Source organism: Diceros bicornis, chromosome 34, assembly GCF_020826845.1.
Source record: "Diceros bicornis minor isolate mBicDic1 chromosome 34, mDicBic1.mat.cur, whole genome shotgun sequence".
NCBI classification, from domain to species: domain Eukaryota; kingdom Metazoa; phylum Chordata; class Mammalia; order Perissodactyla; family Rhinocerotidae; genus Diceros; species Diceros bicornis.
In genome coordinates this window covers 21168498-21282908 of record NC_080773.1, presented here as the reverse complement: position 1 = coordinate 21282908, position 114411 = coordinate 21168498, and the positions used below count along the sequence as shown (strand labels likewise).

Below are 114411 nucleotides of genomic sequence, written 5' to 3'. Positions count from 1 at the left end.
ATGAAACCAGGATCAAAATGAAAAGACAACCCACCAACTGGGAAAAAAGATTTTCAAACCATATATCTGACAAGGGACTAATCTCCACAATATATAAAGAACTCACACAACTGAACAATAAGAAAACAAGCAAACAGATCAAAAATGGGCAGAGGAAATGAACAGACAATTCTCCAAAGAAGATATACAGATGGTCAAGAGGCACATGAAAAGATGCCCAACATCACTAATCATTAGGGAAATGCAAATCAAAACCACACTAACATACCGTCTTACAACCATCACAATGGCTATAATCACCAAGACAAAAAACAACAAATGCTGGAGAGGCTGTGGAGAAACAGGAACCCTAATTCACTGCTGGTGGGAATGCAAACTGGTGCAGCCTCTATGGAAAATGGTATGGAGATTCCTCAAAAAACTAAAAATAGAAATGCCTTATGATCCAGCTATCCCACTACTGGGTATCAACCCAACGAACCTGACATCAACAATCCAAAGAGGCTTCTGCACCCCTCTGTTCACTGCAGCATTATTCACTATAGCCAAGACATGGAAGCAACCCAAGTGTCCCTTGACTGATGAGTGGATAAAGAAGATGTAATATATACGCACATTGGAATACTACTCAGCCATAAAAAAGATGAAATCGTCCCATTTGCAACAAAATGGATGGACCTGGAGGATATTATGTTAAGCGAAATAAGCCAGAAAGAGAAAGACAAACACCACATGATTTCACTCATCAGTGGAAGATAAACCAACACACGGAAAAGAGAACTGTTTGGTGGTTACCAGGGGCAAGGGGGCAAGGGGTGGGCACAAGGGGAGAAGGGACACATTTATATGGTGACTGACAAACAATAATGCAGAGCAAAAATTTCACAATAAAGAAAAAAAATTTGTTAGAAGGGGAAATATGATGTGTTCTTGTCACAATAAATTAAAAAAAAAAAAGACTGGAGAGTGGGAGGGAAGATGCAACACAGAGGAAAGATGGAGAAGAGGGAAAGGGACTGACACAGAGAGGGGCGGATAAAGAGCTCAGCCTGTAGCCCCTTCCCTGAGAAAAGGGAGAGAAGAACCTGGCCTCAGGCAGAGGCACAGAGCAGTGATGGAGGACATCAGAGAGGCCAAGGCAGGGGGAGGGCAGAGTGACATGGGGAGACCCCATGACAGAGGACAGATGATTTGATGTTGTGGGAGACACTGAGAGGAGGAGAGGCAGTGCGAAAGGGAGAAATAGGGTGACATAAACAACTGTCTCCTTTCCGGAGTGGTTGACAATCAGGAAGCAAGGGTATCAGCGTAGGAGTGACACAGGGACGTCACCACTCCATCCCACCCCCTCCACCAGGAGACTTGACCAAACTCTAGCCTGCCTTCTAGAGCAGAAGGCTGTGTCCCTGGATGACAGCCCCCCGCCTCCATTCAAATGCCTGCCTGACAAAGCTCCACGCTGCCAGGACCATTGACTCTTTGCTTTAGCCAATACCTGATGAGGGGTTTCTGACCTCGTTTCTGAGAGCTTTTTTGAAAGGGGGCTTGTCATGGTGAATATGTGTTGTCTGTCAAGGACCTGAGAGCCATTCCTTTGAAATGGAATCATGAAGAAGGGTGAGACCTCTTTCCCAGTCCCTGTCTGCTTCCACCTGGGACAATCAGCAATATCGCTGGACTTCATGCCCTGAGCATTCACTGTGAGCCTTGCCCACTTATGGCTCACCCTAAATGCATGTTTGAGAAACTGGAAACTCCCAGGAAATTCCACCTTAATCCAATCTGGGGATCATCCCCTCTGAACTCTTGACAGTTGGGCCAGCTCCCTTCTGGACACTCAGGACATTCTGGAGGCAGCACAAAAAAGTGCCACAAGGTGGCTAAAGACAAAGGTCAACCACCCTTTTGGTGTGACCCATATCTGGGTCATGATGACCTGGCTGCAGGAAAGACTCCTGCAGAAGGTCATCTCCACAGATGACCTTCCACCATCAAGCACTTTCCTCTCCTGGAGACAATATGACAGTTGATAGGTTTGGGGTCCTGTGAGGTATTGTAGGATGTGGATACCTAATTTCTCCAGGATTGCGTCACTCCTTTATACCATGACTAGGGAGTCATTTACAGACCCAGGAGTCTGGAATCCCCCATCCAAAGATGCTTTCCAGAACCTTTAGGGCTCTCTACTTTCACCCCCCACACACAGACTTCCCAATTCCTTCCTACCTTTCTCTTTGTTTGTGCATGAACCTGAAGGTCATGCCCTTGGAAGACTATCCCCAAAACTCTAGAGACGCATAGGGTGTTTGGGATAACCCCGCACCCTGGAACTCAGGCACCTCCTTCTTACATGGGAGCCGTGGCTGCAACTGCCAAACTTTTCCAAGCCACCTCTGCCTTAGTGTTGGGTCATCGCCGGATAGACATGCTTCTGATGCTGTACAGACCGACTGCTTCATGAGAACACACAGCACTTCTCTGTGTCTCCACTCACCTCACATGAAATTCTACTGATGTCCCCCCTCCCATCACCACACCCTGCTCACAGAAACTTAACCCTGCTGCCTGTTTGACTGACCTACTGATGGGACACCCCACGATTGAGTCAGACCATCATCTCATCCTAGATTAGACTTCCCCAAGTGGATGCTTCTTGGCTTTATGTCCCAGGCTTGATGTCCAAGACTCTTTGTGTCCAGTTACTCTTTATGTCCAAGGCTCCTGCTGTAACTGACAAGGGCTCGTTCTGCTCACCCCAACCCTCAAGCCAATCAACTGCAAACAAGTCAGTTGTCAAGAAAAGGATTTATTGAATTAACCAGCAAAATTGGAAGATGGCAGACTCACATCCCAAAGACTGTCTTCAACAAGCACACAATCTTGAGGCAGTTACATAGGGACTAGTGGGATATGAAGGATGGGCTCAAGAATGTTGACCATCTGGCATCAGTGACTGGAGACGCCACGCCAGGTCTTTGAGTTTTCATTGACGGAGGATGCCAACACAGATGCTCTTCTCTGAGGAGGTCACCATGTTCCTAAGAAACTCAAAAGAACAAAATCATCATCCAGCAGTATTCAGATGTAGATGTGTCAGCTAGGATTATTTCCGAGGGTAGCTGCTTATCTCCTAGGCTATGTGCAAGGTAAAATATATACAGCCTGGGTGAGTTAGTCAGAGGTTATTCTAAGTTGCAACATGGCTTCCCTCATGTCAACCTTGCTTCAGGCCAGTATCACTACCTCTGGAGGGAGGATGGGACCTTCTAGGCTGGACGTGCCATGACAACTCAACACACCCTTTGGAATATTAAGCCCTGCTGTATGATAAATGAGCTCAAATGGTTGAGTAATTCGCTCTTACTCCGGTTTGCATAAGAGCAGAAGGAATGAAGGTGAACATCTACAGTGACAGCCTCTATGGCTTTGGGGTCATACAGGGTGTGGGTATGTTATGGAAACAGAGAGGATTTATGACAGCAGCCAGAACCCCAGTCAAGAATGGACACCAAATCACAGCAATTTCTGAGGCACTGTTAATATCCTTGTAAGTGAGCATAAGTGAGGCCATCTTGTTACACTAAATGTCCCCAGCCCCTCCTCTGTGTGACTACTCGCTGCTCTGCACATACTCTAAAAAGTTCACATGCTCTCCTGATTTATGGCTTTCACTTACGTATGTACTCCCCAGTAGCTTGATAAATTAAAACCTTGTTCTATGAGTTTCTCTCCAGGAACAGGCTGACCACAGGCAGGAAACACACCTACCAGTTATCCATCACAGCTGACAGAAGAAGGGATCAATGTGATGCCTGGAGCCCATCATGCCTGGAGACCAAGATCCCTGGACCCCCTCCTTCCTTCCCATTTTCCCTAAATAACTGCATCAGGATTCTGTAATCTTTGAAGATGGCTTCTTGAGACATTAGTCAGCCGTCTTCTGATTTTCCGCTAATCTAACTAAACTTTGTTTCTCGATCTCTAACTCGTGATTAACTGGCTGAGATATCGGCGAGCAGAGCAAGCCCATTGCTCAGTATCAAATACTGGTGACCCAGATGGGCCCATAGCCTCTGCCCGGTGCTGGTCTACTTGGAGGAAGCTGTTTTGGGATTTTTCCCGGCAGCTGCCAGGTGGCTTTTTCTTTTTCTTTTTTTCTGCCCGGGGAATTCCCCTTGTGGCCTCCTGACTTGCTGATTGCCTCTAGTGCTTCTGTGATTGGGAAATGAAGGACTGGACCGCAAGCTGACGGGCTCGAATCTGCAGCTAGGTGAGTCGTCCGGAGTGCGCCTCCCGGGTACTGTATTCCTTTTTCCGTGTCTGAGGGCCTTGGGCAGGTCAAGGTCCATCTGGTTTAGGCACAGTTGTTTAGGGATAAAGGAAAATACAGACCGCCTAGTATATTATCTGGAATACTGGTCTCTGGTTTTTCTGTGGTGGACATGCCTGTATGGTCTGTTCTCCTGTTGAGGGTGTGTGTTGTTCCACTAGTCTGTGTGCCAGTTTCTCTCTGTGTCAGAATCCCTCAGCACACTTCCAGTGCTTCTTACGTCATCTGTGGGGACGTGAAGTTTGAGACCTTTTCTGTCAAGTGTCAAGCCAGAATTGCACCCCTCAGTGTAGGCTCTGCTGTTTGTGTGTTAACAGCAGAAGCCAAGAGAGCACATCCTGACCATCTTTTCCCCCTCTTGTGTGTGTCTTGTCTGGCACCTTCTTTGCTGTCATTGTGTGGAAGTTAGGTTTGGACTTAGAGTAAGCTGGACTTGGACTTCCTGCAAAATAGAGACTTTCCGCCAGACACCTGACCTCCTACACTGGCGTGGGGAAATTAGACCTTACCTCTTGCCTCTTTGGCTTGTTTGCCAGTGGTGTGAGAACTGTACGTTTGGGTGGAATGGGATTTGGATAAGTCCCATAGGTATCTGGACACTCGGAGTCAAGCCCTGCACCCTTCTCTGGGTCCATTAATTGTCTGACACAAACTTTATCGCCATGGGCACCACTCTGTCTGTTCCAAAAAAATGGCCCATCACAGTGCATGCTGGCTAATTGAGCTGATTTCAGTTATGAGCCCATGACAAAGAAAAGGATGATCTGGGGCTGGCCTCAGGGCGTAGCGGTTAAGTGCGCGTGCTCCGATGCTGGCGGACCGGGTTCAGATCCTAGGCATGCACCAACGCACCACTTGTCAGGCCATGCTGTGGTGGCGCCCCACGTAAAGTGGAGGAGGATGGGCATGGGTGTTTTCTCAGGGTCAGTCTTCCTCAGCAAAAGAGGAGGATTGACATGGATGCTAGCTCAGGGCTGATCTTCTTCACAAAAAAAAAAAAAAGAAAGAAAGAATGATGGTCTTTTACTGTAATGTAGCCTGGCCCCAGTATACACTGGGCTCAGGAGAAAAGTGGCCCCCAAATGGGTCACTCAATTATGATGCCATCTTGCAGCTAATATTGTTGTGCAAGAAGGAAAGAAAGAAAGATAAAATCTCTTATGTTTAAGCCTTTATGCTGCTATGTCTAGATCAGGGAAGAGGGCACAATGGACCAAGCAGTCCCCAGCCTCCTCCTCCTCCCCCCGCTTTTCCAGGCCCTTGGCTTGTCTGGGGGGAAATGCCTGAAGGATTGCCAGGTCTCAGAGAGGGACTCTGCTTTTCGAACCCAGCAAGAGACGCAATTCGGTCGGGAGCCCTTCCCGGAGCGGGGCAATTTCCACTGTGACAATATCCCATAGACATAAATGGATAAGGGCAACTGGCTGGCTTCATTTGGATGCAGTCTCTTTTCTCTACCCTGGTTCTTTTTAACTAGGAAAATTGTATATGCCTGAATCCCCTGTTCTCCTCCTGGGACCAAACCTTCTGTGTAAACTCAATGCTCAAGTGATTTTTGCTCCAGGCCAGCTAGAGGTTGAGGTGCCCCTGGAACAATCATCCTTGTGGTTCCAGATGGCCCTGCCAAGTGTTCAGACACCACTGTCAGACCTGCTGTCAGCCGAAAACTTGAAGGAAGTAAGACAGGACCTATGGGCCAAAGGGAAGCCTGGGAAAGCAAAGGATGTCCAGCCAATACATATAGCCTGAAACAATATCTGCTAAAACAGGAGGCTTAAAAGGGCATTCAGCCAGTGCTGCAGAAATTCCTGGTGGGAAAGTTAATCAGACCTGCCCAGTCACCATATAATACTCCTATTCTCCGGGTCAAAAAAAAATAAAAACATTCAGAGAAATATCCATTTGTTCAGGACCTTCGTGCCATAAATAAGGTGGTTCAGGGCCTGCACCCTGTGGTGCCCAGCCCTTACACCTTGCTACCAACATTCCAGGTGAATACGGCTGGTTTTCAGTTTTGGACATGAAGAATGCATTCTTCTGCATACTGCTCAAAGAATCACAACAACTCGTTGCCTTTGAATGGTGTCCACAGACACTCGGGCCACTCAAAAATATTGTTGGACAGTGCTCCTCCAGGGCTTCAAAACCTCCCCTACGCTATTTGGGGAGGCCCTAGTTAAAGACTAGAGCCACTTACAATCACAAGAAGGATTGCTGGTACAGTACGTGGATGACTTGCTGATAGTGAGCCCCACTTATGAGAAATGTCTGGACAACACAAGAAAGCCCTTCAATCATTTGGCTGAATGTGGGTACAAGGTCTCAAAAAAAAAAAAAAAAAAAGCACGGATCTGCAAACAAAATTTACATACGTCAGGTTGACATTATCAGAATGCCAGAGGGAACTGCTTCCAGACCAATAAAGGGCTAGAGCATGTGTGACCCTCCCACCACCCTGCAACAGCGATGAGGAATCTTGGGCATGGCTGGTTTTTGAAAATCCCTCTATAGGGTTCTAAAAAGGCTGGACTGGGAGCCACCAGAATGGACAAAGGAGTCTCAGGTAGACTTTGATACAATCAGGGCAAAGTCAATTTCAGCCCCAGCTTTGGGACTTCCCAACTTGGACAAGCCCTTCAGCCTATATGTGCATGAAAGGCAGAGAATAAACTTGGGGGCTTTAGTTCAAAAACTGGGCAGGACCCCCTGGCCAATCGCTTATTTTTCCAAGTAATTAGATCAGACTGTCAAAGACTAGCCCCCTGCCTCAGGGCAGTGGCTGCCACCTGCAACATACAGCAGGAAGCTGAAAAACTCACCCTGGCCCAACTCACCATGGTATATGTGCCACATCAAATACTCACATTATTGGAGTAAAAAGGGGGATACTGGCTCACTTCAGAATGGATGGACAAATACCAGGCCATCCTTTTGGAAAATCCAAATGTATAGATGGAAGTATCGTCCTCCCTAAACCCAGCCACATTACTCCCTGATGAGACATCAGAAGCCTTAGAACATGACTGCTTACAAGTTATGGAGACAGTGTCCTCTAGGTGACCTGATTTGTTGGACTGTCCGCTGGAAGAACTGGCCTTGGAACTCTTCACAGACGACAAGAGCCTCACGGATCAAGGTAAGAGATGCACGGGTATGAGGTCATAACTTCACAAGAGCCTTTGGAGGCTAACACCCTACCCCCAGGAAGCTTGGCCCAAAAGGCAGAAATCATCACCCTCAGTCAAGCTCTACGTCTAGCTCAAGGGAAAAAAGTAAATATATACAAAGTTTCCTGTTATGGCTTTGCTGTAGTGCATGCTCATGGGACAATCTGGAAGGAAAGGGAACTCTTAACAGGAGCAAAACAGGAAATCAGACATGGCCCTAAAAGTCTTAAAACTGCTTGGTGCTGTTGATGAGCCTACCCAGGGAGCCACCATGCATTGCCCTGGCCCCCAGAGGGAGAATCTATTGGGTCCAGAAATACATCATAGGGCCACACCTCTAAAAGACTATGCAACAGGTGACTAAAAATTGTGCCACCTCTGCAAAGAACAACCCCAAGACCACTTCCACTCCCCCACATCTGGGCACTCAGCATAAAGCAAACTGGCCTACTAAAGACTGGCAAATACACTTTACCCAGATGCATGGGCAACAGGGACTTTCAGGTTTTTGTTAGTGTTTGTGGACACCTTCACTGGGTGGGTAAAAGCCTTTCCCACTAGGACTGAGAAAACATCAGAAGTCACTCCCATGCTGCTAAAAAAATCACCCGTAGGTTTGGTCTGCCTGTTACCTTACAGAATGATAGTGGACCAGTGTTTGTCTCCCAAATAACACAACAAGTGTCCAGAAGCTTAGACATCTGATGAATACTACACTCAGCTTGGAAACCTCAATCAACTGAAAAAAAATGCAAAGAAAAATCACACCTTAAAAAAAATAACCAAAATCGGTCAGGAACACAACTCCCTTGGGATAAGGCGCTGGCCCTTGCCCTGCTAAGGGTTAGAGTAGCTCCCTGAAGTGGACTTAAGTTGAGTCCTTTTAAAATTCTATATGGGAGACTCCTTCAGCCATGTTCCCTGGGATTGAATCTCTGGACGTTTTCAGGAACGTTATGATTACGAATTATGATAAATCATTAAGCTCTGTATTAACTTCTGTCCATGAGTTTGCTCCTCGTAGGTCTGCATATCCACCTGATGTCCCTCCACATGGCTTCTGATCTGGTGATCATGTTTTACTGAAAACTTGGAAAGACCAGGGACCCGAAAAGCAGTTGTCACCCAAGTGGATGGGCCCCTTTAAGTGGTGAGAAGAAGATTTGTGTGAATTCTTCTATTCTTCTGAGATTCCCCAAAATATCCTGAGGTTCTTTGCACTTGTCAGGGAAGTGACCTTCTTTACTCACCTGGCAGGGCTTCTGGGAACCCTGTAAACAAGGTACCAGGCCAATATTTTCAAGGGGCTTTATTTCATTAAGTGAATCTTTCTCCCTTAGTGATCTGGTCATATCAGAGTCTATGCATGTTTCTCTCAAATGTAACATTGCAGTCAAAGCTCTGGTAACATCACCAGTGTTTCCATTTGTGTCCCCGTTATAAGGAGAACAGATTCTTATTGATCTTACCCAAATAACTATATTGCCATGAGTATAAGAATAGTCACTCACTAAGAGTTTCTAATTTCTGGAGGCATCAGGTAGAGAAAAAAAGATAAATGTTTCAATTCTGCTTGCAAAGATGTAATTTGCAAACTGCTATAAGCCATAGTTAGCTTAAGAGAAAAGAGGAAAAGGTTTTCTTAAATCTGAAAAACAAAACATTAAAAAATCAGCAATGTTTTAAATAAAAAAGTCATAAAAATTATAATCATCCTCATCAGTTCATTTAGTCCCATAACTCTTTATCTTTTGTTAGTGGTTTCATGAAGTCATCAGTTTCTCTGTTAGAGTTCTACAATTTCCCACTTAGTTCAGTTTTATGATCCAAAAGTTCATCAGAAATCAGTATTCTAGAGTAAGTGTCAGAGTCATTTCCATGAATCTCTCTGAAAATGAGGACATGCCTATTTCAATCAAACCAACAAACTTAAGCAAGCTTTCATTTACCAAAGATCATTTACTTTAAACCAGTTAAATAGAGTTCTTAATTTAGGCCATACCCTCTGGAGGTAGAAAAATATCTCACACTGTATGGGCTCAGGCAACCCTATTGACTTCCTTTAGTAAGCTTAATTAACATTATCTGAAGGGCAGATTTATATGCTGTTTTACCCTATCAATACCGGGAGAATGTTTCCCCCAGTGAGACACAATGTCTATCCCCACAATACAATTTCTAATACAATCATGCAAATGAGCTGTAGTCACTTAATCCCACCAACTCTTATACCTCCAATCATAGCTTTCATTAGGACTTCATTGAAACATGTTGGGCTTATAATGTTGGGTCAGAGGAGCATTCCCACCAGCACATAATGTCCATTTTCATAACACACTCAGGCAAAGTTGATATACTCTCTTTATGTAAAATTAGCTCAAACATTCCAACCTTTATAATCTTATCAACACTTATACTTTTACATTTTTTTCAATTTAATTGTAGCCTGAGTCAGAGTCTTAAGGCTAGTCATTAGTTTTTGTATTTCCTTTTTAGTTTGGTCTTTTCTTAGGTACCAATAAAATAATTATGATGAGAGCTCTCTAAAAATTTTTCCAATTTAGAAGTTTTTCCAATTTAAGGATCCATCATCTGGCAGTGTTCTCCGGAGTCTAAAGGATATTGTGGCCATGTGATGTTATAAAAGAATATCACCTTTTTCCTTTTTCATGGGCTCATAGCTGAAAGTCACCCAATTTTGGAGAATGTAACCCGAGGGGCTAGAGGCGGGGATCGATTTAGTGTTCCCCATAGCTGACTACACACAAGATAAATGCACTCACACAAAGAGAGAATCTGACTCTTGACAAACGCAAAACCAAAAGTAGACCCAATTCCAGTACATTTCTGCACTCCAAGCAAGCATATTGCTGAGGGTGCCTGACACCGGAGGGAAGGAGGGAGCAGCAGGGAAAGGCCCCGGGGCAAACAAGCCCGGGAAGTTGCTGGGGGGCTACTGATCACTGAAACCCTAACCAAAGCCATCCAGCCACAGGCACAAGAATCTGGGCTGGCTCACCAAAATTGATACTGAACCTCTTAATCGCCAGTTTGTGTGCCTGGTGTGCAGTAAGCCAATCATGGAGACATCAGTGCTCGGAGATGGACAAAGCTTTATTCGAATTGGCCAAAACAAGAAGGTGGGAGGATAGGTTCTCTCAAATCTGCCTTAACAAGAGAAGAAAGCAACAGGGGGTTTTAAGGAGCTAAGGGGCTTGGCAGGAGGAGTTTCAGAGAAATGAAGGGGTCACTCCCAATGAACCCCTGGGCTATCTAACTTCTGGACATCAAGGGCAGCTGGGGGTTGGTTATCTGGTGGTGGTAACTTCCTTGAAGGCATTCTCCTTCTGTAAAACAAGCTCATAAATCCTTGCGACCTTTGAGTCACCCCTCAGGTTAAACAAGAAAACAGCAAATTGACAAGATTCACTTCTTTTCATAAGAAGGTGGAAAGGTAAATCATATTGAATATTTACAGTAACCCGCAGGTACCCGGCTTCATATCGATTCCCTCTCCATCTTTTTTATTTGTGTGTTTTCTGGCAGTTTATTTGGTGAAGAAACAAAGTGGTGTGTCCTGTAGTTTTCCAGAAAGACTGTGCCTTTGCCAAGGACCTGTCCACCATGTGGTTGAATATGATTCTTTGTTCCCAGTCAATTGCCTTCTCTTTGATGATGGAGGGACATCAGGGGTAGTACTCTGTACTTCCACCAGGAGGCGGACAACATTCAGCTGTCTCCCCATTGGCCATGTGCCCATCTTCCTCCACTTTATATGGGATGCCGCCACAGCATGGCTTGACACGCGGTGCATCGGTGCACACCCAGGATCCGAACCGGTGAACCCCGGGCCGCCAAAGCGGAGCGCGCACACTTAACCACTGCGCCACCTGGCCGGCCCCTGTTGCCTTGTTTTTAACAGGAGAGATCTGTCTCCACTCACCACCCAGAGAAGAGCCAGACCCATTCTCCTCCATTTCCCATGTTTTTCTCACCTGGGCTCTCACATCCTCTGTGTGCTTCCTCGTCTAGGCTTCGACCACCACCAAATACAACACAGCAGTGACAGTGGACACAGCGAGAGGAGCGGCAGCAGGAGCAGCCGCACAGGAAGCCCTCTGACCTTCAGGCCCTGGAGGTCACCATGAAATGGGCTTCGATTATACACAGTGGGCCTTCTTCATATGATGCTCCTGCACCAACACTGCCTCCAGCTCCCTGGACCCCGAGGGCTCCCCTGGTTCCTCACCAGAGACTGCAGGGACCGTGGTGTTCAGCCCCCAGTGTCCCACGTGGCAGACGAACCTCTGCTCCTCTCCAGGGGGAATCCAAGTGGCCACCCAGGTCTGGTAGTTCCCGTCCCCACTGGGCAGGTTGGCCCCAGGCCCAAAGCTGCCCTGGTGCATGGGCTCCCCATCCCGAAGCCAGGTCAGGGTGGCACCCCGAGGATAGAAACTAAAAACCCAGCACCTCAGGAGGACGTGGCCCACCAGGTTCTTACTGCGGGTCACAGTCACTGATGGGGGATCTGGGGGGAGACAAAGCAGAGTTCAGTGAGGCCAAGGACGCTTCCTCCTTCCACTGCAGGGAAACCAAGAGCAGGAACCAGCCAGCCCTTAGAAATGACTCATGCACATTCGCCCCCAGCCACCCCTCCAGGGTGGCTACGTCCCCAGTGGAGAGAGGACTGTGGGAGGACCCCACGCTGCTCCAACAACCCCAGGACCCTCCAAGGGTGTCAGGCCCTCACCCACCTGGAGAGCCTGAAAGGAGACAAACTCCCTGCTCTCAGGGGCCATCGCATCCACCTGAGGATGCTCAGCACACGGTTTGGAAGAATTTTCAGGCACTGATGGGACAGAGGGGCTGCTCTGCTCTACAGGGAGTGAGAATCAGACCTCAGTGATGTACCTCCTTCCTCCCCAACAGAATCAGCTCCACATGCTCCAGGGGACGATGGAGGGACTGTCCACAAGGATGGCCAGCTAGCCCTGCAGTCCGATTCTTTCATCCTGGGCCTTACATTCCAGGATGTAAGGAGACCTCTGGATGATTATAGATATTTTCATACCCACCCCACAAAACACAGACACATACCAGTATTTACTCTTTCTTTTCATTTTCTGTCACAGACGTAGATGAGGAGGAAACTTTAAACTAGACTTTTCTAAAAGTGAAAGCAGAACAAAAGTGGAATGACCCTGGTAATATGATTTGGGGTGGTTTGGATGTGAATATGTGACCCTTGCTCCAGAGCTGGAATTTTCTTTTCTATCTTGGCTCCCAGCCAGGTTGGCCTCATCTTAGGGCCTCCACCAAGGAGTTGAAACCTAGATGTCTCCCCACTCAAAGTCAACATCCCAGAGAATGAGGAGAAAAAAGGAGAGAAAAGGTTTCCTTTTCCTGCCTGCCTGGGGCCTGAGGTCTGAGATCTGGGCCCACATCCTGGGACTCTCTGCTTCTCCAGCTGATGGACCAGCAATGCGTCCAGAGGAGACCCCTCACCCACCCACATGGGTGTGCCTCTGAGACAATTTAGTCAGAACTCAGCACCTAACCTAAGGCCAGGGCAGGACAGCCACTCAGAGAACAGCAGGGAAGTTCTCTTCCTTGTAGGAACCAGGGGCAGACTCAGTGGGTGGACCCTCCCAACCAGGTCAGTACCTCTATTCTCCAGGAGGCCCCTCCAGGAGCCCAGGTATCTCCAGAGTTGGGCAGGACAAGTCACACGCAGGAAAATCTTAACCAGATCAGCCCTGGGGCCTTGGGTCTCCCAGAGCTTCTTGATGTGCTGGGCTGAGGGCGTGGCCACCGACCATGGGAGGGTCTCTGAGTTGAAGGTGAGGAAGTCCTGATCTTGCCCGTTGTAGCCCAAGCGCCAGAAGCCTCTAACAGTGAGGTCTCCCTGCAGCTCACAGCCCAATGTGGCCTGGAGGGAGTGAAGGCCTGGCCCACCCCAGGCAGTACCTGTCACCTCACTGTCCCAGAACCTCTCCACCCAACAGGACTACCGCCCACAGGGGTATGTCATCTCCTCCACCCACATCTGAGGAACCTGGTGCAGTCTCAGGGGGGCCTCACGTCTCTGTGCAATTCCAGCCTTGCTGTGCCCTCCCCTCCCCCAGCTGCAGGATAAACAGGGCAGGGACCAGACTTGGACTCAAGTGCCCCTGGCCCTGCCCACACTCACCTGGGCCCTGGCCCTGCTGGCCCATGATCTCTGTCAGCATCTGTCTGAGCTGCCGCTCCTTCTCCTTCAGGTCCTTGGTCTCTCTCTCCCAGGTCTCAGCTCCCAGGTCCATCTTGATCCCTAGACCCCGGGGCTCTGCCCTCTGGCTCTCGCCATCATAGCGCAGGAAGAGCTCATCATCAAAGTACCCCAGGGCCAGGAACTGGGACTTCTCAGGTCTGTCCAGGGACAGGGCCATGAGGTCGTAGCGGAGAGTGTGGGTTCCTGAGGGAGGAGGACACGTGGGTGATTCGCCGGCCAATTCAAGGTTTCTAACAGCTGCCTCTGTCTTGAGTTATTTAAATCAGGCTACTCTGTCCTGACCCATCCCAGAGGGGAGTGCAAGGAACCAAGCAGAGTGCTTTGTGGTGGACAGGATGAGAGGAAGAGAGGGTCAGGCAAAAAGATTAGGAAGGAAAGAGATTAGAGAGGCGTTAAGACGTGGAAGAGAAAGCAGGAGTATATTTGGGCAGAGAGAGGAGCAGACACGACTGAGCGATCATAGCTGCACAGGGCAGGAAACTCCGAGCCTCCGACAGGCAGAACGGAAATTTCCCACGGCCTTCTACACCCAGAAGAGAAGAACTGCCAGGCTCTCAGCTGAAACCTGTGAAGGCCACAGCGCCAGTTTCGGAATCCTACTAGAACTGTGACCTTGTGCTGACCCAGGTCGATCCTGATTCAATTGAAGCGATAAGGCCCTTGTATATTCTACTGAACCAAGGAAAAGAATAAACTTTTCCTTGGCAGAAAATGACATCAACTGAAGCCAAGACGGGTGTATTGTATGTAACGTCCAGGATTCAACGTGAATTTGTTGACCTCCAAAGATGCGGGGATACAAGACTGGTAATCAAGAAATGGAGAAGATCCCAGAGAATTGGAGCCAACTTGCAAATGATCCCGATGTTGGTATTAGCAGAAAAAATTTTAATATTAATATGTTTAAGAAAATGGGCAAAGTATTTGAAAGGAAAGGATTTCACCAGAGACCTGAAATGTATAAAAATAAAATGGGAATTCAGGGAATGAAATACACGATATCTGAAGTTTTGAACTCACTGGATGGGATCTGCAGCAGATTAGACAGAGAAAAACAGGATTAGTGAGCTGGAGGACAGGAAACTGGAATATACAAAACAGAAGCTTAGAGAAATATGAATGCTCCAAAAAGGGAAAGCTAAGCATAAGTGCCATGTGTGACCCTCTCATCTGTATCACTGGAGTTTCAGGAGAGAAGAGAGAAAATGCAACACTGGCATTATTCAAGGACATAATAGCCAAGAATTGTCCAGAACAGATGAAAGACATCAAAACGAGGTTCAGGAAGCTCTCAGCTTTAAGCAGGATAAACAGAAACAAAGCCACCTGAGAACATCATGGCCAAAATATTGAACAGTCCAGACAGAGAGAAACATTGCAAATAAAAACACCCAGAGAAAATAAGACATATTACTTTTAGGGAGCATTTTATAAGGCCGTCAGAGCTGACTTCTCAACAGAAATGATGGAAAGCAGAACACAAAGAAACGACATCTTCCAAGTGCTGAAATAAAATCACTACCAACTTACAAATCTATAGCCAGAAAAAATACTATAGTGGAAGGAAGTCAGAACAAAGATGGTTTAAGAAAAAAAATGTGCACAGTCGCTGCTATCAAGTCTGCACTAAAGAAAAAGCCAATGGGAGCTCTTCAGGCAGAGCAGATGTTATCCCAGACTGAAAGAAGCAAATGCAGGCGGGAAGCCCAAAGACCAACTGTGTGAGTAGATCCAAGGAATACTGAAGGAACAGAACCATCATTTTCATGTTCTGTGGAATTTAAAGTATAGGTACAACTAAAATTTATGAAAACAATAATGTGAGAGTTTGGGGGTTGGGAAATGGAGTTTAAAGGTCTAGCAATATCTGGGAATTGTTAAAAGTCGTAATTAGTACTTGACTAAAATACTAATACATATTATAATCTTTAAAATGACCACTGTGAGAAGAGTTAGAGAAGTACAATTAACAAATTAATAGAAGAAAGGAATGGAGTATTGAGAAAGCTAGATATCCAAAAGAAGGAAAGAAAAGGAGAAAAAAAGGAACAAGTAGATTGGCTAAATGAAGATATAGAGCAAGATGGTAGATATAAATCTAAACATAACAGTAATTACATTAATGTGAGTGGACTAAAAACCCCATGTCAAAGAATAAGGTTATCAGATTAAAAGGTTAAAAGAAAATCACAGGGGGCTGGCCTGGTGGCGCAAGTGGTTAAGTACGCGCATTCCGCTGTGGGTTCGCCAGTTTGGATCCCGGGCATGCACCGACGCACCGCTTGGCAAGCCATGCTGTGGCGGCGTCCCATATAAAGTAGAGGAAGACGGGCATGGATGTTAGCCCAGGGCCAGTCTTCCTCAGCAAAAAGAGGAGGATTGGCAGATGTTAGCTTAGGGCTGATCTTCCTCACACACAAAAAAAATCACAAAATCAAATTATCTTGCTTATAAGAGTCACACAAAGACATCAGAAGACTGAAATGGAAAAGATAGACAAATGACATAAATGTCAGCTGTAACCAGAAGAAGGCTGGCATTGCTCTACTAACATCAGATCAGGTTTTAAGACAAAAAGCATTATTGGAGTAAGGAGAGGCCCCTGCATTGGGAGATTTCACTGTCATAAATCTGCATGTTTCCAATTACACAGCTTTAGAGTGCATAAAGCAAAATTAGTGAAACTAAAAAGACAGATCCAAAACACTTCGAGAGACGTTAACACCTCTCCCACAATAACCAGAGTACAAGCAGACATAAAATCCCTACGGTACACAGTCTGAACCACAGAATTAACTTGACACAGTTAACCCACATGGCACAGACGGCATTTCTATGTGCACAAGGAATGTTTGTCAAAATCAGCCACACCCTGAAACATGAAGAAAGATTCAACAGGTGTCAGAGGATTGAAACCATTCAGAATATGCTATCTGACCACTGGGGTAATAAGCTAGAAATCAATTTTAAAAAAAGATATCCAGAAAACCCCCAATTGCTTGGAAATTAAACAGCACACTTGATATAATCCATGGGTCAAAGAAGAAATCACAAGGGAAATTACAAAATATTTTGAACTGAACGAGGATGAAAACAATGCGTATCGCACCTTAGGAGTGCAGCTGAAGTAGTGACTGGAGAGCAAGTAACAGCCTTAAATGCAGATATTAGAGAAAAAGAGACTAAATAGTGAACCTCTCAGCTTCAAGCTAAAGACATCAGAAAAAGAACATAAAACACATAACAAAAGTCAAAAGACATAATAAAGATAAAAGGAGAAATCAGTGAAATAGAAAATTACACACAATAACAATGGACCAATTTCTCAAAAAAAAAATTCATCTTACCACAGCTGATATAAGAAAAAGTCAATAATCTCTTAAATATTAAGAAATTAAGGCCATGATTAAATATTTCCCAGCAAGAAATCTCTAGGTCCAGATGGCGTCACCGGTTAATTCTAACAAACGTTTAAGTTTAAAAGAATAGTCTTATACAAACCGTAGCAGAAGGTAGAACATGAGAGAGTGTCACGCACCAGGCGCCTCTAGAAACTCAAAGGTGGGTTTGGAAGAAATTAACTGTTTTTCCAAGTTGTTTCTTTTCCTTCTTTTTTTTTTTTATGAGGAAGACTGGCCTTGGGTTAACATCCGTGCCCACCTTCCTCTACTTCACATGGGACGCCTCCACAGGACGGCTTGACAGGCTGTGGGTCAGTCCAGGCCCCTGGATCTGAACCTGCGAACACCGGGCCGCTGAAGTGGAGCCGGCGCACTTAAACGCTGGTGGACGTGTAACCACCAACCATCCTGAAACTGAGGAATCCTCACCACAGAGCTACACACATGACCTTTGCCTTATTTTTAATGCAAAGATCTCTCCAGGAAGAGCTTATGCCTCATTATGTGGAAGCACGTTTTCCAATTGAGCCTGCACAAGCAAATACCCACCTCTCCCTTTTGAATGTTCATTTCCCAACTGAAATAAAAGTTCCTGCTCCCCTTTGTTCAGGGATACCATGACTTTGGAAATAATTCCTCGTGGCCTCCTATTTGCTGCAAATACACTGTACTTTGTGAGACAACTTCCACTGGTGTCGAGTCTTATTTAACTCACCAGAAGGTGAGCCCACTTGGTTAGATAACAAGAGCACCCCAGATACGTTTCATAAAGCCGGCACAAACCTGATGACCCCCAAGACCCTCACCTGCCTCCCTGCTAGCCTGCCTCCCCAGACCGTTACCATCCCCATACTGCAGCCCCTCAGACACCCGCCCCCTTTCAAGGACTCCAGATACTCACCATCCTCCCCCATGGCTCCCAAATACCAGCTTCCCTGCTGATCTCCTTCCCCTTCAAAAGGACCACACACACACAATCGCCTTTCCCTTCCATGGCCGCCCACATGCTCCTGGCTACTTCCCTCACTCACTGCTAGTTTGCTCGCAGCCCCCCTCCCACACTTCCCGCCCCCACACTGCCCCCTGCAGACCCTCACCTGCCTCCTTGCCATCCCCAGAGACCCTCACCGTCCCCCACCACGGCCCCCAGGTACTCCTCTGGCTGCCTGCGGACACCCCATCCAGAGATCGCCCCCCACGGAGTGCCTGGGACACTAGGACCGCCCCCCTCTCCACGTGTCTCCGGGGAACCCTCACCGCCCTCCCTGCCCGCGCCTCCCAGGCCCCCAGACACTCACGTGCCCCCTGCGGACCCTCCGTCCCAGGAAACACTGAGCCCACACCACCACCCTGAGGACACCCACATCCCCCTCTCCCTGCTGCCGTGCCCCTCAAACGCTCCTGCCCACTTGGGTAGAGCCCCCTGCAAGCGCGCCCTCTGCAAGTCCTAACATCCTCTCTCCTCCCGCCAGCCCCACACAACACACAGTCCCCCATCCATAGCGCAGACTGGCCCCCCCAACCCCGTTCGCCCATAGCCGCTCAGATGCTCACCAGTGTCGGACTCCAGGGACGACTCCTGCAGTAGCAGCAACAGGAGCAGCAGGTGGCTCAGGGCTCTGGGGTCCCCAGGGGACACTAACCCCATGCCTGTCCAGAGGTCTTGATGCTAAACCAAGTGGGCTCGCTCCACTCTACACCAGTAGAAGTTGTCTCACAAAGTAAAGTGTATTTGCAGCAAGTAGAGGGCAGTGAGGAATCTTTTCCAAAGGAAGCAGGAACTTTTATGTTGGTTGGGAAATGAATATTCAAAAAAGAGAGGCGGGTATTTGCTTGCGCAGGCTCAGTTGGAAAAGGTGCTTCCCCATACACTGCAGATTACCCTAATGAGGCTTAATGTCCTCCTGAAGAGATCTTGCTATGAAAATTAAGGCAAGATCATGGATGGAGCTGGTGTAGGGAGGCTTGGTTAGCTTCAGGGTGGTTGCTGGTTGTGTCTAATTAACATAAAAACAGTTAAATGCTTCCAAACCCACCCTAGAGCCCCTCGGGGCCTGGTCTGTCACAGTCTGGATGCACAAGTTGCATGCCTGTCATTTCCAGCGTCTACTTTCATTTTGCATATTGAAGCCTAAGGCCCAGCCCACCTTACTCTGCGGGTCTGGCAGGCCCCAGAGCCTCCCAAGGACCCAAACTCGCCATCAGCTCTGCCCAGGACCCCAAGTATGTTCCTTCCATCCATCCATCCATCCATCCATCCATCCATCCATCCATTTATTCATTCAGTATTCCCAGAGCACCTGCTCTGTGCCTAGCCCTGAGCTAGATGATGCTGGGGTCACATGGTGACTTAGGCCCAGAACCTGTCCTTTTGAGTCTTACCGTACAGTGGAGAGCACAGGCCACCACAGACACTGATGACCTAGAGTGAACAGGGCTGGATGGGATGCACAGGGGTCAGGGGTGTCTAGTTGCAGGAGGGGACTTGTGAGGTCAGATTTTAAGAATGGGAGAGAACTGTGACTATTTCAGAGAGGCTGAGCACTGGGAGGGCAGAGGGCAGGCAGGGAGAGGGGGCAGTAGGGGTGGTCACCTTGTGGGCCTCCGTGAGGACTGTGGATTTTATCCTCAGTGCACTGGGAGGCATGGATGGGTCATAAGCAGGAGATGGAAGTGGTCGGATTTGTGGAACGTCCCCGTGTCTGTCTGCTGTGAGGAGGGTGGAGACAGGAGACAGGAGACCAGGCAGGAGGCTGCTGTAGCAGAAATAATTGTGCAGTTGCCAGAGTCCTAAATGTCTGAGTTCTCTCCATGGGGAGTGGGGGCAGCACACGCCCCACCCAGCCCCATCTGTCTCTGCTCTTTTAGCCTCCTGTCCCTCCAGCTGCAGGTAGAGCAGTGGTTTCCAAACCTCTAATGGGTTGTAAAAAATTGGGTAGTTCATAACTGTTATGTTTTCAAAATTTGAAAGAAAAAAGCAGATTAGAGAATGGAAGAGTGTGCACTACAGATAATCTTATCGATTATTGTTTCAAGAAACTTTCTTTTGGACTCCGTGCAGGCCACATAATGCTGTGACATCAGTTCTTCCTGTGAGTGGAAGCCAAACAGTTAGCAAGCAGAGGGATGGAGACGGCTCCAGCCATGGGCTCCCCTCCTCCTTTCCCAAGAGCCAAGGCCTTAAGCTACCCATCATGTCATCCAGGAAGGGGTCCAGCTGTCATTTCCTGGGTTCCAGGTGTTTCCTGGGAGGCTGCAGGCGGGCCTGGCACCCAGCCTGGTTGTCTCTGCCGTGAGGAGGGTGAGGTGGAGCCTGGCGCCAGGGTGAGAGAGAGGAGCTGGGTGCCCAGGGCAGGGTGGGGGTTGGCGTCTCTGGGGAGGGAGGAGCCCAGCTGGAGCCTGGAGCCTGGTCTCAGGGTGGCTGAGTCAGGCTCTGAGGCAGGAAGGTGGAGGGAGACAGGACAGGGCAGGGGCTCAGAGGCTGTGCTGGAGGGCAGTGGCTATATCCACTACTCAACAGCGTTGAGGCCTTGGCGTCAGGCAGCTCTGGGTTCGAATCCTGCCTCTACCCCTCCTCAAAGTGTCAATAACGTCCTTTACAGATAGCTCTGTACAACTCTCTGTAACCAAGAGGGAGGCGCCCTTCTGGATGTTTCTCTCTGACAGCTTCCAGGCCACAGGTTCCGCCTCACTTCCTGTCCAGCTGTGAGAGTCTGCAGGTTCCCTCCCTTCACCTCTACAGGAGGTTCAAACCATGAAAAACAGGACCTGCCCCACTCCTAGCGAAAATAAAAGCCGAAGCTAATGACCCCACTTCACTCCAGATGAAACCTGGGCCTTCTCCTTGGGGAATCCTACTGCTGTCTCCTGTGTGTTAATGAACGTTATTTCATGTACATTAGTGCCCCTATGTCATTCCTCCTGATCACCATATACATTCCTGCTTGAGGTGCTGTTCTGCATCCAGCAGGGATCGCTAGGCACCACAAACCACCACCACCAACAGCAAAAATCCTACAGCCAGCTGCCTTCGCACTGCCCAGTCGCGTTGTCACTGTCTGGGGACCAGTCTGCTGCCTCCAGTGGACTTAAAACCTTGTGATGCCAGGGACTAGCCCTGCCATGGCCACAGCCATGTTCCCCACTGTTGAAGACTGTCTTTTCCAGAGACCAGAGGACACTCAAATTCTCATGGGAAATCAGAGACACAGAAACCCCATTGGTTGAATTCCCTCTGCCCAGTTTCCTCTGTGTAGGGAAGATTCTGGCATGAGGCCCCTCTGCGGGTTCCAGACACAGGACTCAGACAGCAAGCACCCAGCCAGTGGCCTCCATCAGTCCTGGGACCTGCCCTCTGGAAAGGGCGAGCAGGCCCTGGTGTCAGGCAGCCCTGTTAAACCCCAAGAAAGACATTCGCACAGCTCCTGGGCGGTGCTGGGAGATCTGTGCTTCTGGAATGTGAAAGACAGAAGGAAATTGGTGATTCCTCCCCTCACAGGTTTTCCAACAGGCTGCCCCTTTGCCCTGGGAGCTCAATAGGCTGAAACCCCCTCCTGGCAGCACTGGGGTGTTATTTCCATCGTCCTGAGGGAGCCCCTCAGGGGACAGGCAGGGACATTTCAGCTGTGCAGGGAGGAGGTCACCTATGCAGGACGGGGACTTCCCGGTGCCACAGGCCCTGTCTCGTGCTTGCTGATGGGGTGAGGGCAGGGTGCTTTTCGCTCCTTCTGCTTTCTTTGGGTTTCAGGCCACATTCCTGTTTCCTGCGACAGGGCTTTCAGTGGCCACCACCTGGACGCTCACACCAGACCCTTCCCCTGCTTAACATGCTCAGCAGCAGCGCTCGCAGCAAACAGACACCACACAACCCAACAGAAGTGGGAGGGGCTGTAGAACAGAGAATGAGAGGCTGATAAATTCCCTGGTAGGGCCCGACACGCTCCACGCTGGGACTCCAGACGCGCCCCATACAACACTGTCAGACTGGAAAACGTTAATATTTGTGATTAAAAAACTAGAATCTACCCAGAAAAAAACACAAAGCAGTTTCCACGTACATGAGTTATCCCACCTTCCTGTGTGGACGGAGCCACCACAATTAGATCCCCTATGAGAGGAGGATGCACCACGTGGAGATGCTGGGGTGACTGGGTGTCCCGTCCTTGGGCACATGTCTTGGAAGGGGCCATATTATGCACAAGTTCAGATGACCTCCACGATCTCTATAACCTGAGCTCAGCCCCAGGGCTGTGCAAAGAGAGACTCCAACTCCTCCTCCCAGAGGAGCATAAGGAGATACAATCAGGAGGCAACAGTGATGCAGGAAAACACAGGCAGATGGTCACCTTGAGGTTTCACCCAAAATCCTCTCAAGCCTGTAGGTAAGCTTGGGACTCACCATCCTAAGTGCCATGACTGGACTTCCAGCACATTCCTTCACCATCAAAGGGCGTATTATGTTTATGAAAGAGTATATACTAATGCAGGTTGTTGGCAGGTCCCCAGTAATATTCAAGGAGAGAAAATTTGTAACCGTAAAAATTGCATCAGCCCAGAAATGGCTGGCAGGAGTAGTGTTGTCCTCATCCCCTCAGAAGAGGAGGAACCAGCAGGGGGTGGGGAGGCTGGGGAGGGGAGGGCAGGGAGCGCTGTAGACACACCAGATACAGAGCAAGAGAAATGGAGACATGGGCTGATGGTCAGAAGACTCACCAGCAGTGGGATCTATAGGGACTTGACAGCCTGGGAATCAGCAAACCAGGGCTAATGCCACTAGAGGGAAGTCGTGCCAACTGGACAAGAGGAACCAAAGAACAGTCAAGCATCTGGTACACAGCCTAACAGCTGGGTTGCAGGGTTACTCCCTGGGGGAGAGAGGACGTCATCACAGAGAACTTCCTGCCCTTGGAGTGAAGATCAGGAGACTACAGAGCATGTCGAAGACTGAAGTTCAGGCGAGAGGACAGACGTGGACAAGTTAATCATGACTGTTTACATCACCAATGGGTTACATGTCAGTACTTTCTTGCCCATAACAGGAAAATAGAAGACAGAATATTTTATTTTATCCTGATAGCATGAAGATAGCACTGAAGGACAATGTCAAGTAACTTATTTATGAAACAAAGATATTCTTCCAGAAGAACTAAAAAAATGAGAAGACCTTCCGTGGTGATGGATTAGAAAACGTATTATTCTTTAGATGGCAATACTCTCCCAAATTGATCTAAAGATTCAATAGTTCTTGTAAAAACCCAACAACTCTTTTTGCAGAAATTGACAACAAGAAGCTAAAATTCATGATAAGCTAGGGGCTCGGAATAGTCAACACAATCTTGACAAAGAAGGAAATACTTGCAGGACTCACACCTCCTGGTTTCCAAACTTAAGGCTAAGCTACAATAATCAGGACAGTGTGGCACTGGCATAAGGATGGACATACATTTCCATGGAATATAATTGAGACTCCAAGAATAAACTCTTACTCTTATGGTTAATTGAGTCAAGGGTGCCAAGACAATTCAACAAAGGAAAGAACAGTGTTTTCTACAACTGGATATTCACATGTGAAACAATGATGTGGACTTGTACCTCACATCATATTAAAAATTAACTCAAAATGGATCAAAGAAATAAATGTAAGAGCCAAAACTATAAAACTCATAGAAGAAACATAGGATTAAATCTTCATGACCTGGACATGTGGCAATGGTGGCTTAGAAGACACCAACACCACAGAGCAATAGATAAATTGGACTTCATTAAAAAAGAAAATTTTGGACTTCAAAGAACACCATCAAGAGAGTGAAAAGTCATCAAAGTGAAAGAAAATATTTGCAAATCATATACCTGATGAGGGAATTGTGTCTAGAATATAATAAAAACTCTTACTGGTCAACTATAAAAAGCCAAAAAAACAATTAAAAAATGGACAAAGGATTTAAAGACATTTCCCCTAACGTGACATACACAGAACCAATAAACCCATGACAAGATAATCAACATGTTTAGACGTTAGGGAAATGCAAATCAAATCCACAATGAAATACCTCTCCACAACCACTTGTGCAAAAATACTCGGCAGAATTATTCATAATAGCCCCAAAAGGGAAACAACCCAATGTCTATCAACTGATGAATGGGTGTTGTGTGGGTCTCAGAATATTGATAGTGATGCCGTGGGGCAGGAATGCCTGAGACACTCACCTGGGTCCGTATTACTTGAGGTGAGTCCCACAGACATTTCCCCAACCAGAGCCAATGTTGTGGCTGGACCAGCCCTTGTGGTTCTTATTATGATCACAGGACCCACCTCAGCAGCAACCATCAGAGAATTTTGAAGAATAAGATTTATTACTCACCTGAGTATTAGTCACCCTGAGTATTAACGGGCAGATTCAGGCTGAGTGTTAAAGAGGAGAAAGAACAAGACAGAGGATTGAGTCTGAGTGTCTCCTGTCCCCAAATACCCACTCCACATCCCAGATCTAAGTCCACACCAGGCCCATCTCCCCAGGCTCCTCCAGGAAGCAGAATCCAGCAGTCATCTGGTCATCGGGTCCTCTGACATCCGACACTGAAGAGAGACACAGAGAGAGAGAGTGAGCAGGAGAGAGGTGGACAGAGATGGAGGGACGGACAGAACATGGCAGAGGAGTGGAAAAGAGAGACACAGAAGGGCAGCAAAGAGGCTGAGAGAAATAAAAACAAAGGGAGAGAGAAATAAGGCAACAAAAAGGGAGAGGTAGATGGAGTGGAGCAGGTGACAGGGCCAGGGGGAGGCATTAGGGACAGAACAGGCATCCAGACCCTTCCGCTCCCGTGCAGCCCCCAATCCCATGGAGGGGACAGGACCACACCTGCGACAAACCCTGTCATCCGGGGGCAGGGCCAAGGAACAGCTCTGGCCTTTCAGCTTTACCAGGAAGGACTCCTGGGGTCTGAGTGACCGGGGGCAGCACTGCTGAAAGCAGACCCTGAAGATTCAGTTGCCACACTTCCGGGTCCTGCCCAAGGGCACTACAGCATCGTCATAGCAACAGTGCTGCAGGGGTCGTGGAACTTGTCCCCACAGGTCATGTGCAGCTGGGACAGCATCAGGTGAGCGCCCGTGGGGGAGACTGGAAGAGATGGAGCTGGTGTGACCAGGCAGCAGGGCAGGGGCTCCCATCCGGGTGCCCTCTGGGAGCCGCACCCCAACTCTGAGTTTCCCGACTGGCCTCACCTGGGGCTCCATGTGAGCAGAGGATGCAGAGAGCGGCCCAGACAGCTGTGGGAGAGCAGAGGCATGAGGTGGGGCTGACCAGGCAGCCAGGGGTCCACCTCGGGGGGCCCAGCCTGGGGCAGGGGAAGGTCTGAGGGGGTGTCTGTCCTGTATGGGGCGCAGGGAAAGACTAGTAGCAGTCTAGGGTGGAATACAGTCACCTGTGTCCAGGTGTCTTGTGGACACCTGGGCCTGTGGAAGGTGAGGGGATTTGGGGTTGGATCCTCCTTACCCAGGATGCAGCATCGGGGAGCCATGGCTCTGGGCAACTGCAGTGGAGTGAAGAGAGCATCAGCGGATCTCAGCAGGTGCTTTTATTCCTACTGTAAAGCTGGTGATGTCGTCAGATCCCCTGCCTGGCCTGCAGAGACACGCCGGGCCCTGGGGCAGGAGCAGGTGCCCCGCCACCAATCTCTCCCCCAAATGTCTCCCTCTCATGCCCAACACGATGGCCTCATTCCCTCTCTCCTGGAATTCTAACCCCTCACATCCTCCCAGGGGGCCTATCAGCTCCCTGACCTCACACCCCCAGCCCAGGGCTCACTAAACGCCATCTCACAGCATTCAGGTGAGAGACTAGTTTTTACACAATGGAAAATTCCAGATTGAACAAGGTTGGGGAACAGGGGAATGTGTGGGGAGGATGCTGAGGTGGCTCCTGAATGAACAGGAAAAAGGCCCTGGAGGACCCCTGGGACCCACAGCCCCCAGGGCGCTCTCCCCACCTCCTTCTCTGTCTCTCCACTGATGGTCATTTCCTCAGGAGCACCTGTCCACTTAGCACCTCGTGTGCCCGAGGCTGTGTGTCAGACACGGGGGAGGGGTGGGGAACAGGACACTCAGAAGTCACAATTTTCACTGAGTTCATGAGAGAGAGAGAGAATGGTAAGATAATCCATTTGAGTTTGGTTGCTGTGGTCAAGGTCATTGTCAATATTACTTGTCTGTGAAGTTCTGTAGGAGAAATTCCACCACCATCAGTAGATTCCAAAGGCTTTACTCCTTAACGTGGGTGTTCAGAGGGAGATGGATGGAATTTCCCCTGAGAAGAGCCATCTTGGAGTCAGGATGTGAAGACAGAAGGGGAAGGATCCCCTTCCCTGAGGGACACTGTGGGGTCAGTTCTGTGGGTCCAGGGTCACCCCGTGCAGTGAGGCTGGGGAAGCCCCTCCCCCAGCTCCTGCAGGACTCCATCCCTCGGGGGCACAGAGACCACCCCAACATGGACAAGGTTCTCTCCAGAGCCTGGGAAGGGCGACCTGTCCCTCATGTGGGCAGCTGTGTCCCTCTACCAGCCTCCCTGTGTTTGGAAAGATCCTGCCTTCTGCGTCTCTGCTCCCCTGCGGGAGCCTCCACACTCGCTCCCCAGACGCCCCTCCACCTGGAGCCCAGGCCCAGACTCAGCTCCTTCATGACATGTACCCATTCCAGACAGAAACCAGGGTGAGGACCCAGTGAAAGAGGAACGGAGCGTGTCCTTCACTGTGAGGGGGGAACCGCATCAGTGTCCAAACCTAGTAGAAGTGGGGGATTCAGGGAAACATCCAGGTCAGCTCCGGGGGTATCCTCGGTGCAAGCTCTGGTCTCTCCTGGTTGGGGACAGAGATGTCATCACAGCCCAGCTCTGGGGTTGTGTCGGGGTTGGCACTGGTGCCCATAATGCTGTGTTTCCCAGAGTGAACCTGAGGAGGTGACTTTGCCTCTCTGAGCCTCAGTTTCCTTCCCCGGAAAATGGCGACAACCTGGCCCAGCTGACCCGTTGTCTTTTGGTCTAACAGAGATGACACAAGCAAGGGCCTGACAATAAATAGTAGCTGAGGATGAGCAGTGTGCCAAGCCCTGTGCCAGGTGACCCCGAGGATGCAGTGATGACTCAGTAGCAGGTCCTGTCCCATCGTTGGGGGCCACAAACCACCCACCGACCATGATGACTCAGAGAGGTCAGGTTTGGGTTTGGCAAACCCATGAGCTGTGGGACCTGGGAGAGGGGTCATCACTCATCTTGGGAGTTCAGGGAGAGCTTCCTGGACGAGGGGATGTCTGAGCTAGGATTTCAAGGCTGAGCCCAGAGAGGGTGGAGGTCAGGACAGAGAGAGGGGGGCTGGTAGGGCTGCAGGATCAGTTCCTTGTGAGCCTCGGGGAGGACTCAGGACTTTACCCTCAGTGCACTGGGCACCATGGCTAGGTCCTGACCAGGGAGGAGAGTTCAGATTTGTGTCTGTGAACATCCCTGCATCTGTGTGCTGTGAGGAGGGTGAATAGTAGGCTGAGCTTGGAGCAGGAGACCAGGGAAGATCCTGTCATAGCAGAACTATTTCTGCAATTACCAGAGTCCCAAATATCCTCTCTCTCCCGTGGGGCAGGGGGACAGCAGCTCCCCTCCCAGCCCCACGTGTCCCCTGTGTTCTGGCCATATTCTCTTGCAGCTGCACAGCAGAGCAGTGTTCCCCAGACTGTGGATTGCACCATTTTAGCAGGTTATGTAACTACTTGAATTGCTCATAAACTATGTTTTTTTAATTGAAAAACATAGATCAGGAAACGGATTACTGTGTGCTGTGCAGAATCTTGTCAAATGTTGTTTATGGAAAATTCCCTTCCACACTGTTGAAAGCCACGTAATGATGTAATACTTATCTATTGATTAGAAAACTCGTGAATGGGGGAGGCTCCAGGCAGGGCTGGTCCCCTCTTTGCTGACAGCCACAGACTCAGCTGCCTCGTCATGTTTTCCAGTTCAGGGCTCATCTCTCACGACCTTGATTCCATTCACTTTCTGGGATGAGTCCGGGCAGGCCAGGACACAGGCCTGCTTGCCTCTGCCAAAATCTGGGGTGCAGTAGACGCCCGGACACCAGCCAGGTGAGGGAGAAAGCACATTCCCCAGGGCAGGGTTGGAGGTTTGTCTCTGAGGAGGAAGGAGCCCAGCCCACACTCCTGGGCCTGGAGCCTCGTCTCTCAAGGGAGCTGAGTGACCAAAGGGGACGAAGGTAGAGGGAGTTCAGGACAGGGCAGGGGATCTGTGCTGATGGGAGGGCAGTGGCTGGGCCTGAGATGAGTGGACACTGAGCGCCACTCACTCCACACCATTGAGGCTTTGGGGGCAGACAGCCCTGGGCTAGCATCCTGCTTCTGCCCCTTCTCAAGTTGTCACAAAAGCCTTTGCACACAGTGCCGGCTAATCCCCTCACCAGCTCCCTCAGAGACCCCCACCTGTTGTGTCCACCGTGGGGCCTCACTATGTGGGGACAGCTCTGTCTTCTGTGTGAGAGCCTGGATCTGTGAGGCAGGACCCGGCCTGACTTGGTAGAAGCCGTCGTTAGGCGTTGGGACTGTGTTTCTCCTTATGGGTGAAGAAGGTTCTGGCTCTCTTGGCAGTAAGTCTAAGATCCCCAACAGCCATTTGTTTTATTCTCTCCTCCTGTTCCCTGGATCCAAGCAGCACACTGACCCAAGGTCCTCCTGCGGGTCAGTGACACAGGCTGGAGCAGAGCCCAGGACTCCTGAATCCCAGTCCAGGGGACTCTGACCCCCCTGCCCAGCCCCTCCAGGAAGGACAGACAGGCTCTGCTCTCAGACTCCCCTGGACAAGACCCGGCTTGCCCGTTCCCATGGCTCCTGGTCGGGGCTGGCAGAGCTGGGCTCCTGGATGGGAAACCCAGGAGGACCTGGCATTTCCTGCTCTTGCCAGATTCCCCACTGGCTTCTCCTTCTCCCTGGGAACAAATTGGCTGAATATCCCTCCTGTCAGCATCTGGGTGTTATTTCCATCTGGCCTCAGGGAGCCCCTCCCAGGAGACAGACAGGAATGCAGTGGACTTTCAAGTGTACAGAGAGAATGTCAGCTATGCAGGAGGAGGGGCTGGGGCTCCCCAGAGCCAGAGGGTCCCTTTCTGCTGGCTGAGGAGGAGGATATTGCCACTCCTCTGCTCCAATCGCATTATCGGGATTCAGGAACTGACCTCTGCTCCCTGTAAAAGGACTTCTGGTGACCAAAGGATGGATGGTCTGGCCCAATTCCAGCTCTGACTGGATCCTCCAAGTAAAACAGTGAGTTAAGAGCCAACTTGTCAGAGGAGGCACTGGAGGAGCAGGCTCTAGGCTTGGCCTCCAGGAATGATGCCCAGACCAGCACCGCTGTGTGACTCAGGGATCTGAACATCACTGCTGCAGCCCCAGCAGCCTCTTGGCACCTCGAAGCTATTGCCTCAACATGTGGTTTCTGCTGGGGAAACACCTGGTGACTCCATGGCTGTGCTGCTCAGAGCTTCAAAGGCCTCCAGAACCCCAGCTGCAAGGCCATCTGGGAAAGGCCGTCTGAGGCTGTGCAGCCTCTACAGACAGGGAGGCCCTGAGTGGGTGGGATGGATGCCAAGTGTCCTGTATACCCTTCGTGGCTCCCCTTCACCCTCGACTTATTGCAAATCCTTATTGCAACCCAAAAGGTCTTCCATGGCTCAACCTCCACGGTCCCTAGGTGCAGGCTCCACACTCTCCCCACTTTCTACACCTCAAACTCAGGGTCTGTGGTCCCCCCACATCCACATGTTCCAGGGTTCATGCATCACAGTTCTTGTCTGACTCTCTCCTCACTCTCTTCACATGCATTCTATTCACTCTCCAGCTTCCAGTTTAAATGTCACCCTCCCCAAAACATCTCTGTGCCCTGAGGCTGAGGTCACTCACCCCATTACATCCTGACAGCACCTTGCACGTCTTCTGCTGAGCACTTATCACAGCTCTTTGGGGCTTTGCTGTCAAGAAAGACACTTGAGAATCAGGCCCAGTTGTAGATTTTGATCATCAATGAGAAGGGAACACGTTGTTTCAGGACTGAATAGATCAAGGGTTTTAGATTTAGTTGAACCAGACCAGCCTCCACTCTGCACGAGCAGATGGGAGTCAGAATCCCACTATAAAGTGAAGATACTCCTGGACAGTCTCATTCCAGCAACAGAAGTAATGAAACAGACCGAGCGGGTTAGCACCAGTGGTGTGGACAGTTCCTTCTGCTCTCTGGACACCACCCCCCACCCCATTAAAATGTTTTTACTCTTTTTTACGTGTGTGGTAAAATACACATAACATAAAATTTATCATTTTAGCCATTGTAAATTGTACAGTTCAGTGGCATTTAGTATATTCAAGATGTTGTGTAACCATCACCAGAATATTCTCATCAGCCCTAAAGAAAACCCCATACTCATTAAGCAATCCCTGCCCATTACACCCTCCTCCCAGCCCCTGGAAACCACTAATCTGCTTTCTGTCTCAATGCATCTACCTGTTTGGGATTTTTAATATAAATAGAATGATACAATATGTGGTTCTTTGTGTCTGGCTTCTTTCACTTATCACGATATTTTCAAGATTCGTCCATGTTGTAATGTATCCGTACTTCATTTCTTATGAGAAATAGCATTTCATTATATGGATATAGCACATTTAACTTATCCCTTCATCAATAGATGGACATTTCTGATGCTTCTACCTTTTCACTCTTCTGAATGATGCTACTATGAACATTTGTGTACAGTGATGGTTTGAACAACTGTTTCAATTCTTTTGGGTATCTACCCAGGAGTAGAATTGCTTGTTCACATGGTAATTTTATGTTTCACTCACTGAGGAACAGACGAACGGTTTTCCTCAGTGGTTGCACCACTTTACACTCCTACTAGCAAACTGAGGGTTGCAATTTCTCCACACCCTTGCTAACACATATTTTTCCATTATAAAAAATTATCACCACTCTAGTGGATGTGAAGTGTTAATTTTTAGTAGTTTTGATTTGAATTTCCCTTAAAAAATGACTTTGAGTGTCTTTTCACGTGCTTGTTGGACATATCTTCTGTGGAGAATCATGTATTCAAGTCCTTTGCCAATTTTTAAATTGTGTTGTGGGCCGGCCCCGTGGCTTAGCGGTTGGGTGCGTGCGCTCCGCTGCTGGCGGCCCGGGTTCGGATCCCGGGTGCGCACCGACACACCGCTTCTCTGGCCATGCTGAGGCCACATCCCACATACAGCAACTAAAAGGATGTGCAGCTATGACATACAACTATGTACTGGGGCTTTGGGGGAAAAAATAAATAAATAAAATCTTTAAAAAAATAAAATAAAATAAAATAAATTGTGTTGTTTGTCCTTTTGTTATTCAGTTGGAGGCGTGCTTTACATACTCTGGATACTATATTCTAGATCATTGTTAGATATGTGCCTTGCAAATATTTAGTCCTACTTTGTGGGTATTATTTTCATTTTCTTCATGGTGTTCTTTGACACACAAAACTTTTAATTTTTATAAAGTCTCATTCATTTTTTTTTCTTGTGTCTGTGCTTTTGGTGTCATATCTAAGAAAACATTTTCAAAGGCAAGATCATGAAGAATCAGTCCTATGTTTCCTTCTAAGACTTTTATATCTTTACCTCCTACATTTAGGTCTTTCATGCACTTGGAGGTAGTTTCTGTATATGGTGTGAGGCAGAGGTCCCGCTTCATTCTTCTGCCTGTGGATGTCCATTTCACCCAGTGCCACATGCAGAAAACTTCTTTCCACATTGAATGCTCTAAGCATCCTAATAAAAAACTCAATTGGCCATAAATCTATGGGCTTATTCTGGATCCTCAATTCCATCCCATTGATCTATATGTCTATCCTTATGCCAGTACCATACTGTTTTGATTACTGTAGCTTTGTAGTAAGTTTAAAATCAGCAAGTGTGAGTCTTCCAACTTTGTTCTTCTTTTTCAAGATAGTTTTAGCTATTCAGAGTCCCTTGCAATTCCAGATAAATTTGAGAATGAGTTCTTACATTTCTGGAAGACGAAGAAAAAAAAGGCCATTGAGGTTTTTCTAGGGATTGCATTGAATCTATAGATTGCTTTCGGAAGTAATCATCTTACCAATATAAATGGGACTGATTTGGGAATGTGGTTGGGACATTGCTATGGAAGGAGAGGAGGGCGGGAGTGGAAAGGGATGGGATGGAGGCTGAGCTTCCCTTGGGGGTGGGGCTGCAGCTGTGATTGGAGATGGGGTTCTGCCCTCCTTACCTGGAGGCTGCATTGGGGATCACGTCTCTGGCGTTGGCTTTGGTTCAGCAGATGGAAAGTGGCAGATTCGGCAGGTCCTTTCACCTCTAGAGAGGAGCAGCAGATGTCAGAGCATCTCCAGTCCTCTTCCCTGGCCTCAGGGGCATTGCTTTGTCCTGGGGCCTTGGCAGGCATCACACAGGGTATCTGTCACCTGGGAACATGATGTCAGATCCTTTAAGAGCCAGGAGAGGGTGGATGCTCCCTTCCCCTTCCTTCCCCCAGATGCATCCCTCTCATTCCCCAGTGACAAGGCCACTTTAGTAAAAAGGAAGGCATAGGATAACCTTGGAGCTATCCCCACTCCCCCAAAGTGAAACAGCTAATAATGTCTGACCCATGTGATCCTACAAGTCTTCTACTTTCCCCGTGTTCTGTTCTACATTTTGAACCCTCCTGAGGGGGTTCATCAACACCCTGACCTCACACCCCCAGCCCGAGGACCACAGCTTAGTACTCGCTCACCTAACCAAGGCTGATGCTATTCAGGTGAAAGCAATTGTGATGGGTTTCTGGGGTCACTCATGAAACCAAGACAGGAGTTCCAATATCACTAGGACGCATGTCTACTTCTGTTTCTTCTTTATACGCGTCACTTTCTCTGATAGAGAGCTGCAATTTTTTTCTGGTTTTGTCGACCTATTTTCCTCCTTGTTCAAAACTTTGAATCCCCTTTCTCTTTTTTCCCAGGCATGAGGGCCCTCTTGAGCACTTCTTGTAGTGGGGGTCTTATGGCCATGAACTCCCTTAGCTTTTGTTTATCTGGGATAGTTGTTATTTCTCCATCATGTCTGAAGGATATTTTCACTGGATACAGTATTCTTGGTTGAGGTGTGGCTGAGTGAAGCACGACCAATCTGGGCACAGCTGTGCAGAGGCTGCTGGGGGGGAAGCGTGGGAAGAGCTGCGACTGGAGCGCAGCTAGGCCAAAACAGCTGGGGCTCGGGTGCAGGTGGGTTGAAGCAGCTGCAGCTGAAGTGCTGCTGGGCTGAAGAAGCAGGAGCTGGAGCGCGGTGGGCTGAAGTTGCTGGCGCCAAGTCAGCTGGAGCCTGAGCACAGGCCAAGGCCAAGCAGCTGGAGCAAGGGGGAGGGGGAGGTGGGGCAGCTGGGGCAGCTGGGGCCATGGCTTGTTCCAGCCAGAGCAGCTGGAGCTGTGGCGAGGTGGGGCCTGAGCTGCTGCTGCCTCTGGGGCGGTGGTCGCAGTCATGCTGCCCCTGCTGGTGGGACCCTGGGTGCCTGGGGGTCGCTGCCTCTGGGGATGGGGCTGAGCTGAAGCACCGCTGTGCTGAAGCTCTAGTCAGGTGGGCCAGGTGGGGAAGGCGCGCTTACTTTCACATCCCCAATCTCAGACTTTTCACACCTGGCTGATGCCCTCTGCTCTCCTGAGGGGCTAGCTTGTTGAAAGTACCCTTGCAGCAGTTCCGCTCCCTCTGTAGAGGGATCCCCACAGGCTGTGAGGCGTCTTGGAGAGCGCTGGTTTTCACGCCGCGAGCCGCCCCTTCCCCTCCTCTGAGAGCTGCATGGTCTCAGTCTCTGGGTCGCAGTCCTTGAGGAGGGGAGGGAACTCCCTTTACCTCCTTCCACTTCCTCTGGGGATTCCAGCACCTCCGTCCTCGGGTGTATGGCTGCCTGGGTGCCTCAGACGTCCCCTGTGTTGTATGAATAGGTTCTGTTGGAATATGAGTGTCCTTTTCATTGTGTCTTAGAGGGGGAGAGTTCAGTGGGGGAAGTTCACTCCGCCATGATGCTGACATCACTCTTATTTTATTATTTTTAAGAACTATGCCTTTATGTATGTTTGTGGGAAGCAGAATATGGTTTAGAACTTCATCTCTGGAGCCTGGAAGCCTGTGGCTAAACCCCGACACCACCTTCTTCCCCCTGGATGTGGTAACACCGCCAGGCCTCAGTTTCCTCTACTATGAAAGGAAGTTAATAATAATATCCACCTCACAAACCTGTTGGGAGCAGGTGACGAGATAATTCATGGAAAGAGCTTAGAGCTGCCTGGTGCGCTATTCGATAACGTCATGAGTGTAAGCATGATCCACCTGAGCATGGGGAATATGGTGGGAGAAAACACCCCACACCGGTCTCACTGGGGACCTTGGGTGGGCGGAGCTGGAGGGACACAGGTGATTGACATTCCTATCAGTTCAACTACTTACAGCTGGCATGTGTTTCTTCTGTAATTTTTTAAATCCACTAAAGTAGAAGGAAAGGAGGAAGAACAACCCAGGCAGTCGGCCCTGAACTCACCAGGCGCTCTGGGAGGGAGTGGGAACGGAGGCCTGGGCAGGGCAGAGGCCCCAGGAAAGACTTCTTCCCCAACAGTGGATCCCTAGCCACCGGGTGGCCCTGGGCAAATGGCTGCTCCTCTCTGGAAGTCAGGTTCCCTCCTGTGCACAGTGGAGCTGCCAGTGGCCCCACATAAGCACGTGGCTTACTACCAAGGGCAGATGTGAGCTCCAGTCCCAGTGGCGCTTGTGGGGCAGTAGAGGCAGACATCTAAGGGCTCCACCCTTGTCAACCCATTTAATCCCACATCCTCCCTAGGAGTTAGGGACTTTACATTATCCCCCCCATTATGCAGGTGGGGAAAACTGAGGCACAGAAAGGTTAGGTCACCTGCTCGAGCTCACACATGAGAATTCAATCCCAGGCAGCCTGGCTCTGAATCTGGGCTCTGGACTGCTAGGCTCCGCTATCTCCTGTGTCTCCCACACATGACTCCCCTCTCCAGGCCTCAGTCACCTCACCTCTGAGATGGGCCTCCCAGTATTCCCCTCTTCAGTTTGCTGAAAGGGTTAAGGACATCGCGTGTAGACCTGGGAGCAGTGTTTAAAAAGTGAGAGTCTTTGTTCACTCCATTCCTCTGGGAGGAGGGAGATGAGGCCCCGGGCGCTTCTCTGGTGTTAAGTTCCTGTTGAGTTGCCCAAAGCTGCACTGAGAGACAAAGCAGGGCAGGGATCCAGGCCCTGGATCTTCCAGGAACCACAGGGTGAAGCGCCCAGGGGTCTGAGTGCCCTTCTGCATCCCTCTGGCTTTGTCAGGGGCTCCGCCCCCCACCTCACCCAGATCCACCACACCGCATCCTGTTGCAGCCCCGCCAGAGAAGGAAGCAGAGTCCGGGATCCCTGTAAGCTGCCCGGGACGTCCTGCCTTCATGAAGCTAGGCCTTCCCAGCCACGCCGCCCCAGCATATATAGGCGGCCCAGCTAGCCACGAGCTCCTAGACGTCCCTGTGCCCCATGCCCGCCATGTCCTGCCCCTGCGCACTGCTCACCTGGACCCTCCTCACCCTCCTCGGGCTTGGAGCGGCTCAAGAAGACTTGACCTCACGCGGCCCCCATCGTGCCCTGGAGAGAGTGGAGGACCCTGGCATCCACGTGCGAATGGCGCCTGAACCTGCCCGCGCGCTACGTGGTGGTGTCACACACGGAGGGCAGCCCTGAGACACCCCCGCCTTGTGCGAGAGGCAGGTCCAGAACGTGCAGAGCTACCATGTGTGGAACCTGGGCTGGTGCGATGTGGGCTACAAGTGAGTGCGGAGGGGGCACAGGTGGAGCCGGGGCTGGAGGAGGGAAAGGTGCGCAGGCCTGGGGGGCAGTGGGACCCGGTTCTGAGCCGCCTGGCTGACACCCTGGGCATCTTGGTATCTCCAAGGTCACCACGGAGGGCTGGGCGTGTGCTGGCAGCACAAAGATGTCAGGACGAGGGGAGAGGGCTGACATCCAAGCTCTGCGCCCCAGGGGGAAGGGACAGACTTTGCCAACACGCACCACGGTGTCCTCAACCCAGGGGGCCCCTCAGAAAGTCTGTGCTTTGTTAGGAGGCGGACACAGGCTGGTGAAGCACAGGGCGGGGCTCCTGTCCCAGCTCTGCTCACGGTGGCCGAGACCCGGGGCAGGTCACTCGCCCTCTCAGCTTCAGTCTCTTATTCCTCCTCTGCACAGTCAACGGGATTGTGGTCACTTGGTCACTAACCAGCCAATACAGGCCAGGCTCTTAGGACACTGCCTCGCACGTAGTCAGAGCCCCACAATGCACGGACAATGGCCATTAGGCACCTGCTCTGTGTCAGGCCGTGTGCCGGATGCTGGGATGGGGACACAGCCTTGAACTGACAGAGTGTAGCCTAAGGGGATTTAAAGACCAGCAGGGAGAAACAAGCAAAGTCACTCAGATGAATTCACACGGTGACAGAAGTGACAATAAAAAGGAAGAGTGGCTGAGGTGGCTCTGGGACGGGGGAGCTGAGGGAAGAGTGAGTGAGCTGGGGGAAGAGCGGGGTAAAGGCTCTGAGGCCGAGTGAGCGGGTCACCCTAAAGGTCAGGGTGGCTGGAGGTGGCTGGGAGGAAAGAGGAAATGAGGAGGAGGGGACAGAGGGCACAGGGCCTGTGGGCCCCGGTAAGGAGTGTGGCTCTGCTCTGAGGAGGACGGGAGCCACGGGAGGGACGGGAGCCTGCTTAGTATAAGGAGCTCCCTCTGGCTGCTGTGGGGAGGACAGACTCGAGAGGGCGAGGGCAGAAACAGGGTCGGGGACACTCAGACCTGCCTCTGGGGCCCACGCCCACCAGCGCCCTGCCCATGGTAACAGGCTGGGCTCCAGCACCCGGGTTTCCACAGCGAGAGAGCGTTTCAACCCCACAAGTTCTCAGACATCGGGAAGCACCAGCATCACCTTTCTGGAGATGCAGGTCCCCAGGTCCCTCCCTTAGAGGCTGCTTCAGTGGGGCTGGGGGAGGCCGGGGAATCTGAGGACCTCACTGAGAGAAATCTAGATGCCTCCAAGGGTGTCCCCAGCTCTTCAGGCTCAAGATCTTACAAGTCAAAGGCTCCAACTTCAAGGTTTTGTTTCCAAGAGGCGGGTGCTCCATCTAAGAGTTTTCTTGAAGTCAGAAGACCAGAGCCTGGTCCGCAGCCTCTGGCCTGAATCCTCTTACAGAAGCAGAGAAGTCGGCCTCTCAGATTTTAGGATTCAGAGTGTGCTTCAAACGTTCTGAATCCCTCTTCCTTGTCCCGTCGCCTTCTCTCTCTGAGCCTCAGTTTCTTCCCCTGTACAATGGGCTCCTGACTGTACCCCCCTGGTGGTGGCTGAGGTTTCAGTCAGATGCCTCCGTGTGACAAATGCACAGGGAGCACCACTTGCCTTCCAGGGGCTGGGGCTGCGGCCGGGCCATAACCACCCAGTCCTGGGGCCGGCATCGCTATGGTATTTCTAGTCTCTTCAGAGCCGGATTCTGAGCGTCTGGCTTCCTAAGTGGCAGATTCAGGACCCAAGAATGGAAAGTTCCAACATTCTGTGCGTCATTGGTGATCTGTGAGCCAGAGGGCTGAGGAGGCAGACACTGCAGCTCCAGAAGCTGATCCCCTGGTTAATTCAATGTGCCAAGTCAGACTCGCTCAATAAGACATGCTGGATGAGGGAGTCTTAAGGATCTGCGGCCGGGATTGGAAACCTCAGAGGCAGATGCTGGGGCTCCAGGGTCTGGTCTGGTTGTGGCGCCAGCCCTTGAGTCCTCATCCTGTCACCCAGCACAGAGCAGGAAGCAGGAAGCAGACTGGGGTGAGGGCAGAAGAGCTTCTTGGTGGAGAGTCTGAGAGGCAGGCGTCCCCGGGGCATGACCTTGGGCGAATCACCTCTCTTTCTAAGTCTCTGCTTCCTCAGCTTAAAGCGGAGATGATAACAGTGCTCCCTCCGAGGACTGTATGGGAGACCCATCAAATCAAGAGTGGGACAGATCCTCCAGGGAGGCAGGAGAGAGCAAGAAATCAGACCATGTGGGTGGGGGTCACTGGAACCTGGGTGAAAATCCTGGCTCTGCCTCTGACCCACTGTGTGACCCTGGGCAGGTGTCTCCACCTCTCTGATCATCTACAGAATGGAGGCAGTAGTGACTCACAGGGTTGCTGTGAAGAGGGAAAAAGGTGCATGTAGAGCTGTGCTTGGCACATGGCAGGGGCCACTGTCATTGTTATTATTGTGGAAGATCAGGGAAGAAGAGGGAGGGTGTCGGGGGATTGTGTGTGAGTGGCAGGAACAGGGGCAGGGTGAGTGGAGGAAGAAGAGAGGTCCTCCCCCGGGAAGCCCTCCCTCACTCATCAACCCCCCACCCCCACAGCTTCCTGATCTGAAGACGGGCTTGTGTATGAGGGCCGCGGCTAGAACACCCAGGGCGCCCACTCAGGTCCCACCTGGAACTCCATCTCCATCAGCATCAGCTTCATGGGTAACTACATGGGTAAGTGAGTGTCCAGCTGTCGGGACAGGGGCGACATGGGGTCTGGGGGACGGCAGGAAGCGGTTCATGGTGGTTCAGAAGCCCTGCCACCTACACGCTCTGTGACCTCGGGCAGTGACTCTGCTTTTCTGAGCCTCGTGTCCTCCTTTCGACAATGACCTTTTTGAAGCACACGGTTCTAGTGAGGACTAGTCCTTCTGTATCAAGTTCTTAGGCGAGTCCACGGCACCTACGAAGTGCTGGATAAATGGTAGCTGGTAGGAACAGGAGGGCTGGGGGCAGGTGAAGGGGAATCAGTGAGAACCTTGACAGCCGACATTCGCTGAAAGGAACTTATGTTATCATCCCACAGCCCTGTGGGCAGGTGCCATGAGTCTCTCCTTTCACAGTGAGGAAACTGAGGCACAGAGAGGTGGAGTCACTGCCAGGGAGTGGCAGAGCCGGTTCTGGGCCCCAGCAGGCCAGCTGGGAGGGCACCATGGGAACCCATGCCCCACACGACCTCTGCCCTCCAGAGCACCACAGCCTCACTCCTGCCTCTGCCTCCCCCAGAGCGCGCGCCCCCGCAACAAGCCCTCAGGGCAGCCCAGAGTCTGCTGGCCTGTGGCGAGGCCCGGGGAGCCCTGAGGCACAACTACGAGGTCAAAGGACACCGGGATGTGCAACAGACGCTCTCTCCAGGTGACCAGATCTACAGAATCATCCAGACTTGGCCACACTACAGGGACTGAGGCCCTGGGCATCTCCCCCACCCAGTCGGAAACCCCACTGCCTCCCCTCCAATAAAGGTGCACTCACTGTGACCCTGTGTCCTACCAGCAGCCTTCCCTCTCTCCCCGCCTCCCACAAGACCCCAACCTTCTAGAAAGGAACATGCTGGAAGGACGAACCGGCCCCGCCCCCCACGCAGAATCCCGGGAGACGGGGGATGGAGGGGCAGTCTCCCTCTCCGGGGTCACGCATGCGTGTCCAGGCGGTTCATGTACTCCTGCAGGGCCTTCAGGCGGGTGTCTGTTTCGGCCATGTCGGCCGCCTGGTGGTCAGAGCTGTACTCTGTGGGAGCAGGGCGGGTGTGGGGGGCTGGGGGTGGCCTGGAGCTGCGGGAGCTCAGGGACCCAACCAGCTGCGCTGGGTGCCATCCCAGCCAGCTCTGGGGCAGGTGAGGGGGAGATGAGGAGTCCCAGGCTCACCTTTGATGGGGACCCAGCCCCCTGAACTGGCCAGGCATCTCTGATGGCAGCCGCGTTCCACGGGAGCAGACTTCTGCTGCTGGGGGAGGCAGGAAGGGGGTCAGGCACCCTCTCTCTATTCCTGCCCCCTAAATCCTACCGGAAATTCTGAACCTAAGGACCCCAGAAAAAACAAAGGCTGATACCTAAGGGGCACTTATTCTATGCAAAGTGTCCTCCTTGGGTCTCCAGCAGAACCCTCTGAGGCGACTACTGTAACCATCCCCACCTAACTCATAAAGAAACCGAGGTCCAGAGAGGCCAAGTAACCACCTTGAGTCACAGGTGACAGGAAGGGGAGCCAGGTTTTAAGACGTGGAAATTTGAGGCAGGAGCAGGTGCTCTGACCAGCGTCCTCTGACCCCAGACTACCCCAAACGCCCTCCCATCCAAGAATCTCAAAACACTCTGAGTCCAGAGACATTTAAGAGCCGCCTCTGTACCTGACCCCCAGAATGGACTCATGGGAGAGAGGGACAGCGTCCTCTGGTGTTTCACGCTGCCCCACCTCCTCCAAGGCCTGAGGAAGGACACTCACCCTGTTGGACCCACTCCACGTGGGGTGGCTGGGAGGCTTCCCGCAGCCGCCAGCCCTGGGGGAGGGAGGAATCAAGGCCCACTGGGGGTCTTAGGCACCTCCCATCTCGCCTTCCTCCGTGGTTTCAAGCCTCCAGCCTCTAGAACCCACTTTCCCTGCAAAAGACTGTTTCCAGTCTCCCCAGACACCCGTTTGGAGGCGGTCCATCTCCAAGCCCAAGCTCTACCCTCTCGGGAGGGATTCCGAGAGATCCTCCAACTCGCTGCAGGAGCTGGCGGACGAGCAGCGGCTGCGGAAACTGTCCACTAGGGGGAGAGGGACGGGGTGAGCCTCCCGCCCTCGCCGGCCCGCCCACCCGCCCCCCGCGCTCCAGCCCAGCTACCCGAGGAGCTGCGGTTCCGGCAGCGGTTGGCCGCGTCCCCTCGGCCGGTCACGGCAGCGGGGGCCCGGGTCTGGCGAGACCAGGAGATGGATGGACAGTCCCCGCTTCCTCCGCTGCCCAGTCGGTTCAGCTGCTGCTGCTGCCTGGGGAGCGGGAGGGAGACGCCCGCCTGTGCGCCCAACTAATGTGGGGAAGGGCGATGCTGCGCCCCTGGGGGTCCCAGCCAGGGCCGGTGACGCGCCGGAGGTCACACGGCCTAAAGAGGGAAAAGCACGGGGAGTCATAGACCAAGCTGAGGGGGGGGGGGCGTGTCAGGAGAGGAGGCGAAGGTCAGGTGAGAAGCGGGAGCAGGTAGGGGGAAGGGGAGAGATGGAGCCGGTGACAGGTGATGGACACAGGTGGGAAGAGGGGGGTAGACCAGCGCACAGGTCAGGCGGCCAGGTAAAGGGGCGGGGATGTGGGCAGGACAGGGGGAAGTGGGCGCTCACTTCATCTTGATCTCTCTCTGCTGCTTCTCCTTCGCTTTCACAAAGGCTGTGGGGTCGAAACCGGGCACGCGACCACCCAGGGCGGGGCGGGGGTGGAGAGCGGAGGAGGCGGGGTCACAGGGTCACGCCCCCACAGTCCTAGTCCGCGCCCCCTCCTCCACGGGCGGGGGGGCCGGCACACACCTGTGGGCGAGGGCGAGGGGCGGGCAGCGCGGCCTCGACCTCGGCCTCCGCGGCCGCCGTCCCGGGAGGAGGAGCGGGCGGCGCCGCGGCCACGCGACCTGGAGCGCTCCCGGGACGCCGAGGCCCGATCCTCCCGCGCCGCGGGCGGCACCACCGGCGGAGTCCGTCTCCTGGAGCCCAGGACCCACTGTCGGTTTCCCGCCGGCCAGGACGGCTCCTATCCCAAGCCTCTTCCCGGATCCAACCACCCCCGAACCTTCAGGTCCATCCCCCATCAACTCCTAGACATTCACGCCCTGGCGCTCGACCCTCACAGATACCTTCTCCCAGGCCCCGCCCCTCTCGGAGCCCCACAGAGCCCCCAAAAGAACCCGTCAGTCACCTCCCCACATCCTAACACCCCCCTTCCCCGGACCCTTCTTCCTGAGGTCTCCGCCAGCTCCCTGAAACCCTTCCCAAGTTTCCGCCACCCACCCCCATAAATGCCAGCTGATATCAACCGGATCTCCCACCTGCCGGCCCCGTCCTCTCGCTCAACTAGACCCTCAGGCCCCGCCCCTTTCTCGTCCCCATCTCCAGGCCCGGCTCCTGAGGCCGCCTCAAGCCCCGCCCATCTCCCCACAGACCCCGCCCACCGATTCCAACTGTGCATCCCAGTCCTTCCCTATGGCCCACGCAGCCCCTTAGGCCCCTCCATAATCACGGAAACAAGAAGTATTTTAAATGATTTATTTGCTCATTATGCACATTGACGGAAAGCATAATAGACAGCAGTATTTTTTTCCTCCATAGAAGTATTTAAATCCATTTATTTAGCTGGAAACACTAGCTTGAAGAGGTACCGGGATATTCCACTTATAATAATTTCACTTCCGCAAACAATTATCTTATATTTACAGCATGTTGAAGAAAATATTGTCTCATTCGTCTTTTGTTCTTCTGAGTCTCCATCCCTAAGAGTTCAAGGTACTTTGGGGGATCCTGGATGGCCTGATGAATGCATTAAAATCAAGTTGTGCATTCTAAACGCACTCTTAAATACGTACGGATGTTTGGGTTGTGGGGCTCAGCTCTCTCCTACTGACGCTATGACGTTGGAAGAACATTTGTTATGCAAGTTTCGCGTCGATATCGATTGTTCCTTCTTCCTTCCTAATGTGCTTCCTTTCCCATTTTCTTCCTTTGTTCTCTGCTGCTCTCTGTTCTCTGTCTGCTCTTTTCTGCTGCTTCAGAACTTCTGCTTGCCAGGCCACACCTTCTCCCCAGCATCTGTAGGTCCCTGCCAGGTATCTCTGTCACCTAATTCTGGAGACTGATGAATAAAAAGCATATCTTGTGTAGCTGCTCATTTACTAGAGAAATCAGGGCTACCAATTTACTAGTGAAAATTTGATAGTTCACTCTTCTCAATACTGATTTCCTGAGTTTTCCTTCTGGTTGTTCTCATGTCCTTAAAATTGTCAGGTTCCAGTTGTGTATTTTGTTGTGTTTTTATTGTGTGGCCACATTGCCATTCCCTCCTTCAATCTCTACACTGTGGGTGCATCTTCCTCCCGGGAAGTCCACTCTTCAACATCTGTCTGCTCAGGAACTATGAACAATCAACTGTACTTGGCAAGTTATTTGACCTCCACTTAATTTCCATCTTCTGTCAGAGCTGCACATTAATCCCTTTAGGAATGAGGATACTGTTGCTGTTACCGGATACACACCCACGTTCTTTACCCGCCACACAAGAGGGGCCGAATAAAACTGCAACACCAGGCTTATGGCAAGGAAAGAGTTTTTATTTTGGGTGATGTCAGCCAGGAGACAAGAGCTCTCAAATTTGTCCCATCTCCTCGAAAGTTGAGAGGCAAGGGGTTTTAAAGGTTTCGAGGGAAAGCATGTGCTGGGGTTTTAGATAGGGGAGGGAGAGCATGTGGCTGTGGTGGTTGGCACCTTCCCACCAGCCTGCCTTTGGCCTTGAAGACGGAATTTCTCTTCCCTTGACTGTCTGGACTTTTCTGGTTAGTTTTTATCTTCAGCCTGCGTTTGGCCTTGTGAGGCTGAATCTTGATGTCTGGACCTTGATTTCCTGGGAAACACAGCTCACTCATATACTAAAGATGGACAGAAAGCCCTGGTTAGTTTTACACAAGAGTTGATTATGCTGAATACGCGCAGCTGCAGTTAGCAAAGCTCATCTCAAAGTTTTTGCTCTCTTCTTCTAGCCCAGGGAAGATTTTTGCCCTCTTCATGCTCGGTTTCATTGCTGGGCAGGTATGATCTTCAAGCAACTGAAACTGACAGCCATGGTGGAAATGCAAACCTGCCCCTCCTCCTGAGAGCTGCGGGCTGTTCTCAGACACAAGGCATGGACACTTGGCTACACTCTTTCATTTGTGAAGGTTAAGCACACCTGTGCTGCTGGGTTAACCCTTATTTAGTCCTGGTAATACTGTTGGAGTCTCTTTGTTCACACTTTGTTAGGAGTTTTTGCATCTATTTTCATGAGGGACATTGGTCTGTGATTTTTCTTTTTCTGTAATAATCTTTAAGCCTTTGGAGTGCCCTGCCTGATAAGAGTGTCTTTGTTTACCTGGGGGCCTTGGGCCAGGACAGTCTATGTGAACAATGATTTAGCTGGTGGCTCTGGGCCAAGTGGTATCTGTTCCACCTCCAGAGGGTCTGAAGGCTGAGGTCAGCCACACAGGCTGTCAATCATGTCTGTGTGACTAGGCCTCAGTAAACACTCTGGACACCAAGGCTCAGGTGAGCTGGTTGAAAATACTCCATGAATGTTGTCACACATCCTTGCTGGAAGAATTAGCACTGTCCACGGCTCCACAGGGAGAGCAAACTGGAGGCTCCCGCTTGGTCTCTCCTGGACTCTGCCCCACATGCCTCTCCCCTTGGCTGATTTTAATCTGTTTCCTTTCTCTGTAATAAACTGTAACCATGAGTACGACAGCTTTCAGTGAGTTCCGTGAGTCCTTCTGGCAAATTATTCAGCCTGAGGGAGGTCTTGGGGACACCCAAACTCTACAGCCCATAATCCCCCAGCATCTTCATCCTGATCATTGTCCAGGAAGTGGTCAAGGGGACATAACCCCTTTCTGGGGACTGCTGCATTCAGTGACCAAACTGTCTCACTCAGGTGTAGAGACTAGGAGGAGGTGAGGGAGGTGAGGTGGAAATCTTTTAGCCATGATTTTGGAAGGCTCTTTCAGCACTGAACAATACCACACGCCTGTGTATCACCGGGAACGTTGAAGGTCGACCTTGATTATCAGTCCATTGTTGAGTGATTTTTGCAATAAAAAGTGCTTCATTCTCAGACTGAAAACAGTTTCAAAAGCCACCGTGTGGTGGGCAAAGTCAGCAGATCAGACTGGAACAGCAACACTGTCACCTGAAAACGTGTCACGAGTGGGGAGGCATTGTCATGGGTTGAATTGTGTCCCTCCTAAAAATGTTGAAGTCCTGAATTCCAATACCTTGAATGTGACCTTATTTGGAAACAAGGTCTTTGCTAATGATCAAGTTAAGATGAGGTCATTAGTTTTGTATATCAATTATACCTAAATAAAAGTGTTTTTGTAAAAAAAAGATGAGGTCATTTGTGTGGGCTCTGATCCAATATGACTCTTATCCTTATGAAAAGGGGAAATTTGGGGAAAGATAGGGAGTAACAAGGTTATCAACATGGTGGCATAAGAATTTTCTACCGTCTACCCCCAAAGACACCGACTTTGACTATGAAAGCTGACTCCAGTGGAGCCATATTAAAATAGAGCTGGAGCCGCCATTTCAGAGGAACTGCCTGCACCTCTTGTTTCCTTTATCTTCCAAACTGGACCCAACGGCCATTATTCCAAGAAGTCAGTGAGGACAGGAATATCCTGTCTGTAGGGACTGGTGGAACAGGACTTTGCTGATGACCAGATTGCTACCCAATCAATGAAGGACAAGTCTAGCCTCACCTCATCCAGCACTCGCCAACTCCTCCTTAATACAACCCACCTCCTCTTCCTCTCTTTTTCCCATAAAAACCCTGACCCCTCTCCTGTAATTGGGACGCTATTTGGGTTTCTCCCTGAATCTGTGGTTCTTGGATTGCAATTCTTTGGTCCCAAATAAACGCTTTCTCTCTTAAATCAGTTTCTGTTTTTGTAGGTGGACATCACAATCACTTGTGGATGAGGGGGCTTCGTGGGAGCCGAGGAATCCAGCAGAGAAGTTCCAGGACTCCATTGGAGCAAAAAACAAATCTGAGATTGGAAGCACTGACGAGGTTGGGAGGAACATTTCACTTTACCGAGTCGCCCCTCCCCTAAGGCGCGCAGCTCAGCGCGAGAGAGACCTTCCAGGCCCGTGATCTCTCCCGGGGAAAGTGAGTGTGCGGGGAGCGCCCCGCTCCCCAGCTGAGCGGGACGCTGCCGAGGAGGCCCGTTTCTCTCCCACCTCATCTAATCTACGGAGTCAGGATCTGCACAAGTGGGGGCGGTGGGCGCTGCGAGAACAGCAGCCAGGGCTCCGCACAGAATGCATTAAAAGGAGGCGGATCCTACCGACCGTCTGCAGACGCCATCAGAAGGCTACCCTTGAGCCACTGAGGACACCTAACCTGCGGGGCCCCCAACTGGCCCACAGCACCCCCGACATTCCTGCACCTCCCACACACAAGCCCACCCCCAAGGCTGGCCCCCTGTGCACGCCCCCAAGGGCGGGAGAGCGAGCCTTTGCAGAAGGCTAGTGAGCATGCGCAGAACGCCAACCCAGCTCCGCAGGATCCTGGAGAAAAGACGGGAACTTCAGCACACAGCACCGCCCTGGGGAGCAGAAGGGGGGCTGCCAGCACCCAGCCTGGCTTTGCAGGATCCAGAGAAGGCATGCAATCTTAAGATTACTCCCCAAGAGAGAACAAGAAGTGTGAAGCAAGCACATCCATAGGAAGGTCTGAGAAACACTCAGATCCCAAGCTGGGCTCACGGAAGGTATTTCTCTCTCGGACCTCGACTGCAGTCTCGCGAGAGACTCTGAGTCAGGGACCCCGGGAATTTGTACCCAGATTCCTGGCGCAAGGAAACTGCAGATAATAAATCTGTGTTGTTTTAAGCCTCTAATTGTCATCCAGCAATAGATAACTAAGACCCTTAGGTTTAATTTGGTCCTCTTTTTCGACCTTCTTGAGATGGGAGCATAAATAATCAATTTTTGCCTTTCTCATACGTGCATTTAAAGCTATTAAATTTCCCCTAAGCACTGCTGTAGGCGTATCCCACATGTTTTTATGCGTCATATGGTCCTTTTCACTCAGTTCAAAACATTTTCTAGATTTCAGATCTATGGATTCTTTAGTAATGTATTATTTAATTTCCACGGGATTGTGGATTTTCCCGATTTCTTTTTGTTATTGATTTATATCTTAACTCTGTTATGGTCAGAGAACATAGGATTATAAGTGACTTTAATCTTTCGAAGCTTTTGAGGACTTCTTTGTGGCCTAACGTAAGGTTGATTTTGGTAAGAATTCCACATGTATTTGAAAAGAATTTTGTGACTGGTGGTGCACTGTTCTAGATACATCAATGAGGTTATTTTTTAATTATGTTGTTTATATCTTCAAAATCCTTTCTAATTAGTGCGGCTTTTCTCTCAGCTATTGAGAGGGAAAGTCTCCCACTATGACAGTCGATTTATCTGTTTCTCCCTCATTCTCTCATTTTATTGCTTTAGGTATTTTAAAACTATGCTGTTGGGGGTACAGATGTAGGATTGTGACATCTTCCTGTGGGATTGACTCTTCCGTCCATCATGAAAATCTCCTTTAATTCCGGGTCATTCTTCTTGCCTTAAATTCTGCTCTAATACGAATATAACTACACCGGCTTTATTCGGTTAGGGTGTGTGTGGTATGTATTCTTCCATACCATCACTTCTGATGTTTCCAGGTGCTAATATTTAAATTACGTCTCTTGTAAACAACATCTAGTTGGACTTATTTTCTCCTCAACCTAGTCGGACATTCTTAGTCTTAAGCTTGAAGTACTTAGTTAACTTAATTACCACAAAGTTAATCACTTAAAACAACAGAAATTTACTCCCTCACAGTTCTGGAGGCCATAAGTCTACAATCAAGGTTCTGGCAGGACCACACTTTCCCTGGAGGCTCTCGGGGAGAGTTTGTTCCTGCCTCTTCCAGCTTCTGGTGGCTGCTGGTGTCCTTGGCTTGTGGCTGCCTCACTCCAGTCTCTGCCTCTGTCTTCACATCACCTTCTCTCCTGCCTGTAGTCAATATCCCTCTGCTTCCCTCAGAAGGATACATGTGATTGTACTTAGGGCCGACCTGGGTGATCCAGGATCATCTCCCCATCTCAAGGTCCTTCACGTAATCACATCTGCAAAGCCCCTTTCTGGAGCTGCTGTGTTGCCATCTGAACTAACATGCACAGGTTCCAAGGATTAGGATGTGGATATCTTTGGGGCAACCATTTTTCAGCCAATCACAAGAATTATATTATACAGCCTTTCAAAGATACATGAACATTCGTAATGAATTGGGAGGTCAAAATAGGAAAATAGTAAAAATCAATCTCATTTCCAGAGTGTCAAAGGGCAGAATAACTTGGTAAGAGGGCTGGTCTTCCGTGAGGCTGGTTCCAGTGGCTCAGCAATGTTACCACGGACTAAGTTTCTTTCTACATCTTCTCTGTCTTCTGGAGTGTTGACCACACTAATTGTGGCTTCCCTCATGGTTGAAAACTGGCTTCCAGAAGCTTCCATGGTTATAGGCGCCCTCTAGGAGTGTTGGCCATTTCCTACTCCCTCTTTCTCTCTGGTCTGAGGATGATCTCTAAAATACAAAGTGGCTCACAGCCCTCCCCATCCTTCTATGCTCTTCTGTAGCTCCCCAGTGCCCACAGCGTGAAGTCAGACCCTCACTGTGCCTGACGAGTCCCGGCATGCTCTGCGTCTGCCGACCTGGCCCCACACACACCCTAGTTTTTTACACCCCAGCAACGTCAACCTTAGTTGTAGTTCCACAGCATTCCCCTGCCTCTTCTCTTCTCCACGCCTTTGCTCGCGCGGGTCCCTCAGCAGTGACAGCTTCTGTCTCTCTGGCTACTTGTGCCTATAGACTCAGATCAGAGGGATAAAGTGCTGCGTGATCTTCGACATCAACATAAACTCAGGAACCCTTGGCTCTTCGTTCTTCATATTACGGTTTCTCTTACTGTTATTAGGAGCAAACCACTCCCCGGGAGAGGCAGGCCCCCAGGAAAATCACAGAACAGGACCCCAGCGAGGCTGAGGCTGCCCCGTGACTATAACATTCAGGGAAAAGCCGGCGGAGAGTGTTGAGCACAGCGGGGACGGCGCGCCCTCTGGCGGCGGACGGAGGGAACCGCGGAGAAGGGTGGCGCATCTTTTCCCAGCGCCAAGACCAACCCCAAGGTCAGAGCGATGATGATGCTCCCTGGGCACCTGGTACCTGCCAGGCACCACACTAATCGCGTCACCCACGTGACATGTAGTCTATCTGTTTTTTAAAATAGTCATTAGTTTCTTTATTTTCTGCCTGTCTTCCCTACTAGAATGTGGGTGCAGGAACTTCTGTTTTGTTCAGGGCTGAATCCCCAGCACCTACAACAGGTAGGTGGGGCACACAGTAGGTGCTCCATAAATTATATGGGATGGAAATAGCTGCCCTTAGACTCTGGCCGGAGCTTCTCCCCATAGGGCAAGAAATCCGCAGGAGCAAGATGTGTCCCCACTTCTGGACATGCTCCGGGACTTCAAGACCCCAGAATTCCCTGATCAGGCAGCCTTCGCCTCCTTCAAGAACCTTCATGGGCCTCTTCCATGAGTTAGTGATGGAAGGGGTCAGGCGTGCACCCCTAAACCAGAGGGGGACCCTGTCTCCGAGGCTGTAGGTAGAGCTGGGCCAAGCAAGTGGGGTGCACAGGAGGCCCCGTGGTGGGATGAGGGAAGGGAACTTACAAAAGCAGAGAGGTGGGCTGCGAGTTGGGAGCCTGGGCCCTGCTCTCCGGAAGCCTCCATGTTCCTGGGCAGAATTCCAAGGTGTCTGAGAATCCTAAATTCCAACAGGGTCTTCCAGCCTCTGGTTCCTCTGAGGATCTTAAAAGGGTCTTGGCGGCAGGATGCGGGGTGGGAGCATCTTGTGAATGGAGTTTGCCTGAGTTAACCCAGGTGAGGGAGGAGACCCCTATAGGATGTCCTGGAGGGGGATGGGGTAGGAGCAGTGGGAGAGCAGTCCCCTCCCCCAATAAAGAGGAAGGAAAAATGAGTAGTTATCACCTGAGTTTCCCAAATCACTGAAAAAGGGACGGATTCAGCAAAAGTGGGAGAAAGCTTCACTCTCTCCTCCTCACACCCCAACTGCCCAGGGTGCACCATGGTCTCTGCAGAACTGCCCAGGGTGTACCATGGTCTCTGCAGAAAAGGAAACCCACTTGAAATGGCGTATTCCACAGTCAATTGGTGTGGAGTGTTGCTTTGCACACATGTTTCTATTTTGTCTTTTGAAGGAGTTCTTACGAAGAGGGTAAATCACATTTTGTTTAGAAGCTTTTACTTTGATGTATAAGTTTTAAATATTTAGCAATAGTGTATCTAGGCCTCCGTCTGTACTCTTGTCTAGGAAGATGCAAATGAGAGGCAGCCCTCCTGCCTACAACAGCCCTATGAGGGAGGGATGGTCCTTAAGTCCATGTCACAGGTGGAAAAACTGAGGGTGGCCCAATATGTGATATTCAGATGTATTTATCACCAACTATGTGCTATACAGGTGATATAATGGTGGACAAGAGGGAAAAAATGATAGCCCTTTCTTTTTTTTTTTGCTGAGGAAGATTCTCCCTAAGCTAACATCCGTCACCAATCCTCCTCTATTTTTTCATATGTTCACCTCCACAGCATGACTGGTGAGTGGAGTAGGTCCCCACCTGGGATCCAAACCTGTGAACCTGGGCCACCAAAGTGGAGCACGTGGAAATTTAAACACGCGCCAATGGGGCTTGGCTCGATAGCCCTTTCTTTATCTTTAAACAGGGCAATTATACATCCTGGAATATTTGGGACAGTCCCCTCTACACCTAATAACCCAGCATAATTATCAATAGCCCCGTCTTTCACTCTCAAGGATCGTGGTTTGGACAATAAACCACACGATGACCCTATGTATAGACTTCAATGTATAGTAGGAGAGACAGAAATTAATCAAAGAATTGCACTGGTAAGTTCATAACCACGGTTGTGATAAATACAATGAAGGAGAGGAAATGGTGTGGGGAAAGCAAATAGTGAGATTTGTCCTAGTCTGAGATATCAGAATGAGATGTCACTCTGAGACGGTGACACTGAAGTAAGTGACAATTAGGATGGGGCGAGTGAGGGAGGTGAGCATTCCAGGTTTGGGAACGTCAAGGAAAAACATCAACATTCTGCATTGTGTTTTAAACTTGTCCTCGCTATGATCCCTATTAATCTAACTTCTATCATTCTTAATACAACAAAGAAAACAAGTGTTTTCTGCTAATTGCAAGAAAATCTGAGGACTCTTTATACTGGCTGAATTAATTATACTGAGAGCTTTGTTTAAGGGAGCTCTTGAATTAAATCATTAAAAATTCAACTTCCTAAAACATAGAGGGAGCAAACCTAACTTCCTCCTGTCCAAAAACGACACAAGTAATACAGTCTCAGGACTAAAGGCATTACGACAATTACAGACTGAAGTGGCAGGAAATTCTCACAAGGGCCTGTCTCCACATTAAGCTGACAAGATACAGAATAAATAAAATTCTATCAAGGGAAGACCTCATCCCACGTGGCTTACGAGTAGATTCTTAATATCGTTAAGGGATCTGATGTGTAATTCCTGTCTTTTTACTGTAGGCTAGCTGAGTGTTTTGTAATCTTCAAGAGAAGGTACAAAATTCGTGAATTTCTTCAGGTTCCTCTATTTAAAACAGCACCCAGTGTGTACAAAGTCCCCTGGGGTCGGAGTAGTCAAAGCATCTTCAAGGGCAGCAAGAAGGGCGGGGTGGCTGGGGACAAGGAAGAGGGTCTCAGGAGTGAGCGAGGGGAGGCTGGGGTGGCAGCAGCCCGTGCGGGCAGCCACGGGGAGGAGCTTGTGACTCATCCTGAAGGTCTTCAGAAGCCACAGAAAGATGTGACTCATATTTCACCTGAGCTTTGGCCTCACAGGGACCAGAGTGCACATTGGACGGTGACCGTGGGCGTGGGCGCAACATCCAGATGCGAGGAGATCGTGAGTGGACCAGAGTGCACAGAGCGGAAACGGACGGGACTGATCTCATTCGTATGATATTTAGGAGGGAACAGCAACACGACTTGGGTGTGGACAGGATAATCACTCAATCATTCCAAAACTATTGATTGAGCACCTGCTATGAGCTGGGCATCCTTTTGGGTGCTGTTTGGGAGAAAAACTAAAATGAAAAAATCTGAGCTGTGGCAGGCCGGCCCGGTGGCATAGCAGTTAAGTTCCCCTGCTCCTCTTCCGTGGCCCGGGGTTCGCAGGTTCGGATCCCACAGGTGCAACGATGAAGCGCTTGTCAAGCCATGCTGTGGCGGCGTCCCATATAAAGTAGAGGAAGGTGGACATGGATATTAGCCCAGGGCCAATCTTCCTCAGCAAAAAAAATAAAAATAAAAATAAAAATCTAAGCTATGAAAAAAGAAAAACCAGCCCCAGATGTATGAGTTAAATGGTGCTGTCACCCAAGTTTCTTGGAGAGAGATGAGCTGGTCACACTTCAGCAGCCTTAACAAAAAACTGAACCAACCTGAGAATGTGGCCATTTTTAAAAACTTGGTTCACAGTGTGTGTACAGTTTTGTGTCCTACTTTGCTTTCCTTAACATTATATTGTGAACATTTTTCATGTCATTAAAATATCTTTGAAATCTCTGAGTAAAAAGATGTTGGCTAAATACATCTTGGTAAATCCAGGTACCGCAATAATACTCCCTCATACAAAAATATTTCAAATTCTTCTATAAAACAGGAAAAGAATGAGGTCTTTACGTGTGTACGTAAAAACAAACAGCAAAAGTTCATTTTGTAACAAGTACTTACAGAAAGTTCAGCATTTTCAGGCGTTGTTCACAATCCTTTAAAAATAAAGATTCATCTGCTCTGGTTTTCATCCCCATTTTACAAATGAGGAAACCGAGACACAGAGGCATCCCTCACCAGAGGTCACATGGTGAGTGGCAAGGTCAGGGTCTCATCCGGGCACCTCAGCTGCAGAGGGCCTGCTCCCCTGCACCTCCCGCCTCCATCATGTCCACGCAGACACGATTTCATAAACACGGAAACTTCTGGAAGGTCACACCAGACATTAGAGTGGATTTGCTGAGGGAAGGCAGAGAAGGGCTAAGAATGGGAGAGGAGCTTTGCTTTTCATTGTCTGAATTTCTATGCTATTTAGATGTACAAAGAGCACTTTTCACTTTTGTGAAATAATGGAAAACCTCAGCTACAACAGATAAAAAGAATGTGAAAGAATAAAAACTACAAAGATTAAAGATAAAACATTAAATAAGATTACAAAAGAAAAATAAACAATCTCTTTGTGCCAAAATTTGGAAAAATCCCCCATTCAACGGCAAAAGGGAGTAATCCCACGAGAGCAGGCAAAAACCAATACATTGTAAATCAGTGCTCATAGAGACTCTGATCAGTATTTGACAGGACATTTCTAACGCGAAGTGTTTTCAATATTTTGTAGAAAATGTTTTAAGTGTTTATTGAAAACTTTTCATGTAAAACTCATCGAATGGAAAAAAGTACGAATATGAACATAAGGAAATGTGGAAAAAATCGTCTGTTTCCACAACTTAAAAGTACTTGAACGTGTTGAGACGTACAGTCCAAACGATTTCCTACAACCTCAGACACGCTGTACACACACGTTCCTGTTAACAATGACAACAACCCCTCACTCTGGTCCTCTACACACCATTCACAAGAGTGAAGATTTGGACACAACCGATTTGTCCATGGAGAGATGAATGGATACTGACAATGTGATACATACACACAGTGGGATACTATTCAGTTTAAAAAAGGAGGGAATTCTGCATGGTGCAACCAAATGGGTGAACCTCAGGGGCACTATGCAAAGTGAAATCAGCCCGTCATAGAAGGACAAATACAGCATGATTCCACCCAGATGAGGTATCTAAAAGAGTCCAGTTCAGAGAATCAAAGGATGGAACGGTGGTGGCCAGGGGCCGAGGACGGGAGAAATCGGATGTTCCTAATCAAGGGGCATAAAGTTCATCAAAAAGCGTGTTAACTTCTGGAGATCTGCTGTACAGCCCTGTAGCTCGAGTTAACAAGACTGTATTGCAAGCTTAAAAATTTGTTACCAGGGGAGCATCATGGCAGAGTGAGCTTCCCTCAATTCGTCTCCCCATCTAAGACACAACAAAAAGGAGATCCATATTCCAACAGAAGGTATTCTCACAACACGAGGGACGTCTGAGGCACCCACGCAGCTGTACACCCAAGAGCTGAGGTGCAGGAGTCCCCAGAGGAAGTGGAAGGAGGTAAGAAGACCTCCCTCCCCTCCCCAAGGACTGTGACCATGAGACTGAGACCACGCGGCTCTTGGATAGAGAGCGGAGGGGCAGGCCTCTGTGAGGAAAACCAGCGCTCTCCAAGATCACTCACAGTCCATGGGGAATCCCCCTACAGAGGGAGCAGAACTGCCTGAGGGTACTGTCCACGATGAGCCAAAGAGCAGGCAGAGAGCCGTTCATGAGAACAGAGAATGTCAGTGAAGCAACGAACCCCTGGGATCAGAGAGGAGAAAGTAAGCCCCACCCCCCACCCACCCCGTGTTTCAGCACAGCAGCCCTGCAGCCTCAGCTCAGTAGAAAGGATCAATGAAACGAAAGCTGGTTCTTTGAGAAGATAAACAAAATTGACAAACCCTTAGCCAGACTCATCAAGAAATAAAGAGAGAAGGCTCAAATAAAGAAAATTAGAAATGAAAAAGGAGAAATTACAATGGATACCGCAGAAATACTATGAAAAACAATATGCCAACAAATTGGACAAACTAGCAGAAATAGATAAATTCTTAGACTCATAAAACCTCCCAAAACAGAATCAAGAAGAAATAGAGAACCTGAATAAACCAATCACAAATGAAGAGATTGAAACAGTAATCAAAAACCTCCCAAAATATACAAGTCCAGGACCAGATGGCTTCTCTGGAGAATTTTACCAAACATTCAAAGACGATTTAATACCTATCCTTCTCAACCTCTTCCAAAAAATAGAGGAAGATGGAACACTTCCCAACACATTCTGAGGTCAAGATCACTCTGATACCAAAACCAGAGAAAGACAACACTAAGAAGGAAAACTACAAACCTATATCCCTGATGAGCATAGATGCAAAAGTCCTCAACAAAATATTGGCAAATCGAATACAACACATTAAAAAGATCATACACCATGATCAAGTGGGATTTATACCAGGGACACAGGGATGGTTCAACATCTGCAAATCCATCAATGTGATACACCATATTAACAAAATGAGAAGTAAAAACCACTGATCATCTCAATAGATGCAGAAAAGGCATTTGACAAGATCCAACATCCAATTATAATAAAAACTCTAAAAAAATGGGTAGAGAAGGAAAGTACCTTGACATAATAAATACCATATATGACAAACCCACAGCCAACATCATACTCAATGGGGAAAAACTGAAAGCCACCCCTCTGAAACAGGAACAAGACAAGGGTGCCCGCTCTCACCACTCTTATTCAACACAGTATTGGAGGGTCTGACCAGAGCAATTAGGCAAGATAAACGAATAAAAGGAATACAAATAGCCAACGAAGAAGTGAAACTCTCCCTGTTTGCAGATGACATGAGCTTATATGTAGAAAACCTTAAAGAATCCATTGGAAAACTGTTAGAAATAATCAACAACGACAGCAAATTTGCAGGGTACGAAATCAACTTACAGTTACATTTCCATACGCAAACAATGAACTAAGAGAAAGAGATCTCAAGACGACAATCCCATTTATAATTGCAACAAAAAGAATAAAATATCTAGGAATAAATTTAACCAAGGAAGTGAAAGACCTATACTATGAAAACTATAAGACATTATTCAGTGAAATCAATGATGACATAAAGAAATGGAAATAATATTCCCTGCACCTGCAGTGGAAGAATAAACATAGTGAAAATGTCCATACTACCTAAAGCAATCTGCAGATTCAATGCAATCCCAATCAGAATCCCAAGGACATTCTTCACAGAAATAGATCGAAAAATACACTCATATGGGGCAACAAAAGACCCCGAATAGCTAAAGCAATCCTGAGAAAAACGAACAAAGCTGGAGGCATCATTATCCCTCCAAACATACTTCAAACAAACTTCAAAACATACTACAAGGCAATAATAACCAAAACAGCATGATACTGGTACAACCGACATGCAGATCAATGGAACAGAACTGAAAGCCCAGAGATAAAACCTCACATCTACGGGCAGCTAATCTTTGACAAAGGAGCTAAGAGCATACAATGGAGAAAGGAAAGTCTCTTCAATAAATGGTGCTGGGAAAACTGGACAGCCACTTGCAACAGAATGAAATTAGACCATCATATTTCACCATACACAAAAATTAACTCAAAATGGATCAAAGACCTGAAGGTGAGACATGAAACTATAAAACTCATGGAAGAAAATATGGGCAATACACTATTCATCATCAGTCATAAAGGGATCTTTTCAAATTCCATGTCTACTCAGACAAGGGAAACAAACAAACAAACAAATGAACAAGTAGGACTACATCAGATTAAAGAGCTTCTACAAGGCAAATGAAACCAGGATCAGAATGAACAGGCAACACACCAGCTGGGAGAAAATACTTTCAAAGCATACATCCAACAAGGGACTAATCTCCACAATATATAAAGAACTCACATAACTGAACAACAAGAAAACAGCAACCCGATCCAAAAATGGGCAGAGGAATTGAACAGACACTTCTCCAAAGAAGACATACAGATGGCCAATAGGGAAATGCAAATCAAAACCATGATAAGATATCATCTTACACCCATTAGAATGGTTATAATAACCAAGACAAAAAACAACAAATGCTGGAGAGGCTGTGGAGAAACAGGTACCCTAAGTCACTACTGGTGAGAATTCAAACTGGTACAGCCTCTATGGAAATCAGTATGGAGATTCCTTAAAAAATTAAAAATAGAAATACCTTATGACCCAGCTATCCCACTATTGGGCATCTACCCAATGAACCTGAAATCAACAATCCAAAGAGGCTTCTGCACCCCTATGTTCTTTGCAGCACTATAGCCAAGAATTGGAAGCAACCCAAGTGTCCCTCGACTGATGAGTGGATAAAGAAGATGTGGTATATACACACAATGGAATACTACTCAGCCGTAAAAAAACGACAAAATAGTCCCATTTGCAACAACATGGATGGACCTGGAGCGTATTACATTAAGCGAAATAAGCCAGAAAGAGAAAGACAAACACCACATGATTTCACTCATAAGTGGAAGATAAACCAACATATGGAAAAGAGAACTGTTTGGTGTTTACCAGGGGCAAGGGGGGTGGGGTGTGGGCACAAGGGGTGGAGGGATGCACTTACATGGTGAGTAACAGACAATAATGTACAACAAAAATTTCACAATAAAGAAAAAAATTGTTAGGAGGGAAGATCTCATGATAAGTGCTCTTACCACAGTAAATTAAAATTCAAATAGAAAAAAAAACACTGGTGAGTGGGAGGGAAGATACAACACAGGGGGAAAGATGGAGAACAGAGAAAGGGACGGACACAGAGAGGGGCGCATAAAGAGCTCAGCCTGTAGCACCTTCCCTGGGAAAAGGGAGAGAAGAACCTGGCCTCAGGCAGAGGCGCAGAGCAGTGATGGAGGACATCAGAGAGGCCAAGGCAGGGGGAGGGCAGAGTGACATGGGGAGGCCCCATGACAGAGGACAGATGGTTTGAAGTTGTGGGAGACACTGAGAGGAGGACAGAGAGTGTGAAAGGGAGAAATAGGGTGACATAAACAACTGTCTTCTTTCTGGAGTGGTTGACAATCAGGAACCAAGGGTATCAGTGCAGCAGTGACACGGGGACATCACCACTCCATCCCACCCCCTCCACCAGGAGACTTGACCAAACTCTAGCCTGGCTTCTAGAGCAGAAGGCTGTGTCCCTGGAGGACCCCAAGCCCCCTCCTCCATTCAAATGCCTGCCTGACAAAGCTCCACACTGCCAGGACCATTGACTCTTTGTTGTAGCCAATACCCGATGAGGGGCTTCTGACCTCCCTTCTGAGAGCATTTCTGAAAAGGGCTTGTCATGGTGAATATGTGTCGTCTGCAACTCAGAAGCATCTCTGTCAAGGACCTGAGAGCCATTCCTTTGAAATGGAATCATGCAGAAGGGTACAGCCTCTTTCTCAGTCCCTGTCTGCCTTGTCCTGGGACAATCAGCAATATCCCTGGACTTCATGCCCCGAGCATTCACTGAGGGCCCTGCCCACTTCTGGCTCACCCTAAATGCACATTTCAGAAACTAGAAACTCCCAGGAAATTTCATCTTAATCCAATCTGGGCATCATCCCCTCTGAAGTACTGACAGTTGGGCAGCTCCCTTCTGGACACTCAGGACATTCTGGAGGCAGCACCAAAAAGGGCCACAAGGTGGCTAAAGACCAACCTCAACCACTCCTTTGGTGTGACCCATATCTGGGTCATGATGACCTGGTTGCAGGAAAAACTGTGTCCACAGATGACCTTCCACCATCCAGCACTTTCCTCTCCTGGAAACAGTATGACAATTGAGAGGTATGGGGTCCTGTGCGGTATTGTAGAATGTGGATACCTAGTTTCTCTAGGATTGCTCCACCTCTTTACACCACGACTAGGAAGTAGTTTCCAGAACCAGGAGCCTAGAATCCCCCATCCAAAGATGCTTTCCAGAACTTTCAGGGCTCTCTGCTTTTGCACCCCCCCCCCACATGGACTTCCCAATTCCTTCCTACCTTTCTCTTTGTGCATGAACCAGAGGGTCATGCCCTTGGAAGACTATCTGCCAAACATCAGAGACCTGTAAGATGCTTAGGAAAACCCTGCACCCTGGAACTTAGGCATGTCCCTTTTACATGGGAGCTGCGGCTGTAACTGCCAGACTTTTCCAAGGCGCCCCTGACTTGGTGTTGGGTCATCGCTGGATAGACATGCTCCCCACGCTGGACAGACCGACTGCTTCATGAGAACACACAGCACTTCTCTGTGTCTCCACTCACCTCACATGAAACTCTACGACTGTCCCCCCTCACGTCACCACACCCTGCTGACAAAACCTTAACCCTGCTGCCTGCTTCACTGACCTGATGGGACACCCCAGGATGGTGTCAGACCATCATCTCATCCTAGACTAGACTTCCCCAAGTGGATGCTTTATGGCTTTATGTCCAAGCTTGATGTCCAAGACTCTTTGTGTTCAGTTACTCTTTATGTCCAAGGCTCCTGCTGTAACTGACAAGGGCTCATTCTGCTCATCACAACCCTCAAGCCAATCAACTGCAAATGAGTCAGTTGTCAAGAAAAGGATTTATTGGGTTAGCCAGCAAAATTGGAAGATGGTGGACTCATAGCCCAAAGACTGTCTTCGACAAGCACAGAGTCCTGAGGCAGTTGCATAGGGATTAGTGGGATATGAAGGAGGTGCTCATGAATGTTGACCATCTGGCATCAGTGCCTGGAAAGGCCACCCCAGGTCTGTCAGTTGTCATTGATGAAGGATGGCAGCATAATGTTCTTCTCTGAGGAGGTCGCCATGTTCCTAAGAAACTCAAAAGAACAAAGTCATCATCCATCACTATTCAGAGGTAGAGGTGTCATCTAGGATTATTTCCCAGAGAGTAGCTATTTATCTCCTACGCTACATGCAAGGTAAAATACACAGCCTTGGTGAGTTAGTCAGAGGTTATTCTAAGTTACAACATGGCTTCCCTCATGTCAACATTGCTTCAGGCCAGTATCACTACCTCTGGAGGGAGGATGAGACCTTCCAGGTTGGATGTGCCATGACTACTCAACACACCCTCTGGAATATTAAGCCCTGCTTATGATGAATGAGCTTAAATGGTTGAGTAATTTGCTCTCACTTTGGTTTCATAAGAGCAGACAGAATGAAAGTGAACATCTACAGTGACAGCCTCTATAGCTTTAGGGTCATACAGGATGTGGGTGTGTTATGGAAACAGAGAGGATTTATGACAGCAGCCAGAACCCCCATCAAGAATGGACACCAAATAACAGCAATTTCTGAGGCACTGTTAATATCCCTGTAAGTGAGCATAAGTGAGGCCACCTTGTTACCATCAAACTGCACCAGCCCCTCCTCTGTGTGACTGCTCACTGCTCTGCAAGTACTGCAAAAAATTCACATGCTCTCCTGATTTATGGCCTCCACTTACCTATGTACTCCCCAATAGCTTGATAAATTAAAAACTTTGTTCTATGAGTTTCTCTCCAGGAACAGGCAGACCACAGGCGGGATACACCCCTACCATGTATCCATTACAGCTGACAAAAGAATGGAACAAGGTGATCCTGGAGCCCATCACACCTGAAGACCAACATCCCTGGACCCCCTCCTTCCTGCCTATTTTCCTATATAACTGCCTCAAAATTCTGTAATCTTTGAAGATGGGCCTTTCAGACATTAGTCACCTGTCTTCCAATTTGCCAGCTAACCTAATTAAGCTTCATTTCTCCATCCCTAACTCGTTGTTATTAATTGGCTCAGATCACGGCGAGCAGAGCAAGCCCATTGCTCAGTATCAAATGCTGGCACCCCAGGCAGGATGAGCCTCTGCCCGTGCCTAGTGGACTTGGAGGAAGCTGTTTGGGGATTTTTTTCCCCTGCAGCTGCCAGACGGCTTTTTCTTTTCCTTTTTCCTGCCTGGGGAATTCCCTTTGTGGCTTCCTCACTTGCTGACTGCCTCTAAAGCTTCAGTGATCGGGAATTCAAGGACAGGATCGTACGCTGACGAGCTTGTGTCTGCAGCTAGGTGAGTCGTCCGGAATGCGCCTCCCGGGTACTGTATTCTTTTATTCCGTGTCTGGGGGCCTTGGGCAGGCCAAGGTCCATCTGGTTTAGGCGCCATTGTTTAGGGATAAAGGAAGGAACAGACTGCCTAGTATATTATCTGGAAGACGAGTCTCTGGTTTTTCTGTTGTGCGCACGCCTGTATGGTCTGTTCTCCTGTTGAGGGTGTGTGTTGTTCCACTAGTCTGTGTGCCAGTTTCTCTCTGTGTCAGAATCCCTCAGCACACTTTCAGTGCTTCTTACATCATCTGTGGGGACGTGAAGTTTGCAACCTTTACTGTCAAGTGTCAAGCCAGAATTGCATGCCTCAACGCGGGCACTTCTGTTTCGCTGTGTTAACACCTGGGCGGAAACCATGAGAGCACGGCCCCACCATCTTTTCGCCCTCTTTGTCTGTCTTGTCTGGCACCTTCTTTCCTGTCATTGTGTGGAAGTTAGGTTTGGGCTTAAAGTAAGCTGGACTTGGACTTCCTGCAAAATAGAGACTTTCTGCCAGGCACCTGACCTCCCACACTGGTGTTGGGAAATTAGACCTTACCTCTTGCCTCTTTGGCTTGTTTACCACTGCTGTGAGAACTGTACACTTGGGCAATGTGGGATTTAGATAAGTCCCATAGTTATCTGGACACGCAGAGTCAAGCCTTGCATCCTTTTCCTCGTCCATTAATTGTCAGACACACACTTTATCGCCATGGGCACCACTCCGTCCATTCCAAAAAAAAAAAGGGCCCAGCATGTACTAGGGTACATGCTGGCTCATTGGGCTGATTTCAGTTATGAGCCAATGACAAAGAAAAAGATGATCTTTTACTGTAATGTAGCCTGGCCCCAATATACCCTGGGCTCAGGAGAAAAGCAGCCCCCAATTGGGTCACTCAATTATGATACCATCTTGCAGCTAAAATTGTTGTGCAAGAAGAAAAGAAAGAAAGACAAAATCCCCTATGTTTAAGCCTTTATGCTGCTATGTCTAGATCAGGGAAGAGGGCACAATGGACCAAAGAGTCCCCCGCTCCTCCTCCTCCTCCCCTTTGCCAGGCGCATGGCTTGTCCAGGGGAAAACGCCTGAAGGATTGCCAGCCTTAAGAGATGGACTCTCCTTCTCCAACCTGGCAAGGGACACAATTCAGTCAGGCGGCCCTTCCCTTTCCACTGGGAAAATAGCCCATAGGTATAAATGGACAAAGGCAACTTGCTGGCTTCATTTGGATGCACTCTCCTTTCTCTACCTAGGGTCTTTTTAATTGGAAAAGTTTTATATGCCTGAATGCCCTGTTCTCCTCTTGGGACCAAACCTTCTGTGTAAACTCAATGCTCAAGTCACTTTTGCTCCAGGCCAGCTGGAGGTTCAGGTGCCGCCAGAACAATCATCCTTTTGGTTCCAGATGGCCCCACCAGGTGTTCAAACACCTCTTCCTGGCCTGCTGCCACTGGAAATCTTCAAGGACGTAAGACAGGACCTATGGGCAAAAGGGAAGCCTGGGAAAGCAAAGAATGTCCAGCCAATACATATAGCCCGAAACAATATCTGCTAAAACAGGAGGCTTAAAAGGGCATTCAGCCAGTGCTGCAGAAATTCCTGGTGGCAAAATTAATCAGACCTGCTCAGTCACAATATAATACTCTTATTCTCCTGGTCAAAAAAACAAAAACAAAAAACAACGAATTCAGAAAAATATCCCTTTGTTCAGGACCTTAGTGCCATAAATAAGGTGGTTGAGAACCTGTACCCGGTGGTACACAGCCCTTACTCCTTGCTGACAAACATTCCAGGTGAAGACGGCTGGTTTTCAATTTGGACTTATAGAATGCATTCTTCTGCATACGGCTCAAAGAAGAATCACAAGTCTTTGCTTTTGAATGGCGCGACCCAGACACTGAGGCCACTCAAAAATATTGCTGGACAGTGCTCCCCCAGGGCTTCAAAAAGTCCTGTACACTATCTGGGGAGGCTCTAGCTAAAGACTTGAGCCACTTACAGTCACAACAAGAATTGCTGTTACAGGACATGGATGACTTGCTGATAGTGAGCCCAACTTACGAGCAGTGTCTGGCCAACACAAGAAAGACCTTAAATCATTTGGCTGAATGTGGGTACAAGGTCTCACAAAAGAAAGCACAGATCTGCAAACAAAATCTAGATACTTAGGGTTGACATTATCAGAAGGCCAGAGGGAACTGCTGCCAGACCAATAAAGGGCTAGAGCACGCCTGACCCTCCTACCACCCTGCAACAGGGACGAGGATTCTTGGGCATGGCTGGTGTCTGAAAACCCCTCTATGAGGTTCTAAAGAGGCTGGACTGGGAGCCACCAGAATGGACAAAGGAGAGTCAGGTAGCCTTTGATACCATCAAGGCAGAGTTCATTTCAGCCCCAGCTTTGGGACTTCCCAACTTGGACAAGCCCTTCAGCCTCTATGTACATGAAAGGCAGGGAATAAACTTGGGGGCTTTAGTTCAAAAACTAGGCAGGACCCCCTGGCCAATGGCTTATTTTTCCAAACAATTCGATCAGACTGTCAAAGACTAGCCCCCTGCCTCAGGGCAGTGGCTGCTCCCTGTGACATCCAGCAGGAAGCTGAAAATTTCACCCTGGGCCAACTCACCATGGTATATGTGCCACATCGAGTACTCACATTTTTGGAGTAAAAAGGGGGATTCTGGCTCACTTCAGGAGGGATGGACAAATACCAGGCCATCCTTGCAAGTATCGTCCTCCCTAAACCCAGGCACCTTACTCCTTGAAGAGACATCAGAAGCCTTAGAACATGACTGCTTACAAGTTATGGAGACAGTGTCTTCTAGGTGACCTGATTTGTTGGACTGTCCGCTGGAAGAACTGGACTTGGGACTCTTCACAGACGACAACAGCTTCATGGGTTAAGGTAAGAGATGTGTGGGATACGTGGTCATAACTTTACAATAAACTTTAGAGGGTAAAGCCCTACCCCCAGGAACATTGGCTCAAAAGGCAGAAATCATCCCCCTCAAGCATAATATTTTTTATACTGAGTCATATCATAGCTGTTATTGTTTCAAAAAGATTCTTTGGGCTAAAAATGACTTGAAAAATTCTCCTTTGACATCCATGAAGTAATTTTTTCCTTCGTTTTCAGTATTTTTGCTTTTTTTTTCCTAGGACCAGAACATACTTATGTCTTGATTTAACCACAAATACAGACAGAAAGATTGGGGAGGTAGATCAGCTCTGCTGAGTGATAATCCTCTTGTTCATTATCTTATATATATATATATAAAAATATAGAACTTCTATAAGGCCTGAAGTGAGGAAGAATACAGTTCTCTGCTTCTCTGGCAGGGAAGGCTGAATCTTCTACACATAAATCAAGTTCAGCCCCAGCCACCACTCCAGGGGGGCTACGTCCCCAGTGGAGAGAGGACTGTGGGAGGACCCAATGCTGCTCCAACACCCCCAGGACCTCCGAGGCTATCAGGCCCTCGCCCACCTGGAGAGCCTGAGAGAAGACAAACTCCCTGCTCTCAGGGGCCAGCGGATCCAGCTGAGGATGCGCAGCACTCGGTTCTGAAGAATTTGTAGGAACTGATGGGACAGGGGGCTGCTCTGCTCTACAGGGACTGAGAATCCGGCCTCAGTGATGTACCTCCTTCTTCTCCAACAGAATCAGCTCCACATGCTCCAGGGGGCGATCGAGGGACTGTCCACAAGGATGGCCAGCTGGCCCTGCAGCCCGATTCTTTCATCCTAGGCCTTACATTCCCCTGGGGACCTCTGGTTGATTATAGGTATTTTCATACACTGCCCCCGCACACACACACCAGTATCTAGTCTTTCTTTTCATGTTGTCACAGACTTAGAGGAGGAGGTAACTTTAAACTGGACTTTTCTAAAAGTGAAAGCAGAACAACAGTGGAATGACCCTGGTAATAAGATTTTGGGTCATTTGGGTTTGAATATGTGATCCTTTCTCCAGAGCTGGAATAGTCTGTTCTTCTTGGCTCCCAGCCAGACTGGCCTCATCTTAGGGCCTCCACTAAGGAGTTGAAACCTAGATGTCTCCCTCCCTCTAAGTCAAAATCCCAGAGAATGAGGAGAAAAAAAGGAGAGAAAAGGTTTCCCTCTCCTGAATGCCTGGGGCCTGAGGCCTGAGATCTGGGCCCACATCCTGGGACTCTCCACTTCTCCAGCTGATGGACCAGCAATGGGTCCAGAGGAGACCCCTCACCCACCCACATGGGTGTGCCTCTCCGACAGTTCAGTCACAACTGAGCACCTAAGCTAAGGCCAGGGCAGGACAGCCACTCAGAGAACAAGAGGAAAGTTCTCTTCCTTGTAGGAACCAGGGATAGACTCAGTGGGAGGACCTTCCCACCGAGGTCAGTACCTGTATTCTCCAGGAGGCCCCTCCAAGAGGCCAGGTATCTCCAGAGTTGGGCAGGACAAGTCACACGCAGGAAAGTCTTAACCAGATCAGCCCAGGGGCCTTGGGTCTCCCAGAGCTTCTTGATGTGCTGGGCTGAGGGCGTGGTGACCGTCCAGGGGAGGGTCTCTGAGTTGAAGGTGAGGAAGTCCTGGTCTTGCCCATTGTAGCCCAAGCGCCAGGAGCCTCCAACACTGAGGTCTCCCTGGAGCTCACAGCCCAATGTGGCCTGGAGGGACTGAAGGCCTGGCCCACCCCAGGCAGCGACCTGTCACCTCACTGTCTCTGAAGCTCTCCACCCAACAGGACTCCAGTGCAAAAGGTTATGTCGTCTCCTCCACCCAAATGTGAGGAACCGGGTGCAGTCTCTGGGGGCCTCACCTCTCTGTGCAATTCTAGCCTTGCTGTGCCCTCCCCTCCCCCAGCTGTAGGATAAACAGGGCAGGGACCAGACCCCGACCCACGTGCCCCTGGCTCTGACCCCAGTCACCTGAGCCCTGGCCCTGCTGGCCCATGATCTCTGTCAGCATCTGTCTGAGCTGCCACTCCTTCTCCTTCAGGTCCTTGGTCTCTCTCTCTCCCAGGTCTCAGCTCCCAGGTCCATCTTGATCCCTAGACCCGGGGCTCTGCACTCTGGCTCTTGCCATCATAGCGCAGGAAGAGCTCATCATCAAGGTACCCCAGGGCCAGGAACTGGGGCTTCCCAGGCCTGTCCAGGGACAGGGCCATAAGGTCATAGCGGAGAGTGTGGGTTCCTGAGGGAGGAGGACATGTGGGTGATTCGCTGGCCAAGTTCGAGGTTTCTAACAGCTGCCTCTGTCTTGAGTCATTTAATCAGGCTATTCTGTCCTGACACATCCCAGAGGTGAATGCGAGGAACCAAGCAGAGTGTTTTGTGATGGACAGGATGAGAGGAAGAGAGGGTCAGGCAAAAAGATTAGGGTGGAAAGAGATTAGAGAGGCGTTAAGAGGGGGAAGAGAAAGCAGAAGTATATTTGGGCAGAGAGACGGAAGCAGACACGACTGAGCGATCATAGCTACACAAGGCAGGAAACCGGGAAACTCGAAAAGGCAGAACAGAAATCTCCCACAGTCTTTCAAGGACCAAGAACACAACTGCCAGGCTCTCAGCTGAAACCTCTGAAGGTCACATGCGGATTACAGAATCCTACCAGAACTGTGACCTTGTGCTGACCCAGGTCGATCCTGATTGAATTGAGGCGATAAGGCCCTTGTATGCTCTGTTCAACCGAAGAAAAGAATAAACCTTTCTGGGTGGAAAATAACATCAACTGAACCCAAACTGGTGTATGGTAGGCAACGTGCAAGATTCAACGTGAATTTGTTGACCTCCAAAGAGGAAGGAAGGCAAGACTGGTGTGGGGGGAAGAGGGAGAATCTCCCTCTGCCCTTTCCCTTAAGGTTCTTCTGGCTGGCCAAATAATTAATGAGACAGGTTAGCAGGAGAAAATAATACCAAGTTTAATAACATGTATACATGGGAGAAAGCAGGGACACTGCGTTTCTCAACACAATAGCAGAAATTCTCGTCTTAAATATCATTTTCAGCCAATGACAAAGGAGGATTTTGGGGGTGGGGGGAGTCAGTTACAGGAGATTACCACTAAAGCACAGTAAACAAGAGTAAGGTTATTATGTAGATTTAAGGCCTCACCTTCCACATTGATAAGTCACTAGAAATGAGCTCATCCCCCTCTCTTCTCAAAATAGAGAGCGGGATACCTTTACAAATGGAGATTTCCCTTATAAATGTAAATGATTGTCTGGCAACTCCTCGCAGGGTCATCCAGAGAATGTGCCAGAGAGACAGAACTTCTGATAAGAGGGGCTAGTTGGTGCCTTTCCTATTGTAACATTTACCCTACGTTATCTTTACAGCCATCATGATAGATCTGTTCCAGGCAGGAGCTACCATGTCAAATTCTGTAGGCAGTTAGTGGGGGAGGTCAAATGTCCCTAGAGAAAACAACCAAGGTAAAGAGATAGATTTCAGGGTGGCCAAATCTTGATCTCCTACACTGGTAATCAAGAAATATAGAAGATCCCAGAGAATTGGAGCCAACCTGCAAATGATCCCAACGTTGGTATTAGCAGAAAAAATTTTAATATTAATATGTTTAAGAAAATGGGCAACATATTTGAAAGGAAAGAGGATTTCACCAGAGAACTGAAATGTATAAAGATAAAATGGGAATTCTAGAAATGAAATACATAATATCTGAAGTTTTGAACTCACTGGATGGGATCTGCAGCAGATTAGACAGAGAAAAACACGATTAGTGAGCTGGAGGACAGGAAAATGGAATATACAAAAACAGAAGCTTAGAGAAATATGAAATGAGAAAAAGGGAAAGCTAAGCATAAGTGACATGTGTGACCCTCTCATCTGTATCACTTGGAGTTTCAGGAGAGAAGAGGGAAAATGCAACCCTGGCATTATTCAAAGAGACAATAGTCAAGAATTGTCCAGGACAGATGAAAGACATCAACACCAGGTTCAGGAAGCTCTAAGCTTCAGGCAGGATAAACAGAAACAAAGCCCCCTGAGAACATCATCGCCAAAATACTGAACAGCCGAGACAGAGAGAAACATTCAAAATAAAAACACCCAACGAAAATAAGACATATTAATTTTAGGGAGTGTTTTACAAGAACGTGAGAGCTGACTTCTCAACAGAATTGATGGAAAGCAGAACACAAAGAAACAACATCTTCCAAGCGCTGAGATAAAATCATCACCACCTCACAAATCTATAGCGAGGAAAAATACTATACTGGAAGGAAGTCAAAAAAAAGATGGTTTAAGAAAAGAAAAATGTGCATAGTCGCTGCTATCAGGTCTGCACTAAAGGAAAAGCCAATGGGAGCTCTTCAGGCAGAGGAGATACTATCCCAGAATGAAAGAAGTAAACGCAGGCAGGAAGCCCAAAGACCAACTGTGTGAGTATTTCTGATGAATATTGACGGAGTAGAACCAGCATTTTCACGTTCTGTGGAATTTAAAGTATATGTACAACTAAAGTTTATGACAACAGGGCCGGCCCGGTGGCGCAACCGGTTAAGTGCGAGTGCTCCACTGCGGGGGCCCGGGGTTCGCCCAGTCCGATCCCGGGCGTGCATCGACGCACTGCTTGTCAAGCCACGCTGGGGCGGTGTCCCATATAAAGTAGAGGAAGATGGGCACGGATGTTAGCCCAGGGCCAGTCTTCCTCAGCCAAAAAGAGGAGGATTGGCAGATGTTAGCTCAGGGCCAATCTTCCTCACAAAAAAAATAAATAAATAAAATAAAGTTTATGACAACAATAATGTGAGAGTTTGGGGTGGTGGGAAATGGAGTTTAAAGGTCTAGCAATATCTAGGAATTCTTAAAAGTCATAATTAGTACTTGACTACAATACTAATTGTATTCTCTAAAACGACCACTGTGAGAAGAGTAAGAGATGTACAATTAACAAATTAATAGAAGAAAAAAATGGAGTATTGAAAAAGCTAGATATCCAAAAGAAGGAAAGAAAAGGAGAAAAAAAGGAACAAATAGATTAGCTGAATAGAAGATATAGAGTGAGATGGTAGATATAAACCCAAACATAACAGTAATTACATTAATGTGAGTGTACCAAAAACTCCATGTAAAAGAATCAAGTCATCAGACACAATTAAAAGAAAAAAATCACAAAATCAAATTATGTTGCTTATAAGAGTCACACAAAGACATCGGAAGACTGAAATGGAAAGGATGGAAAAATGATATAAACGTAAGCTCTAACTAGAAGAAGGTGGCATAGTTCTGCTAACATCAGATCAGGTTTTAAGACAAAAAGCATTTGGGGAGTAAAGAGAGGCCCATGCAATGGGAGATTTCACCATCATAAATCTGTATGTTTCCAATTACATACGTTTAGAATACATAAAGCAAAATTAGCAAAACTAAAATGAGAGACAGATCCAAAACACTTCGAGAGATGTTAACACATCGCCCACAATAACCAGAGAACAAGCAGACATAAAATTCGTAGGGTACACAGTCTGGACCACAGAATTAACTTGACAGTCGACCCACACGGCACAGACGGCATTTCTATGTGCACGTGGAATGTTTGCCAAAATCAGCCACACAGAGACATGAAGAATGATTCAACAAGTGTCAGAGGATTGAAATCATTCGGAGTATGTTATCTGACCACTGTGGTAATAAGCTAGAAATCAGTTTAAAAAAAAGATATCTAGAAAACCCCCAATTGCTTGGAAATTAAACAGCACACTTGATATAGTCCATGGGTCAAAGAAGAAATCATCAGGGAAATTACAAAATATTTTGAACTGAATGAGAATGAAAACAATACATATCACACCTTGGGAGTGCAGCTGAAGTAGTGACTGGAGAGCAAGTAACAGCCTTAAATGCAGATAGTAGAGAAAAAGAGACTAAATAGTGAACTTCTCAACTTCGAGCTCAAAACATTAGAGAAAGAACATAAAATACATAACAAAAGTCAAAAGACATAATAAAGATAAAAGGAGAAATCAGTGAAATAGAAAATTACATACAATAAAAATGGACAAATTTCTCAAAAAAAAATTCGTCTTACCACAGCTGATATAAGAAGAAAAAGTTAATAATCCCTTAAATATTAAGAAATTAAGGCCATGATTAAATATTTCCCAGCAAGAAACCTCCAGGCCCAGATGGCTTCATTGATTAATTCTAACAAACGCTTAAGATTAAAACAATATTTACAAACTGTAGCAGAAGATGGAACACGAGAGAGCACCCCAGATACGTTTCATAAGGCCAGCACAAATCTGACGCCCCCCAAGACCCTCACCTGCCTCCCTGCCGGTCCACCTCCCCAGACCTTTACCACCCCCATACTGCAGCCCCTCAGCCTCCCGCCCCCTTAGGTGGACCCCAGATACTCACCATCCCCCACCATGGCTCCCAAATACCCGCTTCTCTGCTGATCTCCTTCCCGCTTCAGGAGGACCACACACAGACACACACACACACACACACACACACACACACACTCGCCATCCCCCTCAGTAGCCGTCCACATGCTCCTTGCTACTTCCCTCACTCACTGCTAGTTTCATCGCAGCCCCCCTCCCACACTTCCCGCCCCCACACTGCCTCCTCCAGACCCTCACCTGCCTCCCTGCCATCCCCAGAGACCCTCACCGTCCCCCACCACGGTCCCCAGGTACTCACCTGGCTCCCTGCGGACACCCCATCCAGACATCGCCCCCCACGGAGTGCCCTGGACACTCACCGCCCCCCTTTCCACATGTCTCCGGGGAACATTTACCGTCCTCCCCGCCCGCGCCTCCCAGCCCCCCAGACCCTCACCTGCCTCCTGCGGACCCTCCGTCCCAGGAAACACGGCGCCCACACCACCCTGTGGACATCCGCCAGACCCTCCCCACATCCCCTCTCCCCGCCGCCGGGCCCCTCAAACACTCCTGCCCCCTTCGGTAGAGCCCCCTGCAAGCGCGCCCTCCGCAAGTCCTAACATCACCTCTCCTCCCACCAGCCCCACACAAAGCCCGGTCCCCCATCCGCAGCCCAGGCTCCCCATTCCCTACCGCCCACCAGGAGCTCACCAGTGCAGGACCCCCGAGACTCCTCCAGTAGCAGGAAGCTCTTGTAGGGAGGCTTGATTTGCTTCACAGATGCAGCTGGTTGTGTCTCCTTAACATAAAAACAGTTAAAGGCTTCCAAACCCACCCTCGAGTCTCTCGGGGCACTGGTCCTTCACAGCCTTCGTGGGCAATTTGAAAGCCTGTGGTTCCAACATTCCCTTTCATTTTCCATGTTGTAGCAGAAGGCCCAGCGCACCTTACTCTGCGTGTTAACGGTAAGTCCCTGAGCCTCCCAAGGACCCAAACTTGCCATCAGCTTTGCCCAGGACCCCAAGTCTGTGCTTCAAGGGTCCCAGATTCCCTCTGTTCTGGGGAGGCTGCAGGCGGGCCTGGCACCCAGCCTGGTTGTCTCTGCCATGAGGAGGGTGAGGTGGAGCCTGGCGCCAGGGCGAGAGAGAGGAGCCCGGTGCCCAGGACAGGGTGGGGGTTGGCGTCTCTGGGGAGGGAGGAGCCCAGCTGGAGCCTGGAGCCTGGTCTCTCAGGGTGGCTGAGTCAGGCTCTGAGGCAGGAATGTGGAGGGAGAGGGAACAGGGCAGAGGGGTCAGAGGCTGTGCTGGAGGGCAGTGGCTGGTCCTGAGATGTGTGGACACTGACAGCCACTACTCAACAGCATTGAGGCCTTGGGGTCAGGCCCTGGGTTCAAATTCTGCCTCTACCCCTCCTCAAAGTGTCAAAAATGCCCCTTTACAGATAGCTCTGAGGGGGGATGACCTTATCTGTGGAAACTCTTATCAGTACGAAAGAAGAGGACTTAAATCTACATACTCTTGATTACTATAATTTCTGTCTCTTCAGCCACATTCTCTATAGGTGGCCCTGCAAAGAACTGTCTGACAGACATTTATATTTCCGTCTCCATGTGAATTCTCTTCTTCTCCTCTGAAATCCCACCCCCCCCACCGGTAACATCCTCCTTTGCCTTTAGCTGAAGATAGCATTTAAGATGAAAATCTCCACCACTTGTTGAGAAACTCAGTTTCCCTGGTTTCTCCCACGTATACGTCTTATTAAACTTGGTAGTATTTTCTCCTGCTAACCTGTCTTTTAATTATTTGGCCAGCCATAAGAACCTTAAGGGAAAGGGGGGAGGGGGATTCTCCCTCTTCTCAGACACGTGGATGGATGGATGCATGGATGCATGAATGGATGCATGGATGGACGGATGCATGGATGGATGGATGCATGGATGGATGCATGGATGGATGGACGGATGGACGGATGGATGGATGGATGGATGATGGATGAAAGCACTGTTTTCCACGTGTGTCTGACTGGATGTTTGCATCTTCCCAGAATTGCTGCCTGAAATTCTTTGCAAACCTCTTTCTTCCAGTTGTCTCCCCCACCCCTGTGTCCTCCTCATGTGAAGTTTCTGCACAGCTGTGCCCCGTGGGCCCCCCTGCTGGGGAAGGGTCGCAGCCTCCCCTTCTGACATGAGATGCATCTCTCTCCTCCCCACCCCATCACCATGAATGTGGCCCTGAGGGACTTGGGTGATTTCTGGGCCTGGAGGGGTCTGCCCTCAGGGGCGTCCACTTGCTCCTGTCACGTTGGTCTTGAGGCCTGAGGGCTGTGGAGGCCCCTCGAGGCTCACTGTCGGCTTCCCTGGGCTTGCAGGCCCCAGACGCCTTCCCTTCTCACCTGCACAGCGCCCCCTACTGGAGCTCTTTCAGACCCCCCAGAATCCCCTCCCCTGGGGCCCCCCACACACCAACACACTCACCAAGCAACAGCATCTCTGCCACGTTCCTTCTGCAGCCTCCTCCCTGACCCCCTGACCTCCACCAGGCCCCAGACCCTCCCTCACAGCAGGATCTTGTCCCAAAGACCCTTTCCCAGGGCCCCCCAGCTGGACCTGGTGATGGTGAGACCCTCCCCACAGCAGTAGGATCTTGTCCTGGGCGAGACTGCAAGTCCCTTCTCTGCTCACAGCCTGCCTGCCAGGCTCACTTCCCTGGAGGAAAAGCCTCAGCCCTGTTTGTTGATCTCCTTAGGGGGCTGGGACCCTCCCACTTCCTTTACCTAGGGGAGAAAGAAGAGGAGGAGGGGCTTAGTCTGAGGGGAGGGGTGGAGGGGTAGGGAGACCAGAGTTCCATAACTCAGCTTGTGGGGAAGGGCCTTCTCAGCTCCACACACAGCAGACCTCACCCTGTTGTGGGATGGGGTCTCTCCTCAGCAGGTGCAGCCACAGCTGGGCCGACACAGGGCAGGGACTCAGACGGGCCTGTGGGGACAGAGACCCTGAGCACCCGGGACCAGACTGACTTCAGCCCCTCCACCTCCTCAGCCAGAGGGAATCTGAGACCCTTCAAGCACATACTTGGGGTCCTGGGGTGAGCTGATGGTGAGCGTGGGTCCTTTGGAGGCTCTGGGGCTCGCCATACACGCAGAGTAAGGTGGGCTGGGCCTTAGGCTACAAGATGGACAATGAAAGGGGATGCAGGAAACCACAGGCTTTCAAATTGCCCACACAGGCTGTGACCGACTGTGCCCCGAGGCACTCAAGGGTGGGTTTGGAAGCATTAACTGGTTTTATGTTAAGGAGACACAACCAGCAACCACCGTGAAGCTAATCAAGCCTCCCTACAAGAGCTCCGCCCATGACCTTGCCTTAATTTTCTCAGGAAGATCCCTTCAGGAGCAGATGAAGCGTCGTTAGGGGAATCTGCGCTGTGTGCAGAAGCGCGTTTTCCAGCTGAGCCTTCGCAAGTGAATACCCGCCTCTCTCTTTTTAATATTCATTACCAAACCCATAAAAGATCCTGCTTCCTTTGGCTGTGATTCCTCGTGGCCTCGTATTTGCTGCAAATACACTTTACTTTGTGAGACGACTTCCACTGGTGTAGAGTCTTATTTAACTCACCAGGAGGCGAGCCCACTTGGTTTGGTATCAGGACCTCTGGACAGGAATGGGGTTAGTGTCCCCCGGGGTCCCCAGACCCCTGAGCCGCCTGCTGCTCCTGTTGCTGCTGCTGGAGGAGTCGCGGGGGTTCCCCCCTGGTGAGCGCCTGGGCGGCGGTGGGGGATGGGGGAGTGTGGGTGCGGATGGGGGACCGGGCTTCGTGTGGGGCTGGCGGGAGGAGAGGGGACATTAGGACTTGCGGAGGGCGCGCTTGCAGGGGGCTCTACCGAAGGGGGCAGGAGTGTTTGAGGGGCCCGGCGCGGGGAGAGGGGATGTGGGGAGGGTCTGGCGGGTCCTCAGGGTGGTGGTGTGGGCGCCGTGTTTCCTGGGACGGAGGGTCCGCAGGAGGCAGGTGAGGGTCTGGGGGGCTGGGAGGCGCGGGCAGGGACGACGGTGAGGGTTCGCCGGAGACACGTGGAGAGGGGGCCGGTGAGTGTCCGGGTCACTCCGTGGGGGGCGATGTCTGGATGGGGTGTCCGCAGGGAGCCAGGTGAGTGCCTGGGGCCCGTGGTGGGGGACGGTGAGGGTCTCTGGGGATGGCAGGGAGGCAGTTGAGGGTCTGGAAGAGGCAGTGTGGGGGCAGGAAGTGTGTGGAGGGGCTACGTTGAAAATAGCAGTGAGTGAGGGAAGTAGCAAGGAGCATGTGGGCGGCTACGGAGGGGGATGGTGAGAGTGTGTGGGGGGGGAGTCCTCGTGAAGGGGGAAGGAGATCAGCAGGGAAGCTGGTATTTGGGAGCACTGGTGGGGGTGGTGAGTATCTGGGGTCCTCGGAAGGGGGCGGGTGTCTGAGGGGCTGCAGGATGGGGGTGGTAAAGGTCTGGGAAGGTGGGCCAGCAGGGAGGCAGGTGATGGTCTTGGGGGGCACCAGATTTATGCTGACCTTATGAAACATATCTGGGGTGCTGTCTCATGTTCCATTTTCCGCGACCGTTTGTATAACATTGTTTTAATCTTAAACGTTTGTTAGAATTAACCAATGAATCCATCTGGGCCTGAAGTTTTCTTGCTGGGAAATATTTAATCATGGCCTTAATTTCTTAACATATAAGGGACTATTGACTTTTTCTTCCTATATCAACTTTGGTAAAATGAATTTTTTTTGAGAAATTTGTCCATTGTTATTGTATGTAGTTTTCTATTGCACTGATTTCTGCTTTTATCTTTATTGTGTCTGACTTTTGTCATGTATTTTATGTTCTTTTTCTAATGTCTTGATCTCGAAGCTGAGAAAGTTCAATATTTAGTCTCTTTTTCTCTAATATCTGCATTTAAGGCTGTTTTGCCCTCCAGTCATTACTTCAGTAGCACTCCCAAAGTGAGATATGTGTTGTTTTCAATCTCATTCAGTTCAAAATATTTTGTAATTTCCCTTATGATTTCTTCTTTGACTCATAGACTGTATCAAGCATGCTGTTTAATTTCCAAGCAATTGGGGGTTTTCTAGATATGTGTTTTGAAAATTGACTTCTAGCTTATTACCACAGTGGTCAGATAACCATTCAGATTCTGAATGTTTCAATCCTCTGACAATTGTGGAATCACTCTTCATGTCTCAGTGTCTGGCTGCTTTTGGAAAACGTCCCCTGTGGGCATAGAAATGCTGTCTGTTCCATGTGGGTCAACTGTGTCAGGTTAATTCTGTGGTTCAGACTGTGTACCTTCTGGATTTTATATCTGCTTGTACTCTGGTTATTGTGGGAGAGGTGTTAACATCTCTCGAAGTGTTTTGGATCTGTCTTTTTAGTTTTGCTAATTTTGCTTTATGTACACTAAGGCTGTGTAATTGGTAACATACAGATTTATATGGTGAAATCTCCCATTGCATGGGCCTCTCTTTACTCCAATAAAGCTTTTTGTCTTAAAACCTGATCGGATGTTAGTAGAGCGATGCCAGCCTTCTTCTGGTTAGAGATGACATTTATATCGTTTTTCCATCCTTTTCATTTCAGTCTTCTGATGTCTTTGTGTGACTCTCATAAGCTACATAATTTGATTTTGTGATTTTGTTCTTTTAACCTTTTAATCTGATAGCCTTATTCTTTGACATGGGGTTTTTAGTTCACTCACATTAATGTAATTACTGTTATATTTAGGTTTATATCTACCATCTGGCTCTATATCTTCTATTTAGCCAATCTATTTGTTCCTTTTTTTCTCTTTTTCCTTCCTTCTTTTGGATATCTAGCTTTTTCAATACTCCGTTTCTTTTTTCTATTAATTTGTTAATTGTACATCTCTTACTCTTCTCACAGCGGTCATTTTAGAGATTATAATCTGTATTAGTATTGTTGTCAAATACTAATTATGACTTTTAACAATTCCCAGATATTGCTAGACCTTTGAACTCCATTTCCCAGCCCCCCAAACTCTCACATTATTGTTGTCATAAACTTTAGTTGTACATGTACTTTAAATTCCACAGAACATGAAAATGATGGTTCTGTTCCTTCAGTATTCCTCGGATCTACTCACACAGTTGGTCTTTGGGCTTCCCGCCTGCGTTTGCTTCTTTCATTCTGGGATAACATCTCCTCTGCCTGAAGAGCTCCCGTTGGTTTTTCATTTAGTGCAGACCTGATAGCAGTGACTATCCACATTTTCTTTTCTTAAACCATCTTTATTTTGACTTCCTCCCAGTATACTATTTTTCCTGGCTATAGATTTGTAAGGTGGCGATGATTTTATTTCATCACTTGGAAGATGTCATTTCATTGTGTTCTGCTTTCCATCATTTCTGTTGAGAAGTCAGCTCTGATAGTCTTATAAAATGCTCCCTAAAAGTAATATGTCTTATTTTCTCTGGGTGTTTTTATTTGCAATGTTCCTCTCTGTCTCGGCTGTTCAATATTTTGGCCATGATATTCTCAGGGGACTTTGTTTCTGTTTGTCCTGCTTAAAGCTGAGAGCTTCCTGAACCTGGTGTTGATGTCTTTCATCTGTTCTGGACAATTCTTGGCTATTAATTCTTTGAATAATGCCAGTGTTACATTTTCTCTCTTCTCTACCTAAACTCCAGTGTATAGATGAGAGGGTGACACATGTCACTTATGCTTAGCTTTCCTTTTTCTCCATTCATATTTCTCTAAGCTTCTCTTTTTTTATATTCCACTTTCCTGTCCTCCAGCTCACTAATCCTGTTTTTCTCTGTCTCATCTGCTGCAGATCCCATCCAGGGATTTCAAAACTTCAGATATTGTGTATTTCATTTCTAGAATTCTCATTTTATTATTATACATTTCAGTTCTCTGGTGAAATCCTCGTTTCTTTCAAATATTTTGCCCATTTCTTTCTTTCTTTTTCTTTCTTTTTTGTGTGAGGCAGATCAGCCCTGTGCTAACATCTGCCAATCCTCCTCTTTTTTTGCTGAGGAAGACTGGCCCTGGGCTAACATCCGTGCCTATCTTCCTCCACTTTATATGGGACGCTGCCACAGCATGGTTGCCAAGGGGTGCCTCGGTGCACGCCGGGGGTCCGAACCGGCGAACCCCGGGCCGCCACAGCAGAGCGCGCGCACTTAACCGCTTGCGCCACCATTGCCCATTTTTTTCTATTTTCTTGAACATTACTATTACAATTTTTTTCTGCTAATACCAACATCAAAATCGTTTCATGTTGGCTCCAGTTCTCTGGAATCTGCTCCATTTCCTGATTACCAGTCTTCTATTCCTGCCTCTATGGACATCAACAAATTCAGTTGAATCCTGGCCGCTACCTACCATACACCCGCCTTGGCATTAGTTGATGTTATTTGCCACCCAGAAAGGGTTTATTCTTTTCCTTGGTTCAGTAGCCAATACAAGGGCCTTATCACCTCAAATCAATCAGGATTGACCTGGGTCAGTACAGGGTCAGGGTTCTAGTAGGATTCCGTAATCGGCACTGTGACCTTCACAGGTTTCAGCTGAGAGCCTGGCAGTTCCTCTCTTCTCAGTCCAGAAAGAACATGGGAGATTTCAGTTCTGCCTTTTAGAGGGCCCGAGTCTCCCGCCCTGTGCAGCTATGATCTCAGTCATTTCTGCTTCTGTCTCTCTGCCCAAATATACTCCTGCTTTCTCTTTCACGTCTTAAGCGTCTCCTATCTCTTTCCACCCTAATCTTTTTGCCTGATCCTCTCTTCCTCTCGTTCTGTCCATCACAAAATGCTCTGCTTGGTTCCTTGCACTCCCCTCTGGGATGGGTCAGGACAGAGCAGCCTGATTTAAATGACTCAAGACAGAGGCAGCTGTTAGAAACCTTGAACTTGGCAGGGCGAGTCACCCACGTGTCCTCCTCAGGAACCCACACTCTCTGCTACGACCTCATGGCCCTGTCCCTGGACAGGCCTGGGAAGCCCCAGTTCCTGGCCCTGGGATACTTTGATGATGAGATCTTCCTGCGCTATGATGGTGAGAGCCAGAGGGCAGAGCCCCGGGGTCTAGGTATCAAGATGGACCTGGGAGCTGAGACCTGGGAGACAGAGACCAAGGCTCTGAAGGAGAAGGAGCTGCAGCTCAGACAGTTGCTGACAGAGACCGTGGGCCAGCAGGGCCAGGGCCCGGGTGAGTGTGGGCAGGGCCAGGGGCACGTGGGTCTGAGTCTGGTCCCTGCCCTGTTTATCCTGCAGCTGGGGGAGGGAGGGCACAGCAAGGCTGGAATTGCACAGAGAGGTGAGGCCCCCCCTGAGACTGCACCAGGTTCCTCACATTTGGGTGGAGGAGACGACATACCCCTCTGGGCGGGAGTCCTGTTGGGTGTAGAGGTTCTGGGACAGTGAGGTGATAGGCCACTGCCTGGGGTGGGCCAGGCCTTCACTCCCTCCAGGCCACATTGGGCTGTGAGCTCCAGGGAAACAGCACCAGAGGCTTCTGGCGCTTGGGCTACAAAGGGCAGGACTTCCTCACCTTCGACTCACCAACCCTCACTTGGACGTTGGCCCTGCCCTCAGCCCAGCACATCAAGAAGCTCTGGGAGACCCAAGGCCCCAGAGCTGATCTGGTTAAGGATTTCCTGTGTGTGACTTGTCCGGCCCAACTCTGGAGATACCTGGCCTCCTGGAGGGGCCTCCTGGAGAATACAGGTACTAACCTGGGCGGGAAGGTCCACCCACTGAGTCTGCCCCTGGTTCCTACAAGGAGGAGAACTTTCCTCTTGTTCTCTGAGTGGCTGTCCTGCCATGGCCTTAGGTTAAGTGATGAGTTCTGACTGAATTGTTGGAGAGGCACACCCATGTGGGTGGGTGAGTGATCCTCTCTGGACCCATTGCTGGTCCATCAGCTGGAGAAGTCCCAGGATGTGGGCCTGGATCTCAAAACCTCAGGCCCCAGGCAGTCAGGAGAGGGAAACCTTTTCTCTCCAAGACTCTCATTCTCTGTGATGTTGACTTTGAGTGGGGGGGACATCTTGGTTTGAACTCCTTGGTAAAGGCCCTAAGATGGGGCCAACTTTGCTGGGAGCCAAGATAGAACAGAATATTCCAGCTCTGGAGCAAGGGTCATATATTCAAATGCAAATCATCCAGAGTCATTACCAGGTTCATGCCACTTTTGTTCTGCTTCCACTTTTAGAAAAGTCCAGTTTAAAGTTTCCTCCTTGTCTAAGTCTTGTGACAGAAAATAAAATGAAAGAGTGGATACTGGTGTGCGGGGTGGGGGTGGGTAGAGTGGGCAATGAAAACCCCTATAATCAGCCAGAGGTCCCCAGAGGAATGTAAGGCCCAGGACAAAACAATCCGGCAGTGGGACCAGCTGGCCATCCTTGTGGACAGTCCCTCCATCGCCCCCTGGAGTATGTGGAGCTGATTCTGTTGGGGAGGAAGGAGGTATATCACTGAGGACGGATGCTCACTCCCTGTGGACCAGAGCAGCCCCTCTGTCCCATCAGTGCCTAAAAATTCTTCAGAACCGTGTGCTGAGCATCCTCAGGTGGATCCGATGGCCCCTGAGAGCAGGGAGTTCGTCTTCTCTCAGGCTCTCCAGGTGGGCGAGGGCCATACCCCCTCAGAGGGTCCTGGGGCTGTTGGAGCAGCGTGGGGGCCTCCCACAGTCCTCTCTCCACTGGGGACGTAGCCACCCTGGAGGGGTGGCTGGGGCCGAATGTGCACGGGTCACTTCTAAGGGCTGGCTGGTTCCTGCTCTTGGTTTCTCTGCAGTGGAAGGAGGGAGCGTCTTGGCCTCATTGAACTCTGCTCTCTCTCCCCCCAGATCCCCCATCAGTGACTGTGACCCGCAGTAAGAACCTGCTGGGCAAGGTCATTCTGAGGTGCTGGGCTTTTAGCTTCTATCCTCGGGCTGCCACCCTGACCTGGCTTCGGGATGGGGAGCCCATGCACGAGGGCACCTTTGGGCCTGGGGCCAGCCTGCCCAGTGGGGATGGGACCTACCAGACCTGGGTGGACACTCGGATCCTCCCTGGAGAGGAGCAGAGGTTCGCCTGCCACGTGGGACACTGCGGGCTGAACACCACGGTTCCTGCAGTCTCTGGTGAGGAACTGGGGGAGTCCTCGGGGTCCAGGGAGCTGGAGGCAGAGTCTGTGTAGGATCCTCATGTGAAGAAGGGCCCCATGGGTATAATCGAAGCCCATTTTATGTGACCTCCAGAAACTCAAGGTCAGAGCGCTTCCTGTGCGGCTGCTCCTGCTGCGGCTCCTCTCGCTGTGTCCACTGTCGCTGCTGTGCTGTGTTTGGTGGTGGTCGAAGCCTAGACGAGGAAGCACATGGAGGATGTGAGAGCCCAGGAGAGAAGCACATGGGACAGTGAGGAGGACGGATCTGATTCTTCCCTTCGTGTTGAGTGGAGACAGCTCTCTTCTGTTGATAACAAGGCAACAGGCCACAAACAGAGTCCCTTATGCTAAGCCTCATGTTGTCACCAAAGCAAGATTTCACTCAGTGACAGTTTCAGCTGTCCCAGACACGGAATCTTAAACCCCTCAGCCAGGAATCTGCTCAGCACTAGTCAGGTCATCTGCTTGATAGGCCCCAGCCATCCTCTAAAGGAAAGTGACCTTGCAATAACCAAGCTGCCTTTTGACCTAACATAGCTTCCCTGTTCCTGCTCCCTTCTGCCTAAAAATCTCTTGCCTTGGACAGCTCTTCAGAGCTCTTTTCTGTCTGCTAGACTGGATGCTGCCCAGTTCATGAATCACTGAATGACGCCAGTAAGATCTTTAAAATTTACTCAGTTGGATTCTGTTGTTTAACATTTCCTTCCTCCAGGAACAGCAGAACAGACAAGCTGTCTCCTTCTTCTTCTTCTTTTTTTGCTGAGGAAGACTGGCCCTGGGCTAACATCTGTGCCCATCTTCCTCCACTTTATATGGGACGCCTGCCACAGCACGGCTTGACAAGCAGTGCATCGGTGCGTGCCCGGGATCCGAACCGGTGCCCCCCAAGCCTGCAAAGTGGGGTGCGCGAACTTAACCGCTATGCCTCCAGACCACCACTGACAAGCCGTCTTCTTGCTTACAGAATGAGGGGACCAGGTGTGTAATATGAAAACTGACTTAAAAGAAAAACCGAAGGTAAAGACTCAATCAACCCTTTATCCTGCCTTTCAAATTCACATAAGAGCTGGACCTCAGGTTACTCACTTAGTTGAGAAAGAGAGGTGATTTTTTCTTTTTCTTTTTTTAAAATTTTATTTATTTATTTATTTTTCCCCCAAAGCCCCAGTAGATAGCTGTATGTCATAGCTGCACATCCTTCTAGTTGCTGTATGTGGGACACGGCCCCAGCATGGCCGGAGAAGCGGTGCGTTGGTGCGCGCCCGGGATCCCAACCCCGGGCCACCAGCAGAGGAGTGCGCTCACTTAACCGCTAAGCCACAGGGCTGGCCCTGTGTGTGTTTTTTTTTATAGAAGTAGTATGAATAATAAAGATAGAAAACAAAGGCAGATTTACATTATTACCACTTTGTGAGTCTAGTGAATGAATGGATCTCAGCAGTAACCATCAAGGGCCCCCAACGTGGCCACTGGGGAGACAGCTGGATCTTGTGCGCCTCCTGGTGGAAGCACAGAACACTACGCCTGATGTCGCTCCCTTGATTACTGGAAACAGGAGGCAGTTTACTGGAAACAGAATCAAGTTCAACCACATGGTGGACAGGTCCTCGGCAAAGGCACAGTCTTTGTGGAAAACTACAGGAGAAACCACCTTGTTGCTTCACTAAATAAACTGTCAGGAAACACACAAACAAAAAAGATGGAGAGGGAATCGATATGAAGCCGGGTACCTGCGGGTTACTGTAAATATGCAACATGATTACTTTTCCACTTTGTTATGAAAAGAAGTCAATCTTGTCAATTTACTGTTTTCCTGTTTAATCTGAGGGGTGACTCAAGGGTCACAAGGATTGATGAGCTGTTTTACAGAAGAGGGAGAATGCCTTCAAGGAAGTTACCATCACCAGATAACCAGCCCCCAGCTGCCCTTGATGTCCAGAAGTCAGATTGCCCAGGGGCTCATCGGGAGTGACCCCTTCCTTTCTCTGAAACTCCTCCTGCCAAGCCCCTTAGCTCCATAAAACCCCCTGCTGCTTTCTTCTCTTGTTAAGGCAGATTTGAGGGAACCTATCCTCCTACCTTCTCATTTTGGCTGATTTGAATAAAGCTTTCTCCATCTCCAAACACTAATGTCTCAATGATTGGCTTACTGCACATCAGGCACACAAATTAAGATTAAGAGGTTTGGTATCAGTTTTGGTGAGCCAGCCCAGATTCTTGTGCCCGTGTCTGAATGGCCCTGGTGCGGGTTTGAGTGATCAGTGGCCCCCAGCAGCTGCCCAGGCTTCTTTGCCCAGGGGCCCTGCCCTGCTGCTCCCTCCTTCCCGCTGGTTTTAGGCACCCTCAGCGAAATGCTTGCTTGGAGGGGAGAAACGCATTATACTTGGGTCTGCTTTTGGTTTTGCATTTGTCGGGAGTCAGATTTTATCTTTGTGTGGGTGCATTTGTCTGTCTTAAGTCAGCTATAGGGAACACTAAATCGATCCCCCCCTTATCCCCTGAGTTATGTTCTCCATAATTGGGCAACTTTTAGCTATGAGCCCATGAAAAAGGAAAAAGGTAATATTCTTTTATAACATCATATGGCCACAATATTCTTTATACTCCAGAGAAAACCGCCAGATCATGCATCCTTAAATTGGATAAAGTTCTAAATTGGGAAAATTTTTAGAGAGCTCTCATCATAACTGTTTTATTGGTACCTATGATAAAAGACCAAATTAAAAAGGAAATACAGGGGCTGGCCCAGAGGCACAAGCAGTTAAGTGCATGCGCTCCGTTGCGGTGGCCCAGGGTTCGCCTGTTTGGATCCCGGGCACACACGGACGCACTGCTTGGCAGGCCATGCTGTGGTGGTGTCCCATATAAAACGTGGAAGAAGATGGGTACGGATGTTAGCCCAGGGCCAGTCTTCCTCAGCAAAAAAAAAAAAAAAAAAAAGGATTGGCAGATGTTATCACAATTTATTTAAATTGGCCAAATCTTTGTCACACATACACACAAAAAAAGGAAATACAGAAAAATAATGACTAGCCTTAAGACTCTGACTCAGGCTACAATTAAATTGAAAACATGTAAAAGTATAAGTGTTGATAAGATTATAAAGATTGAAATGTTTGAGCTAATTTTATATAAAGAGGTTGTATCAACTTTGCTTGAGTCTGTTATGAAAATGGACTAGGTCTGGATGGGAATGCTTCCCCCAACCAATATTATAAGACCAACATTTTTTTTTATTGATGTTTTAATAGTTTATAACATTGTGAAATTTGGGGTTGTATATTTTTGTTTGTTCATCACTGTATATATGTCTCCCTTCACCCCTTGTGCCCAACCCCCACCCCCACACTGTATGATCTCACTTAAATGTGGAATATAAACCAACACATGAACAGAGAAGACCGACATTTTTGATGAAGTGCTAACGAAAGCTATGAGTAGAGGGATAAGAGTTGATGGAATTAAGTGATTACAGCTCTTTTGCATGATTATATTATAAATTGTATGGTGGGGATAGACGTTGTGTCTCACTGGGGGAAACATTCCCCCAGTATTGACATTGTAAAACAGCATATAAATCTGCCCTTCAGATGATGTTAATCAAACCTACTAAAGGAAGTCAATATATTGACTTGCCTGAGCCCATACAGTGTGAGATATTTTTCTACCTCCAGATGGCATGGGCCAAATTAAGAGCTCTATTTAACTGGTTTAAAGTAAGTGATCTTTGGTAAATGAAAGCTTAAGTTCGTTGGTTTGATTGAAATAGGCATGTCATCATTTCCAGAGAGATTCTTGGAAAGGACTCTGACATTTACACTAGAATACTGGTTTCTGATGAACTTTCACATCATAAAACTGAAATAGCTGGGAAATTACAGAACTCTAATGGAGAAACTGATGATATCATGGAACTGCTAAAAAAAGATTAAAAGTTATGGGACTAAATGAACTGATGAGGATGAGTGTAATTTTTATGACTTTTTCATTTGAAATATTGCTGATTTTTTAATGTTTTGCTTTTTCAGATTTAAGAAAACGCTTTTCTCTTTTCTCTTAAGCTAACTATGGCTTATAGCAGTTTGCAAATTATATCTTTGTAAGCAGAACTCAAACATTCATCTTTTTCTCCCTATCTTATCCCTCCAGAATTTAGCAACTCTTAGTGAGTGAATATTCTTATTCTCATGGCAATATAGTTATTTGCATCAGTTCAACAAGAATCTGTTGTTCTTATAACAGGATACAGTTGGAAACATTGGTGATATTACCAAAGCTTAGACTGGAATGTCACATTTGAGAGAAACATGCATAGACTCAGATATGACCAAATGGCTAAGGGAGAAAGATTGACTTTATGAAATGAAGCCACTTGGAAATATTGGCCTGGTCCCTTGTTTACAGGGTTACCAGCAACCTTACCAGGTGAATAAAGAGGGTCACTTCCCTGGCAGTTGCAAAGAACCTCAGGATATTTTGGGGAATCTCAAGAGAAGAGAAGAATTCACCTAAATCTTCTTCTCACCACTTAAAGGGGCCCATCCACTTGGATGACAACTGGTTTTCAGGTCCCTGGTCTTTCCAAGTTTTCAGTAAAGCATGATCACCAGGTCAGAAGGCGTGTGGAGGGATATCAGGTGGATATGCAGACCTATGATGAGCAAACTCATGGACAGAAGTTACTACAGAGCTTAATGATTTAACATAATTAGTATCATAACGTTCCTTAAAACATCCAGAGATAGAATCCCAGGGGAAGATGCCTGAAGGACTCTCCCATAGAGCATTTTAAAAGGGCTAAACTTAAGTCCACTTCAGGGAGCTACTATAACTCTTAGCACGTCAAGCAAGGGCCAGTGATTTATCCCAAGTTAGTTGTGTTTCCTTATTGATTTTGCTAACGGTTATTTTCTTTGAAGGTGTGATTTTTTTTTTCCATTTTTTTCAGTTGATTGAGGTTTCCAAGCTGAGTGTAGTATTCATCAGATGTCTAAGCTTCTGGACACTTGTTGGGTTATTTGGGAGGCAAAAGCTGGTCCATTATCATTCTGTAAGGTATTAGGCAGATGAAACCTAGGGGTGATTTTTTTTATCAACATGAGAGTGACTTCTGATGATGTCTCAGTCCTAGTGGGAAAGGCTTCTACCCACCTGGTGGAGGTGTCCACAAACACCAAGAAAAACTTGAAATTCCCAGTTGTCCAGGGCATCTGGGTAAAGTCTGTTTGCCAGTCTTTAGCAGGCCAATTTGATTTATGCGGAGTGCCCAGATGTGGGGAAATGGAAGTGGTCTTGGGGTTGCTCTTTGCACAGGTTATGCAATTTTTAGTCACCTGTTTTATAGTGTTTTGGAGGTGGGGCCCTATGATGTCTTTCTGGATTCAACAGGTTCTCCCTCTGGGGGGCAGGGCAATGCATGGTAGCTCCCTGGGCAGGCTCATTAATAGCTCATTAAAAGCAGTTTTAAGACATTTAGGGCCATGTCTGATTTCCTTTTTTTCTGCTGTTAAGCGTCCCCTTTCCTTCCTGATTGCCCCATGAGCATGAACTACAGCAAAGGCATACCAGGAATCTGTGTATACATTTACTTTTCTCCCTTGAGCTAGATGTAGAGCTCAAGTGAGGGCAATGATTTCTGCCTTTTGAGCCAATGTTCCTGGGGGTAGGGCTTTACCCTCTAAAGTCTTTTGTAAAGTTATGAGCACGTATCCCACACATCTCTTACCTTAACCCATGAAGCTGTTGTCGACTGTGAAGAGTTCTAAGTCCAGTTCTTCCAACGGACAGTCCAACAAATCAGGTCACCTAGAAGACACTGTCCCCATAACTTGTAAGCAGTCATGTTCTAAGGCTTCTGATGTCTCATCAGGGAGTAAGGTGGCTGGGTTTAGGGAGGACGATACTTGCATCTGTACATTTGGATTTTCCAAAAGGATGGCCTGGTATTTCCCCATCCCTCCTGAAGTGAGCCAGCATCCCCCTTTTTACTCCAATAATGTGAGTACTTGATGTGGCACATATACCGTGGTGAGTTGGCCCAGGGTGAAATTTTCAGCTTCCTGCTGGATGTCACAGGGAGCAGCCACTGCCCTGAGGCAGGGGGCTAGTCTTTGACAGTCTGATCTAATTGTTTGGAAAAATAAGAGATTTGCCGGGAGGTCCTGCCCAGCTTTTGAATTAAAGCCCCCAAGTTTATTCCCTGCCTTTCATATACATAGAGGCTGAAGGGCTTGTCCAAGTTGAGAAGTCCCAAAGCTGGGGCTGAAATGAACTTTGCCTTGATGGTATCGAAGTCTACCCGACACTCCTTTGTCCATTCTGGTGGCTCCCAGTCCAGCCTCTTTAGAACCTCAGAGATGGGTTTTCAGACACCAGCCATGCCCAAGAATCCTCGTCGCTGTTGCAGGGTGGTGGGAAGGTCAGGCGTGCTCTAGCCCTTTATTGGTCTGGCAGCAGTTCCCTCTGGCCTTCTGATAATGCAAACCCTAAGTATCTAGATTTTGTTTGCAGATCTGTGCTTTCTTTTGTGAGACCTTGTACCCACGTTAAGCTGAATGATTTAAGGTCTTTCTTGTGTTGTCCAGACACTGCTCGTAAGTTGGGCTCACTATCAGCAAGTCATCCATGTCCTGTAACAGCAATTCTTGTTGTGATTGTAAGTGGCTCAAGTCTTTAGCTAGGGCCTCCCCAGATAGTGTTCGGGAGTTTTTGAAGCCCTGGGGGAGGACTGTCCAGCAATATTTTTGAGTCGCCTGAGTGTCTGGGTCGCGCCATTCAAAAGCAAATACTTGTGATTCTTTGAGCCGTACGCAGAAGAATGCATTCTTTATGTCCATACTGAAAGCCAGCCGTATTCACTTGGAATGTTGGTTAGCAAGGAGTAAGGGCTGGGCACCACAGGGTGCAGGTTCTGAACTTATTCATGACACTAAGGTCCTGAACAAATGGATATTTCTCGGAATTCGTTGTTTTTTTTTTTTCTTTTTTTTTTTCTGAGCGGGAGAATAGGAGTATTATATGGTGAATGAGCAGGTCTGATTAATTTTGCCACCAGGAATCTCTGCAGCACTGGCTGAATGCCCTTTTAAGCCTCCTGTTTTAGCAGATATTGTTTCAGGCTATATGTATTGGCTGGACATTCTTTGTTTTCACAAGCTTCCCTTTTGCCCATAGGTCCTGTCTTACGTCTTTGAAGACGTTTTTATTTCTCATTTTGTTAATATGGTGTATCACATTGATGGATTTGCAGATGTTGAACCATCCCTGTGTCCCTGGTATAAATCCCACTTGATCATGGTATATGATCTTTTTAATGTGTTGTTGTATTCGATTTGCCAATATTTTGTTGAGGATTTTTGCATCTATGCTCATCAGGGATATAGGTCTGTGGTTTTCCTTCTTAGTATTCTCTTTGTGTGGTTTTGGTATCAGGGTGATGTTGGCCTCTCAGAATGTGTTGGGAAGTGTTCCATCTTCCTCTATTTTTTGGAAGAGGTTGAGAAGGATAGGTATTAAATCGTCTTTGAATGTTTGGTAAAATTCTCCAGAGAAGCCATCTGGTCCTGGACTTGTATATTTTGGGAGGTTTTTGATTACTGTTGCAATCTCTTCATTTGTGATTGGTTTATTCAGATTCTCTATTTCTTCTTGATTCTGTTTTGGGAGGTTTTATGAGTCTAAGAATTTATCTATTTCTTCTAGATTGTTCAATTTGTTGGCATATTGTTTTTCATAGTATTTCTGTGGTATCCATTGTAATTTCTCCCTTTTCATTTCTAATTTTATTTATTTGAGCCTTCTCTCTTTATTTCTCGGTGAGTCTGGCTAAAGGGTTTGTCAACTTTGTTTATCTTCTCAAAGAACCAGCTTTTTGTTTCATTGATCCTTTCTACTGAGCTGAGGCTGCAGGGCCGCTGTGCTGAAGCACGGGGTGGGCAGGGGTGGGGCAGGGGTGCTTACTTTCACCTCCCCCATCCCAGGGGTCCCTTGCTTCACGGACATTCTCTGTTCTCATGATCGGCTCTTTGCCTGCTCTTTGGTTCATCATGGAAAGTACCGTCCAGGCAGTTCTGCTCCCTCTGTAGGGGGATTCCCCACGGACTGTGAGTGATCTTGGAGAGTGCTGGTTTTCCCCAAGGAGGCCTGCCCCTCCGCTCTCTATCCAAGAGCCTCATGGTCTCGGTCTCAGGGTAGCAGTCCTCGGGGAGGGGAGGGAGCTCCTCTTACCTCCTTCCACTTCCTCTGGGGCCTCCTGCACCTCAGCTCTTTGGTGTACAGCTGCGTGGGTGCTTCAGACGTCCCTCGTGTTGGGTGAACACCTTCTGTTGGAATATGGATCTCCTTTTTGCTGTGTCTTAGAGGGGGAGACTAATTGAGGGAAGCTCACTCTGCCATGATGCTCCCCTGGTAACAAATTTTTAAGCTTCCAATACAGTCTTGTTACCTCTAGCTACAGGGTTGTACAGCAGATCTCCAGAAGTTAACACGCTTCTTGATGAAATTTATGGCCCTTGATTAGGAACACCCGATTTCTCCCATCCTCTGCCCCTGGCCACCACCGTTCCATCCTTTGATTCTCTGAACTGGACTCTTTTAGATACCTCATCTGGGTGGAATCATGCTGTATTTGTCCTTCTATGACGGGCTGATTTCACTTTGCATAGTGCCCCTGAGGTTCATCCATTTGGTTGCACCATGCAGAATTCCCTCCTTTTTTAAACTGAATAGTATCCCACTGTGTGTATGTATCACATTGTCAGTATCCATTCATCTCTCCATGGACAAATTGGTTGTGTCCATTTCTTCAATCTTGTGAATGGTGTGTAGAGGACCAGAGTGAGGGGTTGTTGTCGTTGTTAACACGAACGTGTGTGTACAGTGTGTCCGCGGTTGTAGGAAATCATTTGGACTGTAGGTCTGAACACGTTCAAGTACTTTGAAGTTGTGGAAACAGACGATTTTTTCCACATTTCCTTATGTTCATATTTGTAATTTTGTCCATTCGATGAGTTTTACATGAAAAGTTTTCAATAAACACTTAAAACATTCTCCACAAAATATTGAAAACACTTCACGTTAGAAATGTTCTGTCAAATACTGATCAGAGTCTCTATGAGCACTGATTTACAATGTATTGGTTTTTGCCCGCTCTCGTGGGATTACTCCCTTTTTTCGTTGAATAGGGGATTTTTCCAAATTTTGGCCCACAGAGATTGTTTATTTTTCTTTTGTAATCTTATTTAATGTTTTATATTTAATCTTTGCAGTTTTCATTCTTACACATTCTTTTTATCTGTCGTAGCTGAGGTTTTCCATTATTTCACAAAAGTGAAAGTGCTCTTTGTACATCTAAATAGAATAGAAATTGAGCCAATGAAAAGCAAAGCTCCTCTCCCATTCTTAGCCCTTCTCTGCCTCCCCTCAGCAAATCCACTCTAATGTCTTGTGTGACCTTCCAGAAGTTTCCGTGTTTATGAAAGCATGTCTGCGTGGACATGATGGAGGCGGGACGTGCAGGGGAGCAGTCCCTCTGCAGCTGAGGTGCCCGGATGAGACCCTGACCTTGCCACTTACCATGTGACCTCTGGTGAGGGATGCCCTCTGTGCCTCGGTTTCCTCATTTGTAAAATGGGGATGAAAACCAGACCAGATGAATATTTATTTTTAAAGGATTGTGAACAACGCCTGAAAATACTGAACTTTCTGTAAGTACTTGTTACAAAATGAACTTTTGCTGTTCGTTTTTACGTACACACCTAAAGACCTCATTCTTTTCCTGTTTTATAGAAGAATTTGAAATATTTTTGTATGAGGGAGTATTATTGCGGTACCTGGATTTACCAAGATGTATTTAGCCAACATCTTTTTATTCAGAGATTTCAAAGATATTTTAATGACATGAAAAATGTTCACAATATAATGTTAAGGAAAACAAAGTAGGATACAAAACTGTACACACACCGTGAGCCAAGTTTTTAAAAATGGCCACATTCTCATGTTGGTTCAGTTTTTTGTTAAGGCTGCTAAAGTGTGACCAGCTCATCTCTCTCCAAGAAACTTGGGTGACAGAGCCATTTAACTCATACATCTGGAGCTGGTTTTTCTTTTTTTTTTTTTTTTTTTTTTTTTGTGAGGAGATCAGCCCTGAGCTAAGATCCGCCAATCCTCCTCTTTTTTTTTGCTGAGGAAGACGGCCCTGGGCTAACATCTGTGCCCATCCTCCTCCACTTTATATGGGACGCCGCCACAGCATGGCTTACCAAGCAGTGCGTCGGTGCGCGCCCGGGATCCGAACCAGCGAACCCCGGGCCGCCGCAGCGGAGCGCGCGCACTTAACCGCTTGCGCCACCGGGCCGGCCCCTGGTTTTTCTTTTTTCATAGCTCAGATTTTTTTTTTTTTTTTGCTGAGGAAGATTGGCCCTGGGCTAACATCCGCGTCGACCTTCCTCTACTTTATATGGGATGCCGCCACAGCATGGCTTGACAAGCACTTCATCGTTGCACCTGTGGGATCCGAACCTGCGAACCCTGGGCCATGGAAGAGGATCGCTGGCACTTAAGTGCTATGCCACCTGGCCGTTCCGCCACAGCTCAGATTTTTTCATTTTAGTTTTTCTCCCAAACAGGACCCAAAAGGATGCCCAGCTCATAGCAGGTCTCAATAAATAGTTTCGGAATGACTGAGTGAATATCCTGTCCACCCCCAAGTCGTGTTGCTGTTCCCTCCTAAATATCATACCAGTGAGATCAGTCCTGTCCGTTTCCACTCTCTGCATCCTGGTCCACTCACGATCTCCTCGCACCTTGATGTTGCGCCCACGCCCGCGGTCACCTTCCAGTATGCACTCTGGTCCCTGTGAAGCCTAAGCTCAGATGAAATATGAGTCACATATTTCTGTGGCTTCTGAAGACTCTTGGGATGAGTCACAAGCTCCTCCCCGTGGCCGCCCACACGGGCTGCCTCCACCAAGCCTCCCCTCCCTCACTCCTGGGACCCTCTTCCTTGTCCCCAGCCACCTCGCCCTTCTTGCTGCCCTTGAAGATGCTTTGACTACTGTGACCCCAGGGGACTTTGTACACACTGGGTGCTGTTTTAAATAGAGGAACCTGAAGAAATTCACGAACTTTGTACCTTCTCTTGAAGATTACAAAACACTCAGCCAGCCTATAGTAAAAAGACAGGAATTACACAGCGGATTCCTTAATGATATTAAGAATCTACTCGTTAGCCACGTGAGGTGAGGTCTTCCCTTGATAGAATTTTATTTATTCTGTATCTTGTCAGCTTAATGTGGAGACAGGCCCTTGTGAGCATTTCCTGCCACTTCAGTCTGTAATTGTCGTATTGCCTTTAGTCCTGAGACTGTATCACTTGTGTCGTTTTTGGACAGGAGGAAGTTAGGTTTGCTCCCTGTATGTTTTAGGAAGTTGAATTTTTAATGATTTAACTCAAGAGCTCCCTTAAACAAAGCTCTCAGTATAATTAATTCAGCCAGTATAAAGAGTCCTCAGATTTTCTTGCAATTAGCAGAAAACACTTGTTTTCTTTGTTGTATCAACAGTGATAGAAGTCAGATTAATGGTGATCATAGCGAGGACAAGTTTAAAACACAATGCAGAATGTTGATGTTTTTCCTTGACGTTCCCAAACCTGGAATGCTCACCTCCCTCACTCGCCCCATCCTAATTGTCACTTACTTCAGTGTCACCTTCTCAGAGTCACACCTCATTCTGATATCTCAGACTGGGACAAATCTCACTATTTGCTTTCCCCACACCATTTCCTCTCCTTCATTGTATTTATCACAACCGTAGTTATGAACTTACCAGTGCAATTCTTTGATTAATTTCTGTCTCTCCTACTATACGTTGAAGTCTATATATAGGGTCATCGTGTAGTTTATTGTCCAAACCATGACCCTTGAGAGTGAAAGACGGGGCTATTGATAATTATGCTGGGTCATTAGGTGTAGAGGGGACTGTCCCAAATATTCCAGGATGTATAATTGCCCTGTTTAAAGATAAAGAAAGGGCTATCAGGCCAAGCCCCGTTGCCGAGCGGTTAAATTTCCACGCGCTCCACTTTGGTGGCCCAGGTTCGCATGTTTGGATCCCAGGTGGGGACCTACTCCACTCACCAGTCATGCTGTGGAGGTGAACATATGAAAAAATAGAGGAGGATTGGTGACGGATGTTAGCTTAGGGAGAATCTTCCTCAGCAAAAAAAAAAAAGAAAGGGCTATCAGTTTTTCCCTCTTGTTCACCATTATATCACCTGTATAGCACATAGTTGGTGATAAATACATCTTAATATCACATATTGGGCCACCCTCAGTTTTTCCACCTGTGACATGGACTTAAGGACCATCTCACCCTCATAGGGCTGTTGTAGGCAGGAGGGCTGCCCCTCCTTTGCATCTTCCTGGACAAGAGCACAGACGTAGGCCTAGATAAACTATTGCTAAATATTTAAAACTTATACATCAAAGTAAAAGCTTCTAAACAAAATGTGATTTACCCTCTTTGTAAGAACTCCTTCAAAAGACAAAATAGAAAGATGTGTGCAAAGCAACACTCCACACCAATTGACTGTGGAATATGCCATTTCAAGTGGGTTTCCTTTTCTGCAGAGACCATGGTGCACCCTGGGCAGTTCTGCAGAGACCATGGTGCACCCTGGGCAGTTGGGGTGTGAGGAGGAGAAAGTGAAGGTTTCTCCCACTTTTGCTGAATCCGTCCCTCTTTCAGTGATTTGGGAAACTCTGGTGATAAATACTCATTTTTCCTTCCTCTTTATTGGGGGAGGGGACTGCTCTCCCACTGCTCCTCCCCCATCCCCCTCCAGGACGTCCTATAGGTGTCTCCTCCCTCACCTGGGTTAACTCAGGCAACCTCCATTCACAAGATGCTCCCACCCCCCATCCTGCCGCGAAGACCCTTTTAAGTTCCTCAGAGGAACCCGAGGCTGGAAGACCCTGTTGGAATTTAGGATTCTCGGGCACCTTGGAATTCTGCCCAGGAACGTGGAGGCTTCTGGAGAGCAGAGCCCAGGCTCCCAATTCGCAGCCCACCTCTCTGCTTTTGTATGTCCCCTTCCCCCATCCCACCACGGGGCCTCCTGTGCACCCCGCTTGCTTGGCCCAGCTCTACCTACAGCCTCGGAGACAGGGTCCCCTCTGGTTTAAAGGTGCACGCCTGACCCCTTGCATCACTGACTCATGGAAGAGGCCCAAGAAGGTTGTTGAAGGAGGCTAGGGCTGCCTGATCAGGGAATTCTGGGGTCTTGAAGTCCCGGAACATGTCCAGAAGTGGGGACACATCTTGCTCCTGGGGATTTCTTGCCCTACGGGGAGAAGATCCACACCAGCAAAGGCGTGGAGAAGAGAAGAGGTAGGAGAATGCTGTGGAACTACAACTAAGGTTGACGTTGCTGGGGTGTAAAAAACTAGGGTGTGTGTGGGGTCAGGACGGCAGACCAGGAGCATGCTGGGACTCGTCAGGCACAGTGAGGGTCTGACTTCACGCTGTGGGCTCTGGGGAGACACAGAAGAGCATAGAAGGATGGGAGGGCTGTGAGCCACTTTGTATTTTACAGATCATCCTGAGAGCAGAGAGAAAGAGGGAGTAGGAAATAGCCGACACTCCTAGAGGGCGCCTATAACCATGGAAGCTTCTGGAAGCCAGTTTTCAACTATGAGGGAAGCCACAATTAGTGTGGTCAACACTCCAGAAGACAGAGAAGATGTAGAAAGAAACTTAGTCCGTGGTAACATTGTTGAGCCACTGGAACCAGCCTCACGAAAGACCAGCCCTCTTACCAAGTTATTCTGCCCTTTGACACTCTGGAAATGAGATTGATTTTTACTATTTTCCTATTTTGACCTCCCAATTCATTACGAATGTTCATGTATCTTTGAAAGGCTGTATAATATAATTCTTGTGATTGGCTGAAAAATGGTTGCCCCAAAGATATCCACATCCTAATCCTTGGAACCTGTGCATGTTAGTTCAGATGGCAACACAGCAGCTCCAGAAAGGGGCTTTGCAGATGTGATTACGTGAAGGACTTTGAGATGGGGAGATGATCCTGGATCACCCAGGTGGGCCCTAAGTACAATCACATGTATCCTTCTGAGGGAAGCAGAGGGATATTGACTACAGTCAGGAGAGAAGGTGATGTGAAGACAGAGGCAGAGACTGGAGTGAGGCAGCCACAAGCCAAGGACGCCAGCAGCCACCAGAAGCTGGAAGAGGCAGGAACAAACTCTCCCCGAGAGCCCCCAGGGAAAGTGTGGTCCTGCCAGAACCTTGATTTTAGACTTCTGGCCTCCAAAACTGTGAGGGAGTAAATTTCTGTTGTTTTAAGTCATTAACTTTGTGGTAATTAAGTTAACTAAGTACTTCAAGCTTAAGACTAAGAATGTCGCACTAGGTTTAGGAGAAAATAAGTCCAACTAGATGTTGTTTACAAGAGACGTAATTTAAATATTAGCACCTGGAAACATCAGAAGTGATGGGATGGAAGAATACATACCACACACCCTAACCGAATAAAGCCGGTATAGTTATATTTGTATCAGAGCAGAATTTAAGGCAAGAAGAATGACCTGGAATTAAAGGAGATTTTCATTATGGACCGAAGAGTCAATCCAACAGGAAGATGTCACAATCCTAAATCTGTACACCCAACAGCATAGTTTTATAATACCTAAAGCAATAAAATGAGAGAATTTGAGGGAGAAACAGATAAATCTACTGTCATAGTGGGAGACTTTCCCTCTCAATAGCTGAGAGAAAAGCCGCACTAATTAGAAAGGATATTGAAGATATAAACAACATAATTAAAAAATGACCTCAGTGATGTATCTAGAACAGTGCACCACCAGTGAAAAAATTCTTTTCAAATACATGTGGAATTCTTACCAAAATCAACCTTACGTTAGGCCACAAAGAAGTCCTCAAAAGCTTCGAAAGATTAAAGTCACTTACAGTCCTATGTTCTCTGACCATATCAGAATTAAGATATAAATCAATAACAAAAAGAAATCGGGAAAATCCACAACCAAATAAGGGTTAACCCAGCAGCACAGGTGTGCTTAACCTTCACAAATGAAAGAGTGTAGCCAAGTGTCCATGCCTTGCATCTGAGAACAGCCCGCAGCTCTCAGGAGGAGGGGCAGGTTTGCATTTCCACCATGGCTGTCAGTTCCAGTTGCTTGAAGATCATACCTGCCAAGCAATGAAACCGAGCAGGAAGAGGGTGAAAATCTTCCCTGGGCTAGAAGAGAGCAAAAACTTTGAGATGAGCTTTGCTGACTGCAGCTGTGCGTATTCAGCATAATCAACTCTTGTGTAAAACTAACCATGGCTTTCTGTCCATCTTTAGTATACGAGTGAACTGTCTTTCCCAGGAAATCAAGGTCCAGACGTCAAGATTCAGCCTCACAAGGCCAAACGCAGGCTGAAGATGACAACTAACCAGAAAAGTCCAGACAGTCAAGGGAGGAGAAATTAAGTCTTCAAGGCCAAAGGCAGGCTGCTGGGAAGGTGCCAACCACCACAGCCACATGCTCTTCCCTATTTAAAACCCCAGCACATGCTCTCCCTCGAAACCTTTAAAACCCCTTGCCTCTCATCTTTCGAGGAGATGGGACAAATTTGAGAGCTCTTGTCTCCTGGCTGACATCACCCAAAATACAAACTCTTTCCTTGCCATAAGCCTGGTGTTGCAGTTGCATTCGACCCCTCTTGTGTGGCAGGTAAAGAACGTGGCTGTGTATCCGGTAACAGCAACAGTATCCGCATTCCTAAAGGGATTAATGTGCAGCTCTGACAGAAGATGGAAATTAAGTGGAGATCAAATAACTTGCCAACTACAGTTGATTGTTCATAGTTCCTGAGCAGACAGATGTTGGAGAGTGGACTTTCCGGGAGGAAGATGCACCCACAGTGTAGAGATTGAAGGAGGGAATGGCAATGTGGCCACACAATAAAAACATAACAAAATACACAACTGGAACCTGACAATATTAAGGACATGAGAACAACCAGAAGGAAACCTCAGGAAATCAGTATTGAGAAGAGTGAACCATCAAATTTTCACTAGCAAATTGGTAGCCCTGATTTCTCTAGTAAATGAGCAGCTACACAAGATATGCTTTTTATTCATCAGTCTCCAGAATTAGGTGACAGAGATACCTGGCAGGGACCTACAGATGCTGGGAAGAAGGTGTGGCCTGGCAAGCAGAAGTTCTGAAGCAGCAGAAAAGAGCAGACAGAGAACAGAGAGCAGCAGAGAACAAAGCAAGAAAATGGGAAAGGAAGCGCATTAGGAAGGAAGAAGGAACAATCGATATCCACGCGAAACTTGCATAACAAATGTTCTTACAACGTCATAGCGTCAGTAGGAGAGAGCTGAGCCCCACAACCCAAACATCCGTACGTATTTAAGAGTGTGTTTAGAATGCACAACTTGACTTTAATACATTCATCAGGCCATCCAGGATCCCCCAAAGTATCTTGAACTCTTAGGGATCGAGACTCAGAAGAACAAAAGACGAATGAGACAATATTTTCTTCAACATGCTGTAAATATAAGACAATTGTTTGCGGAAGTGAAATTATTGCAAGTGGAATATGCTGGTATCTCTTCAAGCTAGTGTTTCCAGCTAAATAAACGGCTTTAAATACTTTTATGGAGGAAAAAAATACTGCTGTCTATTATGCTTTCCGTCAATGTGCATAATGAGCAAATAAATCATTTAAAATACTGCTTGTTTCCGTGATTATGGAGGGGCCTAAGGGGCTGCGTGGGACATAGGGAAGGACTGGGATGCGCAGTTGGAATCGGTGGGCGGGGTCTGTGGGGAGATGGGCGGGGCTTGAGGCGGCATCAGGAGCTGGGCCTGGAGATGGGGACGAGAAAGGGGCGGGGCCTGAGGGTCTAGTTGAGCGAGAGGGCGGGGCCGGCAGGTGGGAGATCCGGTTGATGTCAGCTGGCATTTATGGGGGTGGGTGGCGGAAACTTGGGAAGGGTTTCAGGGAGCTGGCGGAGACCTCAGGAAGAAGGGTCCGGGGAAGGGGGTGTGTTGGGATGTAGGGAGGTGACTGACGGGTTCTTTTGGGGGCTCTGTGGGGCTCCGAGAGGGGCGGAGCCTGGGAGAAGGTATCTGTGAGGGTCGAGCGCCAGGGCGTGAATGTCTAGGAGTTGATGGGGGATGGACCTGAAGGTTCGGGGATGGTTGGATCCGGGAAGAGGCTTGGGATAGGAGCCGTCCTGGCCGGCGGGAAACCGACAGTGGGTCCTGGGCTCCAGGAGACGGACTCCGCCGGTGGTGCCGCCCGCGGCCCGGGAGGATCGGGCCTGGTCGTCCCGGGAGCGCTCCACGTCGCGTGGCCGCGGCGCCGCCCGCTCCTCCTCCCGGGACGGCGGCCGCGGAGGCCGGGGTCGAGGCCGCGCTGCCCGCCCCTCGCCCTCGCCCACAGGTGTGTGCCGGCCCCCCCGCCCGTGGGAGGAGGGGGCGCGGACTAGGACTGTGGGGGCGTGACCCTGTGACCCCGCCTCCTCTGCTCTCCACCCCCGCCCCGCCCTAGGTGGTCGCGTGCCCGGTTTCGACCCCACAGCCTTTGTGAAAGCGAAGGAGAAGCAGCAGAGAGAGATCAAGATGAAGTGAGCGCCCACTTCCCCTTGTCCTGCCCACATCCCCGCCCCTTTACCTGGCCGCCTGACCTGTGCGCTGGTCTACCCCCCCTCTTCCCACCTGTGTCCATCACCTGTCACCTGCTCCATCTCTCCCCTTCCCCCTACCTGCTCCCGCTTCTCACCTGACCTTCGCCTCCTCTCCTGACACGCCCCCCCCCACAGCTTGGTCTGTGACTCCCCGTGCTTTTCCCTACTTAGGCCGTGTGACCTCCGGCGCGTCACCGGCCCTGGCTGGGACCCCCAGGGGGCGCAGCATCGCCCTTCCCCACATTAGTTGGGCGCACAGGCGGGCGTCTCCCTCCCGCTCCCCACGCAGCAGCTGCAGCAGCGGAACCGACTGGGCAGCGGAGGAAGCGGGGACGGTCCGTCCATCTCCTGGTCTCGCCAGACCCGGGCCCCCGCTGCCGTGACCGGCCGAGGGGACGCGGCCAACCGCTGCCGGAACCGCAACTCCTCGGGTAGCTGGGCTGGAGCGCGGGGGGCGGCCGGGCGGGCCGGCGAGGGCGGGAGGCTCACCCTGTCCCTCTGCCCCTAGTGGACAGTTTCCGCAGCCGCTGCTCGTCTGCCAGCCCCTGCAGCGAGTTGGAGGATTTCTCGGAATCCCTCCCGAGAGGGTAGAGCTTGGGCTGGGGGATGGACCGCCTCCAAACGGGTGTCTGGGGAGATTGGAAACAGTCTTTTGCAGGGAAAGTGGGTTCTGGAGGCTGGAGGCTTGAAACCACGGAGGAAGGCGAGATGGGAGGTGCCCAAGACCCCCTTTGGGCCTTGATTCCTCCCTCCCCCAGCGCTGGCCGCTGCGGGAAGCCTCCCAGCCTCCCCCACCTGGAGCGGGTCCAACAGGGTGAGTGTCCTTCCTCAGGCCTTGGAGGAGGTGGCTCAGCGTGAAACACCAGAGGCCGCTGTCCCTCTCTCCCATGAGTCCATTCTGGGGGTCAGGTACAGAGGCGGCTCTGAAATGTCTCTGGACTCAGAGTGTTTTGAGATTCTTGGATGGGAGGGCGCATGGGGTAGTCTGGGGTCAGAGGACACTGGTCAGAGCACCTGCTCCCGCCTCAAATTTCCACGTCTTAAAACCTGGCTCCCCTTCCTGTCACCTGTGACTCAAGGTGGTTACTTAGCCTCTCTGGACCTCGGTTTCTTTATCAGTTAAGTGGGGATGGTTACAGTAGTCGCCTCAGAGGGTTCTGCTGGAGACCCAAGGAGGACACTTTGCATAGAATAAGTGCCCCTTAGGTGTCAGCCTTTGTTTTTTCTGGGGTCCTTAGGTTCAGAATTTCCGGTAGGATTTAGGGGGCAGGAATAGAGAGAGGGTGCCTGACCCCCTTCCTGCCTCCCCCAGCAGCAGAAGTCTGCTCCCGTGGAACGCGGCTGCCATCAGAGACGCCTGCCAGTTCAGGGGGCTGGGTCCTCATCAAAGGTGAGCCTGGGACTCATCATATCCCCACCTGCCCCAGAGCTGGCTGGGATGGCACCCAGCGCAGCTGGTTGGGTCCCTGAGCTCCCGCAGCTCCAGCCCCCCCCCCCAGCCCCCCCACACCCGCCCTGCTCCCACAGAGTACAGCTCTGGCCACAAGGCGGCCAACATGGTCGAAACAGACACCCGCCTGAAGGCCTTGCAGGAGTACATGAACTGCCTGGACACGCATGCGTCACCCCGGAGAGGGAGACTGCCCCTCCGTCCCCCGTCACCCGGGATTCTGCGTGGGGGGTGGGGCCGGTTCGTCCCTCCAGCATGTTCCTTTCTGGGAGGTTGGGGTCTTGTGGGAGGCGGGTAGGGAGGGGAGGTTGCTGGCAGGACACAGGGTCACAGTGAGTGCACCTTTATTGGAGGGGAGGCAGTGGGGTTTCCCACTGGGTGGGTGAGATACCCAGGGCCTCAGTCCCTGTAGTGTGGCCAAGTCTGGATGATTCTGTAGAGCTGGTCGCCTGGAGAGAGCGTCTGTTGCACATCCCGGTGTCCTTTGACCTCATAGTCACGCCTCAGGGCTCCCCGGGCCACGCCACAGGCCAGCAGACTCTGGGCTGCCCTGAGGGCTCGTTGCGGAGGCACGCGCTCTGGGGGAGGCAGAGGCAGGAGTGAGGCTGGGGCGCCCTGGAGGGCAGAGGTCGTGTGGGGCAGGGGTTCCCATGGTGCCCTCCCAGCTGGCCTGCTGGGGCCCAGAACCGGCTCTGCCACTCCCTGGCAGTGACTCCACCTCTCTGTGCCTCAGTTTCCTCACTGTGAAAGGAGAGACTCATGGCACTTGCCCACAGGTCTGTGGGATGATAACATGAGTTCCTTTCAGCCAATGTCGGCTGTCAAGATTCTCACTGATTCCCCTTCACCTGCCCCCAGCCCTCCTGTTCCTACCCACTGCCATTTATCCAGCAATTCATAGGTGCCATGGACTCGCCTAAGAACTTGATACCGAAGAACTAGTCCTCACCAGAACCGTGTGGTTGAAAATGGTCATTGTCCAAAGGAGGAAATAAGGCTCAGAAAAGCAGAGTCACTGCCGAGGTCACAGAGCTTGTAGGTGGCAGAGCCTCTGAATCACCACACACCACACCCTGCAGTCCCCCAGGCCCCATGTCGCCCCTGTCCCGACAGCTGGACACTCACTTACCCATGTAGTTACCCATGAAGCTGATGCCGATGGAGATGGGGTTCCAGGTGGGACCTGAGTGGGCGCCGTGGGTGTTCCAGCCCCGGCCCTCATACACAAGCCCGTCTTCTCCAATCAGGAAGCTGTGGGGGTGGGGGTTTGATGAGTGAGGGAGGGCTTCCTGGGGGAGGACCTCTCTTCTTCCTCCACTCACCCTGCCCCTGTTCCTGCCACTCACACACAATCCTCCCAACACCCTCCCTCTTCTTCCCTGATCTTCCACAATAATAGCAATGACAGGGGCCCCTGCCATGTGCCAAGCACAGCTCTACATGCACCTTTTTCCCTCTTCACAGCAACCCTGTGAGTCACTACTGCCTCCATTCCGTAGATGATCAGAGAGGAGCAGACACCTGCCCAGGGTCACACAGTGGGTCAGAGGCAGAGCCAGGATTTTCACCCAGGTCCCTGTGACTCCCACCCACATGGTCTGATTTCTTGCTCTCTCCTGCCTCCCTGGAGGATTTGTCCCACTCTTGATTTGATGGGTCTCACATGCAGTCCTCTGAGGGAGTACTGCTATCATCTCTGCTTTAAGTTGAGGAAGCAGAGACTTAGAAAGAGAGGTGATTCACCCAAGGTCATGCCCCGGGGATCCCTGCCTCTCAGACTCTCCACCAAGAAGCTCCTCTGCCCTCACCCCAGCCTGCTTCCTGCTTCCTGCTCTGTGCTGGGTACCCTGAGTGACAGGATGGGGACTCAAGGGCTGGCACCACAACCAGACCAGACCCTGGAGCCCCAACATCTGCCTCTGAGGTTTCCAATCCCGGCAGCAGATCCTTCACACTCCCTCATCCAACACGTCTTGATGGAGCGAGTCTGACTTGGCACATTGAATTAACCAGGGGATCAGCTTCTGGAGCTGCAGTGTCTGCCTCCTCAGCCCTCTGGCTCACAGCTCACCAATGACGCACATAATGTTGGAACTTTCCAACCTTGGGTCCTGAATCTGCCACTGTGGAAGCGAGAAGCTCAGAATCTGGCTCTGAAGAGACTAGAAATACTATAGTGGTGCCGGCCCCAGGACTGGGTGGTTATGGCCCGGCTGCAGGCCCAGCCCCTGGAAGGCAAGTGGTGCTCCCTGTGCATTTGTCACATGGAGGCATCTGACTGAAACCTCAGCCACCACCAGGGGGGTACAGTCAGGAGCCCATTGTACCGGGGAAGAAACTGAGGCTCAGAGAGATAAGGCGCCGTGACAAGGAAGGGGGATTCAGAACGTTTGAATCACACTCTGAATCCTAAAATCTGAGAAGTTGACTTCTCTCCTGTAGGAGGATTCAGGCCAGAGGCTGTGGACCAGGATCTGGTCTTCTGACTTCATGGAAACTCTTAGATGGAGCGCCCGCCTCTTGGAAACAAAATCTGCAAGTTGGAGCCTTTGAATTGTAAGATCTTTAGCCTAAAGAGCTGGGGACACCCTTGGAGGTGTCTAGATTTCTCTCAGTGAGTTCCTCAGATTCCCCGGCCTCCCTCAACCCCACTGAAGCAGTCTCTAAGGGAGGGACCTGGGGACCTGCATCTCCAGGAAGGCGATGCTGGTGCTTCCCGAGGTCTGAGAACCTGTGGGGTTCAAACCCTCTCTCCCTGTGGAAACCCGTGTGCTGGAGCCCAGCCTGTTACCATGGGCAGGGCTCTGGTGGGCGTGGGCCCCAGAGGCAGATCTGAGTGTCCCTGTCCCTGTTTCTGCCCTCGCCCCCTCGAGTCTGTCCTCCCCACAGCATCCACAGGGAGCTCCTTACACTAAGCAGGCTCCTCTCCCTCCCGTGGCTCCCATCCTCCTCATAGCAGAGCCACCGTCCTCACCGGGGCCCACAGGCCCTGTGCCCTCCGTCCCCTCCTCCTCATTTCCTCATTCCTCCCGGCCACCTCCAGCCACCCCGACCTCTGTCGCTCAGGGTGACCCGCTCACTCGGCCTCAGAGCCTTTACCCCGCTCTTCCCCCAGCTCACTCACTCTTCCCTCAGCTCCCCCGTCCCAGAGCCACCTCAGCCACTCTTCCTTTTTATTGTCACTTCTGTCACCGTGTGAATTCATCTGGGTGGCTTTGCTTGTTTCTCCCTGCTGGTCTTTAAATCCTCCTGGGCTACTCCCGTCAGTTCAAGGCTGTGTCCCCATCCCAGCATCCGGCACACGGCCAGACACAGAGCAGGTGCCTAATGGCCATAGTCCCTGCATTTTGGGGCTCTGACTACGTGCCAGGCAGTGTCCTAAGAGCCTGGCCTGTATTGGCTGGTTAGTGACCAAGTGGGCACCATCCCGTTGACTGTGCAGAGGAGGAAGAAGAGACTGAAGCTGAGAGGGTGAGTGACCTGCCCCGGGTCTCGGCCACCGTGAGCAGAGCTGGGACAGGAGCTCCGCCCTGAGCTTCACCAGCCTGTGTCTGCCTCCTAACAAAGCACAGACTTTCTGAGGGGACCCCAGGGTTGAGGACACCGTGGCGCGTGTTGGCAAAGTCTGTCCCTTCCCCCTGGGGCGCAGAGCTTGGATGTCAGCCCTCTCCCCTCGTCCTGACATCTTTGTGCTGCCAGCACATGCCCAGCCCTCCGTGGTGACCTTGGAGATACCGAGATGCCCAGGGTGTCAGCCAGGCGGCTCAGAACCGGGTCCCACTGTCCCCCAGGCCTGCGCACCTTTCCCTCCTCCAGCCCCGGCTCCACCTGTGCCCCCTCCGCACTCACTTGTAGCCCACGTCGCACCAGCCCAGGTTCCGCACGTGGTAACTCTGCACGTTCTGGACCTGCCTCTCGCACGAGGCGGGGGTGTCGCAGGGGCTGCCCGCCGTGTGTGACACCACCACGTAGCGCGCGGGCAGGTTCAGGCGCCGTTCGCACGTGGATGCCAGGGCCCCCCACTCTCTCCGTGGCACGATGGGGCCGCATGAGGTCAAGTCTTCTTGAGCCGCTCCGAGCCCGAGGAGGGTGAGGAGGGTCCAGGCGAGCAGCGTGCAGGGGCGGGACATGGCGGGCATGGGGCACAGGGACGTCTAGGAGCTCGTGGCTGGCTGGGCCGCCTTTATATGCTGGGGCGGAGCGGCTGTGACGGCCTTGCTTCATGAAGGCAGGAGGTCCCGGGCAGCTTACAGAGATCCCGGACTCTGCTTCCTTCCCTGGCAGGGCTGCAACAGGATGCGGTGTGGTGGATCCGGGTGAGGTGGGTGGGGGAGCCCCTGACTAAGCCAGAGGGATGCAGAAGGGCACACAGGCCCCTGGGCGCTTCACCCTGTGGTTCCTGGAAGACCCAGGGCCTGGATCCCTGCCCCGCTTTGTCTCTCAGTGCAGCGTTGGGCAACTCGACAGGAACTTAACACCAGAGAAGCGCCCGGGGCCTCATCTCCCTCCTCCCAGAGGAATGCAGGTAACAAAGACTCTCACTTTTTTTTTTTTTTTTTTTTTTTACATTTTTATTGATATTTTAATGGTTTCTAACATTGTGAGATTTTGGGTTGTACATTTTTGTTTGTCCTTCACCCCATATATGACTCCCTTCACCCCTTGTGCCCACCCCCCACCCCCCACCCCCACTTCCCGGGTAACCACAGTCCAGTTTTCTCTGTCCATGTGTTGGTTTATATTCCACATATGAGTGAGATCATACAGTGTTTGTCTTTCTCTTTCTGGCTTATTTCACTTAACATAATACGCTCCAGGCCCATCCATGTTGTTGCAAATGGGACGATTTTGTCTTTTTTTATGGCTGAGTAGTATTCCATTGTATATATATACCACATTTTCTTAATCCAATCGTCAGTCGAGGGACACTTAGGTTGCTTCCACTTCTTGGCTATGGTGAATAATGCTGCAATGAACATAGGGGTGCATAAGCCTCTTTGGATTGTTGATTTCAGGTGCGTTGGATAGATTCCCAGTAGTGGGATGGCTGGATCATAGGGCATCTCTATTTTTAATTCTTTGAGGAATCTCCATACCGTTTTCCATAGAGGCTGCACCAATTTGCATTCCCACCAGCTGTGTATGAGGGTTCCTGTTTCTCCACATCCTCTCCAACATTTGTTGTTTTTTGTCTTGGTGATTATAGCCATTCTAACGGGCGTGAGGTGGTATCTTAGTGTTGTTTTGATTTGCATTTCCCTGATGATTAGTGATGTTGAGCATCTTTTCATGTGCCTATTGGCCATCTGTATATCTTCCTTGGAGAAGTGTCTGTTCATTTCCTCTGCCCATTTTTTGATTGGGTTGTTTGTTTTTTTGTTGTTCAATTGTGTGAGTTCTTTATATATTATGGAGATCAACCCCTTGTCAGATGTATGTTTTGCAAATATTCTCTCCCAGCTGGTTGGTTGTTTGTTCATCTTGATTCTGATTTCATTTGTCTTATAAAAGCTCTTTAGTCTGATAAAGTCCCACTTGTTTATTTTTTCTTTAGTTTCCCTAGTCTGGGTAGGCATGTCATCCGAAAAGATTCCTTTAAACCCAATGTCAAATAGTGTGTTGCCTATATTTTCTTCTATGAGTTTTATAGTTTCAGGTCTCACCTTCAGGTCTTTGATCCATTTTGAGTTAATTTTTGTGTATGGCGATAGCACATGGTCCACTTTCATTCTTTTGCATGTGGATGTCCAGTTTTCCCAACACCATTTATTGAAGAGACTTTCCTTTCTCCATTGCATGTCCTTAGCACCTTTGTCGAAAATTAGCTGTCCGTATATGTGTGGTTTTATTTCTGGGCTTTCAATTCTGTTCCATTGATCTGTGTGTCTGTTTTTGTACCAGTACCATGCTGTTTTGATTACTATTGCTTTGTAGTATGTTTTGAAGTCAGGAATTGTGATGCCTCCTGCTTTGTTCTTTTTCTTTAGGATTTCTTTAGCTATTCGGGGTCTTTTGTTGCCCCATATAAATTTTAGTATTCTTTTTTCTATTTCTGTGAAGAATGTCATTGGGATTCTGATTGGGATTGCATTGAATCTGTAGATTGCTTTAGGTAATATAGACATTTTAACTATGTTTATTCTTCCAATCCACGTGCATGGGATATCTTTCCATTTCTTTATGTCATCGTTGATTTCCCTCAATAATGTCTTGTAGTTCTCATTGTATAGGTCCTTCACCTCCTTGGTAAGATTTATTCCTAGGTATTTTATTCTTTTTGATGCAATTGTAAATGGTATTATCTTTTTGAGCTCTCTTTCTGTTAGTTTATTATTAGCATATAGAAATGCAACTGATTTTTGTAGATTGATTTTGTACCCTGCAACTTTGCTGTAGTTGTTGATTGTTTCTAACAGTTTTCCAACAGATTCTTTAGGGTTTTCTATATATACAATCATGTCATCTGCAAATAGTGAGAGTTTCACTTCTTCGTTACCTATTTGGATTCCTTTTATTCCTTTTTCTTGCCTAATTGCTCTGGCCAAAACCTCCAGTACTATGTTGAACAGGAGTGGTGAGAGTGGGCAGCCCTGCCTCGTTCCTGTTCTCAGAGGAATGGCTTTCAGTCTTTCCCCATTGAGTATGATGTTAGCTGTGGGTTTGTCATATATGGCCTTTATTATGTTGAGGTACTTTCCTTCTATTCCCAATTTATTGAGAGTTTTTATCATAAATGGATGTTGTATCTTGTCAAATGCCTTCTCTGCGTCTATTGAGATGATCATGTGGTTTTTATTCTTTGTTTTGTTGATGTGATGTATCACGTTGATTGATTTGCGGATGTTGAACCATCCCTGCGTCTCTGGTATAAATCCCACTTGATCATGGTGTATGATCTTTTTAATATATTGTTGTATTCGGTTTGCCAATATTTTGTTGAGGATTTTTGCATCAATGTTCATCAGCGATATTGGCCTGTAATTTTCTTTCTTTGTATTGTCTTTGTCTGGTTTCGGTATCAGGGTGATGTTGGCCTCGTAGAATGATTCAGGAAGTGTTCCATCTTCCTCTATTTTTTGGAATAGTTTGAGGAGGATGGGTATTAAATCTTCTTTGAATGTTTGGTAAAATTCACTGGAGAAGCCATCTGGTCCTGGACTTTTATTTTTTGGGAGGTTTTTGATTACTATTTCAATCTCTTTACTTGTGATTGGTCTATTCAGATTCTCCATTTCTTCTTGGTTCAATTTTGGGAGGTTGTATAAGTCTAAGAATTTATCCATTTCTTCTAGATTGTCCGATTTGTTGGCATATAATTTCTCATAGTATTCTCTTATAATCCTCTGTATTTCCATGGTATCCGTTGTAATTTCTCCTCTTTCATTTCTAATTTTATTTACTTGAGCCTTTTCTCTTTTTTTCTTAGTTAGCCTGGCTAAGGGTTTGTCTATTTTGTTTATCTTCTCGAAGAACCAACTCTTTGTTTCATTAATCCTTTCTACTGTTTTTTTGGTCTCAATATCATTTATTTCTGCTCTGATTTTTATTATTTCTCTCCTTCTGCTGGCTTTGGGCTTTGTTTGTTCTTCTTTTTCTAGTTCTGTTAGGTGTAATTTAAGGTTGCCTATTAGGGCTTTTTCTTGTTTGTTAAGGTGGGCTTGTATCGCTATGAGTTTCCCTCTCAGGACCGCTTTTGCTGCATCCCATATGGTTTGATATGGCATGTTATCATTTTCGTTTGTTTCCAGATAGTTTTTGATTTCTCCTTTAATTTCATCAATGATCCATTGGTTGTTCAGTAGCATGTTGTTTAATCTCCACATTTTTGTCACTTTCCCAGTTTTTTTTTCCTGGTTCATTTCCAGTTTCATAGCCTTATGGTCTGAAAAGATGCTTGTTATGATTTCAATCCTCTTAAATTTATTGAGGCTTGCTTTGTTTCCCAACATATGGTCTATCCTAGAGAATGTTCCATGCGCGCTTGAGAAGAATGTGTAGTCAGCTGTTTTTGGGTGGAGTGCTCTGTATATGTCTACTAGGTCCATCTCGTCCAGTTTTTCATTTAAGTCTAATATTTCTTTATTAACTTTTTGTCTGGATGATCTATCCATTGCTGTAAGTGGGGTGTTAAGATCCCCTACTATTATTGTGTTGTTGTTGATTTCTCCTTTTAGGTTTGTTAATAGTTGTTTTATGTACATTGGTGCTCCTATGTTGGGTGCATATATATTTATAAGTGATATGTCTTCTTGATGGAGTGTCCCTTTTATCATTATATATTTCCCTTCTTTGTCTTTCTTAACCTGTTTTATCTTGAAGTCTACTTTGTCTGATATGAGTATGGCAACACCTGCTTTCTTTTGTTTGCCATTAGCTTGGAGTATTGTCTTCCATCCTTTCACTCTGAGCCTGTGCTTGTCTTTAGTGCTAAGATGTGTTTCCTGAAGGCAGCATATTGTTGGGTCTTGCTTTTTAATCCATCCTGCCACTCTGTATCTTTTGATTGGAGAGTTCAATCCATTTACATTTAGGGTAATTATTGAAATATGAGGGTTGAATGTTGCTGTTTTGTCACTTATTTTCTGGTTCTTTTGCATTTCCTTTGTTTCTTGTCCCATTTGTTTTGGACTGCCAATTCAGTTTGGTTGTTCTGTCTTATGATTCTTCTAGTTTTCTCTTTGTTTATCATATGTGGTTTTAATTTGATTATTTGTTTAGTGGTTACCTTGAGGTTTGGGCAAAAAATCTTCTGTATGAGATAGTCCATTATCTGATAGCCTCCTATTTCCTTATACTAAGTCAATTCAGTCACTTTCCTCTTCCCCTTCTAAGTTGCTCTTGTTATACCTTATTCTATCTTGTGTTGTGGCTGTGTGTTTACAGTGATGAGGTTAAATTTATTTTTGGTGAATTTCTTCCTTTGATCTTTGAGTTTAGTATTTAAGTGGTTGCTAACCTATTCCGGTAAAGATCTACTATTTCTCTGATTTTGTCTGCCTACTTTTCTCCTTACTCCAAGCTTTGTGTTCCCTTTCTCTTCTTGTTTTCGGGCCTGAGGGCCTTCTTGAGTATTTCTTGTAGTGGCGGTCTCGTGGCCATGAACTCCCTTAGCTTTTGTTTATCTGGGAGAGTTACTATTTCTCCATCATATTTGAAGGATATTTTTGCTGGATAGAGTATTCTTGGCTGAAAGTTTTTGTCTTTTAGTATTTTGAATATATCATTCCAGTCTCTTCTAGCCTGAAAAGTTTCTGTTGAGAAATCCGCTGAGAGCCTGATGGGAGTTCCTTTGTACGTTATTTTTTGTTTTTGTCTAGCTGCCCTTAATATTGTTTCTTTGTCGTTGACCCTGGCTAGCCTTACCACTAGGTGTCGTGGTGAAGGCCTTTGTCTGTTAATATATATAGGAGTCCTGTTGGCTTCGCTTACTGGTATTTCCTGCTCCTTCCCCAGGTTTGGGAAATTTTCAGCTATTATTTCCTTGAATAGGCTCTCTGTTCCTCTTTCCCTCTCCTCTCCCTCAGGAATACCTATAATTCTTATGTTACATTTTCTAATAGAGTCCGATATTTCTCGGAGTCTTTCTTCATTTCTTTTTAGTCTTAGTTCTCTCTCTTCTTCCATCTGGAGTATATCTGTATTCCTATCCTCTAAAGTACTAATTCTTTCCTCCATATTGTCAGCTCTGTTCTTTAAAGATTCCAGATTCTCCTTTATCTCCTCCATTGTGTTCTTCATCTCCATCAGCCCTGATAGGTTTTTCTTTATGATTTCAATCTCTTTTGTGAAGAAACTCCTAATCTCATTGAATTGTTTGTCTGTGTTGTCTCGTATTTTGTTGAGTGTTTTTATGATAGCTATTTTGAAATCTCTGTCATTTAGTTTATGGATTTCTGTGTCTTCGGGGTTGATTTCTGGTTGCTTGTCATTTTGTTTCTGGTCTGGTGATTTCATATATTTTTGCATTGTGGTTCCTGTGTTGGTTTTGGTTTTCCTCATCCTGGAAGTCTCTGGTTGCACTTTCCACCTGCCGCCACTGTGTGGTGGTAAAGGGCTGTGTAGTCTAAGCCCCCTGCGCTCTGCCCCAGTTTTTCTGCTGCGATCCGCAGTTTTGTTTTGTTTTGTTTTGTTTCTTTTCCCCACTGCGATCCACGGGTCCAGTCCAATTTATTCAGGTCTGCCTCGGACCGCTAGATCTGGTCGAGCTGCAGACTCCGGGTTGTGGGGAGGGGGGAGCTCTCTCTTTTGCCCTCTGGGTCCCTGACGTGGGAGGCTTCTCGTTTGCCCCTCTTTATCCGCTCTCTGGGTTGCTCAGATGTTGATGGTAGCCCTGTGGCTCCTCTGAGCCCTCTGTGCGGGAGTTTCCCACTGGCTGAGAGAGCCCGAAGAGCTGCAGTTTCCCGCCGAGGGCCGCCCCTCCCCCCTCTCTGGGAGCCGCGCGGACCGGATCGCTGATCTGATGGGGAGGGAGCGGAGTTCTCCTTACCTCTCCCCACTTCCTCCGGGGGCCCAGCACGTTCCGCTCTCAGATGTGCGGCAGTGTGGATCCCTCCGCTCCAGCTTTTGACTGTCTGGGATTCCGTTGTTTGTCTGTGGCTGTTACTTTTGTTGTATTTTGTGGGGGAAGAATTCACGGGAAAGCTCACTCCGCCATGATGCTGACGTCACTAGACTCTCACTTTTTAAACACTGCTCCCAGGTCCACATGCGATGTCCTTAACCCTTTCAGCAAACTGAAGAGGGGAGTACTGGAAGCCCATCTCACAGTTGAGGTGACTGAGGCCTGGAGAGGGGATGTCACGTTGCTGAGACACAGAAGATAGCAGAGTCTGGTCCTCCAGAGCCCAGATCAGAGCCAGGCTGCCTGAGATTTATTTCTGGCCACACTCTTGTGTTGAGCTCAGGCAGGTGACATACTCTTTCTGTACCTGTTTTCTCCACTGCAAAATGAGGGGGGATGGTAATGCAAAGTCTCTAACTCCTAGGGTGGACGTGGGATTAAATGGGTTGACAAGGGTGGAGCCCTTAGATGTCTGGCTCCTACGGCCCCACAAGCACCACTGGGACTGGAGCTCACATCTGTCCTTGGTAGTAAGCCACGTGTTTACATGGGGCCACTGGCAGCTCCACTGTGCACAGGAGGGAACCTGACCTCCACAGAGGAGCAGCCATTTGCCCAGGGCCACTCAGTGGCTGGGGATCAGCTGTTGGGGAAGAAGGCTTTCCTGGGGCCTCTGCCCTGCCTAGGCCCCCGTTCCCACTCCCTTCCAGAGTGCCTGGTGAGTTCAGGGCCGACTGCCTGGGCTGTTCTTCCTCCTTTCCTTCTACTTTAGTGGATTTAAAAAATTACAGAAGTAACACATGCCAGCTGTTAAGTAGTTGAATTGATAGGAATGTTACTCACCTGTGTCCCTCCAGCTCCGCCCACCTGAGGTCCCCAGTGAGACCAGTGTGAGGTGTTTCTCCCACCATATTCCCCATGCTCAGGTAGACCATGCTTACACTCATGACGTCGTCGAATAGTGCACCAGGCAGCTCTAAGCCCTTTCCATGAATTATCTCGTCACGTGCTCCCAACAGGTTTGTGAGGTGGATGTTATTAATCTCCTTTCATAGTAGAGGAAACTGAGGCCTGGAGGAGTTACCACATTCAGGTAGAAGGTGGTGATGTTGGGGTTTAGCCACAGGCTTCCTGGCTCCAGAGATGAAGTTCTAAACCATATTCTGCTTCCTATAATCATACATAAAGGCATATTTTTTAAAAATAATAAAATGAAATGCATGCACATTAGTTTGCTTTTTGTCACCTAATATTTCATGTGCCTCTCTCCAGGTCAATACATCGAATTCTTATTTATTCTTCATAATAGTTGCGTAATATTTCATGGTATAGGTTCACCATTTTGACAGAATCTTTTCTTTTTTGAAGGTTTTCAGTCCCCCCTCTCAATGCTGCACAAAATATTATCGAACATACAGCTCTACACAGTGGAGAATTTATAAATTATAAATGTGGACTTTTCAGGTCAAAAAGCATACACACTTAATAGATAGTACCAGATTGTTTTCCCCAAAAGGCTGTTAACAATTGACACTTCCGCCAGTAATGTATTGGAGCTTCACTCACCCCCGAAGTGGATGTTCTCACTTCTTAAATGGATGGATATAAAGTGACATCTCTTTGTAACTTTAATTGGCATTTTTATGACCACTCAGGAGACTGAGTATTTTTCTAAGTTTGCTGCGATTTGGATTTGTCTTCTTCATCTCCATTGCCTATTTTTAAAATAAACTGTGTTGTTTGCCTTTTTGTTATCAATTTGCAAAATGAAAAAAAGATTTCCATAACTGGGATTGTCGACGTGTTGGGTATGTAAATTTTGTGTCTAAGTTCTTTTTTAAAGCATGAGAAGAAGAGCAGACGTATAGAAACATAGAAATGTACTTTTTATATCGTTAATAGAATAGAATTTGTAGTTAATAGAATTAATAGAGTGCAGGGCTCTATGAATTTTAACACTGTGAATACACCATGAATCCAGCACCCAGATCAGGAAACAGAGCTAGATTTTAAATTTTAGTAGATATTGCCAAATACTATTCCAGAAAAGTGTTAGTATTTCTTTTCCCCAGCAATGTGATCAGTTTTAAAATGCTTTACTAATCTTAGGAATGGTCCCTCATTATTGTTCTATTAGTATTTCCTTGAACATCAGACCAGTGATTGTCTTTTTACATATTTATGGCTGTTTGCACTCTTCTTCTATGAACAGTCTGTTCATCTATTAATCATTTTCCTGGTGGGTTGTTGTATATGGCGGATATTAACCCTATGTCTGTCAAATGTGCTGCAAATGTTTTCCTCTAGTCCATTAAAATTTTTTTAATGGTTTCTATGTTTCCTGTCTTGCCTTAAGAAGTCTTTCCACAACATGACTATAAAACTTTTTCTATTAAAAAAATGTTATCTTGTGTTTTACTTTCAGTCCTTTACCTCTGCGGGAATTTATAATAGCTTTGGTGTGAGGTAGGGGTCTAACTTTGTCTCCAAATGGCTCACCATTTGTCCCAGCCCCATTTACTAAATAGTTACTAAATAGTAAAACCATTTACTAAATGGTTTTAAATTGCAGCCCTGCCACTTATTAGCTGTATGACGTTGGGCATTTGGACAGCGTTTGACGCAGGTGATCAATTCCTTCTTCTCGAAATGCTCACTTCCTTTAGGTTCTGTTTCATGAGACTGTCTTGATTTTCCTTCTGCTCTTCTGGCTGGTTTTTTGTTTTCCCTTTCAGATCATTCTTCCCTCCTTGACCATTATGCTACACTTTTTCTGCGAGGTGATCTTATCCAGAACATGGCTTCAGCCACCACTGAAATGTGAGTGATTTCCAGATTTTTCTGTCCATCCCGGAGCTCTCAGCTGAATTCTGGATCTGCGTATCCACCTGTCAACCTGAAATCTCCAAATTGATCTCCCACAAGCCCCTCAAACGCAAGATTTCCAAAACGGCTCATGCTTTGCTCCTCCAAAATCCGCCCCCTTCCAGGACCCCTGTGTCAGGGAACGATATGATCATCTTCCAGTTACAGAAGCCAGACATCTGAGCACCATCCTTGACCCACCCCACTCTCTCCCCAAAATGGCACCAAAACCACGCCCAGCTCATAGCAGGTGCTCAATCTTTACTTAATGATTGAATGAACATCCAACCCACCCCCAAGTCAGGTTGCTGTTCCCATCTAAACATCGTATGACTGAGACCACTCCTCTCTATTTCTGCTCTCTGCACTCTGGTCCAGTCACCATCTCCTCGCACCTGGATGTTGCTCCCACCTCCTCAGTGACCTCTCAGCATGCATCCTGGTCTCTGAGATACCAAAGCTCAGATCTCATCAGGTCTTTCCTGAAGTTCACCCTACATCGTGAGTCATGATTTTCCACGGCTTCTCAAGACTCTTAGGATGAGTCCAAGCTCCCCACCATGGCCGCCAGCACGGGCTGCCTCCACCTCAGCCGCACCTGGCTCACTCCTGAGACCCTCTTTCTGAGTCCCCAGCCACCCCGCCCCTCTTGCTGCCCTTGAAGACGCTTTGACTTCCGTGACCCCAGGGGACTTTGGATACACTCTGTAAGGTTTTCAGTAGAGGTACATAAAGAAATTCAGAAACTTTGTACCTTCTCTTGAAGATTACAAAACAGTCAGCTAGCCTTTTGTAAAAAGATAGAGATATTTACACATCAGATTCCTCAATGATACTAAGAATATAATCATTAGCCAGGTGTGGTGAGGTCTTCCCTTGTTATAATTTTATTTATTATGTATCTTGCCAGCCTAATATGGAGACGTGCCGTTGTGAGAATTTCCTGCAACTTCAATCTGTAATTGTCATATTGCCTTTAATCCTGAGACTGTATTTTTGTACCTTTTTGGTAGGAGGAAATTAGATTTACTCCCTGTATGTTTTGGGAAGTTGAATTTTTAACTCCCTTTATTTGGTCTTGTTATAATTAATTCAGCCAGTATTAAAAAAAAACCCAGATTCTCTTGCAATTAGAAAAAAAACACCTGTTTTCTTTGTTATATCAACAATGATACATGTCAGACTAATGGTGATTGTAGCAAGGACAAGTTTAAAACACAATGCAGAATCTTGATTTTTTTTCCTTGACGTTCCCAAATCTGGAATGCTCATCCTCCTCACTGACCCCATCCTAATTATCACTTACTATTCCTTCAGTGTCACCTTCTCAGAGTGACATCTCATTCTGATATCTCCGATTAGGACAAATCCCACTATTTTCTTTCCCCACACCATTTCCTCTCCTTCTTCGTACTTATCACAACTGCGATTATGAACTTACCTGTGTAATTCTTTGATGAATTTCTGTCTCTCCTACTATACATTGAGGTCTATAAGTAGGCTCATTGTATAATTTATTGTCCAAGCCATAACCCCTGAGACTGAAACACAGGGCTATTAATCATTATGTTGGGTCAATAGGCATACA

The 114411-nt window shown here is 48.5% G+C and overlaps 3 protein-coding genes and 4 pseudogenes across 3 annotated transcripts; 3 read left to right on the top strand and 4 right to left on the bottom strand.

Moving 5' to 3' along the window:
• Positions 1 to 11657: 11657 nt before the first annotated feature.
• LOC131397621 (MHC class I-like protein MILL2) lies at positions 11658 to 18817 on the bottom strand. The gene is made up of 4 exons (XM_058530716.1): positions 18724 to 18817; positions 13688 to 13951; positions 13261 to 13443; positions 11658 to 12025 (listed from the first exon to the last, which is right to left on the bottom strand). The coding sequence occupies exons 1-4, from the start codon at positions 18815 to 18817 to the stop codon at positions 11658 to 11660; spliced, it is 909 nt and encodes a 302-aa protein (XP_058386699.1).
• A 5839-nt stretch (positions 18818 to 24656) lies between these two features.
• On the bottom strand, positions 24657 to 25689 carry LOC131397620 (insulin growth factor-like family member 1; annotated as a pseudogene).
• A 10096-nt stretch (positions 25690 to 35785) lies between these two features.
• Positions 35786 to 39567, top strand: LOC131397042 (peptidoglycan recognition protein 1-like; annotated as a pseudogene).
• A 3074-nt stretch (positions 39568 to 42641) lies between these two features.
• On the bottom strand, positions 42642 to 46237 carry LOC131397619 (receptor-binding cancer antigen expressed on SiSo cells-like; annotated as a pseudogene).
• Positions 46238 to 78038: 31801 nt separating this feature from the next.
• LOC131397618 (MHC class I-like protein MILL1) lies at positions 78039 to 80634 on the top strand. Its single transcript, XM_058530715.1, has 4 exons — positions 78039 to 78276; positions 78663 to 78794; positions 79918 to 80196; positions 80314 to 80634. Exons 1-4 carry the CDS (start codon positions 78039 to 78041, stop codon positions 80415 to 80417), a joined length of 753 nt encoding a protein of 250 aa, XP_058386698.1. The 3' UTR covers positions 80418 to 80634.
• Positions 80635 to 95413: 14779 nt separating this feature from the next.
• Positions 95414 to 96593, top strand: LOC131397617 (receptor-binding cancer antigen expressed on SiSo cells-like; annotated as a pseudogene).
• Positions 96594 to 99666: 3073 nt separating this feature from the next.
• Positions 99667 to 103590, bottom strand: LOC131397048 (peptidoglycan recognition protein 1-like). Its single transcript, XM_058529667.1, has 3 exons — positions 103247 to 103590; positions 100527 to 100648; positions 99667 to 99975 (listed from the first exon to the last, which is right to left on the bottom strand). Exons 1-3 carry the CDS (start codon positions 103534 to 103536, stop codon positions 99797 to 99799), a joined length of 591 nt encoding a protein of 196 aa, XP_058385650.1. The 5' UTR covers positions 103537 to 103590; the 3' UTR covers positions 99667 to 99796.
• Between the last annotated feature and the right edge of the window lie 10821 nt (positions 103591 to 114411).

Coding starts and splice junctions, on each gene's coding strand:
- LOC131397618 (XM_058530715.1), top strand. CDS start 78,039: ATGGCCCTGTCCCTGGACAGGCCTGGGAAGCCCCAGTTCCTGGCCCTG. Junction 78,277..78,662: donor CCAGCAGGGCCAGGGCCCGG/GTGAGTGTGGGC, acceptor CCCTGCCCTCAG/CCCAGCACATCAAGAAGCTC. Junction 78,795..79,917: donor GGGCCTCCTGGAGAATACAG/GTACTAACCTGG, acceptor CTCTCCCCCCAG/ATCCCCCATCAGTGACTGTG.
- LOC131397621 (XM_058530716.1), bottom strand. CDS start 18,817: ATGGGGTTAGTGTCCCCTGGGGACCCCAGAGCCCTGAGCCACCTGCTG. Junction 13,952..18,723: donor GTCCCTGGAGTCCGACACTG/GTGAGCATCTGA, acceptor CTCCTCCCTCAG/GAACCCACACTCTCCGCTAC. Junction 13,444..13,687: donor CCAGCAGGGCCAGGGCCCAG/GTGAGTGTGGGC, acceptor GGGGTGGGCCAG/GCCTTCACTCCCTCCAGGCC.
- LOC131397048 (XM_058529667.1), bottom strand. CDS start 103,536: ATGCCCGCCATGTCCCGCCCCTGCACGCTGCTCGCCTGGACCCTCCTC. Junction 100,649..103,246: donor TGGTGCGACGTGGGCTACAA/GTGAGTGCGGAG, acceptor CCACCCCCACAG/CTTCCTGATTGGAGAAGACG. Junction 99,976..100,526: donor CTTCATGGGTAACTACATGG/GTAAGTGAGTGT, acceptor TGCCTCCCCCAG/AGCGCGTGCCTCCGCAACGA.